Genomic DNA, 126,194 nt, shown 5'->3' with positions numbered 1-126,194 from the left:
ACTCGCATAAGTTGTGGGACATTCTCGAAGGGAAAAGGGTCGTTATGGAGTATAATGGGGCGTGGCAGTCTGTAGGACAAAGCGGCAAAAAGTTTAGACGGATGACCGGCAAGGCGTGCAAGGCCGGGACCTTTATTAGGCTATCCGACAACTGGGATGATGTACCAGAACAATGCAAGGAGGATTTATTTGAGTCTTTGATGGTAAGTGTAGATTAGGTGTTATTAATTAATTTATGATATGTACCACTTGTATATTAAATTAATTTTATACAATAAGCGTTTTAATACCCTAGTTTTTAATTGATGCAGCGTTACTTTTCCATCATGCCTGGGTCGGATATGACGGCAATTAAGAAAGACGCTTTCAGGGACATGGGCGAGAAGCAGAAGCTTTTGAGGCACAAGTTAAGGAAGAAGCTCAGGATTCAGAGCGACGACACTCCTGCGACAGTGTCGGCAAGGATGGCCCAGACTATTTCAAAGTACAACCCCGCAGACGTTGAAATATTGTTGGGAAAATGGTGCGATCCCGCTTATCAAGTAAGTCACTTCAAACTATTTGTGTTTTGTTAGTTAAAATTGTTCGATGGTTTAGCTATTAATAACGTATATATGTTGTGTTCGTAGGCTTTCTGTGCGCACATGAAAGAGATACGAGCACAAAATCAAATACCACACTACATCGGCTCAAAGAGCCTTGCAAGGCGCCACATGAGGAAGTATTACTCTAACTGACCATAACATCTTTATATATTTCATATATTGCGTACTATATATATATATATATATATATATATCATATATTTCATTGGTGGTTTGAACTTATTGCAGATGCTTAGTACGGGCAAGTCTCCTACGCGAGCGAAAACTTATATCAAGAGCCATAAAAAGGCAGATGGTAGCTGCCCAAATTCGGTAGTTGCAGCGTGGATTGTAAGTAGCAGACACCTTGTTATGAATGTTTATTTATGTATTAATTAACTTATTGAGTCTTCAAAATTATATATATAACAATGATCCTGTACAGGCTCGAATGGAAGAGTTATTGGAGAATGACCCTGCGGAACAGGTAGAAGGGCCACATGGGACGATAAGGTGGACACCGGATGATGCTTATGCTCAGGCGAACGACAATAAGCCTGAATATGCAGGTCGTGTCCGAGGGGTAAGTAAGAATATTTTGCCTGCGCGCGGCACGATCCACTCATATTATACACCATCCCAAACACGATCGCAGAACTGTGGTGGTCCAATGGTCTCGCGTGAAGAATTCGAAAGAGCCATTGAAGTAGAGAGGGGAGAAGCACAGAGAGCAAATGGATGCGAGGCTAGCGCAGCAGAGTGAGGAGATTACTGCGGCGGTGACCGCGCGGGTGACTCAGCAGATGGCGGCGCATGAGGAGCGGATTCGTAGCCTTGAGGGGTCGAGACGTGTGGGGTCGGAGCCGGAGGTGACGACGATCAGGAATCTGCAAGATGCAGTCTCCAGCCCGAGTGATTGCGAGATCCTCAGTTGATAGTCGATCAGGTAACAATATATTTTTTTTATTTCTATTTGAGTAACACGATTATCTTACGAGATGAATATCATTTTAAGGGCTAGTAATTTTGTTTGGTAAATAAACTTTGGTCGTATCTAACACAATTGTATATAACATAATTGCAACGTAATATGCATGTGTAGATGACGTAAGAGTAGAAGCTGAGGACGATGATCACAATGAAATCCAACACAAGACGCCGGTTGGACAGAAGTCTCGTTTGTCTCAACATTATACCCGTCGTTTAGGCACCCCGTATATATATATATATATATATATATATATATATATATATATATATATATATATATATATATATATATAACTCAAAATAATCTACTATATTTGCATAGTTAGTCGTACCATATTTGTTGAAAACGCCTCATTAAATAAATGTATATGTGTTTATGTATGTCGTGCAAATATATGCATAGGTCGTGTAAATATGTATGTCGATATTGTGTATGTGACAATTATTCGATTGTTTTCTCACTTACTTAGACATTGCTTACCTATAAGGAGTTGATAATATTATATCACAAATGTCAATTAACTAACTAATTGATTGCTTGTTTTATTATTTGCAGTTAGTGCGGAGATGTCGGGAGATAATGGTCATGATGTTCACTCGGCTATGGTCGGAGTAGTGTATAACCTTACATGTATATTTGTATAACGTTGCACATTTGCAGTTAGGCTTTTGGATTTTGTATTTGTGTATAACCTTAGTTGTAGTGTTTGGTTAGTGTTGGATTAATTATGGTAGTTGGATTGTGGTAGATCGACTATATTTGATGTTGGATTGTGGCTATATATATTTGATGTTGGATTGTGGATTGTGGCTATATATTTGATGTTGGATTGTGGATTGTGGCTATATTTGATGTTGGATTGATCGAATATTGGATTTTGGAATGTCAAATATTGGATTTTGTATATTAGGTAACGAGCGGAAAAAATTCAAAAAAAAAAAAAAAAATTTCCCCTGTCAAATTTGGTAACGTGTCAGAACCTAACACGTTACCAAATGGTAACGTGTCAGAGTCTGGCACGTTACTAAAGTTCCAGTAGCTACGTCCAATTTCACCACCTGTCAAACACGTTACTATCCACACGTTACTACACTTTAGTAACGTGTTAACACCATATACACGTTACTAATGGTCCGTTGCAAAAAAAATTGATTCTTGTAGTGGATCATCCAATTAATATCACAATGACTACATTGTATTGATATTATGATTGATAATAATGAATACAGAGGCCTCTATTTATAGAGAGGCTATGAGTGATGCAAGTAACATAATAGATTAAGAAAATGTAAATTTAGTAGACTAAGGAAAGGTAAACCTAGGTAGTAGACTAATAATACCTAATGAAGTAAATAACAAATAAATAACCCTAACATAATATTTTTAAAAATCTTTGTTTCAAGTGTGCCTTCCATTTGTGCCATGAGCTGTTGTAGTATTTGTTCAACTCCTCAAAAAGACTAGCAAAATAGAAGTTGTACTGGTCCAAAATAGCCCCATCGGCAAGCTTGTTTAACAGAAGTGACCCTTCTCGGCTGTTACTAAGCCTATTCTCAATAATCCCCTGCTTCACCAATAAGTCTATGTCCTTGCGAGTTTCAACAAGGCGACCTATGAGGATAACATAGTCATTTATGTAGTTCTCGTTACAATGGCATTGCTCAAATGCAACCGAATTTCTGATTGTGTATTCTGTCTCATCGCTTAAAATAAAACTTGGGATTTCTAGTTTCCCTTTTTCGAATTTTATGTCGAATAGACTTTTGCTGTCTTTCCGTACCTTAAACAACACTCCAGCCTCGTGTAGCTTTGTCGCGCTGGGGGTGGTTAGTGTTCGAAGTTTCATATTTCTACGAGTTGCCATCTCATCATCACCATCAGGCTTAAATTGCACGTGTCGTAGGAGATCAACAAAATGTTCCATTTTGATATCACCACACAAGATTTCTTCCCATCTGTATTTAATTCCCGGCGACTCCAGTCGGTTTTGGAAAAAGACCACTGTAAGCTGATTGAGTGTAATTGTCTTTGTCTCATTGTTGTACGAGTTGAAAAGATGCTCAAGAATGAAGAAGGGGAGCTGATTTTCAAGCAAAAGCATGTCGGTCCAAACATCCTGTATCAACCAGGGTTTGTTGAATATGCGGTCATTTTTATCTTGGAGTTCACTGTTGAAGGACTTGAGTAAGACTTCAACGATGAAGGCAGCATCCACCAGAATGATTTTGACAAATTTTTCACTGCTAAACTGAATGGTTTCTGCATAACAAGCACGAAGTTCTGCTTCCTTCTCCCTTACAACGTCAATAAAGAACTCCAAGGTTTTCCCAGTCCGTCCAATGAAATCTCGCAGGTACCTCATTTTATGTTCTTCCATGTCTTTGAAGGCTTCACTACCACTACGACGTAGGGGGCCAATGGAGACAACCTTTGGTTTGTAGGCTTTTTGCTTGACATGACGTAGCCGGTCAGGAACTCTATAGATGCTACATGCAGGGGATAAGGGAGACAAGCTTTCAAACTCCTTTCCCATTGAATCTACCAATGTAACAGGAGGGTCTTCTATGTCGATTAAATGGCTCATTTGCTTTCTTTCCATTTTTCTTATTGAACAAGACTTCGACGATTAATCGCTGATAACACAATCAACAAATTATAATTAACCTCAATCGCGCGTAACAACGTACAAACAAATTATAATTAACCAATTTAACCTCAAACGTAACAACAATAGTTTTGGGCATTGTCTTGTGTTAACCTCAAATTCACATGCAAAAAAGAAAATGATTATATATATATATAGGTTATTGATTGTGTTTTTAAGTCTTTCATTTTGTTTTTACGGGTAAAGTACTTCAAGTGTTTGATAAAGAATAATTCATTCAGTACACTAGCATGCATTATAATCTTAAAATTGAAAAATATATGGACACAAAATGTGAATTCATCCTTGGCAATGGAAAAATCACAGCTAAATCAGTGGAAGAGCCATGGAAAAACAGAGTAAAAATTGCACAAACATGCAAACTCTCTCACATTGATGCGAAGAAAAACTTCAATCCTTAGCAGATCATATAAACCAAACTCTAAATTAAAGAATAAACGTCAAAACAAAATCAAATTTGGGGTGAACTCCCTGCATGTTTATGCTACAACTACAGTACACATATTTGAGCTTAACAATAAACCTAAGCCATATCAGAGTAAAGAAAAGGTATAAACACTCAAAAACAAAAAACAAAATAAAAAGTATTGCACCTGCTATAGAGTATAGAGAAGTTTGTCTTTCCAATTAATGCCCGAAATGCAATTTTGGTATAAGCAAAAGATAAGAGCTACCCCTCTTTTTATAAGTAAAAATCAGAGCCCCACAGCAGATGGTTAGGATCTCACCTTCAACAGGGAAAGATCTCATTCTTGCTGAAGCCCACAAGCATCATGACATATAGAAATAAGGAGGTATTTAGAACAAATGGTTGCCTGGAAACTAGGAAAGGAAAAGGAATATATATATATATATATATTCCAAAACCTTCCCCACCAATTAGATCTAAGAATTCAATTTGATTCTTTACCTTTCCAAGCTCCCTAAGACCTTATTTGGAGGAGATCAAGATGAAATAGAGATGGTCCATTTTACGATTAGGATTAGATCTCACAGTACACGGTGTATATATATATATATATATATATATATATTGTAACGTCATTTAAAATTTTAAATCTTGCTTTGGTTTCACCATAAAATGATTTCTAAGAGAAAATTAGATTGCAATAACGCAACCTAACATGTATGTAGATGTAGCTGCCTCCAAATAAAGTAGAATCATCTCCGTTCCGATCCTATTCATTTCAAGTAAAATGGAGATGACCCCTTTTACTGGCAGAATATAATAAGGTGAAAGTCTGTGAAGTATGAAAATGGCAACTTAATTAACTTGAGTAAAGCAGATTCTATTAGCATTAGGCACTCGTGTAAGAACCATTTAATTGGTAGAAAGCTTGTCCAAATATCTAATTACCATCTACCAACCGCCTACCGATAGTCACCAAACCGCCATCTGCCGCTTGCCGACTCTACCAACTTTCGGCTATTAGTAATCGAAATAAAAATTTATAACGATGTTCGTAACCGAACCGAACCGAAAACGACTTAACCGAATACTTAACCGCCAAAGTAAGGTAGGGCAGCGTCCTAATAATATTAATCGATTCTCATTTAATTTGATCTATATTAGTGACAATTTGTAATAATCTAAAATAATGAATATGTAAGGGTGCTTATAAACATGTCCAATAAACACTTGTTTAGCCCTAAAAAAACAATTTGGCCGAAAAAGAGATTTTATTGTTTTGTATGTTCAAGATTAAACTCTTGTTTTAGTTTTAATAAAAATAAAAAATAAAAAAGCGATTTGGGCCTCTAAAAGTTCAAAATAACTCATTTTTGGCCCATTTTAATTTTAATAAAAGTCGTGGGCTTTTGTCTTTCCCCAAGATAAAACGTCCAATTGATAATAATTGGTTAACCGATTTTCGACTTTAACCAAGAATTTCGAAATTAATTGTTATCGGTAAGATTTAACCGAATTAACTGACTATTTGGTTTGAAAATCAAAAATACGTCTACCAACACCGATTTAACCGATAGTCCTATATATGTATATCTTATCAAATTGTTGCAGAAGAAAACTAGTTCTTGAGTGCAGAAGCAAAGAACCATGCCAATATTTGAACTTACACAGATATAAGCACATACAAGAAGTACAACTGCTATGGAGTGGTGAAATAGTCACATTTCAATGTTGCTTTCCATCCGAATTGGGAGACGGTAGGGAGATAAGAGCACACACAGCTTGTGTCAAAGTGAGTAGAAGGAGAATAACACCTGCAATAACAGAAACAATGGCCCATGGTGTGTTGAAATAATTTTGTCTCAAGTTGGCCTTCCACTTGTGCCAGGAGGCTCTGCAGTAAGTGTTGAGGTCTTCACAAAGTGTAGCAAAATAGAACTCGGTGAAGTCCAAAATAACCCCATCAGCAAGTTTGTTAATAAGAAATGACCCTTCACTGCTGTCCCCAAGCCTGTTCTCAAAAATTCCATACTCGACCAACAAGTCAACATCCTTCTGGGAGTTCACAAGGCGATCCATGATGACAACATAATCATTTATGTAATTCTCCCTATAATAGCATTGCTCAAAGGCGAGCAGATTACGAACTGAGACTTCTGTCTCATCACATATAATAAGTTTTGGGATTTTCAGAATCCCTTTGGCTTTATTGAATTGAAGGTCAAACAAATTTCTGCTTGACCCAACTTCAAACCCGACTCCGGCAAGGTGTAGCTCCATCATGCTGGGGGTGGTTAGTGTTTGAAGTTTGCCTTTTTGCTTCTGCTGCTGCTGCAAATCTGGTAGATGTAAGTGTCTTAGGAAGTCCACAAAGTGTTCAACTTTTTTAGAAGAACTGATGATTGTCTTCAATTTGTCTTCTGTTTCCTCCAAATGCATTAGATCTTTGAAGAAGTTATGTGAAAGCTCATAAATGGAGAGCCCATGGGATGAGAATTTCACATTGCCATGTTCAAAAAGATTCTCAAGAATGAAGAATGGAAGCTGATTTTCAAGCAATAGCATGTCAGGCCATACATCCTGCAACATCCAGGGCCTATTAAATATGCAGTCATTTTCATCCTGCAGGTCATTAGGGAATTTGAGCCTCAGTAAGACACCAATGATGAAGGCAGCATCCACTAGAATGATTTTGACAAATTCATCACTGCTAAATTGAATTCTTTCTGCATAACAACCACGCAGTCTTTCTTCCTTCTCCTTTACAACTCTGATAAAGGACCCCAAGCTTGGATTGCTCCGTCGAATAAAATCTCTCAGGTACCACTTTTTCTGCTCTTCCATGGCTTTTAAGCCTTTCCTACCATGATGAAGGGGTCCAATGGAGACTACCTTTGGTGTATAGGCTCTTTCCTTGACATGACGTAGTCGCTCAGGAACTCTATAGATACTACATGCAGAGGATATGCAAGACAAGCTTTCCAACTCCCCTGCTATTGAATCTTGCAATGGAACTTGTTGAGGGTTTTCTATGTCGGATGAGGCATGATTATTCTTAGCCATTTGGTTTCTTTCTGTGTCAACAAATTCCATTGTTAAGAATCACTGAAGACACAATCTATATATACCTTTTTATAAATGACAATATAAAAACAAAATTTAGAATGATAAGTATCTCTGATAAACCAGTAGCTTTAAATAGATTTGATCATTGTCTTGCATGAGTGTCTCTGCTAAGGACTTTGGGGGTGCATGGTACGTACTTGAGTTTTATTCAAATTCATGTGAAAAAATGGAAAGAAGATGTAAATATAGGAGGATATGGGTTGTTTGTAGTTCTTTTGATTTTTTTTTTATTTTTTTTTTAGGGGAAAGTTCAAGTTTGTCAATAAAAGATGAATCTCCTATAATTCGGGTGTTCGAAATGCGCAATTCGAACAATTCCATAAAAAGTAGATAAAGGGTTCATCTGCTCCAAGCAGTCGAGAGTGGAGGGCCCACTTGCTCAGAACATATAGGCTCCATAGTCTACCTCACCCAATTCGGACACCCATCACTCATCATCATGCAACTGGGAATTCAACCTTTAAGGGCAAGGTCAAAGCCCTGACAAGGGAAATTAGAAAAGAGGCTATTTGTGTGCATGTTCTCCCGTTCAACCTCTTCAGATCATTCTCTACTACATCAATTTAATTTGCAGTATACTCATTTAAATCTCAATGCTTCAATTTAAAGAATTATTTCCACACTTAGCACGAATCAAAATTCCAATAGAAGAAAAGAAAAAATTGCCAAAACAAGGTCAACATTTGGGTCAACTCTCAGCATGCTGTGCCATAACCAGAAATGGCTAGTGCAGTAAAACACAAGTAACTTTGACCTTTAAGAGAAATGGTGTAGCATATGAATATGATAAAAATTACAAATCTAAGCGATATCAGAGGATAAAAAAAATATAAACTCAAGAAAGAATGAAAGAAAAAGATTGCACCTGCAGCCTGCTATAGAGAGAAGTATAAAAGTTTGTTTTGCCTCTGTAGATCACCAGGAAACGATGCAGCAGAGAGCTTTGCTCTTTCTTGGATAAAATTCAGTTTGCTGCTCCACCAAAAGATCAGAGCCGCCTGTCTCCCTCTCCCCAGTTGTTAGATACAAGTTCCTCTAAAGTCAAGTCAACTCAAGTTTTTCTTTCAGTTCATTTTCCTTGTACATTCCTAAATTAAGGTTGTTACTGCTTTTTTTTTTTTTTGTTTGAAAAGTATTCTAACATGACTATTGTTTGAGAGTGTTTTTTTGTTTCGGATTGTTTGTTAATGTTTTTGTTTTGGAAGGGATATATATATATATATATATATATATATATATATATATAATGCAGGCCCCACGGGCAAATAATTGCAGCCAGGCAGGTTGTCAACCTTCCTTGGATAGAAACATTTGTGTCATTACCTACCGTGTAGCTAGGTGTTAGTTCTTCATGTTCTTCGTCTTCTTTCTTCTTTTTCTATCCTTGATTTTCCCAGTAAAAAAAGTTTGTACAAGTGAGGAGTCCAATAAGACGGAAAATGTATAATCTTACAACAACGTGGAGTTGAATACATAGAATATTTATTTTTAAAATGTAAGTTGAATGACGAATACAACATTCAAACTCAAGACTTTTGATTTAATACCATGTTAAATCACCACTTTATCCCAAAAAGCTTAATTAATATTCTAATCAGAAATGGTAATTTCATATTTCAAGTTTGTCTTTTGTTTCATCATATTGTTTAAGGGCTTAAGGGGACCAAAGAAAGCATTAGATAGAATCACCATTTGCCTTGCATGCATTTCACCTTCTGTATCAACGTGCTCTTAGAGTACTCGGATCTATAGTTGAAACAACTGAATTTTGAAAAAAAATGCAATAAAATTTTTCAGAATTTATTTTGGCAGGAAAGTTGGGAACACATTAACATGAGAGAAGTATTACATTTCAGCTCATTTCAGGTCCGATTTGGGCACTTCTTACAACTTTTTTTCACACGTTATACTTTACAAATGAGAAGGCATAGATCAGGGCATAGACATTAGCAGTTAATAACTAGAAATCCTGAAGCTTCAACTTTTGCTCTCACCTTGGCTAACTAATAACTAAACTGCAGAAGTTTTTTGTGTGGAACAATGAACAGTGCTGCACAAGCCACATTCTTTATAATTCCATCAGCTCTATTATTGTAGAGCAATTTTGCCAAACATTCATATTGCATCATTAAACTTGGAAGATCACCCAATAATTCATGTGATAAGGGCTAAGTTTGTGAAGTATCAAAGGCATCTTAACTCGATTATCCCAGATTTTATTAGCATTAGCTCAGCTCTCAAGTAAGATCATTTAACTTGGTAAACTCGAGGTACAATCAGGGCACGCTTGCAAAAACAGAAGTTTATCTTTATCAAATCGTCGCAGGAAAAAAAAAAAAAAAATCTTTCTTGACAGAACTAGAGGACCATGATAACATTTAAATCTACACAGATTTTTATAAAAATAAATAAATAAATAACAAAAAAAAAAAAACAACAACAACAACAACAACAACAACAAAAGAACTACTGCAGCAATAATAGAAACAACTGCCATACAGTGACCTATCAATGTTTCTTTCCATCTGAAAAGGTGGACATGATGGAACACACAGTTTGTATTAAAGTGAGTACAAGGAGAATAACACCTGCAACAACCGAAGTACTGGCCCATGGTGTGTTAAAATAATTCTGTTTCAAGTTAGCCTTCCACTTGTGCCAGGGGGTTCTGTAGTACTTGTTCAGTTCTTCACAAAGACTTGCAAAACAGAAGTTATTATTGTCCAAAATAGCCACCTTGCCAAGTTTGTTGATAATAGTTGACCCTTCATTGCTGTCGCCGCCTAGCCTATTCTCAACAATTTCATACTTGACCAGCAAATCCACATCCTTAGGAGTGTTAACAAGGCAATCCATTATGATAACATAATCATTTATGTAATTCTCCCCATAATGCAATTGCTCAAAGGCAAGAAGATTTAGGATTAAGAGTTCTGTTTCGTCGCTTAAAATAAGTTTTGGGATTTCCAGTATCCCTTCACTGAATTGTATGTCAAATAGATTTCTGCTTGACCCCACATTAAACCTGACTCCAGCCTGTTGTAGATCTGTCATAGTGGGCGTGGTTAGTGTTTTAATCTTTCCTTTAGGCTGCTCCTTCAAAGGTAGATGTAAGTGTCTAAGGAGATCAACAAAATGTTCAACTTTGGAAGAACGAAAATTCTCAAATTTGTCTTTTGTTCCCTCCAAATACATTACCTTTTTGAAGAAGTTATGTGAGAGCTCAATGATGGAAGGTATCTCATTTTGCTGGGAAGAGACTGTTATTTTTTTAGGGTCAAAAAGATCCTCAAGAATGAAGAACGGAAGCTGGTTTTCTAGCAATCGGAGGTCTGGCCATACATCCTGTAACATCCATGGTTTATTAAATATGCAGTCATTTTTATCTTGCAGCTCATGGAAATTGTGCCTCAGTAAGACCTCAATGATGAAGGCAGCATCGACTAGAATGATTTTGACAAATGCATCACTGCTAAACTGAATGGTCTCTGCATAGCAACCACGCAGTCTTGCTTCCTTCTCCTTTACAACTTGGATATAGAACTCCAAGCTTTTATTCGTCCGTTGGATAAAATCTTGCACGTACCTCTTTTTATGTGCTTCCATGGCTTTCAAGCCTTCCATACCATGGTGAAGTGGGCCAATGGAGACTACCTTAGGAGTATAGGCTTTTTCCTTGATATGAAGTAATCTCTCAGGAACTCTATAGATACTGCCTTCAGTGGAGAAGGGAGGAGACAAGCTTTGAAACTCCTCTTTCAGCGAATTTGCCAGTGGAACATAAGGGTTTTCTATGTCGAAAGCATGTGGATCCATTTGTCTCCTTTATGCATCAACAAATTCCAATGTTGTGATCAAACAAGATGTTGACAATTGTTGACAACACAATTTACAAACATTTCATAATTTAGAGCATAAAACCAAAACTTAGAAAGAGATAGCTATCTATGGCAAAGCCCTGAAAATAGTTATGATCACTGTTTTGCATGAGTGTGTCTATCAGCCACTTTGAGCTGTATGGTACTTCATCTTTATCCAAATTATTTTCCAAAAATGGAACAAGTAAAATGATTATATAGCGAATAGTGTAGATATATATAGGCTATTTATTATTTGTGACTCTTTGATTTTGTTTTTAAGGATCAAAGTTCAGTTGTAGTTAATAAAAGATGAAAGAGTATTTCCTTCAGTTTCATCACAGACTTCTTTCAATATGTTTTGGAAAAATTTATGTACACAAATTGTGGATTCAACCTTTGAGGTCTGAAGTAAACCTGTTGCTTATAGTTTTTGTGGGAATGGCAGACAAACTTTTGGTTTTAAAGTTTCACTCATAGTGCAATCAATTCATGCAAATCCTTCAGAAAAGGGTTAAAATTGCACAAAAATGCAAAAACTCTCACATCATCTCTTTTCTTTTGGTTGTTGAGGAACGGAAGAGAAACATATGAATTATTAGAAAATTTTATTATTTGGGGGCCAAGGGTAAAATGAAAAAGAAAACAGGCTCTTTCTGTGTTCATGTCCTCTTTGTTCTACCTCTGTAGAGCATACTCTACTACTGCAGGACACCAGATAGTACACTCAGAAACCTCAATGCTTCAATTTAAATCCTACCTCATATATAAAATTTTCAACTCTTAGCACAAACCAAAACTCCAAAAGAAATCAATTTTTGCTGAAACTCAAACCACATCATGTCACAACCAGAAATCACCAGTGCAGTAAACATATGCAACTTTGAGCATTAACTGAAAGGGTATGGTATATGCTAAAACAAATAGACCTAATGCATATCAGAGGATAGAAAGATATAACCTCAAAAACAAAGAAAAGAAAAGAAAAGAGAATTGCACCTGCTATAGAGAAGTAAATTTGTTTTGCTTCCTCTTTAGTGCATAGAATGCAGTTCTACCGTGCCACCAAAAGATCAGAGCCCCCTCTCCTTTTTATAAGAAATGATCAGAGTCCCTGTCCCCAGTTGTAAGCTACAAGCTCCTCTAAAAATCATGCCAACTCAAGTTTTTCTTACATTAGTTTCTCTGTGCTCCAATGCAGGCCCCTGAGCCGCAGTACAGCCAATAGTAGCAGCCTGGCAGGTTCTCACCCTGCCTTGGCAACACTTGTTAAGGTAACTTTTCACTCTTTAGCAAAAACAAACAACTTAAAACACAAAATGCTCGAAACTACTCTTACTTTTACGTCACATCACAACCAAAAAAACAAAAATCACTCTAATTTGTTTTGCCAAATGAGCCATGTTATTAATTACCCTCCTAATTAGCTCTTTTAAGAGAAATTTACCAAGTAGATTGTTCCTCAACAGTTTGAGAGCCTTTACGGCTCAGAATCCGGAATGTGGGAAAAAAAGAAAAGATACCATGAAGTTATAAAAGCAATTCAAGTAGATGTTTCTCCATCTTTTTTGTCTTCTGGCTTCTTTTATTTTTGAAATAAGCTCAGTGTTTCTCATGAAGGGATTGCAGATGTGTTGTTATGTAAATAAACTTTGTTTGGTTGATGTCACATCAGAACAATTTTTCAATCCATAAAGAAAAAGTACCATTTAAAAAAGTTATATCAAACAAACTCTGATTTTCAAATTCGTTCTCCTCATGAGTCATGAGCCATCCAGTTGCCAGGGGGAAAATTAACAAGATGGGAGATATATAAACTTACGGCCATGTGGGGCCAAAAATGGCAATTTCACAATTCAGATTTGTCTTTATTGTTGAAGGCCTTAAAAGAACCCCCCAAAAAGAACAAAAGTAGAGAGAATCACCTCTTGCCTTGCATTTCACATCAAGTGCTTAAAGAACAAAAGAAAGCGGCAAGAAGAATCACCATTTGCCTTGCATTTCACTTCAAGGGCTTTAGGGATGGAACCAAAGAAAGCATTAGCAAGAATCACCATTTTCCTTGCATTTCACTCAAAGGGCTTAAGGGAACTCAGGAAATCATAAGCAAAAAACATTTGCTTCACATTTCACTTCCTGTATAAACGTGCTCTTACAGGACAGGGATTGGATATATAGGGAAATGAACTGAATTTTGAGAGAGCAATAAAATTTTTGGAAATGATTTAGGCACAAATGCACACAATTTTGAACTCATTAAAATGAAAGTTTTGACAAAAAAAGAAGTATTACATTTCAACTCATTTCAGCTTAGATTTTGATGAGCTTTGGAGAGGCTTTGCCACTGGTCGGGCAGGGGCACTTCTAACGACCTTCTTCATATCATACTTTACGGATGAGAAGGCAGTGATCAGGGCAATCAACATTGTTGGGTATACATAGACAGCTTTCGTAGGATCTGTATTTACTGGCTTTCCCAAAATTCCTTCCTTAACAAGACCCCAAATTACAAGAAGTGTCCCAAACATGTTCATCCTCCCTGGTCTTAGAAGACCCACAAGCGCTCCTGCCACAGAGAAGTAGCTTCCTGCAAGAACCTGGTACAAAAACCACAGATAAATCAGTAAAAGGAACCTGAAGCCTGAAGGAGCCATGTGTAGAATTCAAATTAGCTAAAAGGATAGACCCGGTAGTTTCATTCAAGGATAAACATGGTAGTTATGAAATTAAAGTAACTTGAAGGACAAAAATGAAAGCAGAACTAAACAGTGATCCATATTAAAGGCTATCTATTTTAAATTTTCAGTTGCTAGAGGGCCCTCAAGTCAGTAAGGATAAAGAAACTCAATTATCTAATCTTCTTAAACTTCATCAGCAACCTAATAATGATGTTAATCATGTAAGGAGAAGATAAATAAGTCATAACTGAAGGAAATGATGGGACAAAGAGGATTCATGTAGTCAACCCCCCGGAGTTGGAAAAAGGCTAGGTTGAGTTGTAGTGAATAATTCAGAAATTCTTGGGAAAATGTTGGGGAGAACCAGTTATACTGATTCAATAAGACAAGATTTCCAGGAAAGAAATCAATGGCAGATGTTAACGTCAAGATTGCTAGGAAGTATCAAAAGAAAAATTGGCTGCCACCTTGATATTATTCTCCATTATTGGAAATCTTGCAAATGATGTGGAATCTTTATATCAATGAAATGTAGACCATTAACAGGGTGGGCAGGGGGACTAAAGCACACCAAACAGAAAATAGGTCATGATCAACTAAAATATCTAGAGTCTATTATCATATTGATGGCTGTTTTAGACCTAGCAAAAGATATTAATTGAGGGACCATTAATACGATACTAGTTGCCTCCATCCCCCATATAGATCTGTAGACTTCCTCAAACAATCTGAATATGCATTAAAACAATTAAAAAGGGCAATGATCAGTTATTAAACAGAACCTCTAAGCGTTGGAGATCGGTTACTGCAGGAGCTTCCTTCACACTGGTCAAGTTATATATGTCTAACAGGTTATCCCAGCTTGGAATAGTCATGTTCTTAACAAGGCTATTTGCAGCAGCACCAGGGTACAAAAGGGTCTTCACAACAGCAACAGGAAAGATCTCACTTGCAATCAATTGCGAGGATGTTACATGCAATGGTGTTGTACACATACCAGATCTGCATGGGACCCTGTCAAAGTAAAAATATAAATACCTTACTCAAATGCAGCAATAAACTACTTTATTATCTTCACTAATTGATGTATTTACAAATCAACACAACCATGGAATAAGAAGAAACATCTTTAGTCGGTGTAACTTTGCAGATTTTAATCAAGAAAGGGCACTGGAACAGACAGAAAACTCAATACATAGAAATCTAGAAAATGCACATAGAAGTTATTGGGATAACATGAAATGAAAAGGCCATCATAGATTTAGGACACTCCATGGGAAAGCAATCTTAATAATATGTAGGCTTCTGCCAAGTCTGGACAACCACTGCCATGGAAGCCCACAGCATCAGAGGTGTCCCAAAATACCTTCAGCAGTCAGCTGCCCGAGACAGCGGAATCTTGTTTTCGAGTTAAACATGCTGGTGGCTGATGTGTATGATTGTCATAAGACTCATAACAGTGGCGACTCGCCTGCTAGTGGAAAATAGATGAGTTTTCTCACATTGCTGTTAGGGAGAAGTGTTTTTGAAATATTGTCCAGGGAAAAGTTGAAATGATAAGATAAAATGGCATCAAACACAGTGTTGCACTGTATTGCAGTGTACTTTGATAGAAAATTTGGAAAGGCATCAAACCCAGTGTTGCACTGTATTGTAGTGTACTTTGATAGACATAGTGATGTGGGCAACAAAAGAGATGGGTTTATTTTAATTTAAATTTTATTTAAATTTGAGAATCAGTAGTATTTCTTTGATTTTCAGAATTTATAGAGATGGGTTGTACTTCTGGAATAGTTCTTTCGTTATGGGCTTCATACCTTATCAAGTTTTATTTGTTATTTAGTTCAGGATTATTAGTCAAAGCCCATTAAGTCTGAGTCCTATTAATCGTCTATTTATATGGATATAATATTTTTTATCGAATATAAAAGACATATTGCTAAAATTTCAAAAGCTACAAAGCTTTGTTTGAGGTTTGTATATGCAGCCCCAATTCAATGTGTGATGCCAATGAAATTTTAGATGTGCTACTTAGGAAAACTAGGAGTGAATCCTATCTACCTTCTTCTTTTTATTTTTGCCCTTTGATTTCTAGCAACTTTATCTCCTCTAAACCCTAAGATCCGTAGAATAGAAACCGTATCATCCATCCATCAAATAGACACTATACTACACAAAAGTCCAAAAGAGTGGATTAGACTGACACCAAGTGCTAAGCTAGCAATATATGGGAACACATTAAGTACATCCTCAACTTGAAGTGCGTCCTCTGCAATTTGCAATTTATGAAACCATTCAAGATTTTAGTCCCTCAAACATCATGTTTTGTGGAATATAATTTCATTACCAATGTTTAGGTGCTCAATTAGGACTAGCTTAGTTTGTTGTAAAAGGGAGGATATGAAACAACCTATTCGCTTTATGATAGCTATGCATTTCTGTCAAGACCTAAAAAAGTGCAAGCCACATCTTCTTAGCATCCAAAAAGTCTAGTCAGAATTAGAACTTCTTTAATTACTTATATAGCTTGGTTCCACCTACTACACACCAAATGTAGAACTTAGTACACGCTTATGCAACACCTTCACAATCCACAAAATTTGGGTATCACAATTTTTCTCACTCAAATCTTTGATATCCTCATCAAGAATCATGTTGCACTGTAGTACCCCTACGCAATATGGCGTTACTATGTAGGTTCGAATACTATTTGTCACAACTCATCTGCATGATATCCTAAAAGGACTAGTCATAATTAAGACTTTCTTGAAATCACTTATATAGCCTACTTCTACCTATTGCACACCCAATATAAAACTTTTGCATGCAACGGTTTTGCAATCCACACCCTCCAAAGTATCACAATATTTCCCACTCAAATCTCTGCATCCTGATCATGGCCCACGTTGCGCTGCAATACCATTGTGTCATTTGGCTTTAATAAAGTTTGTCACAACCTAAGGACGCACTAACCACATTTGTGCAATACACCAAAATGAGTAATCATAATTAGAAATTCTTTATAAGTGATATAATCACTTATATAACCCAATTCCACTAAATACATATCCAATATAGAGGTTTTAGAACATGCTCATACAATGCCTTCACAGTCCACACAATCCAAGGTATAACATCTCCTCCACTCAAATCCTTGATCCTTGTCACAACTCACGCTGTGTTGCAATGTCCCTATGCCACATAAGTTATTAGGTTGGCTTTGTTACCATTTGTCACAACATAGGGAAGTGCTAATTACATCAATGAGATACCCCAAAAGGTTTAATCACAATTAGAGCTTTTGAAATCGCTTACATAACCCAATTCCACCCACTACACATCTAATGTGGGACTTCGTATATGCCCATATAACGCCTTTACATTCTACATAATTCAAAACCCTTTCTCACCATTGTGATAGAATAATAAGTATTAACTACAAAAATGGAATGACTCTTAATACAATTGTTGCTGAAAGGACACCATCATCCTAGTTCATAACAACTTCTTCAAACAAACAAAAGCAGGAAAAAGAATTTTATACAACTGCAACAAAGCTTATTAGAGATTCAATACAAATATCAATATACAATATAATCAATAAGGACGCAGTGGGGTGGGTTTTTCCACCCCATCCCTACCCCCACAAGTTTAAGCCTCTCCCCATATGTCCCATACACGAAATGAGGCAGCATCTTAATCCCCTCCTCGCCCCATATTAAAATTTTCAATACCCACCCCCAATCCACCCTGCCCATTAACCCAAAAAGCCAAGCAATTCCAAAAAGAAAAATAAACTCTAAAGCAACCAAAGCCTAGCAATTTCAAGAAGAAAATAAGATAAAAGAGAGGAAAAATATGATGGCTATTTTGGAGGAATGAGCACGGGAGATAGAGAAACGACTATTGCATAGTATTTGGAAGATTTATAGTGCCCATTTGGTGAAGCTTTTCGAGGGCAAAAACGTGTTAAACGAGAACATGGAAACCGAGCGTCTGGTAGCAAAGTTCAAAATGTGAATTTTGCAAAATTTTAGATTCAAAAGCACATTTTGGAAAAGCGGGGAGGGAGATGCTTTTCCGAAACGCACATTTGTCCACAATTTTACCAAATTCGCTTTCTCAAAAAGCTATCCCAAACAGTCACATACTAATCAAAGGAAAAAGAATTGTAAATATACTAATAATGGGGTGGGACGAGGCAACCTATATCTGTCCTCGCTTCATACTCCAAGACAGGTTATAGTCAAAACTCTCATATCCACCAGATGCTCATCAAGTGACCTCCATGCCCGCCCCATCCGTGATAATGAACCTTCCTTTTTCTTTCTGGGAGATAGTGAAATTTCCTAGCAACAACTATCCAGGTGCTAAAACATGATGAATAGATTTACTTAAATTTACATGCAAATTTAAGTGCCCATTTGACAACATATCTTCTTTGCATTTTTTTTTTCTTCTGGGTTGCCATTTAGTAACATATCGAACACAAAAAACAAAACATGGAAGAGTAACGGATAAATCAGTGAATTGGGTTTGTGGGCGGAGGATGTGATAAAAGAGTTTGAAAAAGTTGTACCTGAAAAGAGGGATCTGAAGGATGATTAGGAAGAAGTAGATGCGCGATGCTATCGATGAGAGATTGTTCGCCAGTCTCTTTGAAGATGACGATGATAAAACTGAAGACGTTGCCATTGTTGCCAGAGAGCAGAGAGAGAGATTCTGGTGCTCCTTGACCTGCTGCTACCTAATCAGTGGCTCGAAAGTCTTAATTTAATGAGAGGAGACAGTATAAGAAAACATATAAATTGGAAAATTTTTCTTTTTTTTTTTTGAATCTATAAGATTTTATTTATAGATTGATTAAGACTGATGAATCTTTTGTTTTATATTGCATTCATGTGTGATGTTAGGATATATGTTTACTTTAATATTTTAGAGATCCAAAGTTTGATTGCCTCATATTTTTTACGAAATTCCAAAAGTACTTTTAATTAAAACAAAAAACAAAAATTGGTGTGGCTTAGCCAACCCGTTTGGCCATAGCGTGGCCACCCCACCCCAATCTAGTCGGATTGGGGGTGGCAAAGTACCCCCCACAGCCTATGGGGTGGTTCGGCCACTCTAAAGGGCCAAAATGGAGGTGGTCAAAGCAATCCCCAAATCAATTGGGTGTGGCCAAATCACATCATGGGTTGTAGGGGTAGCCATAGTTACCCCAATTTTTATTTTTTTTTTAAAATTTAAAGACAATTAGGTCTTTTTAATAATTTTCATTAGAGAAAACAGAAATGATTAACTAAAGGGTCACATTGTGAATTTTTTATACTTTGTTTAATTACATTGCCAATTTATAAATATTAGAGGCCAAATTATAAATGGAGTTAAAGCTTAGGCAGATAAATGGTTATTTTCCCTCATTTAAAATTGAACTTTTAACCCACAAATCGCAAAGCCCAATAAACTTTAAAAGTCTTTAACAATCATATTGGCCCAATGGGTCCCTCTGTGCCCAACGGACCTCGGAAGCTGGCAGCTGGGCAAGACTCGAGAGGGAGAAGCAAAACGCTGCGTTTTGCAGCCTATTAGACAGAAACGACTCGTGTGACGTGTCCAAGAGATTGTACAAAAATTGTGCGCCTAAACACTCCCTACCCTTCGCTTCACTCTGCTCTGGACTCAAAAGAAAGGAAATGATGGCGTTTGCTTCCTCGATTCACACGTCCATGGCGGTTCATTGCTTATCATCCTCTCTCTGCCACCGCCTCTTCGTGGGCCAACCCGGCCCCACCCGTCTGATTCTGCCACGTCACCCTCAATTCCGCTCTGTTCTCGCTCTCGCTCGCCGCCGAAACCCCAGCTCTTCAACCACCGGCTCTTCGTCTTCGAAGAAAAAGAGGGTAAAGGTACTAGTTTCAGCTTGTTTGGTTCCCTAGAAAACTTAGCTTTTTAAAAGAAAATTATTTCCATGTGTATTTTGCTCGGCTTTAACTTTTTCTGGTGTCTACTTAGTAATTGATATTGCCTGAATTTAATAGTTAAAATCAATTCCCTAATTTATCAAAATGCTCAAGGAGTCCAGCTGAAATTATCAAATAACATTTCTATCCCCTTAAGGTCGTGGATTGAAGTGGTGCTTACCATTTAAATAAACTGTATGTTGAAATTCTTGAACACTTGTATAAGGTTGCGATGGTTACCATCAAGTTGATTTTCTTACTCTCTAGCTTTGTTTAGGTTGTTGCTGTCCAAGTCCTTTTCATTTTTCATTAACCAATCTGGAATTTTGGTTGACACACAATTACACACTCACACTTACATTTTTCTTATTCCAAGAAATTCTATTATTTATGCAGTTCAATTGGAAAAAAGCTATCATTTTTCTGTCGGAAATTAGTAGTTGTTATGGTGTATTATGTGTTGTTCTAATTGGGTATCTTTTTTTTTTTTCTTTTTTTTTTTTTTTTTTCAGAAAAGTTTGCCTCGTAAGGATGCTGTGGGCGAGGATGATCTAGATGATGATGCCTTTGAGGCACTCTTTAGTCAACTGGAAGAAGATTTGAAAAATGATGACCCCTCCCTGGGTGACGGTGATGAGGAGATAAGTGAAGAAGACCTTGCTAGGCTTGAGCAAGAGTTAGCGGAGGTACTGGGAGATGTTGACATGGGAATGTTGAACTCAGCTGCGGACGATACTGAGAGTGATAATGATGCTGAAGAAGAAGACGATGATGATGATGAAGAAGAAGAAAAGCCAGTGAAGCTTAGAAATTGGCAACTTCGAAGATTGGCTTCAGCTTTAAGAACTGGCCGCCGTAAAACTAGTGTAGGTATCTGAATTTGATCTGAGTAGGTATCTGAATTTGATCCGTGTGTTATTCTGTCTGGTTTTGGCAAAAACAGACAGAATGATGCCAAACATGTTGCCAAAACCAGACAGGATGATGCCAAACATGTTGTTGTCCGAATAAGCATTTGGGCTACCTATATCTGTACCGAAGTATGCATGATTTTGAATATTTGATCAAAGAGATTAATGGGAATACTTGTTTTGGGAATCATCATTTAACATGGGAACTTGTAAAGTGGCTTGTTTGTGACCTTGGGCTTTGCTCCATGTCTCTTGAACTCTTTCTCATATCCATTTAAATGAATTAGCGGGGTGCTTGGAAATAGAAATTTATCTGGCTATGCTCAACCATTTCAGCTAGCTGCCATAATTTTTTGAAGTAACCAAGTTTACAGCATGTCAATTACTTTTCTAGACACTGCCTTCCCGTGCCTAAAATGAGAAGGCAAGCAAAACTGCAGTGAAGTGTTTTTTGCTAGGATGGACTCTCTGAACAACCAACTTGGCTGATCTTCTGAGTTTCTTGAAGAGCCTTTGTTTTTTCCGCATTAGTTTTGTTTATATTTAATCATCTTGGGGGCTATTAATTGGTTTGACATGTCCCTATTACTAACTACTAAGCATTTCTTGTTTTGAACCCCTAATTCCCTCTTGTTGCAGATCAAAACTCTTGCTGCTGAGCTTTGTCTTGATAGGGCTGTTGTTCTTGAATTGCTACGTGACCCCCCTCCAAATCTTCTAATGATGAGCGCTGCTTTACCAGATGTACCTGCATCAACAGTATCAGTATCGGTGCCTGAAACCAAACCCGTGGAAAGTAATCATAGCATGACAAGTGTGGATGCTGCAGAACCTAGTACCAAGGTGCAAGAACCTGTTCATGTCATGCAACATAGGTGGTCTGCTCTAAAGAGACTGAAAAAAGTGCAAGTTGAAACCCTTGAAAGAGTTTATAGAAGAACAAAGCGCCCTACTGTAAGTAATCCTTCTCTATTCCATTGCTTAAATATTGCAAGTTGCGTGTTGGGAGAATTTTTTTATTCATAACCAATAGGTTGCAAATATTTATTATTAATTGAAGAAAAGGGCTGAATGGGCTGATTTTGTTATGATGCTGGTGAGGCCGAATCTGGGGTATGGTCGCTAGCCTAGAATGGGATAGATTTAAGAGCCTAACTTTTCATGTTCCTTCAGTTGTGGAGCTTTTGGCGTATTGTTTAAGTACCCAACATTTGATGTCATAGCAGGCACCATGTCACAAGTTCAAGTCAGGGAGGGGGCAACTTATAGGTTGCATTAAAATGTCTTGATGTTATATATGGGCATAGTGTTAAGTATTAAATACTGATAGGTGAGTGAAGCTGCCAAAATAAAAAAGACTATTTTCGAGTCAGTGTCGATAGAGTTGGCCGGCGTGGAAGTTTTGATTCGGAAGTGTGGTGGAATGTTACGATCCTAAGGGTTAAGGGTTTAATCAAATTAGTATCCAATAGTTCTTAGGCTTTTGGATCAATGATTAGGCACTTAACAGTATACTGATTTAGTTATACTTAACCCTCAGGATTGTTGTTGTTGGGGATAAAATATCCCCAAGGGTCCCTTGGTCATTGTTCAAAATCAAGAGCAAGCAGAAGAACTAAACACACGACCGCTCTGGGCCTATCATTTACAACAAGGAAAGGAAGAAACAACAAAGCAGAGGAAGTAGAGGAGCAAGATGGGCCCTATTCACTAGAGCTGGAAGCTTCATCTTACTCCGTCAATACGCTCTCAATGCCAGAAGACACATAGAGCTCCGGCCTATAGCCTCCATCCAGCTTGTGCCCCATGCGTCTTAAAGCTCAGCGATTATCATCAGTCAGGATCCCCGTTGTCTTGAGATCTGACTACAACCTTTCTTGCTCGCCCTTCAACCGCGCTAACCTTCAGCCACAGCAAAAGCCTTTGCCTTCAGCTGCCGCGATTTGTTCTTGGAGCCGCACGTTCTCAACTCGAACCTCCTCGAGTAAGCGACGGGTCTCCGTCAACACGCCCCTTAGGGTGACAACCGACAGATTTCTCACATCAGCAGTCATAGGGTATGGCGGACTCCTGAGAAGTGGGTCTGATTCTCGCAGGAAATGAAGAAGAGAAAGCTAACACGTAATGAAAAGATGTTGAAGCGACAAATCCAATATAAAAAGAGAAGCCTGCCATAAAGAACAATTATGGCCGGACAACTTGTGTCTAAAATTTTGTGGCGCAATAAATGCACTGCCTTCTAAAAAATGAAGAGAAGAGGGAAGAAACCCTTTGACTCTCGAGCGACGCCACCTACCTCGAAACCCAGCCCAGATGCGTGAAATCTACACCCATAGGTCTTGAAGCCCATGGAGTTCCCAACCAATCGTGGCATCAGAATGGTAAAGATGGATCAGATAGTGGCCTGTGCTTATTACAGTGCCACCCAAGAAACCTTGATCCCGATTGCCAGTCTCAATCTCAATCACCAGACTCTATCTCGATTGCCAATCTCAATCTTGATCGCCATACTTGATTCTCGATCACTGACTCCTGAGTTCTGACTTTGAAAACCACAAAGTCAGAAGATCCCGATTGCTGGTGGTCGGGAGGTCGGTCCCGAAGTGCGGTAGTGTGGAAGATGATCCCTCTGTGTCTTATGTGGTGTATTTGGAATGAAAGGAATGCTAGATGCTTTGAGAACTCCACTAGGACCATAGAGGAATTGACCCATTTCTTCTTCTTTACTTTGTATTCCTGGACAGCCGCTTGGCTTGCTCCTATAGGGATCAGTTTCTCTGATTTCCTCTTTCTTTTTTCTCCCTCTTAGGCGCTCTCTTTTATACTTCCCGTGTATGTGGGTTGCGCCCCTCTGCCCTTTTTATTCATTATTACTTATCAAAAAAAAAAAAACCACAATCGAGCAACAAAAGCTCAACATTTTGTAACCATCAGTTTGGGCGAAAGTTTGCCGAACCTTTGAAGAATTATTATCAGTAATTGAAAATTTTGTTTCTAGTATAAACGTTTTTCTACTAACGAAGTTCGGATGTTTCCACAATGTTTTCAGGCAAACAGAGTTCTGACTCTTGCACCTCCAAAACCGAAATAATCAAAGTGCCTGTCAAAGGATCCGGATCATTTGGCACCCAAGCTTGGACTAAAGACCGATGTCCAAGTTAGGTGGGGGGTCAGAGCCCCCCGGCACATGGGCTCGGAATAGAAGAACCGAGACCCCAGTCGGGAGTTCGGAGCCTCTCGGTACACAGGATTGAATGAAGACCAATATCCTAGTCAAGGGGTTCCGATCCCTTGGTGCATGGACTTGGATGAAGACCGAGACCCTAGTCAAGAGGTTCCGACCTCTTGGTGCATGGGCTCATAGAGAAGACCAATGTCCCAGTCGGGAGACCCCGATCTCTCGACGCACGAGCTTGGACAGAAGGCCGATGTCCTAGTTGGGAGAACTCCGATCTCCTGGCGCACGGGCTCGGAAAGAAGAACTGGCGCCCTAGTAGAGAGAACTCCGATCTCTCGGTGCACAGGCACGGAAAGAAGAACCATTGTCCTAGTTGAGAATTTCGGTCACTTGGCGCTCGGGATTGGTAGAAGACTCCCAGCAATTGAGACCCTAGCCAAGAGGTTCCGACCTCTACGGGCTCGAACATTGCTCGGAGATGAAGACTCAAGTCTAGCAGGCCAGCATCAATCAACAAGGCAAGCAAGTTTTCTAGCTTTTGCTCACAGCAAACTTGGACGCAGCAGCTTCCGAGCACATGTCCAAACCCCAAAACGAGGCCTTCAAGCATCAGAACCAGAATTCTATGCCAAAGGGAAAAGCATGAGAGCCTTTGGGCCCTCACCCCAAGCACATGCTTCACACAACTTTGGTAAACATCTTTTGATATTTGCTCAATGTACAAATGTTTTTTTGCATAAACATCTTCAGAGTTTCGGCACTCCATGGATGTGGGAGCTTTCTTGCTCCTAGATATGTGCCTGACCTGATCATATTGGGGGAGTCAAGCGATTGCTCTGGACTCGGGTTTCGAGCCCAAACTGATGGTTATAGATTATTGAGCTTTTGTTGCTCGATTGTGGTTTTCGGAGTGAACTTGGGAGTCAGCGATCAAGAATTGAGCTCAAGATCGAGTTTGGTGATTGAGATCGAGACTGGCAATTGGGTTCGAGGTTTCTCGGGTGGTGTTGTAACAAGCGCAAGCCACTATATGATCCTTCTTTACCATCCCGATGCCAAGATCGGTTGGGAACTCCACGGGCTTCAAGACCCGTGGGTGCGGATTTCATGCGTCTATGCTAGGTTACGAGGTAGGTGGTGTGACTCGGAGTCATAGGGTTTCTTCCCTCTTCTTTTTTATTTTTTATTTTTTTATAGCTGGTAGGGCATTTATTTGGCCACGAAATCCTAGACGCGAGTTTTCCGGCCATAACCATTCTTTACGATAGGCATCTCTCTTTATATTGGACTTGTTGCTTCAACTTCTCTTCATTCTTTTGCTTCTTTTTTTCATTTCCTCTCAATTTCTTGCGAACTTAGTTTCTTCAACGCAAGACGCCATGGACAACAATTCTTCCCAGAGAAAGAGGGTTCAGAGGGTCCTGACACCTAGGGCTCTTGAGGGTGCACAGCATAGCGCCAAGTTAAAAGCTCCATTGGAGCTTCCTAATCTTACGCTACATACAATTAAGACATTCACCATCTCAGACAGTTCTTCAGTTGAAGGGTCTTAAAGCGGCGGGGCCCCAAGCGAGAATGAGAACATGTCAGTGCCCTTGAGGCTTCCCTGGCCTCTGCCAAACCCTATGACTACTGATGTGAGAACTTTGTCGGTTGTCGGCCTAAGTGCTGTGTTGACGGAGACCCATCACTTGCTTGAAGAAGCTCGAGCCAATAACGTGCAATTGCAAGAACGAATTGTGGCCACCGAAGGCAAAGGCTTTTGCCTTGGTCGAAGGTTGGGGTTGTTGGAGAGCGAGCAAGAAATGTTGGAGCTTGATCTCAAGACGACGGGGATCCTAGCTACCGATAACCGCCGAGCTTTGAGACGCATGGACTGCAAGCTGGGCGGAGGCTATGGGCTAGAGCTCTACAGGTCTTTCGGCGCTGAGAGGGTATTGATAGACGAAGATGAAGCTTCCAGCTCCAATGATTAGGCAAGTCTTGCTTTGCTACTTTCTCTGCTTTGTTGTTTCTTCCTCAACTTTCTTGTTGTAAATGATAGGCTCAGCGCAGTTGTTTCCCCTTGTACTGAACCTTTATGAATCAGATATTTTGGTATGTGTATTGTTGGCCAAATGTGTGTTTAGTTCTTCTTCTTGCTCTTGATTTTGAACACTATGCGATCTCATGTTGATCATGCTAAATTTTTTGGTGGAAACAACAAAGTCATTCCCACAAATGGCGTCAAATTGTTTAGAGCAATTTTTGGGTTGGAACGAACTACTGCAAAACATAAAGGGCGTCATGGTCGGAGTCGAAGACACTCTGATGCTCAAGGTAGCATGCGTGTTTTGGAGTGTGAAAGAATGGCTTGCGTTCTTGAGAGAACTAGCCTATGTAGTGCCCGAAAGAGAGCTTGAGATTGATCCAAGAGATCTCCCCAAGAGAGAGAGAGATCCCCCTTTTAAAGAGTTTTTAGGCAGTTGCTCGTAAAGAGAGAGAAGGTTGAAATTTATCGTATCTTGGGATTTGATGTGCTTATCCCGTAAAACCCGGGGTTTGCCCCCTTTTTTTAGTGTGCCCGTATCTGCTGAATTAGCCAGAAGGATCCATGGGGATACTTTATCCCCAACAGGGTGGTGCTAGAAGGAGGGCCCCAGTTCCGACCTTGTGGCTATCGTCAAAGGGGCCTCAATCACGCCTAGTGGGACCCTTGGGGATATTTTATCCCCAACAATGGTCAAAGATATTATTTGCTTATTAACTAACCTCGACCAACGTCCAGTCACACTTGAGATAACTAGCAACGAAGTTGCTATACGTATCTTTTGTTTTCTTTGAGTTTCTACAGGAAACACCCAAGCATATGGAGCTCCCCTCAGCCATCATGGCAAAATGTTGGTCCCAGACACCGTTTTCGTTTATTCCGACCCACCAGGATCGATAATAACTTTGCTTTGGGTCTGCCCGACAAGGGCCAAAGACCTTGCCTTGGGTCCCGCCCACAAGGCACAAAGACCTTGTCTCGGTCCACCCAACAAGGAATAAAGCTTCAACAAGCTCATTAGCAATAATTTGACAAAAACCGAGCCACCAGCTCGAGGGTAAGACCTAGACACATTCTGGGCACCACAACATCCAAGGTCACAGCTAGGCACCTAAGGGCAGACACCCTGCTCTAGAACAAGGAAAACAAAGGTAACTTCAATCATGAGTGCACCAAAGATTCCCAATGTTTGACTATTTGGGCAAGCCAGTCATGGGAATCAGGGAGTAACTGTTGGGGATAAAATATCTCCAGAGGTCCAACTAGGTGTGCCAAAGGCTCCACTGATGTTAGCCACAAGGTCGGAACTTAGGCCCTCTTCTAGCACCACACCTGTTGGGGATAAAATATCCCCATGGGTCCCTCTGGCTGATTCGGCATATATGGGTACAGTAAAAGAGGGGGGCAAACTCCGAATTTTACGGGATAAGCACATCAAATCCCAAGATACGATAGATTTTGACATTTTCTCTCTTCATGAGCAACTGCCTAGAAAACTCTATAAAAGGGGGATTTCTCTCTTTTGGGGGATCTCTTGGATCAATCTCAAACTCTCTCTTTCGGGCTTTACTCATACTAGTTTTCTTAAGAACCCAAGATATTATTTAACACTCCAAAATACGCATGCTAACTTAAGTATAAGAGTGTATTCAGCTCCGGCCGAGGACCCTCCGACACCCTCTATGTTTTGCAGGCACCACCCTTCTCCCACCCAAGGGGACCCCCCCCATCTTATTTGAGCCATGCAGTAGCTGTTGTGATAGTTTGTTCCGACCCAAAAATTGTCCGAGCAGTTGCCAAGGAGATTTAGTTCGAATGCTACTTCCTCTTTCCATAAGAATTAGGTAAAAGGCTGAGATCATGGATCCGCTGAGTGCTGCATAACTTACCTATAGGGGAAATAATCAATTTCAAAGTTCATTATTTCATCAAAGATGCTGGTAGGCCAGTTTTATTAGAAAGTCAGAATTCAGTCCAACTCAAAATATGTTTAGGCCGAATCACTATTATCTATACCATATGTATGTTTTGTGGGACATGCCAAAATTCCTAATTTCGAAGTCATTCTGCATTGAGTCAAAGAATCTTTTAAACTTTTTTCTACAATCGAGCCTCCTTGATACTCATCTCTTCAGAACAGCATGTTTTGTGGGTATTTGCTCATCTAAAGAATCTTTTAATTTTATCTTCTTACACCCTATTAAACTCATTATGGTAAAACTATGATATTGATTTCTTCAGAAGAGTGTGCTTCTTGGGTATTTGCACCTTCTAAACTTTTAAGTACCTAGAGTTTTAACTTCTTACACTCTGTACATTGAAAAACAATGCAGAACGCTATGATTAGCAGCATTGTGCATGTGACGAACTTACCCCGCAAAAGAGTTGTAAAATGGTTTGAAGACAAACGCTCTGAAGAGGGAGTTCCTGACAATCGTCTTCCATATCAACGGTCTGTTCCTGAATCTGTTTAGTTCCCGTTAAAAGACTCTGTACAAGTATGTAACAAGATTTTGTCCATCACATCTGATAGTGTACATATAATGGCTCTTTTTTTCTCCTGGAGACTCCCTTGAATTGTATTCTCTGCACAGAGTAATGCTATGCATCCAACTATTTTACAACTTTCTTCTCGTGTTAGCATGTGGTTGGATACACATTATCCAAATACAAAAATAATTTTTAACATCATCCTAATCACATGTTGAAGAGTTGTAAAATAGTTGGAAGGCTAGCATTTTTCATGTAATATTATATGCTACTCCCAAAGTAAGGAAGCTTGAGGTTTTATCACGTGAATTTGAATCCGGAATGCATAAAAAGGGCGACTTGGGTGGTTTTGGGGTGGTTTGGCCACCCCAAATTGGTCATCAGGCGTGGCCAAACCACCCGAATAGTCACCCAAGTTTTTTTCTTTTTATTTTTTATTTTTTATTTATTTATTTTTATCCCTGTCATGTGTACCTTTTTCCTTGAATTCAATGATGGCTGAGCTTTCAACTTTTCATGTGACAAAACCTGGCAGCTAACCCGAATAACTTAAGAGGTCGATATAATCAAGGAGCATATTAATTATGATCATGTTGCTATTTCAATTTCAAAAGAGCACTTTATGATCATTTACATCTTTTTCCAAGTTTTGGTGACTGGCAATAACATTCAAAGTAAAATCTTTGAAATATTGCAAATAAGTGAATAGCAGGATTGTAGTGGTGGCAACAGTGTTTATGGTGGATTGTCATGGGGTAGGTAGGCAATCACAACAAAGAATGCAATATCCCTGGTGGGAGGAGATGATAGATATATTATGAAATTTGTACAAACATTCTTACTTTTTCATATCTATCATATAAATGAGAGTATGAGTAGCACTATACTCGTATGAAATTGTTGACGCTGGACGGAGTACCGAGAGTAATGGTGTTTGAGTAAACATTTTTGAAATATGATGAACAAAGTACTTATTTAAATTGAGTTGGAAATTTTTTTTTTAATCTAATTTATTAAATTGACATTTGTTCAAAATGCATATTACATTTAGATTTTGTCGTATTAGTTTAATAAATTGAGTCACAGAAAACTCTTTTGGCCAATAAGCAAATTTTGCCAAATATTAATTTGGAAATAGTGATTATTGTTGAAACATTATAGTCATACTTCACAGTAACTCTTACTTGTGTCCCTATAAGTTTGAGTCTTTATTGTTCAAATAGTATCTGGGTACACAACTTAAAATACCTATCAAAACATAGAAATAAATAAATAAATAAATAAAATAGAAAGTAGCACCTTCATCAAACCTGATTATTATTTGGATGAAAAATGCTAGGTTACAAATAAATTTTACGAAAGAACCTTTACAACATGACGTGGCACAATATGATTAGATTTCTCAAAAAATGAATTTATCTCATTTTCAATCATGTTATGCCACGTCATGTTGTGAAAGTGCTATTTGGATATAAGCTATTGTCTTTCTAAATTTTACCACTACTTATTGATCACCACATCACTATTTTCCTTGGGGGTACTATCATTTCCTCATTATTTTCTTTTCTTTCTTTTTTTTTTTTTTTTGTAGGGTTAAGTATTTTTAGTACCCATGCTTTGCCCTCGTTATATCAAATAACTATTCCAATGTACAAAAGTGTTATAAGTGGTACATGTAGTCATTTAATAATTCCAATTGGTATTTTCGTCCAAAAACTTAACAGCTCATCACGTCAAACCTATCAACGACCGTTATGTTTTACATTAATATTATTTAAAGAAAAAATTAAAAATAGAGGGCATTTGGACCACTCCTATGGCTGAGTTAGGGGTAGTCAAATCACTCTCAAATGGTCAAATGGAAAATGGTCAAATGGGGGTGGCCAAATTCACCCCCTACTTTCGTTCAAAAACTTAACAATTTATCACCTCAAACCTATTAGCGACTGTTACGTTTTACATTAATATTATTTTTTAAAAAAAAAATAGGGGGCATTTGGACCACTCCTATGGCATTTTGAAACAACCCCCCCAAAGAAGAAAGGTTATCAAGTATCAAGGTGTGTATACTTCATTCTTAGTTGAAACATGTTTGGTGTTGAATCTCATACGGGCTCTTAGTGTCTAGATTCATGGTCCACTAATCATGTCTGCAATATGTTGTAGAAGTTTCAAGAGATTAGAAGACTGAGTGATAGGGAGATATACCAAACACTTGAAGATGTGAGGCACGTTCCAGTTTTAGCAATTGAAGTTTTAAATTTTGTATTTTGGTTATAGAGTTTTAATTTTAATAGACTATTAGCATGTACCAAGTCTTCGCAGGAATTTGAAAATGTAGAAGATTCATTTCATGGTCTAGATTTTGTTCATTTAACTATGTATATAATGTCACATAATTTAAACATAGGTCACGTCATTTAAAATTTTAAATGACATAATAACATATAAGCTCTTAGATAGGTAAAATCTAATGTAAACCATGAAATAACAATCCTATTTCGATTGTGGTTGAAATTTTTTAATCGACTTTTATAATAATAATAATAAAATAAAATAAAAAATTTTGCATGCAAATTTGATCCCGTAGATGATATTTGTGGGGTTGCTAAGAAATTGTCAAGCTGAGAAGACAAAATGCCCTATATCTGTTCAGCAATCTATCGTACAATATATATATATATATATATATATATATATATATATATATAAATATATATTTCATGCCCTACCAATACCTTATGTCATTTTCACATTGTGCTACAAACGTTAACTTCAGATTCACCCTACTATATCATCCCAATAGACAATATCACCTATATATATATATATATATATATATCACCTCAATATTGAGTTAATCACTTTGACAAGTAAATTCTTTTAATGTCCAAATTAATTGTATTGAATAAAATGCATGTGAGAATAAATATAGTTTAATAAATTAGGTTGAAATTTAATTGTCATTTAAAAAAGAAAAAAGAAAAAAAAAATGATTTATCTAAGATTTTAGAAGGACCAACTAGCAAAACGCACGTGCAGAAACCGCAATGAAGAAGATTCATGTCGATTTTCTTTCCTAATTGTTTGCAAAAGCTTTCGTAAAGATCGAGAAACACCTAAGCACTTCCTTCCGGACAGCCCATACGTGGTCCCCATACATTGTATACTGCTTCGAGCTTCTGTCCCATCCGTCGGATCTATCCCTAATCTGAAGGTCTGGGAACTTCCACGACTCTCCTCTGCAGACCTTTGATTATTGCCACTCCTCATGGCTTATATCTCTCCACGATCCCATTCTCGTATCCGTCGGATCCAGACAGATCTAATGGCTACGATCTCTCTGAACACTCTCCGTAGGATTTACGTGCCGTAACATTAATGTCCCGCTCTTTTCTCTCTCCGAAAGCCTGAGAAAATTCTGTCTCTCCCTCTCTATCTCTGTGTTTCTTGTAGTTGTACACGCAATGCAAGAGCAGGCAACAAGTTCCATTGCGGCGAATTCTCTGCCTTCAAGCAGCGAAAGATCTTCGAGCTCCGCTCTTCAACTTGAAATCAAGGAAGGTCGAATTCTATTTCTCTCACTCGTTTCTATTTTTTTTTTTTCCCGTTAAACAGGTTATCTTAATCTGGTTTGCCTGTTTGATTTAATCTTTCTTTCTCTCTTTGATTTCAAGAAGATTTCCAATTTCAAATTTCCACTCTTGGTTTTTGTGAAATGCTAAAAAAAAAAATATTCTTTTCCCTTCCCATGTATGATTGGCTTTCTTCATGATGTCAAAGAAAATCAAAATTTCCCATCTGGGTTTAGTACAAATCGAGGTTTTCTCAACTGGGTATCTCTCTATTTTCCCGAGAAAATCCTCGAGTCTAACATTACACCCTCCTCTTGCATTTTTTTTCTTAGTAAATTTTTTTAGTATATACATTTAATATTTCTTTCTCAATTATTCCAGGCCTTGAGAGTGATGAGGAGATCAGGAGGGTTCCAGAGATAGGCGGTGAATCTGCAGGAACCTCAGCCTCGGGGCGAGAAACCGGTTCAGTGGCCGGTCCAGACCGGGTTCAAGCATCAGGGGAAGGTCAGAGGAAGAGAGGCAGAAGTCCAGCAGACAAAGAAAGCAAGCGGCTGAAGAGGTATTGATTTATTACCGTTCTGCCCTTTTCTAGCTATCCGTTTTCTTTGTGGGGTCTAGTGGCATTTGGGTGATATTGTGTATTTTGGTGGTCGGGGGTGCGAAAATTGGGGGAAAAAAAAGGTTGCTGAGGAATAGAGTGTCAGCACAGCAAGCAAGGGAGAGGAAGAAGGCATACTTGAATGACTTGGAAACGAGGGTGAAAGAGTTGGAAAAGAAGAACTCTGAGCTTGAAGAGAGGCTCTCCACCTTACAGAATGAGAATCAGATGCTTAGACATGTATGTACATCACCACCATATCATACCATAGTATCATCATCATCATGATTTTGACATAATTGTTTCTTTGGAAGGGCATTGTCTTTATTTTAGATCTCATAGCTTCTTCTTTTTTCCTGTTTTGTTTTTTAATGTCTGCACCAAATTTAGTATTGTTTTTCCCAACCTATCATTACATGCCTAGTAACTGAAATCTAGTTTTGGAGGTGAATTGGGGAGAAGTTAAAACAACCACTTATCCCACAGGATTAAGCAGATAGAAATAATCATTTAAGAGAAATTTTATACTTACTTCCAAGAGAAATGTTACACGTACTTTCAAATGCATATTCGCTAAAGTAATAGTGAAAATCATCTTTGGACACATCAAAATTTCTGGTGATTTTCACTACGGCGTCACTTGGAAGTATGTGTAGCATTTCCCGTATATCAATGGCGATTTTTACTACCACATTAGAAAGTAAATACTTGGAAGTAAGTACTTGGAAATATATGTAGCGTTTCTCATCATTTAATTGATATTCTTACACTTTCCTCACTTGTGGGCTCAAAGTCTTCCATAATAGCTGACTCATTCTTCTGGTGCTATAAATATCATTTGGGAAAATGAATACGTGGGTAATCATAATAAATGATTTGTTTGGGCCATGGTAGTTAGATATGTAGTTTAGTATTTTTCATCAATTATTAGAATGCCCTTGATCTTGTTGTCGATAATGAGGTAAAATTGGGTGGGTAAGGGTCCTGATAGGTCTTTTTTAATTATTCTTTTTGCTTAAGGATGAGGATATAATGTTTGTGATATTTTGTATATGCTTTGGTTGCTGTAACAGATGAACAGTAGAAATATCATCTTTTGTTTTTTTGTTCTGTCTCTGTCCGACCACATGACTTTTCCCAACCATATCACCTCTTAAGATGAGGTAGTTAATGCTTTCCATATTGGGATGGGGTAGTTCATGGTATGAATTTACTATTTATCACAAAAGCGTAAGTTTATAAAACCTAATTGATCTAATCATTTAATTAATATTTTAAAACTCTCCTTCAAATGTTAGCCCAACACATAAAATATTTAAACGAAATAGAAAGTGAATGACAGAAACAAGCTTTGAACTCAAAACTGTGTTCCTAAATTCTAATATCATATTAAATCACGACTTATCTTACGAGTCGAAACTTATAAGAAGTGATTAATTTAATTATTTAATTAATATTCTAATACAGAAAAATAGGAAAGAGATATTCATGATTTGCGGTCTACTACTGTCATTTCGTTGACCGATGATTCTTCTGGTGTTTGTAGATAAAATCTCATGAATTGTTGAAAGAGTTGGGACCTGTGAACTATCTGGATCTCAAATTACCCTGCATGACATCTAAATATTTGCATGTTATCAATTGAATTTGCAGATACTGAAGAACACAACAGCAAGCAGGAAAGGAGGAAGTGGTGCTAATGGCAATGATGGGTCTTGATGAGACAGCAAATGAGAGCAGGATCTGTAAGAGAAATATATAAATATATATATATTGAGGGGATGAGAGCAGGATTTGTAAGAGAACTATATATATTGAGGGGATGAGAGAATGTACTTATTAACTTTAGGTATATTGTGAGAGATATGAGGAAGACAGAGTATTGAAATGCTTGAGCCTAGATTAGTGTTCTCCTAAGGATTTCCTTCATATCTATTTTGTATTCTTACCGCTTCCTCCTTTCAATATGCAACTCGGGTCGGGAGAAAAGAATACAAAGTAATTTTTTCAATGGTCTAGATAAAATTTTACTTTTTTTTTTTTAAGGGTTAAATACTAAATTAGTCCCTAGGGTTTCACAACTTTATTTTTTCCCCCCTGGGTTTTCATTTTTATCACAGGAGGTCCCTGTGGTTTTGATAAGTGACCAAATTAGTCCATCCGTTAGTTGACCGTTAGTTGACCGTTAAACTGGACACGTGGACCAATCAGACGTCGACACGTGGCACATATATTAATTTTTTTTTTAAATTTTTTTTTAATTAAAAAAAATGTTTTTTTTTAAAAAAAAATTAAAAAAAATATATTAAAAAAAAAAAAAAAAAAAAGAAGAAAAATCGTAAAAAACTGGGGGTGGCCGAGCCACCCCCTTGGCAATTTGGGGGTGGCTCGGCCACCCCCTTTGGCCATGGGGGTGGCCAGGCCACCCCCATCTGGCCGGATGGGGGTGGCCGAGCCACCCCCTGGGCACCAGGGGGTGGCCGAGCCACCCTCTTGGGCCCCAAGGGGGTGGCCGAAACCACCCCCGGTTCCCACTGGGGGTGGCTCGGCCACCCCCATGGAGCCTTGGGGGTGGCCGAAACCACCATTGGGGGTGGTTTCGGCCACCCCCAAGGCTCCATGGGGGTGGCCGAGCCACCCCCAGTGGGAACCGGGGGTGGTTTCGGCCACCCCCTTGGGGCCCAAGGGGGTGGCCGAGCCACCCCCTGGTGCCCAGGGGGTGGCTCGGCCACCCCCATCCGGCCAGATGGGGGTGGCCTGGCCACCCCCATGGCCAAAGGGGGTGGCCGAGCCACCCCCAAATTGCCAAGGGGGTGGCTCGGCCACCCCCAGTTTTTTACGATTTTTCTTCTTTTTTTTTTTTTTTTTTTTAATATATTTTTTTTAATTTTTTTTAAAAAAAAAAACATTTTTTTTAATTAAAAAAAATTAAAAAAAAAATTAATATATGTGCCACGTGTCGACGTCTGATTGGTCCACGTGTCCAGTTTAACGGTCAACTAACGGTCAACTAACGGATGGACTAATTTGGTCACTTATCAAAACCACAGGGACCTCCTGTGATAAAAATGAAAACCCAGGGGGGAAAAAATAAAGTTGTGAAACCCTAGGGACTAATTTAGTATTTAACCCTTTTTTTAAATGGAAAACTTGAAATTAAATCTAGACCATTAAAAAATTACAATTTTTTTTTTTTTTAACAGCATTTAAGCCAAATCCCCTGTTCATCATTCACCGCAACTACCACCAAGATCAGATCTAAAGATGGGCTTAGACGGAAAAAAAAAACAAAGCAAAACAAAAAAGAAATTGTTGAATGGAAGTGAGGTAAATGTTTAGAACCTTTGGTTGCTTATCATTGAAGGAAGCAAAATCATTGAGTACTGTGGAAAAAATGCACGTGATAAAGTCATGTATGGTGGCGGTAGCAGGCCGGCAGTATCATGTAGCACATTTTATCTTGGACTAGAAGAAAAATTGAAACTTTTCCAGTCTTGGATTGATTGACGTCTCCAATCAATTGCAGGGCTGCAATTTTAAAAGATTTAGAAAGTACATTCAAAATGAACTATCTAAATTGAGTCACATAAGAAAAAAAAATTAAAAGAATTAGCGAATAGTCAAAATATCCTTTAAGGTGGTTGGTCACTTCATTGAGGAATTATTGATCTTCGTTTTATTAAAAGGGTGTGATTACCCACTTCAAGGGAGTGGTTTTGATGGTTGGACCATACTAGCCGCTTTCATGAGGTAATTAACTACTTTCTTGGGCGGTGAGAGGGTAGTAGGCTATTCTTAAACATCTGAGACACCACCCTCCAAGTCATGGAGGGGCGAATGTGCTGCTCTTTGCGCCCTTATAAGATTGTTGATCTACTCCAACTACATTCTTAGGATGGCTGACAACTCCCTCATAGGGTTAGAAGATGATCGGTCATCCTTTTGGGGTGGTCATCTAATGCAAGTTAGTTTTACCTGTTTTGGTTAGATTTGTTTTACTCAAAAAATCAGTTGTGATTCTATTGTTGTTTGCTATTGCGAACTCATTACACCACCCTGCATCATCGTCCTATTCCAACTACACCCTTAGATGGCCGACCATCCCTTTGAAGGTAAAGGGGTGGCCAACCACCTTAAAGGGTGGTCCAACCACCCAATGGTTCCTTTGATTTTTCATTTTTTAAAGGCTTAAGTAACTCAATTCAGGCAACTTTTCATTTTGAATGAAACTACTTAGATTCTTGAAATTGCATATAATCTCAATCTCAATATAAAAATGAGAGATTCATTTGCCCGTTCCACGAGGAGGGGGTGAATCATGCCATGCCACTAATCTTGTTACAAAATTTAACAAAATGAAATGTGGATGGAAGAATCCACAAATAATAAAATGCACATACCTCTTTTAGATAAAATTATGGGGAAAATGCTTAAGTGGTCTATGAAGTTTTCCCTTTTATCAAATCGTTAATTAAGCTTAAAGCTTATAAATCACTTCCTACAAATTGCACCGTTATCAAACAATGCCTCATATTTTCCTTTGGTTAACTTTTTAACGATAATGAATGACACATGGTCATCAGGCTATGTCACGTCCAATAAAAAGAAGACGGGTGTCCAGACTAAACCATTCAATCAACTAGTTTACATCAAACATACATCATGTTGGACATGCCACATCATTAACATGTAAGCTAGAGCTTAAAAAACTAACACATCAACCAAAACTCAGAAAATAAAAAATTGGCAAGGTTCTAGCTTACGTGACCAGTTTTTAAGTTTTGAGTTGATGTGTTAATGACATGGTGCATCCAGTGTAGAGAGTGATTTGATAACTTTTAAACCTTAAGGCGTGATCAGATAATAGGTGAAACCTCGTGAACCTTTGAAACTTTTTCCTTCAATTAAGAGAAATTAAATATTATTCACAATTGATTTTAGAGAGATATTACATATCTATTTATAGCTCATCTCTTGTCCATCTCTTTTACCAATCTACCATTAAATCTGTGAGATTTACGTTGAGTCTACATATTCAAAAGTATATTTGCCTATCTTTTGTACGGAGATGAACAAAAAAAACGAAAACAAAACACTTCTCTTAATTCTATTTAAGTCTAGATAAACTATATATAAGGGGGAGGGGGGCGGAGGAAACTATATATAAGACAAATGAGTTAAAAATTCACTTAATTTTATTTCAGGTTTAGTTTAGGTTTTAAGTTAATTAATTTTATGGACACCTTTTTATATATTCTGATCATAGATTAATTATTGATCCAATCTATTAAAATAGATATACAAATCATAAATAATTGGATCAGTTAGTAATAGATTAAAAGCAAGATTTGTTGGAAAGCTTTGAGATCATTTGGTTGCATGTGTTTGGGACCCTTGTAGATGTACTTTCTAAAGTAAGTTTCCTTCACTTTTGTGTTTTCTTTAACAAATATCTTGAAACATATAATACCAAAAAAAAAGGCAATATAGAGCATTATCTGCTTAGCAAAAATAAACATACCTTTCATGTTTGAAGCAAACAAAGCATTTGCATCTTAGCATGTCTAAAAAAGGTCATGAGTCAAGACCTATATCCCAAAGATATACTTATTGTCTGTTTGGATTTACGGTTTCAAAACATGCGATTTAAAAACATGATTTTTAAAAAATGTAATTAAGCATTTGATAAAATGTAGTTTGGCCTTTAAAATTGCAGTTTAACTTTTAAAATTGTGTTTTTTAAAACGTACATCCTTAATTTAAAAATGTATATATATTTTTTTAATGTTTTTAAACCATAATTTTTTAAAAACGCACTTCTAAATAAGGCACTTTATTTTATTTTATTTTGAAACGCACAAACTGGCTCTTAGAGGGTGTTTGGCAAACCCCACGGCACTGTAAACAAACCCCACGGCACTGTAGACCTCTGGTAGGGCGCCGAAGGATTATGTACAGTCTGAAAAACAAACAGACTGATGCTGGTTGATAGGCTCGGTTTGAAAATTAATATTGTAAATAATTCCTATTTTGCCCCTTTAGCATTGTATATAATTCCTATTTTACCCCTTCAAAACATTGGTTTTCTATTTTTCATAAGGGCATATTTGTCTTTTAATATAAATTGGCTTCTCCCATACACACGGTCTGCAGGTGTGTAACTACAGCATGGTCAGACTTGCCTGATCGATGAACAGTGCCGTGAATGTGGGAGAACGTGCTGTCACTTAACAAACAATGCCTTATTAGATCAATATTAGTTGTCATATTATTAAGATCCCTAATATTTGTGGATGCTGTGCTTGTTTATTCTAAAAGAAAAATAATGCGTACAATTATCACCAATTCTCTTCTTTGTACCGAAATAAAAAGTAAGAAAAACCATTTTCTTTAGTTTTATTTTTCATTCAGCAAAACTAATAAATTTATCAATTTTTTTTTTTTTTCAAATTTTCAATTTCTCAAAGATATACACTTCTTCTTAAAAAAGAAAAAGAAAAAAAGATAGGTAAGGTGCCCTCTTGAACAAGTCAGTTATAAACAAGTCCTGAATTGGTGCAAGACAATCCTCATTCCTGACTTGAACAAGGTATTACTTGTAGCCAAACAGGCCAGAAAGCGAAGTAGTTTGTGTGACTTGTAGTTTTCGGTTCAATCATTTGAATAGAGAATAATTACTACACAAATCAAGCATGAACAAATCGATTCCACCGACAGCCAACAAGTGTGTCAAACCGGAGCTACCGACAATTACCGGTAGCCCATGGGACAGCCTGTTACCAGCATTTAAAATAAATATCCAAATTATTTGAGAAAATATATACGACGGTTGTCCCTTCGGACCTGCTTCGACAGAGACCACCTAACTAAGGAGCTCTATTGTTCACGTGCTTAACTGCAATTGGGTAAATTTAGAAATAGTCAACAGATTATTCTTTGTCGGGAACCAATCGGCTAATGACACGTTGAAAAGAGCGTCTGAGTCGTGATATGCAAGTTGTTGACGTGGCTCAGCTCACAATTGGCCTAATTAGAAAAGTTACTGAATTGATCCTAAAAGTATATAGATTTTTTTTTAAAATTTTTTTTTTTTTATGGTTTTTGAACATAATCATCTAGTCTCATAAATGTAGAGATTTTGGCTCAGCTCACAATTGGCTTATTAGGTGTTATTAGTGTTTTTGGTGGGTTGGATCATGGTTGGATCAATTAATTTGAGGGAATGTTTGCGGTTTTATACGGTTTAGGCTCCTCTTGTCATTAGTTCTTAGTAGGCAAATATATTTTATGATCATGTTTAGGTAGGATATTCATTTTTGTTGCATGTTCTTCCTTTTAATGTATAGAAAAACGTTAAAAAAAGAGAAGGTACATATACTTCCTCAAATTATTACATTATTGTCAATGTCCGCCGTAAATTACAAAAACGATGTTATTGTCTCCAAGAATAGCAAAAAGAAAAAAATGACTACAAAAAATTTTCAATAAGACAAAAAAATCTTATAAATTCGAAAGAAAAAAAAGAGAGACAAAAACTAAGAAAACCAATAAATGAAGAAAAAAGGAAAAAAAAACAAAAACAAAAACAAAATGAATTGTTTTAAAATTATAAAAATAAAAATGGCCCCTTGGTTTTTCATTTTTTGTTTGTTCTTTTTTTTTTTTTTTTTTTTTTTTTTTTCAAAGATTTTTCTAGTTGAACCTTATCGATAGATAGCAAGGAGGAAGGAAGTTTGTGATATTTTGGATCCCATCATGGTTAGTTAGTGGTAATCAATGCAATCCTCTATAATTAGGAATTCTGACAATTCTTTTTTATCTTTTGCAATTGAGTAGGATTTGTTAGAGGTCCTTTGCAATCAAGGAAGCCCTATTTGAGCAGAAAGACCCCATAAAAATTTCTCACAATCCCTTCCACATTGAACAAAGAGTTGTAGGTCATCTAAATTCATCCATGCCACTCTATACTCCAATATGTAATGAGAAATGTAACATGTATTTTTGAGCACTTATTTTTTGATGCGATAATAAAAATCATTATTGATATATCATGAGAAATATTACCTGTACTTTTAATTGTTTACTTTCATGTGTTTACTTCTTGGTATGATAGTAAAAATTGTCATTGATGTAAAATATATAAATTAACTCGTTCAAAATCAAACGATACTTTTTACTACCATATTAAGGAATAAACACTTAAAAACAGATATAGCGTTTTTCATATATTACATATTGATTAAAAAGTAAAAACTTGAAAGTAAATTAGCATTTCACCTCAAGCCAAACGGATGTCTTTGGGAAATTCAATTATAATTATTGGTTGGTGATAAAAACAAAAGAACAGAGAAGAAGAAAAAAAAAAAAGACAAAAAAAAGAAGAATAATGAGACACTTGGCTCTTTCAGAAATGGCCACGGAGCCGAGCTGGGGTTAGGTACAAGCAACCGGTGGAGCCGGTAGAAAACAAGACATCATTAACCAAAAAAAAAAAAAAGGAAAATAAAAAAATACACGAAAACAAAATGATAAAAAAGACAGGCTTTAGTCCTTTAGATAGCTTAGCTGGGAGTGTAGAGGACTACACAGAAAGAGATAGAGAGAGACGATGGCGTATTGAATGGGCGAAGTGTTCACAGCCTTCGCTCCAATATCTTCTTTGGCTTCTTTTAAAAGCGCTTTGATCGGTGGCACCACCGATCTGTTCTGATATCTGAAAACTACAAACATTGACTTGGGGAAACAGGGGAATTGAGGAAACAACATGGAAGCAAATGCGGGAATGGTGGCTGGGTCGCACAAGCGGAACGAGCTGGTCCGGATTCGCCACGATTCTGATAGTGGGGTTAGTGTTCTAGACGGTACCCTTTTCGGATTTGTGTCCAAAAAATGGTTTTGTTTTTGTGTAATCTATTTAATTGTTTGTGTTGTTTCTGTCTTTGCACTGTGGTGTGTGGATCTGAGTGGTGGGTAGTGTGAAATGTGAGTCTTTGGGCTCCTGATTTTGGGTTTTGCGTGAATCGGGGAAGTGGGTGGTGGTCATACTTTAGATTTTTGAACTATCTTTGGTTTTTAGTATGGCAATCATTTCATTTTTTTCCTTTGTTGCTTTGTGGTTCTTGGATCCGATTGTCGGCTGTGTGGGAGTGAGTGTGAGCTTGAAGTTCATACCGTTTCTTTGGAAATAGATGACAGGCAGAGGGGCTATTTCAGTCAGTTTTGGGGATTTGGCATGTGGGTCTCTAAATTTGAAGTTGTTGCAGTTCTGATCTTGTTGGAATTATTGTTTCTGTTTCCTTTTTGGTTGTTCGCTTGAATGGTGTATATGATTTCGCTTAGATAAGAATATTGTCCGTTCTTAATTTGTGATTTTTTATGAGCTGAATTCTCTGGATGAAATTTGTCCTTCCTATTAATTGCTCAGTTTTATAATTGGTAGTAAAGTAAGACTTACGGGTTGTTTTAGTAAAACTAATGGTGCTTTTTATTTATGAGCATTGAAGCTGAGATCCGGATAATTCAGTCACTAGAATTTAACTCTTTTTGCTTATCGTAGATGAGATCTGCCATTACTCACTATAAAAGACTGTTGGGTCAGAGTTTTGTCCCTATCTTCTTCTTGGCTCGTGTGGTTTTCTTGAATGTTGTTCTTTGATAGATTTATGTAATTATTTAGTCATAAGAATTCTGTTTTCTTTAACTCTGATTCTTACATTGTCTTTTCAAAATGCAGCCTAAGCCCTTAAAGAATTTGAATGGCCAAATATGTCAGATCTGTGGTGATACTGTTGGACTTTCAGCTAGTGGTGATGTCTTTGTTGCCTGCAATGAGTGTGCATTTCCTGTCTGTCGGCCTTGTTATGAGTACGAGCGGAAAGATGGGAACCAGGCTTGTCCCCAGTGCAAGACTAGATATAAGAGGCACAAAGGTTAGCTTGCCCCAAGTCCATTGTTAAATTGTAGTTGTAAGTTTGGGAATGAGTTTAATATGATTTATGTATTTCAGGGAGTCCTCGTGTGGATGGAGATGATGAAGAGGATGATGTTGATGATCTAGAGAATGAGTTTAATTACACCCAAGGAAATAGCAAGGCAAGACGCCAGTGGCAGGGGGAAGATGCTGACCTTTCTTCTTCCTCTAGACATGAAGCTCAACAACCGATTCCCCTTCTCACCAATGGGCAACCGGTAGGCAATTAAAGCAATCTCTTACTCATTTTTACATCCACATCTTTGTTGCATAATTTCTGGATTTGTAACCTGAGGTTCAGGTGATGAATATCATTGTATTCTTTCAGAAATTTTATGTCGCTTGTTTTATGTCACTGGCAGCAACTGTTCTTACCAAACTTGAAATGAAAATTATAACGAACATGTCTTATATGCTTGATTTTTCCAAGATCATGCTGGTGACTTAGTTTTGTGACCTTCTCTTTACTAATATGGAAATGATTTTCAGATGTCTGGTGAAATTCCATCTGCTATATCTGATAACCAATCTGTGCGAACCACATCAGGTCCCTTGGGCCCTTCAGAAAAGCATCTTCACTCTCCTTATATTGATCCAAAGCAGCCAGGTAGTCAAGTAACTTGAGTTTGTTCACTTAGAAATCCCCAAACAAGCTTCTGTATCACCTGTTTGGACTTTACCAATCATCGATTAATCTTTTCATCTAATTTTACAGTTCCAGTGAGAATTGTGGACCCATCAAAGGACTTGAATTCTTATGGACTTGGAAATGTTGACTGGAAGGAAAGGGTTGAAGGTTGGAAACTCAAACAGGAGAAAAATATGACGCACATGACCAGTAGATACACTGAAGGGAAGGGGGACATGGAAGGCACTGGTTCCAATGGAGAAGAACTCCAAATGTGAGCATTCTGTATAAAAACTTTATTCACCTTGCATTTTTGGAGGTTACGAGTTATGACCGCTTTATTTATTGTTATTATTTCCCTGATGAATGGTTTTGACTACTGTTGGTAATTTTTGATGCCACATTGTAATTAATGGCGTCTTTTTTTTTTTTTTTGGTTAGCATCTGAATCAAGTGTTTTCCTTGAATGTATAATGCTAATTTTAATATCCTGTAATGATATTTGTTATCATTTTTTATGATAGCATGCATCCCTCGGTTTGTCTCTATCAATGACTTCATATTTTTGATATTCTGCCATTTTTTTTAATGTGCACCAAGTCATTTGACCCTATGTTGAAGCATGGATTTGTTCCTTTTGATTCTGTAGATTGACAATGGAATGCCTTTTTCCAATGCAGTGGATTAATATTTTTTTGTGCTTCTTCTTCTTCTTGTCACAGGGCTGATGATGCTCGGCAACCTTTGAGTCGTGTGGTGCCTATTTCTTCTTCTCACCTGACGCCTTATCGTGTCGTTATCATATTGCGGCTTATTATTTTGGGCTTTTTCTTGCAATACCGTGTAACTCACCCTGTGAAAGATGCATACCCATTGTGGCTAACATCAATTATTTGTGAGATTTGGTTTGCTTTATCCTGGCTTTTGGATCAATTCCCAAAATGGTCTCCCATCAACCGCGAGACCTATCTTGACAGGCTTGTATTGAGGTTAGTTAACTTCATTGTATTTGTGAAGGGGTATGTTTTAGTGTGGGTTTTGAACACGAGGAAGTCATCTAGTTTTTTTTTTTTTTTTTTTTTTTTTTTGTTAATCACAATTATACTGTGCAGATATGATAGGGAAGGAGAACCATCACAACTGGCTCCCGTAGACGTTTTCGTTAGTACAGTGGATCCTCTTAAAGAGCCGCCTCTTGTAACGGCAAACACTGTTTTGTCCATACTTGCTGTGGATTACCCTGTCGACAAGGTTTCTTGCTATGTGTCTGATGATGGGTCAGCAATGTTGACCTTTGAATCCCTTTCTGAAACTGCCGAGTTTGCAAGGAAGTGGGTGCCCTTCTGCAAGAAGCACCACATTGAGCCTAGGGCCCCTGAGTTTTACTTTGCCCAAAAAATTGATTACTTGAAAGACAAAATACAGCCTTCATTTGTGAAAGAGCGCCGGGCAATGAAGGTGAGTGAATGTTGGCATGTTGGATTAATATGTTTATTATGTTTGTGAAAATTGTTGATAATGACTTCGTTCTTTTTTTTCATATAATCTGGTGCATGGTTGGGAAATTGTTGTGCTGTGGGGCTTTTGAAGCTGTCTACTTGTCTCATTCATCAAGGATAAAATTTGCTGTTAGTGTAATGAAGTCAATAGTTTTAAAATAAATTTTATTCTTTTTATTGGTATCTGGGAGAAAATATTAAAAAAGCTAATATGCTTTAAATGCTATGTTGTCAATTTTAACCATTCTAACATTGTGTCAGTAAATCACACAAATTTGAAAGGTATTAACATAAAAAATTTGTACGAGTACTTTTCTCCTAATAAAACTCTGGTTTCTGCTAGGTAGACACAAGATTACACCATTTTATGTCAGCAGAATTTATTCTCTTTGGCATGAATAAACCAAAAAAAAGATGTTGGGTATTTGGTAGATGGAAACAAGATTTTAAATTTTGACCTCAATATAGACTTCAACTTATTGGTTTTTAAATTTTGATTTATTGAAATTTCTGTCAAATTTTGAAGTGTTTAAAAGATGGTGATAAGGACTCAACAGTGTGATTGGAAATGTCTGCAGTGAAGTCATATAAAAACTATTGACATGAGCATTTCTGACCATGACAATAGTTTTTTTTTTCCTTTCATGTCTGACCTTATTTACTCTATTTATATGTATTATAATGGAGCACAATTTTAGTAGGCCACACAACCGATATTATATTAAGGTCTTGGAATACTGTACTAGAAAATTGCATTATACCTTGTGTAAGTATGCTGAACCTTTGTATTTGGGTGATTATGGTATTTTCATTGTGTTTTTACATTACTAATCCTTTTGCTTGACAGAGGGAATATGAAGAATTCAAGGTACGGATCAATGCCCTTGTTGCCAAAGCGCAGAAGATGCCAGAAGAAGGTTGGACAATGCAGGATGGCACTCCATGGCCTGGAAATAATTCTAGGGACCATCCTGGAATGATTCAGGTATTATTTTTTTCCAATTGCTTTTAGGATTTTGACTTCTTTTCTTTATATTCTTATATAGTGATATATATTTTCTATTGAGTGGAAGAACAGGTGTTCTTAGGCCACAGTGGGGGGCTTGATACAGATGGAAATGAGCTACCTAGACTTGTTTATGTTTCTCGTGAGAAGCGACCTGGCTTCCAGCATCACAAGAAAGCCGGAGCAATGAATGCATTGGTTTGTCTACTGAAGGCCTTCTATTATTTTAATTTGAGGGTTATCTTTGTCATCTACAACTATAATAGTTACTATTGTCCACCATTCTAGGTGGTGCAGTCAGTGATTTGTAGGAGAATACCCTTTCTCCTTCAGTAGAAAGACATCACACCACCTTGTACCATGGTTTGGCGGTGATGTGATTGCTTGCCTAATGGATTGGGTAGGCTTGTTGTACCAGGAAGGTTGCGTGTGTTCTGACTTACTTTTATCTTATGATTTGCAGATCCGAGTTTCTGCTGTCCTAACCAATGGTGCATATCTTCTGAATGTTGACTGTGATCACTACTTTAATAACAGCAAAGCTCTTAAAGAGGCCATGTGTTTCATGATGGATCCTGCTTATGGAAAGAAGACCTGTTATGTACAGTTTCCACAGCGTTTTGATGGCATTGACTTGCATGATCGATATGCTAACCGCAATATTGTCTTCTTTGATGTAGGTTCCACTGGGTATTACATTATTTACACCGCGAAATACTTCTCCACATTATAGCTTCTTGTGCTTGGGCTTGATCAAGTACAATCTTGTGGTTGTTGCATTTTGCAGATCAACTTGAAAGGGCTGGATGGTATCCAGGGTCCTGTCTATGTGGGAACTGGTTGCTGTTTCAACAGGCAAGCTCTTTATGGGTATGATCCAGTTTTAACTGAGGAAGACTTGGAACCAAACATTATTGTCAAGAGTTGTTGCGGTTCAAGAAAGAAGGGAAAGGGTGGCAACAAGAAGTACATTGACAAGAAGAGGGCAATGAAAAGAACTGAATCCACCATCCCCATTTTCAATATGGAAGACATTGAGGAGGGTGTTGAAGGTTGGTTTTCCTTTAGAATCGGTTTTCCCAAATTTGACTAAGAATCATTGTAAAACCAAATGATGGTTTGGTGCACCCATGCTTGTAAAGTTAACTCCATTCCTGTGTTCTGCAGGATATGATGATGAGAGATCGCTTCTTATGTCTCAGAAGAGCTTAGAGAAGCGTTTTGGTCAGTCTCCGGTTTTTATTGCAGCCACCTTCATGGAACAAGGAGGCATTCCCCCGACAACCAATCCTGCAACTCTTTTAAAGGAAGCAATTCATGTTATCAGCTGTGGATATGAAGACAAGAGTGAATGGGGAAAAGAGGTCAGTTAGCATATAGTGATATAGGATCTTAAGTGAGATACTGATTTGATGATTTTGTGCAGTAATTAATTAAGCCTGTTCATTTTACCACCAGATTGGTTGGATTTATGGTTCCGTCACAGAAGATATTTTAACTGGGTTTAAGATGCATGCTCGTGGTTGGATCTCAATCTATTGCATGCCCCCCCGCCCGGCATTCAAAGGGTCTGCTCCAATCAATCTTTCTGATCGGTTGAACCAGGTTCTTCGATGGGCCTTGGGATCAATTGAGATTTTGCTGAGTAGGCATTGCCCCTTGTGGTATGGCTACAATGGGAGAATGAAGCTTTTGGAGAGACTGGCATACATAAATACTATTGTGTACCCCCTTACCTCAATCCCACTGATTGCGTACTGTATGCTTCCTGCATTTTGCCTTCTCACAGGAAAATTCATCATTCCTGAGGTAAGTGATGGTTCTGCTTTGAATTGCATTTATTTGTTCTCCCGTATTCTACATTCATTGATTTGGTGTGGGACTACTTGGAAGCCAAATTTTGGCTGATGTGCAATGGAAAAACATAAGTTACGAAAGTGTTTGACATGGACCCCTCATTCCGTCTGGAATCCACCATAATTGCATTGCATGCACAAAAACCTCCTTGTTCTACCTCGATGTTTTCTTAAATATGCCTCTGATGTCCTTTCTACTTTGTGTATGTGAATATAGTAATTTGTTTTATAAATCAACCCATCACTTTTTCTCCCTTAAATAAAATCTCTTTTATACTCCTGCCTTTTTTCTTCTGTACCTCTTCTGTTCTTTTAAAGCAAGGAGCTCTCTTTTCATATCATTGTTCAAGGGAGAATTTAGTAATTCACTTATATTTTTTTTCTTGTGATGAAACAACTAGCCGCTGACAAGTCTGTTGCCAATTTTATGCAGATAAGTAATTTTGCTAGCATGTGGTTTATTCTCCTCTTTGTCTCCATTGCTGCTACTGGAATTCTTGAGCTTAGGTGGAGTGGGGTCAGTATTGAGGACTGGTGGAGGAATGAGCAATTCTGGGTCATTGGTGGTACATCGGCTCATCTCTTTGCAGTATTCCAAGGGCTCTTGAAAGTTCTTGCTGGTATTGACACCAACTTCACTGTCACGTCAAAGGCGTCTGATGAAGATGGGGATTTTGCAGAGCTTTATGTGTTCAAATGGACATCACTTCTCATCCCTCCAACCACGGTCCTTATCGTGAACTTGGTCGGCATTGTAGCTGGTGTTTCATACGCCGTAAACAGTGGATACCAGTCTTGGGGTCCCCTCTTTGGGAAGCTGTTCTTTGCCATATGGGTCATTGCCCATCTGTATCCTTTCCTGAAGGGTTTGTTGGGTCGGCAAAATCGTACCCCAACAATCGTTATCGTCTGGTCCATACTCCTTGCTTCCATTTTCTCCTTATTATGGGTGCGGATCGACCCATTCACCTCCGACTCTGCAAAGTCTGCGGCGAAAGGTCAATGTGGCATTAATTGTTAGTTCATTTCAAGATCATTCTGCTGTGCTATATGCCATCGCTCTTATTGAAGCTTGCTCTCTGTATATAACAAGAAATCAAGGCAATCAAAAGTCCTCTGCAGGATCTCTGCCCCCTACAAAAAAAGAAGAGAAATGGTTGGTCTGCATGGTCTAAGTTATGTAGTTTTATTTATGGTGCTTCGAACTTGTCTGATGTTGTTGTTGTGCAGTATTGTGACGATTTTTGTGAAGACTCGAGCATATAGAAAAAGTTGAAAAACTATTTATGCAAGTGCTTACAGTGTACTTTGAAAGAAACATGTTTGTTATTCTTTGAGAAATTTTATTATTGTGGTACGATGGTCGAATAACAATTACATTGTGAATTTTTTCGTCTCAGATCAGAGATTGGTTGACAGGGATTATTTTGTATTATCTTATTATTTTTTATTTTATTTTATGCAATCAGAACTTTTGCTGTTTATGTAGAGCAGGTTCTTGAAGTGCTGACATGAACATTCAACTTGAATACTTAACCTTTATTTTTTATTTATTTTATTATTTTTTAAAGTAATAAGTTAGCCTTTACATCTAAAAAAAAAACATAATAGACTTTTAAATAACTTTTTACACCCTCCTAGAAGAATATTTTGAGAATTATTATTATTATTATTATTATTTTTTAATGCTGTGTGTTTTGAAAAGTGAATTGTTTATTAAATGTTTTAAGAAACTTGTATTTTTATTAGGATAAATATATCATAAGTCCTTGAGTTAACCTATCAAAATTAAAAACTCGTTAGGTTACTTTTTTTTTTGACAATATACTTTTTTTTTTTCCGACAAATTCCCTGCCGTCGAAATTTTTAACAGCCGTTAGACACCTCATTAAAATATTAATTTTTTATTAATTTAATTTTAAAATTTAAATTTAAAAATAAAAAAATAAAAAATTTGAAGGGGTGGCCAAGGGTGGAAAAAATTTGACGTTAGGGAGTTTATTGGCATTTCGATTGACCCAAGGAGTAAATTGTCAAAAAAAAAAAACCTTGGAGAACTTTTAATTTTGGCGGGTTGACTCAGAAACCTATGATATATTTACCCTTTTTATTATGAAAACAAAGAAAGTGTTTTTGAAAAGAGAAATGCTAAGTATTATAATTTTATTCAACATTCATCCAAGATAAATGCTAAATATTATAATTTTATTTAACATTCATCTAACGAAGCTGATATAACACACAAAATTAATTTTTGGATTAATCATTATTAAATAAAAAAAATCTAATAATTAATTTGAAGTGTCACATTAAAATTATCAGACAATTATAAAATAAAAATATAAACCTTTATTTTTCAAGAGAACATATTTATTTATTTATTTTTTGTTCATGGGCTTTTCTTTAAACCTAAACCTTTTCACTTGGGTTAATTGAAGACCCTAAACTACCAGACCCAGAACACAAAACGTTGTCGTAAACCTTAAGCCAACAGGCCCAACACGAAACGAATCCTATACCAAAACTAAAACCCTCGACAAAAGTACAAAACACGAAAACGACGCCGTCCTTACAACGCCCATATCAAAAACCCTCGACTCCCGTGGTGGCCAAGGGTTTTTCGCAGCTTTAGAGTCGAGAGAGATAGAGAGAGCGAGAGAGAGAATTGGGGATTCGGGTTAGAGAATTTCTCTCTAGAAAGTGAAAAATGGAGGGCATCACAGAGGCAGTGAAGAACATCGACATCACGGACTCTTCGGCCATCAAAAGGAACCGCATCCAAGTCTCTAACACCAAAAAGCCCCTCTTCTTTTACGTCAATCTTGCCAAGGTGTTTTTCTTTTTTCGTTTCTTATGTGTGTATCTATTTGTTGCTGAGAAAACTGGGGATGCGAAATGATTTAGAACGTTTTTTTGTTTTTTTGTTTTTTTTTTTTTTAACTGGGTTCTTTCTCGCTAGGATTGTCATACTGCCTACGTTTGATTGCTGACAAAATTTTAGAAAAGGGGGGCAATATTAGCTTGAATATTGGGTTCTGCTTTATGATGCTCTTTCTCTCTTGTTCCCTGTTCGGTTTAGGGTTTAAAGTTTTGATATGCCCTTTGTTGAGTGGTATAACTGAGGTCTATGTGACGCACAAACTAGTACAAGAAGGAAAAAAAAATCCTTGATATACTGATTCTGCTTTTCTGGGCTTGGGAAAGATGACACAGCCCCATGGGGCCACATAGTTGTGTTGGGTTTTATTTGGAGGAGGTTTGCGTTCTGTTAGCAGCTAAGTAGAGCAAATAGAACCTTTTTATTAGCTAGGAACCATTAAATGTTAAATATGCTCTTAACTAATTGCAGGACTAGTTGATATTAACCGGCAGGTTTATTTTTTCAAAATAAGAGAAATACCCAAGTTGCATCTCATATGGATAAATAATGTCTGGATGTCCATGTCTTCATGCATGACTTATCTAGTAGTATGTTTTTCCATGTACTTGTGTATTGCGGTGGTCTCTTTCAATGATTGCATGACTGTTAATTTTCTTTTCAGAGGTACATGCAGCAGCACAATGAGGTGGAACTGTCTGCTCTAGGAATGGGTATTTTTTGTTAACCTCTTCTTGTTTCACTGAATATTATGCAGTTCCAGCATAACGATATGAACATTTCTGTTGTGCTTTTGATTCTTGATATCTTTTGCTTGCTGGAAGAATAAGTTTTATTGTCTCTATCTTGCATTTAGTATTTAAGAATTCCACTCTTTTCTTGCTGAGGACAGGAGTTTGGTGATGGTCATTGAGTTTGCTTATTGCTAGTTAGGAATTTGATTTTCATTGAGTTTGCTGATTACAGGAGTTTGGTGATGGTTGACAGTCTTGTGTAATTGTTTAATCACATAAGTGGAGAAACACTCATTTGTATTGTTAGAACTCATTGTTGAAAGGTTTTCCTGTATTTCTGATTTGACTTTTATATTATATCTGAAGCTATCGCCACGGTGGTTACCATTGCTGAGATTTTGAAGAACAATGGCCTAGCTGTTGAGAAGAGTGAGATTCTTGCTATTTTATCAAAATCCCATTTTCTTTCAGTTACATACTGAAACCTTAAAACTTACTATGGTAAAATACTACTTATACAGAGATCATGACTTCCACTGTTGACATGAGGGAGGATGCAGGGGGTCGACCCATTCAAAAAGCAAAGGTAGATTGTATATGTAATATATGTAAATTTAAAGTGTATCTAGATAGAGCCTTGCTATATGAGGTTTCAGTATTATATTCTACATTGAAAACATTGTTGGTTTTGGAATTTTTTTTTATTCATAAACCTAAAGTTCTATAATTTAAACTTCCACAAGATATCCGGAAGCATGGCAACTTTGGCTTAATTAGTAAAAACGTAACCATGCTCTAACTGGTATGTTGATAACTTCTCAATTTGGACTTGATAGTTTATTGATTGGTGGACCATCAGTACTGATAAGTCAGTTGCATGGTCATCCATATCTTTCTTTCCAGCTGATAAGATCTTTGAAATTGGCCAGACAAATGGCTAATCCTTTTTTTTTTTTGTCTGAATGGCTAATACTTTCTAATGGAAGAGGAGTAAGCGCTGTGTGCAGAGTTTCTTCTTATATGTGCACTGCTTGAGGATGCCGTAACTCAAATATGAGATGGCTGTACTTTTGATAAATTCCCAATTATCCAATGTGACTGCTTAGGTCTACATGGCTGTAATCTGGTTCTATAGAAGTGTGTGAGCCCCCATTTTACCTTTAAAAGAGCTTGTTATATCTGTGAATCAGGCGCTTACAAATATTTGAGAATGGAGGCTTACAGGCCCTTATCAGTTGACCATTGACTCTCCTGGGGTAGGTGATAATTTAGTCAAATTCCAAGCAATGACATGAATGATCTGGCCAACTATTTTGGTAGTTAATGACTTTCATGGTTTGCATTCCCTGTCTGTTTCTCATTCATAGTTGCATCTGCCTAACCATAAAGTGATTACTGTCAGTCAAACCAGCAGCTATTTTCTGGTTGATCTTGTTGATTTCTGATTTCTACTTTGATTACATTCTCTCTCCATTTTTTGGTTGTTTTGTGGGGGTGGGGTGTGGGGTGTAATTCTTTAACCAAATTACACATTATTCGGTTATGAAATGGTTAAGTCCTGCAATTTTATATTTGAGGCTGATTTCATGTGGTCTTGTTAGATTGAAATAATGCTGGGGAAGTCAGACAAGTTTGACGAGTTGATGGCTGCTGCTCAAGAGGAAGGCGCAGATTATGAAGAGCAGAACTAAAGTGAAATGTTTTCTGCAATTAGATTGGTGCACTTGCTGTTAAGTTTTTTTTTTTTTTTTTAATCATGGACATCTATAATATTGTTTCTTAGATTGGCTTTGTTTAGTTAATCAGCTGCCATCATATTTCTTCTAGGTGTTTTTGTAAACTATATCCTTTGCTATTCAAAATTCAAATTTGTTAGCACCTGCTTCTTCCCTGATGTGTGGATATTTAGTGCCCTCTCTCGGTTGAGCGTCCAACTTTGTTGATCTCCATGTCTGTCGATCTAGAGTGACATCCCCAAACCACGTCATTGTGCTCTACCTAATTTTACAATCTTAATTATTGACGTCAAATGGTCCCGTGGAAGTGGCTTCAATGGTCGTCTCTGAACAATCTCCAACCTCTATCTATTTAAAAAGCTGAGGAAAGCGACAGGATATTTTAAACGTTGAAAAGTAGTGGACACAGTTTAAAATAGTTTCATTGTTCTTCTTCGGGCAGATAAGTTCTATAGAAACTAACATTTGTTGTTAAGTAACAAATTCTGGAAATCTATATCCGTTTTAAAATGTTAGAAGAGCATAAAAGCAATGGTCTAAAGCACATAACAAGAGAATGCACCAATACGTTCCGGCATGAGGAAGAAAGTGGCATCCATGGTGACAAAATTGATAGCACTAGCATTCTTTAAACTTGATTTTCTTATTTTCCAAAAACATCAGATGTAACCTCACAAACCTCCTTGAACTGAGTCACAAAAATAAAAATAAATAAAAAAATTCCAGTCGCGGAGTAAAACAACAAAAACAAAAACAAAATTAACTTGACCTTGGGCACATGAAAAAGGAGTACTCTCACTTCCTCCTTTGCTGCGAGAGATGTGCATTATGTGAATTTTTGTTACTTCCAAAAAACTGTCTTATGCTTCCCTTTTCATCCTCCACCAGTAGTATCCTTCCAAAAAAACTGTCTCATGCTTCCTCTTCATCCTCCACCAGTATCCTCTTGCATGCTTCATAGCACATGAAAGAAATCCCGGCAGCAGGAACTAACTTCATGCAGCTAGGGCCCAGCCCTCTATACAATCCTAGAATCCCTTCTTGTTCATATATGCTTGCAAGTGCATGGAGCACATTCTTGTATACCCGCCTTCCACTCAGAGCCCCCACCTGCATGTGCTTGCGAGCCACCTCAAGTGGGAAAGTTGCACTACTTGAAATAGCTCCGGCAGCTGACCCAATCAAAAGAGTTTCGATGTTGCCGATCTTCTCTTGCTTGAAAATTTTCCGGTAGGCTTTCCTTAATGTGTCGTAGGCGAAGTAGTTGGTTGCAGCATATGGAATTACCCCAATAAGACTAGGGGTAAGGCCTCTGTAGAGTTCTGCAGGCCCCTCTTCTCTTAGTATTTTTAAAAATGCATCAAATAAACCATTGTAAACGCCTCTCTGCAAAACACAGACCACCCTTAAATTTACCATAACATTTATACTGGAGATAAAAACATGATTTCTGATTTTGATCTATGATTACCTCTACAGTTAGTCGGGTCTTGAGTAATTCAAGAGGATATGTGCACAAAGTTGAGCTGACTCCAGCACAGGCCCCAGCAACTAAAGAGGCAGGAATTAGGAGTTTGGGCTGTTCCCCAGGTTTGTGTGACAATTGCTTGTTGACTGTATCGTAAGCAAATAGCTGGTAGAGAGAATAGCACAGAAAATTAGATACAAAGTCAAATTTTAAAGCTTAATATATGAAACACCTCTCTTTTCTGTGTCCAAGTGTATGCAAAATTATTCCTTGGACACATTCAATTCAGATTGAGAAGAAATAGGGAACATAACCAGGTTCAACAGACTTAATAGCAGAAAAACTATTTGTGATGATAAAAGAATTCAAGAAGCTACCAAATACTATGTAGCAAACTTAATGTGACCAATTGCTTTTGTTATGACTTTAAAAGTCAAGAGGCCATCTCCGCAGTGATGACATATCTTATTCTCGATGATGTAAGATATAATTAATGCTTCTAAAAGTGGAGCACAGATTACGTGTAAGTGTGCAACAGCAACTGTCCATACCCCTCAGAAAAGCACCATGTGACTTTCTCTGATTTGTATTCTTTCGTCTTCTTTTCCCAGTAACAAAAGTTCTACAAAAAAGATGTTTATTATACAAGAGGAAATTAACAAATTTCACTAAGTGACTCAAGCTTGTTCTTGAGGACAATGTGATTTCATGCCAAAAGCACATCACTGTAGATTTGGAGAGTTAAATATTCAGAATGACATAGATGATAATTTCTACAGTAAAGAGAGTTAGATATAAGATTGACATGAAGAATTACTTCTTCAGTATTGCTAATGTTGAAGTAAAGGTTTAGGGCCTGTTTGGGATTACGTTTGAGGGCCTAAAAGTGCTTTCAACACTCAAAAAGTCTGTTTGAAGAAAAAGTACTTGTTTGGTAAAAAAATTAAAAAGCGCTTTTAAGGGTCCAAAAAGTCTAAAAATGGCCAAAACGTACTTTTGGCAAAAGCTTAAAAATGAAGCTTTTGCCCAAAAGCTCTTTTTGACTTAAAAACTCTATTTCTCAAACGCAATCCCAACCAGGCTCCTAGTCAAGGCTATGGGGACAACGTTAAGGCAAGTCAGACGAATGTTCTACTGACCACAAAAGTTGATTAGTGCCTGGGAATTCTCCCAATCCTAAACAAATCGGCATCCCAATTTTCAGAAAATGAAATCAAGCCTCACAAACCACCACCTTATACCTATGGTGATAGGAGGACTTAGAAAAAGAAAAATTAATCACTACTGGAACAGGAGAGACCAATTTCACTGGGATAAGGAAGTTAGCAACCAATTCTTTTGTTCTCCATGTACTTAATACTACACTAATAAACATAGCAGGTGATCAAACTTGGGCTAGTGTGGCTAGCGTTAACCAGCACAACTCATAAAGTCCTCAAGTCCTAATTCTGTACATTTATGTATAACTGTCAAAAAGATGCATGCCACAAGAGCTGACAGAGAAAACAAGGCAACCTTCAAAGCAACAATGACCTTTTAATGTCAAACATAAAGCCAAATTTGATGTCAATATAAAGTAGCTTCAAAAGCAAGTATGATCATAAAATTTGAACAAGAAAAAAGATATGCAATTATAACCAGTGATATTATATACATCTAGGTCTCGAGAAAATTAGCACTTGTTCTGGATAAGGTAAACTAATGACATCAAGTTTGAAACTATCATAACAACTAAAATGCAACCATACACATAAAACACCTTTTGAACAGATGTAACCTACATCTGCTTGTTAAAAAGTGGGAACCTAAAGATGGTTTTTTTGCAGGTATAAATGTGTATAAATTGACAAACATGAAATGGACACAGAGTCTACAACAAAAATGCTTATCTCAAAAACGTGTTAAGCCAAATGAAAGCACAAGTGAGCCAGAGATGTCATTGAGCAATTGCAAGTTACCCTTTCATATATAATTGATTGCTTTAATAAGCGGAGAGCTGAGCATTGACTGTAATTGTTAAACAGTGTCAAGCGTATAGCACTTGGGATCAGTCCAAATTGAAATAAAAATCATTACATACTTCTTGCAAGTGATGCTACATGAGATGAAGAAATCTGCGTTATTTTTCTTTTCTAGATGAGTCTGTTCAAATAAAAAAAATTAATATTTTATTTTAGCAAACATTTTCAAAGAGAGGCAGAATCAGGTGGGAAATCCAGTTGTTTCATCCTTGAAAGCAAATTTTCTTCCCTACAATGCCTATCTCAGTTCAAGCAAATTTCTTATAAGCTATCAACTTACGAAAATATAGCATCATTACTCTCTTTTCATTTCACAAACCTTTTGCCAAAAAGCTACCACGGATGCAAATGTATACTTCCACCTGAACTTAAATACTCATCCTTAAAACATCTCATAAAAAAGGCATCAGAAATCACCAAAACAGGAACCATCTCTAGCAATAAGTCAATAAGAAACCACAACAAAAATGCAGTGAGCAACGCAGTTCCACAACCCAATTGTCTTACTTTTATGCTCTGAGTGATATAAACGAAAACTGATGACATCAAGGAAACAAACTAAAGTTTAGAAAAAGTTTAAAAAAAAATACTGTAGGCATAAACAAAAAAGAACATATAGTTTGCAGAATGTACAAGCAACGTCACCAACCAACAACAGAATTCTTATCTAAATCAAACCAAGTGACCAAAATTAACAATACAGTAAATGCAAACCAAGCAATCAATAAAGCACAAATAAAATATTTATAATAAACAAAAAAAAAGGGGACTAAATTAGATATTAGATATCTATTTTATTACCTCTATCGCCTTGCTAGGCGCAACTCGAATTACATTAACAAAATTGCCCCTAAACAGCCCCTTCCATCCGTCAGTGTTCATGATATTTTGGAACACCTCGGTAGTAGAATGCCCGCTACTCCCAACCATCAAATGCGTCCTTATCGTCTCCAGCGGCGCCACTGCCGTTCGAGACACCGCCCCGGCTATCGCGCCGCTTATCAACCTCCTAAGCGAAGGATTTGAGACCTTAATCTTCAACTGAAGACCACCATTCCTCTTCTTCTTCGTCACAATCCCCTCCTCCCCTTCCCGCACTCCGACTATCCGAAACCCCTCCAGGGACGACATGTACTTGGCGCACAAATCCGCGTACGGTACCTTCACGCCACCATTGTCTCGGGAATCCGGAGGATTAGGCGTGAAGGCACCCATTCCGACCTGACCAACGCTGGCGAATAAGCCTCCGGGGTGAAAGGACCCATCTTGTAGGCTCCACTGAGAGCCCAAATCACAAACAGAGAAAAAACCATCTCGTTTATCATCGAACAGTTGGATGCCTCTCCTACCCATTGATCAGAACCTCGCAAATATGCTATCTTTCAAGGGGTTTCAGCGAACAGCCAAAGACACTGTTTTCATGGTTTCTAACCAAATTCAGAGCGTTTGGGCGAGAGAGATTCGGTTTTGGACAGATGCGGTATCCAAAAACCCCATCTTTTTTCAGAGAAAATTGAGAAAAGGGTATGATTTGTAACCAATGGAAGCTGAGATTAGAAAGAAAGTTTGAAGAAATGGGTATCCGAAAGGCTGGGAAATGGTTGGTGAAGCCGAAAGTGAAGGCGGAGAGAACGAGAGATAGGGGAGTGTGGGAAGAAAACCTAGAAGGAACAGTGAGAGAGAGGAGGGGTAGGTGATCTCTCTTTCTCTCTCTCTCTCTCTCTCGGAGCTCTCAGTTTAATTTACGTTATATATTTGTTGTGGATACTCTACTTGTTAGGTTGCCATTAGCTCTGCTTTGCTTGCCTGTCTCTTGGTTGGTAGAAGACTGTTCAGGTTTTTGCGCCTCTTGTGGCATAAAGGATATTGTTACTATTTATTAAACCATTTTACCAAATATTTTTAGATTCTAGTGTATATCTTCTCTCTATTTCTGTTTTTTTTTTTTTTTTAATTTAATTTTGGAAATTTGGATTTAGTGTTCTTTAATAGGAATGAAGCTATAGTCAGCAATGGTGCAATAGTTTGATTTACCCAAAATAATCTATACCGCAAGAGTAAATTTTCGAGAGTAATTCTAAAATGAAGTACTTTTAAAATTACTATTTGATCAAAATTCAATAATAATTAATCATAAGCTTAATAGTAATTTTAAAAGTCATATCATTTTTAAAGTGACATAAAGAGATCATAAAAGTGACTTATAGCATTACTCAATTTTTACACAGGCAGAATGTTGGACTGGCCACCTACAAAATAAGGAGATGGGCAATCAAAACCCACAAAAAGCCTACGATGAATAAGTTAATTAAGTATTTATAAAGAGAGTTTACGGCGGGTGTCACTCTAATGGCAGTGAGTGTCCCTTTTTTTTTTTTTTTTTTTAAGCAAATAAGGAGCAGATACAAGGATTATAACATCAAAAAAGGGGTAGACACCCCAACAATATATCCAAAACAAAAATTATAGTGCAGAAAATACAAACAAATAATAGGCAATGGGTCATAAATGACCCGAGCCTCTCTAGAAGGGCCGCTAAAACCAATTGCAAAGGCAAAACCCGGAGCTATCCGAAGATACCTCACAAGCAAGCAACGAACAAGGCATCCAAAAGGATGCCAATGGAAGGTAGGCACTGAAACCAATGGAGTGTCCCTCTAATTGTATTTTTTTGCCTGGCAAGTGGTTCATCAACCTGATCGACCATATATATATATATATATATAGGTATATATATATATATATATAGGTGAAGATAAATAGCACAAGCACGCTGGCAAATTTTTTTTTTTTTTTTTTTTTATTTTTTTTATTAAAATATTAAAAAAAAAAATTTTTGCTGCTTGACGTGCTTAGCACGCGGCGTGCTCTAAATCACGGCTATATATATATATATATATATATATGCAATGATTTGAGCTACACTTGATTAGCACGAAGTTCGATTGGAGCTACAAATTTGGTGGCCTAAAAGTTAATCCAAGAGTCGTTTCATGTAGCAATTAAATTAAATACTTTTAAAGTTTCAGATGTTTTTAGTTAATTTAATATTGTAGGTTTATGCGGAGAAATGACAACTTTTAATTTGTATTTTTATGAGTCTGGACAAACGGATATGGCGGCTTAAGATTATTAAAGAATACTCACTTTTCTTAATTTTTAGTTAATGTATTACTTTCTTTTATTATTATTTTTTATTTTTAGCTAATGCCTTTTTTTTTTTTTTTTTTTAAGAGAAATTATTTCAGTCTCATTAATTGATGAAGGATTATGAGCATAAAGCTCTTATATTACAGAGCAAAAGGTCTAAGAAAATCATAGTCAAAATTACAAAGTTACAAGTCATAGATACATACATAACAACCTATCTATGATATCAAAATTTGCTAACCCATGACTAATCTTCAGTTGTAACAATAGATATGTTTCAAACAAACTCAACTCAATACATAAGTAGCTTATATTCTTCGGCCTTGAGAGTAGAAAACCGCATGCCGGAACTCATCCTCTTTAACCCGAAAGCCAGAAAATTGTTCACATCTACAAACCAATGGTCTGGACAAACCTTATTCAAACAAGTTACAAATAAACTGCAAAATAAAATAAAATAAAATAAAATACAGAAAAAAAAGCAAAACTAGCAAACAGCAGCATCAGTGAAGCTCCCACGTCGGTGCGTGGTGGCAGTATTGCAATAAGGAGGGCGGCAATAGGTGGCGAAGAGGCTAAAGAAGACGAGGAAGAGGCACATCGTTGGCCTAACAAGCCCGAAATGAATAGATCTAGCTTAGATCAAATCGAATTTAAAATCCCCAAGGCGACCAGAACAAAAGATAAAAAAATAAAAAATGCATAAGAGCAAAAGAAGGGGTGAGGGAAGGGGGGGAGGAGGGAGGGTTCAACCCTCCCTCCTCCCTAATGAGAAGAAAAATTAGAGATAGGTAAGAGGTTCTCTCTCTACAGTCGGCTCCTCGCCTTTGTTTATTTTTTGTCATAGCTATTGTCATTTTTTTTTTTTTTTGGATATATCTACTAGTGACCAACGCTTCATAAGGCGTGGTCTCTAGCCGATTGATCTACCATTTGAGGACATAACTAATGTCTTTTTAAATGCACTCTACATCATATTATTTAATCTCTCTCTCTCCCTCTCTCTCTCTCTCTCTCTATATATATATATATATATATTAATTCTTTCATTATTATCTCCCTCTCTCTCTCTCTCTCTCACTCTCTCAGGGAGCCATCCGCTCGACGTTGCTATGGAGGATTTGACATTATTAATACATTTCTTAAAAAGATTAAAAATGCATTTCTTGACAATGGATATATAAAAATGTCAAATGTCTTTATAAATGACGATACATTTGGATATAATGACGTTAGTAGACATTTATTAACAATACATATATTCATAAATTTACCAAGTAGAGAAATACTTTTTTTTTTTTTTTTTTTTTTTTTACATGTCCACACAATGGAATGAGGAAAGGGATTTGAATTAGTGACCTCCGATTTATGAGGCGTAGCCTACTGTCGATTGATCTACCTCTTTGGAACAGTGGAAAAAAACTTAATAGAAGATGGTTAATTAGTATATTGAAAGATATGGATAGAATATATATATATAAAATACAAAATCTAACATAAGCCAACTAGATAATGAAGTTAACTAGAGATTAGAAAAATTTTAATTCTGAAAAAAAGTCATGCACCAATTAATGATCATATTACTTACACGTATACTTGGGTTAATTTAAAAATAAAATTATTAAAAAACAAGAAAATTGGTAACGATCATGAACAATAAATTAAAAATGAAAAAGATCTGAAAAGAGTACTATTAAAAAAATTTGTTATCGTGCAGAAACATACTGAAAATAACCTACCTAGTATTTTTCCTAAAAAAATGGAAATATATATATATATATATATATATATAAAAGACCTTATTAAAATTTCTCATCTTAGATCCTAATGTAACTCATATTGAACCATCCCTGAACTAATATTTTTATAGGAAAAGAAAGATGATAATTCTTTTTTCATTTACTTTTTAGTAGTGGCTTTTTAATGGGTACAAAAAAAGAGTAAACAGAAATATGTTTATTTTGGGTCTAGCATTATATTCTTACTTACTTAAGAACTAGACAGAAATTTATTCCAAACTGGTCTGGAAAAAATATCCTTCAACCTATGTAAAATAGTGTTAAGTGTCTGTAAATATTTAAAAAATACATTAAATTTAGTCTAAATTAATAAACAGCTATTAATGAGGTTAAAAATTTAATGTGTATTTTAAATGTTTATAGACACTTGGCACTATTTTATATGAGTTGAAGGATATTTCTTTCATACTGGTTTGAAGTAAATTTCTGTCCCTTGAAGTAAAAAATATTAATAATAATAAAAAACTTCGTTTTCTTCTTTATTTATTAATCAAACACAGAAAATAATTTAACCCTCTTGTTTTCTTCCCTCTCTTTAAAATAAAACTGAGTGTTAATTAATTGATTTTATTTATTTTTAAATCTTTTAAATTCCACGGCCCATTGCCAACTACAAGAGTTACTAATTAGCCAGGCGTTGGACCTATTTGTGTACATTTTAGGTAACCAATTATTTTACAATTGCTACAACGGAAAGCAACAATGAATTGAAAGTTAAGTATAGGAAAGCTTCTCCTGCTTCAATCCATAAATCTTACCTGTAAAACTTTCCCTGCTGGCTGCTGCTGAATGTTAGATAGGTTTGCCCCCAAACCCTCATTAGCTAATATTAAGCATATTCCCTTTAGGGATTCTCAAGACATATTATTACTTTCTTTATGAGAGGGATTCTGCACCTTTTTTGGAGTGAAGATTGCAGCTTGCAGTTTACAATAATAAAAGACGTCGGATGGACAAAGATCCCATGCAATAAAACTGTCTATTATAAGGAGGGATCCCGAATTTCGGTCATGAGAGATTTCCGTCTTGGAAAATTTGTGTCATGTGAAGGAAGTGACACCAAAGGAGCATTGATTAGGCCTCATTCTTGTGACATGCAATGGATGTCCAATAGTTCAAACAGCAACCTTAACATTCCATTTGTTTGTTAAGGTTACTTGTCAAATTGGGTTACTTGTCAAATTGGCATAAATTGAAGTGGTGGAGATCCCATGTGTCCTACAAGTTAGACAAAAGGCAGGCAAAGCCTTTATGCTTACTTGCAAGCTGAGATGACAAAGAATATATATGGAATGGCATTTTGGGGTTTTGCATCTTCTGCAGGTGTAGTTGGAAATTTTCATCATAATTTTAAGTTTACAGAAATACCAAAGGAAAAATGGACAGAAGAAGAACAAAAGCTGTTGAGCAAGGGAATATGAGCAAAGGTGCACCTACCACAAATCAGGTGAGAAAGGAGAAAATATAGAGAGGAAATTTGAATATCACCTGCCAAGCTTGCAGAGAAAGGATAACCTCTTAGGAAAACTTTGGTTAGTCCTTTTAACTTTCATCATATTTGTAATTATTTTACTGAATCTAAAAAATTCTCAATTTAATATATCAATCTTTCAATTTTTAAGATTTTTTGTTAATAGAGGGGTTGTCAAAATTTCCAAAATACTTAGGACCTAGTCAAGATTTAACGAAATTTGCAATAATACACACACTTGAATCTTTGAAAAAAAATTTAATATATTTTTTTTAAATGTCGAGGAGAAAATATGCCCACCTATTTATATTTATTTACCGTTTTGCCATAACCCATTCATAAGGTAACATGCGTCACCTTAGCTTATAAAAGGAGAAACGTCTCCCTCTCTCCGGGACCTTTGGCCCTCCCTCCAGGAGACTCCTCCTCTAACTCCCGCATCTCCCTCTCTCCAAAAGACTCTTACTTTCTTCTTGCCTCTCTCTTTTTCTTGTGTACCACACTCAACACGCACAAATTATTGGATATAAGAAGCATATTATCATTATATATTTTTACCCATATATAAGACGTTGACTTGAGCGTCGGAGGGTCTTCGGCTCCCCAACTGGAGACCCCTGACCGTAGTTTTATTTTTCAGGGACACCATAGGTATACATGAGTTTCACTCACAACCCGACCATGAAGAATTATTGCTGGCAAACAGTAATGTGGACCAAAAATTGCATCAACAAAAAAAATAAAAAACAGGGGTAATAATTTATATTCATGCTTTGTTTGATTAGATGCAATGGTTTATATAGACAAAGAATTACAAAACAATCACAAGGGGCCAGGTAGGGATTACAATATTAATATTAATTTGTTTTCTTCTGTAAGTAGAATTTAAGGATTCATTGGAGATGACCATTGAAGGAGATTTGTTGTGCATGTTTGGTGGTGGGGATGTCAACTCGATCCGGTTTTTCGGTTTTTGGCCAAAATCGGGAACCGGAACTGGAGTACCCCGGTTCTCAGTTTTGAGAAACCGGAACCGGAACCGGGGATCCGGTTAACTGGGGTTCTGGTTATCGGCCAGTTCCGGTTTTACCCGGTCCAGTAACCAGTTTTTTTAAAAAATTGGTTTTTGGGCTTATTTTAGGTATTGGGCCTAAAATAAGTCTATTTTTTTTTTTTCATAAATTGGCCCATTTTTAAAAAAATTATTAGTTTCTTTGTCTAAATTAAAGGGGCTTTGTTGTGATTGTTCCAAATAATTAAAAAATAAACCTAAAAAAGTCCAAAAATCCAAAAAAAAAAAATCAATGTTTTTGCATATTTGGGCCTTAGAAAAAAAAATTTAATTTTTTTAAAATACCCTAAACCTAAACCTAAGTGGTAAAAATATTAATATATATAATATATATATATTAATATATAAATATAATAATATATAAATATTATTAAATAAAATAAAAACCCGGTTTCGGTATTCCTGGTAAAAACCAGGTACTAGAACCGGGGTACCTGGTTTTTGGATTTTTCAAACTGGAACCGGAACCGGGACCCCGGTTTCCGGTTTCCCGGTTTTCCGGTTCCAGTTCCGATTTCCCGGTAATTTTTGACATCCCTATTTGATGGAGGACAATTGCTTTCCATGTTTGAAGAAGAGGATTTGTTTGTTTTCCTTAATTGTGTCATCGCGTTGTATTCATAACACCCGACTTGCGAAAAAGATAATCAATTTGTGATTGATCAAGTGCGTTAGTAAACCAGTCTGTTAGCTGTTGATTTTTGAAAATAATAATATTATTTAATAGATTGATATACATTATCATACAATTGAGATGACTTGACAATAAAAATAAGTATATCTTTTGTTTTTACAAGTACTTATCCAATAACTGATTTTCACTGTTACATCATCAAGTTATATGACAGTTATATAATAAGTGGCTCCCTTATCGCAAGTTTGATTGATCAAACATTTAATTTCAGTCGATAAAAAAAAATCACATTCTCGATAGAACTAACGATGATCGAAGCTCTTGGGAATCTGTACTAAATAGATCTCATAATTTCGATTGATCAAACTAGCGATTGAAACTTTCAAGAATTAGTACTAAGCAACATCTCATCCTTTTGATCAATTGGGCCTTGCCTTTTGATTGATCAAGCTTTCTCTCTCTCTCTCTCAAACTTCTCCATGAAATTATTAACAAATAGATCTACACCAACAAACATAGTAAAACAAAATAAGTTCTTTGTCAATTATCAGGACACCTATTGGGTTTTTGTTGGGGATATAAATATATACAAGTTTTCAAGTGAGACATTAATAGACTATGTTAGGAAGGATATAACTTAAATCCAAAAGTCTAAACCTGAAGTTTTATATATATAACAATGAAACAGTATACAAAGAAAAGCTTTAGCAAAACTAAAGTTATTATAATCCCTGTAAAAACCCAACCTTATATACCAACATAAACAATATCACAGTATGCAAATCAGAAGAAACAAAAAAAAAAAAAAAAAAAAAAAGCCTCTGCAGAAAGAATTCATACCATAATTCTATATATCCATACCCCAAGCACTACATAGAACAACATTTCCTTTGGTCTTCTTGGATTTACATTTAGTAATAAACCAAATATTGACTTTCCATTTGATCTGTTTTATAAGCTGCTCCTCTGTCCATGTATGATTTCCATGTCGGCAAAGCATTTCTATTTCTCCAAATATGAAAAGCTGTAGAACAGAGAACCATCCAACAAAGATAAGCCTTCATCATTTTGCCCCCACTGAAACTAGTTTACACAGCTCCATAACAAGTTTACACACTCTGCTACTAATACCACACAGAAAACACACTTCACATCACCTTGAAATCCATAGCTTAAGAGCTTCCTTCCAGTAGACAAAGGCCTGCTTAAGAATGGAAAAAGGAAACCAAACCAAAGACCACCTCTCCACAATGTTCTGTTTTTACCTGACTGTCATTTCAAGTATCTGAACAAGAAAACTTAACAAGATTTTGAAATTGTCCATTTTGGAGTGTCTTTCTTATCAAAAACCAGACTCAATTTACTTTGAATATCAACAAGCTAATCAGATCGAGCAGGCCTCCAATTCCATTGACCATCCTTAATGGCAAAAGATTCTCCCCTTCAAAAGCATTAAATTAACCTAAAGATTCAGTCTCAATTAATTATTTTTGTGGTAACCATTTACTCTTCTGATTTCTTGTTTAAATGGTGTTGGATCAGGGTTCAGCTTCGGCAGAGCAACCGCCGAACCTAGCCACCTCCAAGCGAACATAGATCTCTGGTACTAGCTTCAAATGCCCCCAAAGGCCCAAAGGCCCGCAACCAAGGCCTGCATCGGTATCAGCAAAGCAATTTAGTGGCTCGTAAATATCAGCTCTGAAACTTCGAAGTTACATGTGTCAAATCCCCTAGACAAGCTACGTTCCCGTTGTGGCTCCTCTCCCATAATGAACCTTCGATATCAAGAGCTATGTTTGGGGAGAGCGTGGCTTTAATCTATACATATTTGGAAACATCTCTGTATTAATGGCCGACTCTTCATCATCACACGTGGCTAGTCAAATGCAAGGAACGAATCCCAATGCTCGTGGCTTTTAGCTCTTGCAAAGTTTCTTTTTTATTTTTTATAAAATAATTTTTGTAGTAGATCAAGAGGACATGAGAAGAATAACAGAAAAATACAGCATTTTCTTCTCTTAAATGTTGATTTACAATAAAAGAAAGACAAAAAAAGCAACAAGCGTAATATCATGGACAGTTAAATAGCGCGCGAAAGCCGCCGTTGTCGGACAAAAAAAATTGACCAGTTAGTTGAATGACCAATGCTAAGGAGAAATTAGGCTTGAGCCACGTGTCAGTCCATGGGCGAAAATTCTTGCATCTCGAGGTTTTTGGATAATTAATGAAAAAAGAAGAAATTTGACTTTTTAAAATAAAAAAATTAAAATTAAAATTAATTGATGTAATATAAATGAAAAAGAAATCTTGAATTTTTTATAAGAAAAAAATGAAAAAATTGTTTAATATGGTGAAGAAAGAAATTTGATTTGATTTTTTTTTTTTTTTTTAAAGGAATAGGTTGCCAAATCGGCTCATTTGTTGGATTTATGGGTCCATAATTCTTGTTCATGTCAAGACGAAAGCATTTATTTACAGTAAAAATTACTTGGACGCATTGCACAGACAATAATAATAATAATAATAAAACAAAACAAAAAAACAAAGAGTTACTAGATGGGGATCCATTTTTGTGGGTATTATCACGGCTAGATGTTTGAGTATTAAAATTATGTCGGCACCACATCATTAAATAAGTCACATTTAGGGAATTCTATGGAAGTTTGTAGAATATTGAAAATATTGAAGAAGGTAAGGAGAGGGAGAGAGGAAGAACACAGTGTAATATTAGAGATTACAATTTTCCCTTGATTCCATCTCAATATAAATGATGGTTTATTTATACATGAGGTGTGACACTGTTACTAGCCATTATTACACTGTTCATAGCCGTTATTTTGTCTCCTTGTCGTGTGCCTTAATAAATTCAAGCGATCAAATATAAGTGAGAAATTAATCAAAATGCGATTAAAAAAAAAAAAAAAAAAATTCTTATCGAAGTCAACACTGGCTTGAGAGAAGTGTTCAACGTGCGAAGTGACGAGGTGCTCGGGTAACGAAGTTTTGAAAGATGACTCGCGCTCTCGTTTTCCATTTGATATAGTTTCTTTAGTATCGTTGCAAACTTATAATATTCGTGTAGGGTTGCACATAAGAGTAAATATTAATAATAGATGAATGTTAGGTTTACAAACAATTTTTTTACATCATAATATGGCACAACATCATGATTAGAAATGAGATAAATTCAACTTTTCAAAAATCTAATCATATTATATGCCACATCATGTTGTAAATATTTTTTTATAAAATTTGTTTGCAAGCTTAACATTTTTCTTAATGCTATTATGATATATTGCTTTGCACTACAAATAATGGGGGTGACGCGTGGCCACCCCCTCCCCAGGGGTGGCTGTCTCCATTTTTTATTTTTTTTAAAAAATTAATTTTTAAGTGTGTCGGTGGGTGAGAGAGAAATTTTTTGAAGTTTTTGGATGTGTGTGGTTGTTATAAGAGTCAATTTTGAGCACCAAATTTTTCAAAAATTATTTATAATCGTTTGAACAGTAACAAACTGCACATTTCAAAAATTATTTATACTAGTAAACCACATCATCATTTAAGGTAGTTTAATTTATTAGAAACCATGTTTTATGAAGTTAAAAAAATAATAAAAAATAATAAAAAAAAAATTTCACAATTAAGAAAAAAAACAAAGTTTTTCTAAAAATAATTAACTATCTAATTATAAAAAATAAAATTAGATTTAAACGAAGGAAAACCTATTTCTACCTCTATGAGTTGATTTGGACTCTTTTTTCTTTATCTCACATTTGCCTACAAAAAAACTATTTTTTTTTTTTTTTAAAAAAAAATCATGTAATTTAAAAAAAAAAAAAAAAAAAAGCTCATAATTTTTTTTAAAGAAAAAGATAGACCATTTTGAATTGAGACTTGGTCCCAAAGAAGTTTTACTCAATCTGTCTGCTGCTCTTTTTTGGCAATTCTTAAGGTGCAAAGAGCTTAAAAGATTCATCTTATGGAAAAACCATAAACGCGAGAAACTAAAAAATAATAATATTAGGCATATAGAAGTTCAATTCCACCTCCCTTTCATCATCTAGTCTAACTGCCTATAGCTAAACAAGAGATATATCAATAAGTGATTTCATCCACAGATGCAGATACATATATAACCATGTGATGTTGGACAAATACTGATCACGACAATACACAGTGAAATTAGCACAAAAAGAGGAGAAAAAACTTAAAAGAGGAAGCTAAAAAGAGAAAAGACGGGAAAGAAAGAGAGAGAAGAGGGGAGAAGAGAAAGAAAATGAAACAGACGTACAATCACATTAGAGTACAAAGCATGCTTAAAAAAAATAGACTCTTGACTAAACTCATGCAAGGGCAATGCCGGCCGCATTATTGACTTACCTAACATAGATAATAGGATAACACCATTATTAAATTACCTAAAATAGCCTTGGGCACCGCCCATTTATTGAATTAAAACTAATAAATCCTAAATAAATTACATAACATAATTTACTCTTGCCATTATGCATCACCATAGACTTATAAATTATCTGCCATGATCATCTAGTACTGGTTTTAGTACATTGTTCCTCATGCTATCGTAATCAGTAGTAGAACAACTAGCGCCAACATCAATGTTGAAAGAGTGTGTAGGGGTATTGAGCAAGTATTCAGTCTCTTCTGTATAGAGATGAGCCTTTCCCCATGGATGCTTCCCCATAATTGTCAATCCCTCCAACTCCATTGCCACTTCCTTCATAGAAGGTCTATCTTCCCCTCTTACCCTTAAGCACCTTTTTGCAAGACTAGCAACTTCCTTTAGCTCTTCAATACTACTCTCATTCACAATGTGATCCTCAAGAATTTGAAGCAGGCGATCATCTTTTATTGCAGAAACAAAGTACATTGCTAGATTCCTATCACTTTCGGGCCTATTGAAAGATAGTGCCTCCTTTCCCGTTAATAGCTCTGCCACAACAACACCAAAGCTATAGACATCACTTTTTTCTTTTAGTTGGCTAGTATGGAAGTATTCGGGATCCAAGTATCCAAAAGTTCCTTGCACCAAAGTAGTTAACTGTGTTTGATCAAGAGGTACCAACCTTGAGGCTCCAAAATCAGACACTTTTGCCATGTAGTTATCATCTAAAAGTATATTTGTAGTTTTCACGTCTCTATGTATAATTGGCATAGAAGCCGAAGAGTGCAAGTATGCAAGTGCTCCAGCAGTTTCTGCCGCTATCTTCAGACGCTTTTCCCATGAGAGAGAGGATGATAGGCTTTTATTATGAATGTGGTTAGAAAGAGTCCCGTTTGTAATGAATTCATAAACTAGTAAGGGCACTTCTGTTTCTAAACAACAACCTAATAACTTAACCACATTCCTATGATTAATTTGGGTAAGCACAATCACCTCATTTATGAATTGCTCAATCTGACTCTGATCACTGATTTTAGACTTTTTAATGGCAACCACTTTGTTATCCGGCAACACTCCTTTGTAAACAGTTCCATAGCCTCCCTGGCCAAGGATTCTACTCTTGTCGTAGTTGTTGGTGGCCTTTTCAAGCTCTTCTGCTCTAAAGATTTTATCTGTCTCCACAGACCCTCTGTGACTTAAGAGTTGTTGTTGTAACATTAATCCACCATTTTGCTTGAAGAATTTCTCTTTGAGCTTAAGAAGCTTTCTTCTTTTCAGTGCCCAAGATATCCAAAAACCTCCTACGACCAGTGATAAGAGGCCTATGCTGATACCTGCGCATGTCCAAAGAATCAAACATGCATGCATTTTGATTAATGGAAACAAAATATATAGGCGACATTTGTTTTACAACGTAGCTAGTGATGCCGCATATAGCATACATGACACTTACCATGCATGGCGAACTATGTTGTTCTTGTCCAATTTATATATCAAAGTAAAACATACGTAATTTATAAAATAGAAGTCTATAAAAGTAGATGTGGTGAACCAAGTTTTGAGGTGTCGTCTTTTCTTTCTTAAAACCTTAACGTTTCTTTGTTAGTTTAGAATGTTAGGAAATTAATCATATTTTCTAGAATTGGTGAAATGCAAAAAATTAATAACACTAAAAAAAGTAATATCACAAAACACAGATATTTATATGATTCATCATTAATGGCTATGTCCACAGAATTTTAACAAGATTTTACTATTTTCGAGAAAAATAGGAGGTGTGAATATCCAAGGATATATAAACTCGCACACAACCCTACTAAAAAAAAAACCTTGAAATTAGACCCCCAACTGGGTCAAAGCACCATGACTGCGAGGCTTATCCGGCCATGAGCACTCCGGCTTGGGCTGATACACTCAAGCCTCTACTCTATGGACGAAGCCTAAAAAAAAATCCAATTTAAACTGTAGGTCTTCTAATATCGAATCGGGTCGGATACAAAACTAGACTCCACATTGCCTAAGCCAAGAATTTTGATTTTAAGCTCTTTCTTAAAAATAAAGGCTAGATTGTTACGGACGGTTATTATAATTTTTGCTTTCTAAGTTAGAAGGGTACGTAGTCTCTCTTTTATTTTTTTCTTCTTCTTTTTTCTCTGAATCAATGAAGGAAGCCTTTATTAAATAAAATTGCCAAAGGCCAAAAGTGTTCTAGAAAATTGAGAAGGGAAAAAGAGTGGGTGGATTATTTTTGGAGATTTTCATTTTGTTGTTGATAACTTAATCATCAGTTGAATATAAATATTTGGGAAAAAAAAAAAAAAAAAGAGAAAGGAGCGAAAGATACTAAGATCACTCTTTCATGGTCTCTTAAGAGCCAGAAAAAAAATATCCAAGAGAAAGAAACTTTGCCGAACGACCACCAGCCTTATCTAGTGAGGCATGGTCGGGTTTGATATATCGCCGTCCAGATGGAATATTCCACATTTACATCAAGGGCCAGAGGACGAGCCTACGGTAGATCGAGTGCATCCCCACGACATATACAAGATATATATACATCTATGATCTAGCAAAATATCCTGCATGATTGGTCTTAAAGTCAACGACTTTGAACCAAACCATACTCCCACGCCAACAATACGGACGAAGACTTGGTCTTATTAGACTGCTTGAAATTTTGTGCATCTTAAGAGAGAGGGGGAGGGGAGTGAATGTCAAGTTTACCCTGTTTTGAGTAGTAGTGTAAAATGTAAAACCTAGCTATCTGCTAGTTGAGATAAGTGGATTCCGTAATTTTTTATTTTTAAATTGTCCAAATTTGTATGAAATTTAAACAACCTAATAACAAGGCTTTCAATACTTGATGGAGCTAGTAATAATTCGATAAATTACCAAGTAAAAACAAAAAGAAATCAATAAATAATGTAAGTGTCAAGTACTTACCCAAAGCAATACTAATAACCTTAGATTGGTTGACTTTAGCACGGCAACTTGTTCCGCTTCCATCGCCTTCGTACCCCTCACGACAAGAACAATTGAAACCCCCAGGAAAGTTGTTGCATATTTGAGTCTCTTTATCGCAGTTGTCTAGATTGTTGCTGCACTCATCAATATCTGAAACATAGGTAACGATACAACCTTTATGCTCATTTACCAACGACAACAAATGTGTAATAAACATGTACGTGTAAATATTACAATCCCAACAGAGTAAACTCAGCCAAAATCTAGAGAAAATAAAAATAAAAAAAGCTTGCGAAACGAAAGGTATTTAATTACCTAAGCAACCATGGGGGAGGTATGGGTTCCCCAGAAAGCCACCGGAGCAATTGCAACGATACCCTGGACCGTTGGTGGAATTGTAACATTCACTATGTGCAGCCTTACATGCATAGCTCGTCAAATTCTTTTGAGCATCCGGGCATGTGTCATTTCCTACTGCCCAATCAAGCACCACGGGAACGGTCACTCTATCCTGTAAACTTTTAAGATCTAAGGGAGAAAAGTTGTAGGCTTTTTCTTCCACCACAAAACCGAAACCACAAGGATTGAACCCGAGTACTGCGGAGTGGTTGTTGAAGCTCCGAACTGTAGTAGTCAAATCTCTTAACCCTTCTGGGATAGAAGTCTGGCAACAGCCAATGCCAGAGCAAGACCCGTTATCCACGCTGTCAATTTTGTCACAGAGTGATAAACATCCAGTCGTGTAGTTCTTTACTTCTGAATTACCTTCATCAACTTCCCCCGAAATATACGCGTAAGTGTCGCAACCGACGGCAGTGAACTTGTTCCTCGTATATGAGACGGGAAACTTCGACAATGTGAACTGGGAATTTGTGCGGTTGACACGAAGCCCCGACTCGTTGTAGCAGTCACGGGCTACCAAGGATAAGACTCGCAGTTCACCATCCTGTGATATGTTGAGGACACGTATATTACCTTTGCGCAGAAATGGTGTTGGAGTGCCTGCGCCGGACGTGTAGTTACAAGTGATGAGAAAAGATGAATCAAGGTAACAGCCATCGGTTGTTCCAAATGGGTATGGAATGCTAAGATTTCCACATGTCTTGTTGCAGCTCGAATCGGGCTGAGCTGTTGCTGTTGCTGCTAAAATGAAGGCACTAAGTAGCAATTTTTGGTGCAAAAGCATTCCACGGAAAGCCATGGCTTGCCTTTTCTGTGTCTCTTTTCTTTTGTTAAACTCGGTCTTTCTTTGTGCAGCCGACAACCTTGAATCACCCCCTCTTTATATATGGCAACTGGCAAGCACTTGTGTATGGCTGTACATGTGAAATAGTAAAGAAATAGACAGGAAATTCATGAAATTCTTACAAATTTGGTATTAAATTAAGTTTCAATACTTTTAAAGTGCTATGTATCTGGTCCATATTTTTTTAATAGCACGCGTGTTCACCCTCTTTTAATACCGTTCTTTCATCCTCAATGATTTCTTCTTCTTTTTTGTGCTATTTGGAGGGAGAGAATAAATTTTAAAGAAAAAGCAAAGCCTCTCTTTCTAGAACAATGGGTTTGGTCTTCCCCTGTTACTCGTTATTAATTTGACGGAAAGGTGGTTTCGGGCTTGACCCAGAGCATATTAACGCAAGAGCCCAAAAAAAAAAAAAAAAAAAAAAAAAAGGGTCAAATAAAGCAACAATATTGTTTATTTTTTTTTCTATTCAAACATGGAAACGGGGAAAGGTATATATACACGTGATGACAAAGGCCTGATTAGTTAGTCAACCACGTATGTTATAGGATAGATTTTGGAGACCCAAATGTCTCAACAACTGTTTACACCCATGGGCCATGTCATTGTGAACTACCACGACATTATAAGGAAGGAGCCATCTGGCATGCAAGTTTTTAATTAAAGCGGGCATGCTTTTAATTTTAAAGGTTTATTATGTGAATTGGTTGACTTAACTGCTCCATAATAGAATATATTTAGGTTGATTAGGGTTCGGGCTAAAGTCTAAAATCTCCTTTAAGCAGTAGCAGCAGGCGATAGTCATTGAACAAACTGTTGGAAGAAGAAATAAAGAGAAAAGTACGAATGTTTTTTTTTTTGTTTTTTTTTTGTTTTTTAAGTACCCAAGTTCGATTCACCTTCGCTTGAAGGCCGTTCAAGCGAGAGAGTTTGCTCGATCTAAGATTCATGGTGGCACATTTTTTGTTTGGATAAATAAAAATTTTCATTGAACCAAACAACAATTAATTACAACCACACTTTTAGCAAAGCACTATAATAGAACACAAAACATACAGAGCCAACATGGGTCTGTTGGCTCTGGGTCATCCCAACAATCAAAATTTCCCCATATACGAAGAGAAATAAAGCTCAATGCAATACATCCAAGTCAGACCCCAACAATTACAAAGCTTTATATTTACCTAACAAATCCGGACATGTTGGCACATTTAATATTAAAATTGGGTTGACTGTAATTATAAGGTTATTGGTTGGGTGATCTTAATTGAGTTGGTATTTTGTAAACTTCCCGATGGGAATAGATGGCGGAAGTCTCTTGTTGTTGTCATGACCTTGGATTAATCATCCACGTGACACGATGATTACCATGGATTAGTGAACCGAATTCCTGATTGGTGGATGGGCCGCAGACGACTGTACTGGCTACTACCACGCTACATGTGATGACAAAGACCTAACACAAAGACATAGATTAGTCAACGTCAACCCCGTAGATTAAAGATTTGGGGGAGATAAACTGTACACCACGTGAATTACCACCACATAAAGGAAAGTGAATTTTCTCTATCGCTTTTAGAAAACCAATTGGTTCACGTTGCTGCTTCGTAATATAATATATTTTGGTTGATTAGGGTCCGCGCTAAAGTCTACAATCTATATAAGCAATAGCAGTAGGCAGATAACCATTGAACAACTGTTAGAACAAATAAAGACAAGGGGTAAAATATTTTATTTTATTTTATTTAGAATTAGATCAACTGTTGGAAGCTTGATATATATTAGAGTTCTGGAGCTATAATCCTTCGAGAGAATTGGCTAAATTTGTGACAATTGTCCATTTTGAACTTGCAATTAGTCACGTTTAAGCCTTTTAAGTGAAACATGCGTTGAGTATATTTATTTTTGGCTAAGTATTTATGAAGAATATTTTTTTTTATCAATGTTAATTTCTTTAATAATATTTAAGAATACAGGAATTAGGTTACGTAATCTTTTATTTTCGGCTAAGAAAATATCTTGCCAAAGAAAATGAAAAGGCTCAAACCTCTTGACAAATAGAGGATTGTGTTTTTCGTCCAACTTCCAATTGCTAGGTGCTATAGTTCAATCTTCTCGTGTTTATGTTTTGTCATAAGATGAATCTTTCAAGCTCTTTGTACCTTAAGAATTGCCAAAAAAGTGCAACATAGAGATTGAGCAAAACTTTTTTGGGACCAGATCTCACCAAAATCTCAATTGAAAATGGTTTGTCCTTTTTACTTTAAAAATAATTATGATTTATATATATATATATATATATATATATATGAGGTTTTATTTTTAATTTTTAATTTTTTTTTTTTTGCATGCAGATATAAGACGAAAAAAAAAACGCAAATTAATTATCATGGTGATAATCATTTAATTTAGATTTGACGCATAATACAATTAATAATTTGAGCATGGGCTGGCCTCAATTTCTGGTAGATAACATCAGACTTGTGCACAAATTCTTGAAATTAAAACATAATTAGGACCTCCACGAGTTGGAGATATTTGGGTGCATTGTGGAGTTTGGTTTCTTCTATTCTATGTGCTAATATTGTGTAGTTACAAGCTGATGATAATAGATCGAGGGCCGGGCATGTCTATATATATTCATTCTGCAACTGGGAATTATAGCAAATAATGCAATAATTAAGGAACATGGAGGTATATGCTTGCTTCTAAATCAAGACATAATTTTTAGTGACAAAGACAATATCATATCATTTATTGAACAGTAACAGGGATTATTCAATCATGCTTCTTTCGAATTTGGGGTCTTTGCATTAATTATAGCTCCATTTGAGGGAGAATGAAATATTTTATCATACCTTTTTATGTTTTCAATTAGAAGTTGATAATTTTACTGTTGCAGCTTCCAAAGAATTTTAAAGTCAGATGATTAAATTCAAACTCAATCTCAGAAAGTAGCATAAGTACTAGATGATATTAATTACTATATCTATAGCAGCGATGCATGTTCCTTTTCCCATAAATTGTTTCTGGTTCGACCTGCCTGTTACTGTGCTACATATATAACTTTCTAGTTTAAAAAACAATTGCACATCTCTTTCATCACTTGGTCTCACTACCTATATATAGCTAAACAAGAGATATATCAATATATAATTGATTTCATCATATGATGCAGGCGTATATATAACCTTGTGACGCGGGATAAACATTGATCACGACAATACAATGTGAAATTAGGGCAAAAAGAGTAGAAAATTAATAAAGAAGATAGAAAGAGAGAAGATGGGAAAAGGAGAGAAAAGAGAAGAAACTGGGTAGATAAAGAGATAGAAGAGAAAATCCCTTTTTCATAATTTTATTCCATCAAAGTTTTTCTCCATTGGAGTACAAAGCATGCTTAAATAAACTAACAATTAAACCCTAAGGCAACGCTCTAGTGCAAAATAATTTGTTTCCATTTATTGAATTACCAAAAATAATATAGGAAAACACCCATTTATTGAATTACAAAATACTTTGACTCTTGAAAATTAAAATAAACATAAATTACAACTAATAAAACCTAAATAAAATTATAAGACCCAATAACTTGTCGTCTGCATCACCATGCACTAATAAATTATCTACCATCATCCAGTGGTTCTAGTAGCTGGTTTGGCATGCTATCATACCCACGAGTAGAAGTGCCAACATCAATGTTGAAAGAGTGTGCAGGGACATCGAGCAAGTACTCAGTCTCTTCCGTGTAGATATCGGCCTTTCCCCATGGATGCTTCCCCATAACTGTTAATCCCTCCAACTCTATTGCCACTTCCTTCATTGAAAGCCTATCTTCCCCTCGTATCCTTAAGCACCTTTTTGCAAGATTAGCAACTTCCTTTAGTTCTTCAATATTACCTTCATTCACAATGTGATCCTCAAGAATTTCAAGCAGGCGATCCTCTTTTATTGCGGAAACAAAGTACATTGCCAGATTTCGATCACTTTCGGGCCTATTGAAAGAGAGTGCCTCATTTCCCGTTAATAGCTCTGCCAAAACAACGCCAAAGCTATAAACATCACTTTTTTCTGTTAGTTGGTTAGTATAGAAATATTCGAGATCCAAGTACCCGAAAGTTCCTTGCACCAAAGTGGTTAATTGTGTTTGATCAAGAGGTACCAACCTAGAAGCTCCAAAGTCACACTTTTGCCATGTAGTTATCATCTAACAATATATTTGTAGTTTTCACATCCCTATGTATAATTGGCATAGAAGCTGAAAAGTGCAAGTATGCAAGTGCTCCTGCAGTTTCAGCTGCTATCTTCAAACGCTTTTCCCATGAAAGTGAGGATGATAGGCTTTTATTATGAATGTGGTCAGAAAGAGTCCCGTTTGTGATGAATTTATAAACTAGTAAGGGCACTTCTGTTTCTAAGCAACAACCTAATAGCTTAACCACATTCCTATGATTAATTTGGGTAAGCACAACCACCTCGTTTATGAATTGCTCAATTTGTCTCTGATCACTGATTTTGGACTTCTTAATGGCAACTACTTTGTTATCTGGCAACACTCCTTTGTAAACAGTTCCATAGCCTCCCTGACCAAGGACTCTACTCTTGTCGTAGTTGTTGGTGGCATTTTCAAGCTCTTTTGCACTAAAGATTTTATCTGTCTTGACCGACCCTCTATGACTCGAGAGTTTTTGTTGTAACATTAATCCACCATTTTGTTTGAAGAATCTTTCTTTGAGCTTGAGAAGCTTTCTTCTTTTCAGTACCCAAGATATCCAAGAACCTCCCACAACTAGTGCTAAGAGGCCTATGTAGATACCTACGTATGTTCAAACATGCATTTAGATCGGTGGAAACGAAATACGTCACATGTATTCTATGAAAATGATTTATATGTCACATGTATATATTCGATGAAAATGACTCGATTTAAATTTGTTTAAGAGAATATCTCTTGAAGCCACAAAAGCATATATCTAGTAAATATCTAGCACTGGAGCTGCTCCATGCTTTATTAAATCATAAAAACCACGTTCTCTCTCCTCTCACGTTCTTCTTCGAGTTCGTTCAAGAAAATTCCCCTTCTCCTTTGGTTCTCGCTGCCTTCTTCGTGCCGGAGCTGTTTGGAGTCGTTTGGTGCCGGAGCATTGTTCGTCGGCAGTTGGGCCGTTTGGTTTTGAAACTCTTCGGAGCCGCCTTCTTGGTCTTTACAGCAATCAAAAACTCCGACCCGAGATATGCTTGGTTCGCCTTTGGCGTCCTCTTTTCTTTGTGCTTAATTGGATGAGTCCACAACATCGTTTAGCTGAAGAGACATAGGCTTAGAGGCCAAGTATTCGGACCGGGATCCGAAGTCTCTGGGGTCGATCCGGGCTACTTGACCTCCGAGATCAATGCGAAATTGCTGTGAGTACTCTTAAGTACAAGTGTTGGCTTTCTTTCGATCTTTTCTTTTATTGTTCTTCATTTCTTCCCGCATCAATGAAGGAAAAGCCTTTATTAAATAAAACTGACGATTGCCATAAGTGTTCTAGAAAATTTTGAAGGGCAAAAGAATCGATGGATTATTTTGGAGATCATCATTTTGTTATCGATGAGTTGAATATTAACAAGAGGGAAAAAAAAAAAATCGATCAGGAGCCTAAGACAACTACTAAGATCAGTGAATAATATATTTAATTATTTAATTAATATTTTAACATTTTTTTTCAAACCCTCCTCACTTAACTTGATGCTCTCCGGTTCAAATAACCTAGAAAAAATCATGTGCCCTAACTTATAAGTTCAAACACTTATTTAATAAGTAAAAGTTAAGATGTAATTATTTAATTAAAATATAAGATAAATAATAAAGACAAAGTTTGAACTAAAAACTTTACTCCAATATCAAGTTAAATCAATATTTATTTTAAATTTTAAATTGGGTTAAATACTTCAGACCCCCCTGGGGTTTCACAACTTTATTTTTTCTCTCCTGTGGTTTCATTTTTATCACAGGAGGTCCTTGTGGTTTTGATAAATGACCAAGTTAGTCTATCCATTAGTTGACATAACGGAATTCCACGTGAACCAATCAGATGTTGACATGTGGCACTTATTTAATTTTTTTTTAATTAAAAAAAAACAAGAAAAAGAAAAAAAATTGACTGTGGCCATCGATCTCTGGTCGGATGGGGGTGGCTTGGCCACCCCCTAGGTGCCCAAGGGGGTGGCATGGCCACCCCTTTGGAGCCAAGTGGGTGGCCAGAAACCACCCCCAACCACCATTGGGGGTGGCTTCGGCCACCCCCTAGGCCACCCCCAGTACCCATGGGGGGTCGTTTCGGCCACCCCCTTGGGCACCCAAGGGGTGGCCCCAAATGGCCAAGGAGCCACCCCTAATTTTTTTTCCTTTTTTTCTAATTTTTTTTTTTAAAAAAATTAAGTAGGTGCCACATGTCAATATTTGATTGGTCAACGTGAAATTCCTTTAGGAACTAACGGATGGACTAACTTGGTCATTTATCAAAACCACAGGGACCTCCTGTGATAAAAATGAAACCCCATGAGAGAAAAAATAAAGTTGTGAAATCCTATGGAGGTATTTAGTATTTATCCCTTTTAAATTTTTATATTTTAAGAACTCAACCCTAGCATTAAATTTCCAGATATACGTCACATTGAACTTAATTTGAATCATCATTAATTAAGACGTCTTTTTCAGTTCACAGCTTTGTCGGTTTTGATATTTATTTGTGCCGATGGATTCGACATCTACATCTACCACATATACTTCTGTCTTAAAGTCAAGAATTTTGATCCATGCAAACCACGCCAACAAGCATGGAGGAAGATGGTATTAGGCTGCTCGAATTCATTAGCCTGTACGTTGATCTTAAGCCTACTGCCTGGCCTATCCCGAATAGTTTAGGGCGTGATCATGAAATCTATCGGTTCGGTAAAGGTGAACCTCAAAACTCTCCCCCTCTTGATGAGGCTATCTAAGTTTATATGAAATTCAACAGAGTGACAAACCTAATAACAATCCCATATACGTGGGGTAGTACGTACTTGAATAAATTATCAAGCAAACACAAAATAAATAAATAAATAATAAAAGTCTTAATTAGTACTTACCCAAAGCAATAATGATAACCCTAGATTGGTTCACTTTTGCACGGCAACTTTTTCCGCTCTCATCTTCTTCGTACCCCTTGCGACAAGCACAATTGAAACCCCCAAGAAAGTTGTTGCATATTTGAGTCTTATTATCGCAGCTCCCTGGATTCTTGCACTCATCAATATCTGAAAAACAGTAACGCAGGCCGTCACAAGGTAGTGATACAATCCTTTGCTAATTTACCAACGCCAAGTAACTTGTAAAATACATGTGCAAATAATAAATCTCATTAAATAGTAATACATAATTTGAAAATCAACTTGAAATGTGTAGCACTTTAAATATTACAATCCCAACCGACTAAATCGAGGGAAAAAAAAAAAAAAAACTTACCAAACGAAAGGTATTTAATTAATTACCTGTGCAACCATCAGGAAGGTATGGGTTCCCCTGAAAACCAGTGGAGCAATTGCAACGATACCCAGGACCGTTGGTGGAGTTGTAACAATAACTATCCTCCGCCTTACATGCATAGCTTGTCGTATTTTTCTGAGCATCTTCGCATGTCTCATTTCCGACTGTCCAATCAAGCACTAGGGGAAAGGACTCTGTGTTCTCCAATTGTTGAAGATCTGAGAAGGAAAAGTTGTATGCTTCTGCATCCACTACAAAAGCGAAACCACATGGATTGAAGCTGCGTACAGCGTACTGCGGAGTGGTTCTCGTAGCTATAAACACTAATATTCAAACTCGATAGTCCTTCTGGGATAGAAGTCTGGGAACAGGCAATGCCGGAGCAAGACCCGTTAACCACACTGTCAATGTGGTCACAGTATGCATCAAGTGCACTCAAGCAGTTGTGTACCCCTGAACCGCCAATATACGCGTAAGTGTCGCAACCGACGACAGTGAACTTGTTCCTCGTATATGAGATAAAAAACTTTGACAATGTTAAGTTGGAGTCGATGTAATGGACAAGTAGCCCCGACTCGTTGTAGCAATCACTAGCTATGATGGTTGAGACACGCAGTTCACCATCCAATAATGATATGTTGCGGACAGGCATATTAGTTTCGCCCAGAAATGGTTGTTGAGTCCCGGACGAGTCGTTACATGTGATGAGAAAAGAAGGATCAAGGAAACATCCCTCTCTTGTTCCAAATGGGTACGGAACACTAACATTTCCACATGTGTCGTTGCAGCTCGAATCAGGTTGAGATGCTGCTATTGCTGCTAAAACGAAGGCACCAAGTAGCAATTTTTGTGGCAAAAGCATTGCATGCAAAGCCATGGCTTACCTTTTTTTTTGTTGTTGTATAATTTAGTCTTAATTTCTTGGGAAAAATATAAAAAAGCCCCCCAAACTACCAGCTGTTTTCGATTTAGCCCCATGATGTTCCAAAAGTCATAAAGTAGCCCCCTAAACTACCAAACTGTCGCATTTTGGCCACTCCGTTAGTCAAAACCGTCAGTCTGGACGGAAACTACAAAACGACGTCGTTTGGTTACGGGTAAGTTACAAAAATGCCCTTCTATGTTTTTTTTTTTTTTTTTTTTTTTTTTTTAAAAGAGGAGCAAAACAGCGCCATTTTGCTTAGGTTAATTAAACCCTTGTTTAGCGTTTTCCCTCCACGCTTGAACAAACCTTCTTCTCGGCTCAGACTTCATCTTGTTTCAGCACATTAAAATCCAGTTTTTGGGTTCAATATTCATGAAAGGCCAAGTTTCAATTTCAAATAAACACAAACACCATCGGGAGTTCATTTCAGCTCCGTGAACAGAATCTGTGGAAGAATAGTGCAACTTGATAACAACCCCATTTCATGAAATTACAGAGAAAAGTTTGCCACCATAATTTCGTCTTTGAAATGAAACTATTATTAATAAAGAGATTAACTCAACTATTATAATTTTTACAACCCCATTTCACGAAATTACAATCCCACATAAAAACACCCTCAAATCTTAGCCTCTAACTATTGGACAATCCTAAGAGAACCGACAAAAAAACAAAAAAAACTCCAGGGCAGAAAACAACACCCAAACCCATCTATGGGAATTGAATTTGGTTTTTCTCTGCAGTAGCCATGAAATCAAAGAATGTGAATGTTACAGATCAACAACCCGGCTAGTGGGTTTTGATGGAATGATTTCTGGGTTGGACGGAATGATTTTTGGACGGAATGATTTCTGGGTTTTTGGGTTTTGCAGGACAACGACGTGAAGACAGGACGACGGACGATCGGCGTGAGGGGGACCACCGGCGCGATGGGCTGGATCACCGGAGCTGTGCGTGTGGAGAAGAGAATCGACCACAGTTGTGCGTGAGGGGGAGGGGGGGAGCTGTGCTGCGTGGGATTGATTGAGAATGGGGAAAAGGGTTTAATTAACCTAAGCAAAACGGCGCCGTTTTTCTTCTCCTTTAAAAAAATAAAAATAAAAAAAAATACATAGAAGGGCATTTTTGTAACTTACCCGTAACCAAACGACGTCGTTTTGTGGTTTCCGTCCAGACTAATGGTTTTGAGTAACGGAGTGGCCAAAATGCTACAGTTTGGTAGTTTATGGGGCTACTTTATGACTTTTAGAACATCAGGGAGCTAAATCGAAAACGGCTGGTAGTTTGTGGGGCTTTTTTATATTTTTCCCTAATTTCTTTGTGCTCGAATGACCTCCTCTTTATAGAAGGCAAAGTATCTCTTTAATGAGACTCGGTCATTTTTTTTTTTTTTTTTTTTGGGCGAGACTCAGTCGTGGATGGATAATGATTTTCAGAACAACTAGGTATAGAATTTTAAAGAAGAGCATTAAAGAATAGGCTGAACTAGTAAAAATATTATATCAAGTACTCCTTTTTTTTTTTTTTTTTTTTTTTGTGAGCGCAATTATAAAGTCTTCTAAATGTCATTATGCTCAATAGAATGCTACATGAGAAGTGAATGTTTGGCGACCACTCGTGATGTTAATTATTGGAACAACAGAATGATCGATTAGATTGGATCTAGAACAATGAAATCATTTAAAAGCTAGGGACTGTCATTTATTGTACTGTTCAAGAAAAACTGTATTTCTTCTTGAAGGTTTTCATGTATTATGTTTACTTAACATAATGCATGTACTTTCTTACAGTCAATTTGATATATTAATCTTGAGTTAATCTTTTGTTAATTACTTAACATAATATACTTGCGCGCGCTAATTATAGTCAATTTGACATATTAATATTGATATTAGGATACACCAATGAAATCGTATTTCATTTAAATGTTATTTAGTATTAAATATTAAAGAAATATTATGGATCAATAAATTCTTTATATTTGGTTCATCATCTTCTAGAAATTCAATAGCATGTGTGTGAGAAGGCTTTTCGAATTAGCCGACCCTAGAGAAAAAACCTAGAGAGAGAAAAATGTGGGGAGAAAAAATGTCGGCAACACATCATAAGTACTTCATATTTAGACAATCCAACCGACAGAAGACAGTACGAAATTCATCAGAACATGACTAGCTTATTCTGGTCAAGTTCAACATTAATGTACATATGGAGCTTTAAAACTATGAAAAATTAAGGAAAAAATTGCTGTGACGAGTGATGTGATGTGCTGTAACACATATGGCCCACATTGTGAAATGGCGAAGAATCTGGGCCCTCACAACCAATGGGGAAAAGGATCCTTTTCATTTTCTTCGACGTGCCGGTCCTCCTTTTTATAATAGTAGAATGGTCCCAAAAAAATGAAATGATTATTCTATCATAAAGAGAATTCGGGTCCCACTCAATGGCTGTGCATGGAAGGGCCTAGCTAGTGGCTGCTAAATTGTAAAGAAACCCCTTTGGGCTTGTTTGTTAAATTCCTTGGCACTATTCATTCTCCACCACACTATTCACTTCATTTTTTTCAAAAAAAAATATTCTCACTTTTATATCACATCATTTACTTTTTATTACTATTCAAATAAAAAAATCACTACAAAACAAAATTTTTTATTTTTCAATACCACTTTTTTATTTTTCCATACCAATCATTATTATTATTTTTTTTATTCATTTTTTCATGAACAGTACCATGAAAAATGCACAGTACTGGGGTCTTTAACAAACACCCCCAAATAAACCTCCTTCATAACTTGCCATCAAGCAGCAAACTGCATCGCAAAAATTATAGGTTCAAATTCGTATGATAGAAAATTTTATAGGGTTCTATTTTTCTAATTGGAAAAATATAAAAGTAAAAATAATTTTAAGTATTTTGTATTTATTTTATGCTTAGAGATAGAATTTTCATATGTTTAACTTTATGCTAAAAAGCCACCAAAAAAAAAAAAAACTCCAAAAAAATAATTAGTAATAATAAAATTAAACGTTGTCAAACCAGTTGAATTAGCTGTACATGTCACAGCCACTATTTTTGACACTGCCTAAAAACTGACCATTTTTTCTTCTTTATTTATTTATTTATTTTTGGTACGGTGCACATAACTAATTCTTTTAATTTGCAACATCCTGTAGTATTATGTTCACCAAAAATTCTTTCTGACCAAATGCCCAAGTGTCATAATTACTAACGTCAGGTAGGGAGAAACTTTAATTTGGTGATTGCAACACCATGCATTTTGGAGAATATTAGTCAAGTTTTCTTGGAGAATAATCGAGTCTTCCTGCAACCACTCGATCCCTTGTTCCTGGTTGTATCTCAAAAAAAAAAAAAAAAAAAAGTAGTCAAGTCTTCTTGCAATGTACGCATGCAGGGGGTTCTGATATGAAAATAACTTTAAAAAATAGTTAAATTAAAAGGCATATAATTAACCACAATATTGTCAATATATATATCAGAACTACGGTCAGATGAATTAACGTATAGTAATATTATACGTTAATGAAAATCGATGATTCACATAATCAAACTTTAAAAGCATACCCGATAGCTTCAAGAACTTGCATGTTAATTTATCCGTCAATGTCATCACTTGTAGCGTAGTTTGTACAATAATAGGAGATGTACAGGCGTTCTATTCGCTATGAATGAGATTGACAAATCTAAGTCATCATGCCACGTGGAGTCATGATTAGTATTAGCCATCCCTTGGGAACAGGGAATATTGTAGTCTTAGTCATCCTTAAGAGTCTTCTTGTTTTGGTAAAATTGTACTACATTATCGCAGCTCTATGAATTTTTACTGCACTCATCAATATCATAAACATGTGCAAATATTATGGCCTTGTTTGTTAAAGAATAAGCGATTTTCCATCGTACTGTTGACATTAAAAACAAATAATAATTGGTATAAAAAAGTAAAAAAATAATATCATAAAGAGAAAAATTTCATTTTATAGTTATTTTTTAAATTTAAATAATACTAAAAATATAAATAATATGATATAAAAAGTAAAAATATTTTTATGTTGATTATTTTAGAAAAATGAGATAAATAGCATAATAGTATTTGGTGTAGTTAGCCGAACATTACCTATAATCCCTGCGGACTAAACTCGGCCAAAATCTAGAATAATAATAATAATAATTTTTTTTTTTTTTTTAGAAGGCTTACCAAACGAAAGGTTTGTAATTAGATGAGTAATACCACTACAAAAAAACAAATTTTTTTTGACGGAAATTTTCTGACGTTTCTTGGTGTCCGACATGTCAGAAAATTTTTCTGACGTGTCGTTTCTGACGCGTGTTGATTGTCAGAAACGTAGGTGTCAGCAAAAAATTTTTACTGACGTGTTAGAGGGTAGAACGTCAGAATTTTCTGACGTTCTAATATACCACACGTCAGAAAAAATTTCTGACGCGGTAAATGTACCACGTCAGAAAATAATTTTTTTCTTTTTTAAAATTTTTTCTGCAGGAGTGGTCTAGAGATTAAATTAATTTAATCTTTATTAATTTAAATTAATTAGAGATTTTTTCTTTATTAATTTATTAATTTTCAATTCAATTATTTTTTTTTTTTAGGAATTTCTCTGCACCCCACTCGAGTGGCCGGTGCAAAGATTTTCGTTTCTCTGCAGGAGAGGTGCAGAGAAACGAAAATTTTTTTGCTTCTTTTCTCAATTTTGCTTCTTTTCGTTTCTCTGCAGGCCAGGAGTGGCGCACCTCTTTTGCTTCTTTTCTCAATTTTTTCTTTCTCTTTTCTTTTCTCCGGCCAGCTCGATCTCCATTTTCTCACTCTCTCTCTCTCTTCTTTTCAATCTCCATTTTCAAAAATTCAAACCCAAAAAATCTTCAAAAAATCAATCTGAAAACCCAAAAGCCAAACTCAACAAATCTTCAAAAACCAAAAAATCTTCTTATCTTCTAGAAGAGATCGATCTCTTCTTCTTTCTCTTTTTTTCCTTTTTTTTGTCTTCTGCTTCTCTTCTCCTCTTCTCCTCTTCTTTTTCTTCTTCTTCTTCTTCTTTCTTCTTCGATTTGCTGCTTTCATTGTTTCCCTCTAGATCTAGAGGGAGCTGCCGTGCAATCATGTGCAGAGAAGCAGGCCAAGGAGATTGAGAGAGGAGAGAGAGAGTGTGTGAGAAAACGTGCAGTGTGGAGAATTAATTAAAGGGAGAATGAGAGAGGAGAGAGAGTGGGAGAAATAAATGAAGGGGGAAAGAATAAAAAGAGTAAAAAGTTGAAGGAAAAAAGAAGAGGGAAAACTTTTAAAATCCCGCCCATATTTTTGCAACAGTATTGAGGAAATTTCTGACGTGTCATGTGTAGCACGTCAGAAATTCCTGACGTGCCAGGTGTAGCACGTCAGGAATTTTTTGACGTGCCACACATGGCACGTTAGGAGTTTTTATAAAAAGATTAAAATCTAATTAATATATTTTCTGACGGGTAAAGCACCACGTCAGAAAATTTAGAAAAAAATTATATAATTATTTATTTATATATATACAATAAATAATTAATTCTTGTATTAGAATTTTCTGACGTGGCGGTGTGCCACGTCAGAAAAATTCTGACGTGGTAGTGCACCACGTCAAAAAATTCTGACGTGGCGGTGTGCCACTTCAGAAAAATTCTGACGTGGCAAACATGGCAACGTCAGAAAATATATATTTTTTTATGTTTTAAAATTTGTAACAATTTTTTGACGTTTGAGTATTTAACACGTCAGAATTTTCTGACGTGTTAAAACTAACACGTCAGAAAATTCTGACGTGATACTATTCACACGTCAGAAAAAAATTCTGACGTAGTAAAATTACAACGTCAGAAAATTAATGACGTGGCAACAATACATGTACTGTAGCTACATCAGAAAATCCTATTTTTTTGTACTGTGCGTACCTTGGCAACCAAGAGGGAGGTATGGGTTTCCATCATAACCGTCTTTGCACTTGCAACGGTACCCATAACCGTTGTCGGGATCATAACATTTGCTGTTCCTGCCTCCACATACGTAATCCGACTTGGTCTGAGAATATTCACATGTTTCATTACTGATCGCCCAATCGAGAACCATCGGAAGTGTTCTGTTGTTTTTAGAGTGTAAAGATAATGGGAGGAGAAGTTGAACTGGTCTTGTTTAACAACAAAAGCATAGCTGCATGGATTGAAGCTCCATATTTCTGAGTGATTACCAAAGCTATATGCTTCCAAAGTAAAAAATTTCAATCCAGGTGGAATCTCTACCTTGCAACACCCAATCCCAGAGCAAGAATCAAGAATGATTGGCCACATTGCTAATGTTTTGACATACGGACATGCAGCCAATGGAGAAGGAAAAAGAGAAGAGAGGCAGGGGAACTTTTTTTGGATCTTTGAATTCATCTGAAAAGCCTTGTATTCACAAAAGAGAGATAATAAGAAATTTCTTGGATTCCTCATGTCTTTTTTTGAGTTGAGTTGAACTCCCTTTCTTAAAAATTAACGAAATAGCGCATTTCCTCCATTCTATCTTGGGCTTTCCGAGCCGGTGGCCGGCAAACTCTTTGAACACATGGGATTTTTAACAACTCATACTCACATGTGTAGACTCCAAGAATCTCTCTCTCACGTGTAAGTTTACGATTATACTCTTCTTCTCGTATCAAAACTTTCAAGCTCTGTCAAGTGCCATCCGCCACCACCAAGAACCCAATATGGTTTACTCACAACCAAACCATAAGAATATATTGACATGTTTCAATTAATATGATCTAAATCCCAATTTTGCTATATTATATACGTCATCAAAAAGAAAAAAAGCATGAGATGTTAAAGGGGTGGAGTCCGTTGTGTCGTGTGCTCGATAATTAGTGAATTGAAGAAATAACATGGAATAATATTGAGACATATATACAACCATCTCTTTTTATAAATTCAATTAATCAACTATTAGATTGTGGACTCATGTGAGTTCCACATAAATTTAACGGTGGATTTATTTATTCACTATATAAAAATGGTTAAAAAAAAAGAATTTTATCATTTCTCTTTATCATAAAAGAAGATATGAGAATTTAAGGATCATTAGAGAATGTTGATCCATTTGGTTACTATTTATTGGCCACAATCTTAACCTCATTTTTCCAAAAACCTACAAAAGACAACCCAATATTGCTTCAAAAAGTTAAAAGACATGTTCCACTCGTCATCAAAAATGCAAAAATTATAAATCGCCTAGGAAAAAAAATCTTAAAAGTTGCATTCTCATTAATTACTTTTTGCAATTTATTTATAAAAGCTAGGTGATATAAAGTGGATTGTCAAGTGATGCTTTTGCAGCCATCTCACGGACGTTGAATATATGCAATATGTTAAAATATTGATTAAATGAATAAATTTATCTCTTCTTATTAAATTAAATTTTTAGGATGTTAAAATATTAATTAAATGATTAAATTCATATCTTTCTATCAACTTTAACTTATGAGACAATTAGTGATTTAACTTTGGTATTAAAGCCAGATGTTCTAAATTTGAACCCTAACTCCGTCAATTCATCTGTCTTCTAAATGACATTTCTCAAATTATAATGAACCATATTCGTGTGAACATTATAATTAATAAACGTTCATAATAATATGTTCGAATATTAAATGAGATATACTTAATACAAACTTGAACATTCAATACTCAACTCGACTCGAATACAACCCTAATTAAAATGGCCAAACCTAATTAGAGTAGGTCCACCGAAAAATGCTGTAGACACGTTTAGCCGTCGGCTGCGACTTCCTTCCCCTAGCTACCCTTTGACTCGTGAGTGGGATATATGCCACTATGTTTGTGGAGCTGCAAAAACATCATATGAATTTCAGAAGTGGGTATATATATATATATATCAATCACAAAATTCCACAAATGCTTATACTTGGTGATCACCTGATCAAAATATAGTGGGTAATTATCTGATCAGATAAATATAGTGGCATAATGCTTATCTCCAAGAAGTGGTACAAGCACGCGATATATAGACCTTCTTCTGTACTATAAATATAGAAGGATCAATCAATTCTTACTAATCAATTCATATTATAATTAATCACAAGCAACTGCAAGGCCCATTCCTGGCTCGCTTAAAGAAATAAAGAAGAAGAGGAAAACTAAAGTCCCAGTAATGCCTTGGAATTGAATACGATGCCAAAACAATTAATAGCCATCATCCTTAAGCTATGTACTACATCATGCCACATATTTGGCCGTGTAACACACCCGTTCCATATTAAAAAGACGAGGAGTAGCCTACATAAAATTTATACTGGTTTATAAAAATTGGGTAACTTCGCTAAAGACTTTTGAACTTTCACCCGATTTAACAAACCTCATAAACTTCAAAATCTCACAGTTTTGTCCCCTGAACTTTCAATTGCCACGTGGGTCTCGGCCAGCAGACCCATAGACCCACTTTTTTTTAAAAAAAAAAAAATTGGAAGTAAAGGTAAATTTGATTTTTTTTTTTTTTTTAAGGGAAAAATACATTTTACCCTCCTGAACTATCTACTCATTTGCACTTTGACCTCCAATGTTTAAAAAGTGACACTTGACACCCCCAAACTTTCAAATTGTTGCAATTCGACCATTTTGACCTTTTTTTATTTTTTTCCCAAAAAAAAATTAAAAATTAAGGGGTGTCTGGTCATCGGCGTCAAAGGGTACTTCAAGAAGAGATGAGCTTGCAATTGATGACATCGCCATTAGAGCAGTGATTTCTATCCTCAGTGGGTACGTCGGCCGATGTTTAAACGACGTGAGTTTTCTGGAAAATCTTTGAGAGGCACTATAGTAATTTCACTAACTAGGTTGGGTGCAAAATTGGAAGACGTGGCATAAAAATTCCACGTGAGACGCACGTGATGTCATTTCTATCTACTTAGACAGCAATTAATAACGGAGGTTGTTAATTGCAAATTTTTAAAACGTTAGGGGGTACATTGTATATTTTTAAATATTGAGGTTCAAATTGAAAAACACGTCAAACTTCGGGGGGTAAAGTAAATTTTCTCCAAACTTCAAATTGACTAGTAATTTTGGAGTTATAAAATAGATGTGGCTAGCGCTTTTTCTGGGTCATTACAAATGGTATCACTGTATCAGATCCACCCAATAATATCAGGCCATGTTGCAACGAGGATGTCAGCAGTTTATGATATATATATATATAATCAATTCCGTTCGTATGGATATTGTGGTGCAGTGAGCGTAGGATTATGGGACAATTATGGGACAAAGAAGGGGCATGCGTTCGGAAATACCAGGTACAGTGCTTCAGTGGCCAAAAACACCCTTTTAAGCCTGGAATAATACCCATTGTCGTGAAGATATATAGTTGATTTTTGTAGAAGCGACCCATGCCCGGCAACGATGACACTATATATACTGCCTTTAACGCCCTCTTCATATCTCTCAACGTCGAATATACACAGTAATAATTGACTTTTATCATATCTTCTATTTGTGGAATTTTGTGATTGATATAGGGGGGGTTGTTCATCTTCACCTACCACCCATGCACACAAAGATTTTCACTTGTTGCTCGAGTGGTGTTTGGCGGTAGTTGAAGAATTGTTCGGCGCGGTAGAGCCAATCGATGGCTCGCTTTCGTTGAAGTTGGGAAACTCCAGCAATAACGTGCGGGATGGGATGGTTGTAACTTGTAACACCACGAAAAATTAATTAACTGGTAATTAATTTTATAGCTCGCCTTTCAATCTCATTCCATGATGAATAAGACTCAGGAATTTCTACTACTCAAAAAGAAAATACTACACAACGCAAACATTATGATTGTTATCATTTTATCAGCATTAATCATTATACAACCGAAGCACTGATCTACTAAAAATTATTACATTAACTAAAACTACACTATATATATCATCGTTACCAAAGATTCAGACTAAACCTTAATATACAATCAGATGAGAACCACACCTCATAAAGCGAATACTACTAGTTTAAATCTCATTTCCCCCATTTTTTCTTGTGCGAACATGTCAAAAAAAAAAAAAAAAGTTTAGCTATTGGCTTCAACCTTGTCAGGGCCAGCTAGACCACTAGGCGAATGAGGCGCTCGCCTAGGGCCCCCGGATTAATAAGGCATTTTTTAAAAAAAATTAGGCCTAATTTTCTTTTTTTTTTAATAAAAACTTAAGGCCTCTAATCATGATAAGTAAGTAATTTTAAAAATGTCTCAATTTAATAATGCCCTACTATAATAAGCTCATGGTAAAATAAGACCAATTAACCAAGAAAAACAAATATCTTTATACTTAAAAAGAGCCTATCTACCTATGCATTCGAAATTATTTGATATTGAAAGATCATTTTAACCCTACCTAACCACCCACTTTCTTTCCTTTCTTTTCTTTCTTTCTTTTCTTCTCCACTGCTGACAGCCTCTCCTCTTATCTTCTTTTTTCTCTTTCCTTAATTTCACTCAAAACAGAACGTGATGGAGATAAATTAAGAGAGAGAGAGAGAGAGAGAGAGAGAGGCTAGGCGAGAGAGAGAAACATGTGTATCAATAAGGTAAGGATTCATAAAAAAAAAAAATTGATTTTTTTTTTTTTTTGGTAATGTTTATTTATGTGCTTGATTTTTCTTGTGGGTTTTGTATGAGTTTTTGTCAAATTTTTTGGTGGGTTTTGTTTGAAACAAGTGTATCAAAGAGGTAAGGATTCATAAAATAAAATAAAAAATAAAAAAATAAAAAATAAAAAATGATTTTTTTATTGTTGTGTTTATTTTTGTAAGGATTAATAAAAATGAAAACTCTAAATATAATAATAATATTAAAATAAATATTATTTAATTAATATATAAATATTATAAAAATAAAAAAGGTCCCATTTAAAAGTTTTACCTAACACCCAGAAAACATTGAGCCAGCCCTGAACCTTGCCCCTTTGACTCATGACTGGGACATACCCATCAACTCATGAGTGGGATATATGGTTGGCCATATATTCTGAGATGTGGGTACCTAGTCAAAAGCATGGCCATGCTGATTATCAAAAGAAGCCATCTAAATTGCTTGCCCCCACCAATTTTTCAGTGATCAACATGTGGGTTATGTGCTTAAATAGCAGGCCACAAATTGATTACCCCCAAGCATGCCACTATATGTTTGTGGAGCCATCAAAGGATCATATGCAGGTCGATCAATCAGAAAATTCCACAAATGACCAAAATATTGTGGGTTTTCTTATCAGATATATAGTGGCAGGATACTTATCTCCAATACAAGCACACCATAGCTGTCCTTCCTAGTGTATAAATATGGAAGGATCAAAATCAAATCACTTCATATTATATAATTAATCAAAAGCTATCACATGTTTTTAACTTTTCAAAGGCGCACTAAATCATTGCTTTTAATTAAAGGCAGTTCAAGTTCAACCTGCAACAGCATATTCTAGAAGAAAAATAAATAAGACAAAGACAAAGACTTGAAAAAAAAAAAAAAAAAAAAAAAAAAAACACCTCTATCAGTGCTTTCTGATCCAAGTATAAATATGAGTGCTTCACATAGTTATGAATCTACAAGAACAAAATGCGATCATTCTTGACAACATTGATTCTACTTAGCTCATGCTTTGATATTCTTGGAGCTCTTGGGGATGTTGGGACGGCCACGTATTATGTTCCTCCATACTTGCGTAAGTAGAAGCATATTACCTTAATTATTGATATTCTGTTTTAAATATTTAATATTTAGAGATCACAAAGCCTTTTTTTACAAAAATCAATCAAAATAGAATGAAGTTTTTGGTGAAATAGAACGGTAAGAAGGCATATATATAAGCATTTTCTCGTTTGTACAAGCACCATAATGATTTTAATATGGTAATTGGAAAGTAAAGTATATATTAAAATAAAAAATTTGCAAGTACTCTGTCTAAAATAATATGGTAATTTGCACAATCACACATTAGGATTTTAATAGAAAATGTTTGAGAGTACTACAACTTTTACTATAATCCCTTGATTAACGTGAATCTGTATTTTATGAAATTATACGCTTGATGAATTATCATGTCAATTTGTATATAATAAAAACTGTTGTGTCACTCACCCATCTTACTTGGTTTACTATGTTGATAAAGCAACGAAATGCAACGGTGACGACCAGAATCAATTCCCTTCGGATGGACGTTTTGGTGCTGTGAGCGTGGCCTTATGGGACAACGGAGGAGCATGTGGTCGGAAATACAGGATACGGTGCATTAGTGGCCGAATGCGTCCGTGCACGAATAAATCCATCGTCGTGCAAATAGTTGATTTTTGTAGAAAGGACCCATGCCCAGCAACAATGGCACTGTCAAGAACAGCCTTTCGTGCCATCTCAAGATATCCCTCCAAAATAAACGTCGAATATATACTGTAATAGCCTTCTATCATCCCTTCTATTTTAGGAATAATAATCATTTTACTAACCAATCGTGCTGATGTATTATTGCATTTTGTTGTAGGATTTAGCGAGTGCATCCAAGCCTCAGATGCAAGAGAATTTTGGATCCATTAATGTTTCAAGATCACCTGGATTTGAATTCTCTAAATAGTATGTCATTGAATAATTTAATTTCTCTGAATCATGTGAGATTGTAAGAGGGGAGCATTGCTTCAATGAATAAAATATAGTCTTATAATACACTTTTCCAATCTTTTATTTATTTTTCTTTATTTTTTGGCAGAAAGGGTTTCCACTCTTTATTTTTTAATTATAGCAGAAATAGGCTCAAGCCAAGACGATGATGGATGAGAATGCATTTACAAGGTGCTTGCGCATTTCTCTTCAAATTCTAGGTGTTGTCTCAGGAAATATGGATGAAGAGTACGAACTCCCTCCAGGTATAATGGCGTCTGCATTTCAATCAAGCGAGAGACCTGCACAGACAGCCCATTTGTTAAACATATATCTAAAACAGTTTCAATTCTTGTTTTTGAAGATTGTAAGCGGGATAAATAAATGAAAACAAAATTAATCCATTACAAAAAAAAAAAAAAAAAAAGAAAAAAAAAGGGCGAGTTTTATTGAAAAATATACAAAATTTCCAGAGCTATAGCTGACTATAGAAAAAGTTTTTGAGGCTTAGTTCGTGCAGATGTTCCTGCTTGATGATGACTTGATCTTAGCACATTTGTGAGATTGACCTATCATCCTAAGTAGACCTTCATGACCACAAAGGATCATTATGAGCATATGAAAATCTTCTCAAGTGCCAACTCTGACTTTCAGGTCAGGTGACAAGATTGCATCAAGTAAACTGGTGAAATCAGCAGGGTTAATTGGGCATTGGTGGTAGATCTCTTTGCTTGCTGGAAAGCGATTAGTGGTAGGTTTCTGTTATGCGGTTTGGAAGATGATTCCATCATGCCTTATATGGTATCTTTGGAGGGAAAGAAATGATTGGAGCTTTGAGGACCGTGAGAGGACTTTAGTAGAATTGAAGGCTTTTATTCTTTAAGACTTTTTTATTGGGCTGCAGCTTTTGACTTAACATTACAAACATTTTTTTTTTTTTTTTTAATTTTTAGAAATTTTTTGGGCTACTCGCTAGATGTCTCTCGTCTTGTATATTTCTGGTGTACTTAGGTTGCACCTTTGCTCTTTCAAATAAAATTGTGATTACTTATCTAAAAAAGAAAGACTAACCAAGCTACAACAATTTTATCAATTCATATCTTCGCTATGAGCTAAACTAATACTATTATTTTTTCCCATAGAGAGAGAGAGATCCAAATGGGAAATGTATTCAAGAGAAAAGAAGACTTACTGCTCGGCGGAAAGCAAACATCTCTTCTTGGCCAGATAGCATTGATATAATACCAGTTGGGGCACCTCCTGAGCCCACGTTGCCTTCTGCTAAAACATTTCTGCGAAGTTTCCCGCCTTCTATCTCTGTTTCAAACTGGAAACTGGAAGCACGAAAGCACACTTGCTCAGAATCTCAGAGAACATAACTCAGACCACCAAATTAAAAACCATGACAGACTGACAGGCTAATTTGTCAAAGAAAGAAGTGTTTATCAAGAATGAACTGTTAAGTATAGTTGGCACTTTCTGAAGGACCCATATAAAAGCATCATGATCTTTTAGTATGCAATGGCCTGTTGAGAAAGAGTTTGATGCGTAGCTAAAATGTGAACTGTTCAACTATTTGAAGGCATTCAGCAACAAAAAAAAAAATAATAATCAGCAGGTTCTAGTACAGGCCTAGAACATCAACATTGCTTAATATCGAGATCTCATAAACTGATATCTATCAATTTAAGATTTTTCTGTACAAGTAAAATGCTTACCTCTCCAAGTCAAAAAGTGTACCCTCTTCAGTCCCTTGAAATAATTCATCAATTGAAGAAACTGCTAAACAAAATAGGCAGCAGTGATGATTGTATAACTCATCGATGAGGGTGATAAACCGCCGTGCCTGAGAAGAAGCACAAGCCCAATTTTGTTTAAATGAGAAAAAAGATGTGAAGCAAGCACGTGTTTAGATGAGTGTATATGTAAAAGATAGGAACTCAACTATGTATTAATATGTGTATATATTTAAGATCCAGCTGAAGAGCTTAGAGGAGGACATCATTACCACTTGGCTCTGATTCTAACAGGGACAGTTTTGTCTTAAGCTTTCTTCCTCTACCTCTCCCCTTAATGTGCTTTGTCTGATCCAGTTTGACAATTAATGGATTTGAATTTGCAATATTGGCAGGTAACTACAATTGAAGCTTAAAGTGATATAAAGTAATTATTGTAGTGAATTTCCTATATGCTTTGTTTAGTTCCATCCCATCCCCGCTCAGTACCATGCTTGGCAATAGAGGAAAATACCACCAACATTATTGGGCCTACAACAAAAGATTTTTTTAATAATTGTTGGTTGAAGCTCAACCAACTTAGGCAAACATGTGACAATCACACATATAAACTCTAACAAGTAAAAACAGTACCTTGTCACGGATTCGCATACTCATACTCGGAATGTCAGATATGAAGACAGTATGATAATTTTCTGCTACTGCAATATAATCTGCAGCACCTACCTAAAGACAATTAACAATGAGGTCAAATGCACATACAGACGTACAGTACCCCTAAAATAAAAAAAAATTAAAGAAGTGCATCTTAAGTTGAAGAGAGAGTAATTGTCAAATAGTTTGTATTTCTACGCATCTATGGTATCGATGGAAGGAAGGGAACGTGAGTGTCTAAAAATTATTATGAGTTTCATATGCCTCAAGAAAGGGTGCTAAAAAGTTGCCCAGTTGGATTCCATTTAAGAGCAGTTAGTAGAAATGCCATTTAACTTCTATTACAGAGAGGCCTCACTCTTCTTTTTCACATTTTTCTCTTACTTCTAAACAACATGGCTATGTTTGCCAATGTTTTTGTTTTTTTGTTTGCAGTCACTCAAAACAAATACATTAAAAAACAACTCAAATCACTCCCCAAAATACAAAACACTTTTTATAAATGTGTTCTTCCCATGTAGGAATATTTTGATAAAACATATGTTCAACTTTTACAGAGGTAAGACCTAATTTATTATATAAAAAGTTTTTTTTTTTTTTTTTTTTTTTTTAAAAAGGAAGATTAGGTTAGCCAAAGTGGATAGCTGTGCGTGGTTGCATGGCCAGCCTATCTTGGTCAAGGTAGCCGCGCAGCCACCCTTGTATTGGTCAGGTTGTCACGCCACCTTTGTCCTAGTCAAAGGTGGTTGCGCAGTCACCACCACAGGCTTGGGGTTGCCGCAAGGCCACCCCTCTCCTCCACTGAGAGTGGCCACATGGCCACTCTTTTTTTTTCTTTATAATTTTTAAATTTTCAGGTTTTTTTTACAGGTAAGGCTCTACATTTGTTTGAGTTTCTCAAACAGATAGAAAAACATTTTATTAAATGTTGACCCTACCAAAACACACTTCTAAAAACAATTCTCATCTTTATGTCATTTTAAAACATATTTTCAAACCAAAAACACAAAACACTCTCCAAAATACATTAACATAACCATAATTCTACTAGTTGAGTCTATTGTGAATTTCTTTTTTTTTTTTCTTTTCTTGAAGTTCCCTAGAGCTTAGCTTGTTCTAGCTTAGGCTACTAATACATCATAGTTATAACTTTTAATCAGTTAAAGAAGTAGTATCCTGGCAATAATCTAGTTCCCTTTTTTTTTTAATAAGAAAAATTTGGACTATTTCTCGATTTGTGTGTATCACCCTTGCAGGGGCCATGCTAATCTTCTCTATATCATTCTAATTTTGACAATAATCTACTTTATAAGAGGTGGGACAATAAGTTTGGAAGATTAACTTGTTAAGTGAAAAACTAAAGATAAAAGAATACGAAGCTTCAATGAATATTGTGGGTAGAAAAACCAATATCATATTAACAAAAAAATCATCATTAAAAAAACAAAAAAAAAAAGCTAATACAAAGGCAAGCATGATACCGGCCGACCACAAAGATACTCGAATGTGAACCTTGCCACTCCCTCACAGCTTTTAGAAACCTCCAATTTTCTGATCTGATAAACATGAATATCTTTGAACTGGATAAGGTAATTTATTAAATGAATAACATATGATAAATAAGTACCTGCCAAACATCACAGGAATAGTATCTGTTGTGATTTGTCCTCCCAATTGGTTGGTGACTTCACACCATATTTTCTCAAACTCCTTTACACCAATGCCATCTAAAGGCCAAAAGTAATGAGCCTGCATGTTTTTATGGAGCTCAAATTTCAATCACCAGAAAGAAACATGAATACATACGCCAAACAAATTATACATAAGCTTTGATTTTTACATATGTGAAAAATATGTTAGTATATATTGTATACATAATGATGTGTGATATCCATCAAATTGAGGAAACAATTATGACTAGAACAGCTATGATAATGGAGCATTAACACGAGCTAACCAACTTGTTAAAAAATGAACTTAGCTGAAATGAAGATATTCATGTACATGAGAAGATATACAAGAACCTATAGATTAACAACTAAAATAAGAACAAAACATTTAAGAGGTAGCAACAAAAGCTGGTATGACATGGGAGAGAAGGCTGAGATGGCTCAGATGTACAGCCATGTGGCATGTGCAATGAAAAGAAATTTCTCTGGCAAGAAGTGATTGATGGCACAAAAGGACAAAAAGAGACAAGAAAGATATCATAATATGGCAAGAAACAAGCATTATCTTAATAATATACAAGGATTTTTGATAACTAAATATGAAGATTGAAATCGTAACCCCATTGGGGACCTTTATGTCCTGATTTGCCAACCTTGATCATTTTTTTCACCTACCTCTATATATATTATCTTCATATTTATAATAATTAGGTGCCAGTCCTAGAACTTGAGACACTTGGTACAAATGTGGGATGGGATCCGGGTAGGTCTTAGGTGGATTTTTTTAAAATAAACATCTACTTAATTATTTCTCTGATGAATATTTCTTACCTCAGGACAAAAAAACAACCTTTAATTAAAGGTTTGGCCGAATACTCTTGTTAACACTGAGGTACCTGCTATTTTTCTTGAATATAAACTAAACAATTACAATAATGAGAGCGAAAAAGATTGGAATAGTTCTGAATTTGACCCATAAGTTTCATAATTTCCAGAGGTGGAAGACAAAGTTGCTGAGTATCTAGCTGTCTTCACTCTGTCGTACAACAGCTTAGCATTTTAATGATAAAGCTGCCTATCAAAGAGAGATACAATCTGAATGGCGGATAAAAATGAATAAAAAAGTACTTCTGCAATCTACAAAAATAAAATTAAAGAGAGCACCAATGTAAAAACACATTTATGGAATCTGTTAGAGAGAGAGGGAGAGAGAGACCCTGATTTTCGATAACTTTAAGAACACATTTTCATTTATTGATTGAAACATCAAACTGACCTCCTGTAGTCCAAAATTTAGGAATGGCAATTCAGTGGTTGATAAATCCATTTAAATATTGTGATAACTTCAGTACCAAGAAAATACATTGATAAGATGTCAAAAGGTTATGCTAATTTTATTTTATAGTTTTCATGTAGTCATGGAAATATCTATATACACAACAAATGACACAGCTTATAAGTACTTTCTCCCAATTTTTCCCTTCTAAGAATCTCTAAGAAGTTCTTACTTGATTAGCTCCTTCCAGCACAATTGCGAGTCATGATTCCATACTTGTATTGGAAAAGAGAGAGAAAGAGAGAGAGAGAGAGAGAGAGAGAGAGAGAGAAACAATAATTAAAAGTACTAATCTCTAACCTCATCTATAGATCTTTGTGCAATAAGACGGCGATAATCAATCTCACTTCCAATCAGAACAATCTCACAATGCTCCTCCAATTTGGCAAGAAATTTTAGGAATATCTCCCACTGCATACCGTCCTGCATGAAAAATTTGTTGAAACAAATTAAACTTAGTAATAAGTACCATCCCAAAAAAGACTCTGGAAACCCTTTAAAAAATCTAGCAGATGACATTATTTGCAACAATCAAGCAAGTTTTACAAGATAACTTGAAGATATATTAGCAAAGAATTTTGAGGTTAAAACGTCTTCATCAATTCTCACCCAAGAAGTTACAGAAAGTTAGAAACAGTCGAAACTGATATAATATCAATATATATTGCCAAATGCCAAGAAATGCCATTACCAAAAAAAAATCAGGATTCAAATCAGTTTTTTCAATGAATTTTATTGAAAGAACACCTGATTTAAGTCATTTGGTGCTCGATTACTGGTGGCCACAAGAACAGTTCCAGTACTCAACAATCTGCTGACAATTCCAGATAAGGCCACAATAGCAAATACATCAACAGTCTGTAATAGAAAGCAAGAAATCTAAGTCACAATGAGTTGCAAAATCAATGAACTAGTTCTTTCAAAAACATGCACTTGCCATTATGAATACCCTCATATGAACAAAACATGAAGTGATTGTCAAAATTTAAATAGTGAAAGAGGGGCTGAAAGATGCAACTCAACCTTATAAAGACAGATTTACCATTTTTAACGTCCAACTTCCATAGATAAAATAACTTATCAAAAAAAAACTTCCAAAGATAAAATAATTAGAAATTTTGATAAAGAGACTGACAAAGAGTATGGATAATAAATTTTCTAAATGAAGACAGGATAATCATAGAAGAAGCGGACCATGAATCTTGATTCAATAACTCAACCTTTTTTACTGCATCATATAAAAATCTAGGAGTGCTCAGCTGTCAAAATATGATTCATTCTACTCAATCATAGGCCTTTTGTTAGTTCTCTCTTACATATCAACTTCTATTTGCATAATCATCAACAGTAGTATGGTAATAACTTATACTGATCAAGGATACACAATCGCTGTCTGAATAAACTGACAAAAGGTTAGGAATTCACCCCTTGCTATTCTGAGGAACAGGCAGAGCCCACCACATCCCACTTCCTTTTTGGTCGCCTGTCTCAAATAACAGTTCTTGCTTCCTTTTTCAGGGAACCAAAAAAAAAAAAAAGAAAAAAAGAAAGGCCTCCTTTACTAGTAAAGCAAATTCATTAAAAACGCAAGGGGCACAACCCAAGTACACAAATTGTATACATGAGAAAAATACCCAAAAAGATCAAGAATGAGGAAAGAGAGCACAAAAAATCTACAAAACTAGAGATATTGAGAAGGGCGCTAATAGAGATCCATCAAAAAAGGATTTAAGAAAACAAAGCTATGGCTCCAAACTCGTCTTCTCACAATCCTCAAAGCTTCCGGCATTCCTTTCTCTCCAAATGCATCACATTAAACAAAAAGGGATGCCAAACAATATTAAAAATCTTTCTGACCAAACCTTCCTTTCCAACACGCCAAGAGCTCCACCACTTGTTTGGGTATAACCTGCTCTGCTCCAAACATCTGAAAAACTAAATTTCACAACTCTCTTGCAATATCACAGTGAAGAAGAAGGTGATCAGGAGTTTCTCAACCCCACCGGGCCACCCCCCCTCCCCCTTCCTTTCCAACACGCTAAGAGTTCTACCACCTGTTTAGGCATAACTCGCTCTACTACAAACATCTGAAAAACCAAATTTCACAACTCTCTTTCAATATCATAGTGAAGAAGAAGGTGATCACGAGTCCCCTCCTCCCCTTTTTACACATAACACTAGTCTATCACTATAATGTGACGCTTGCGGAAACTTCCATCCTTATCAAATGTTAGACAAGATGAAAAGTCTATTTCAAATTTGAATATATAAAATTTCATCTCTCCTTATTGAACATGCAATTAACGCCCAATAGCCCTTTACTCCATTTACCTGAGGAAACGATAACAAAAATCAGTTTCGATTGCACTTCAAGAGACTTTGGAACTCATGTCTGGCCCACGAGGGTCTCAAAATCAAAGCTCCAGGGCAAAACATAAAACATATACTAGACAAAGAATTTAAATAACAATTTTTGATATTGACTTTTAAATATTTAGTCAATATGCAGTTGATGACCAACGGAAGCATGTATCTTTTTAACTTAAGTAAGCAGCCATGCAAGCTTTTGTCAAGGCATTAACAAGGTTAAAGGGTGCAAATGACAAATCATACCTGGATTTCATCAAAGCAAAGAATGCTAGCTCCTCTTTGATCCGATCGCCAGTCAAAGAGAAATTTGTCTGCCACAGCTGGAAGAATATTTTTCATTTGTACCTCTTGCTTATACCTTTCTTCTGCAGCCAGCCACTCCTTGACTTTTGTATCAAAGGGAAGATTCATAATCCAACTAGAAAGGCTAGACTGCAGAGACTTCTCCTCCACTTGATTCTTCCATATCTTATGCATATGTTCATTAATTTTAAGCATAGCCTGAAGATAAAGATAATAGAACATAATTTACTCTCTGTGTTCAAGTATACAACAGTTAAACAAAATAGATGGAGTGTTTTCAATAGACCAACATAGAATGCAAGAATAATTATAAAACTTTGACCCAATGTTGTCAAAACACAACCAAAAGCTCACCTCATGAAAGTGATACCTTCTTCGATGTTTAACAATTCCCTCAGTGGCACTATAAAACATATCCATAAGCATTGTCTTCCCTACAGTATCCACAATCGTATCTTCAGTTAATTTTTTTCTTATGAGTCAACCAATTTCAAAGAAGTTAAATGTCCAAAGAAGCTAGGCGTTGTCGTATGGAAGATGGTGTCCTCTTGCCTTTTGTGGTGCCTATGGAGGAAAAGAAATGATAAAAATTTCGAGGACCGAAAGAGGATGTTGGAGGAGCTAAGTCCTTCTTTTATTCTCTTTATACTTGAACAGCTGCATTTTTAGCTTCCTTGGTGATTAGTCTTAATAATTTTCTTGTACTTTTTATTTCTCCTCCTAGTGAAGCGTTTGAGCTTTTAATGATATTTTGATTACTTACAAAAAATGTCTAGAGAAGCTAAAAAATAATTGTGAAGGCTACCACTTCAATCTATTGTTCTCTGAACAATGACAGAATTATACCTAGGACGATGCAATCAAATGAGAAACAAAAGCCATTTTTTGCTCAAAAATATTTGTTTTCCGGATAAACATTAATAAAATTTAGCAAATTACCACTTCCAACATTGCCATATATATATAGCCCTCTTGGGGCAGGAGGAGCAGTTGGACGGCGACCAACAAGTGAATCTAGCTTCCTCTCTCGGTTGAGGTATGAAACCCATTTCCCCACTCCTGGTTGTACATTGTCAGATTTTTTCCTAAGTCAAGTGAAACTCCATTAATATGGAAGCAAAGTGAAGTGCAGAGAAGAAAGTGAAGTATATTTTCAAATAATAGAATGCTTGAATAAATTTTCATCCACTAGTTTAAACCATAATTTTAATACAAATGGCACACCCCCAACACACCCACCGCCCCACCCCAAAAAAAAAAAAAAGAAAAAATGAAAGAAAGAAAGAAAGAAGAGTAAATTATCGCCCAACTGCATCATTTTCTTGGGTAAACTGTAACTCTTGAAGCCAATTCAAACAACCTCATGGTAGAAAATTCAGATGTTAGACACTAGTACATGAAAGCTGACTTCCTAGCCCAGAAAAAGAGTCATTTTTTGTAGACTTATGCATGCCTATTTTATCTTGTTCAACTTACTTACAATGTCGCAAATTACACGGTAGACATGTTTCTTCGTGAATTTTACAAGTGCATGGTAGGAGGCTGCAGTCATGTAATCGATTTCAATAGATGATAGAAGAGCAGCAGTGGCAATGATGACGGCTGTAAATGAGGTTGGTGGTGCAATGGGAGTGATGAAAGACTGGGAGGGCTGTGGTGATTGAATGCAGGAGGCAGGTGATCTAGGCTAAAAAGGTGGTAAGGTAGTGGTCATTTGAAATCGGTGGTGAACTGTTGGATACAACTGTGGTGGTGTATGGAGAATGTGGGATAGTGAAACTGGTGCAGAGATGACTTTTTTTTTTCTTTTTTTTTTAAGGTCATTTGACTTAATATTCTTTGGTAGTATAGTATATATAAATTGGGAGCAATAAAAATTTAAAAATGCCATTGAATACGGCCATTAATATTGGATTACAGCAATATAAAGAGCTACTACTGCAATTGTTAACAATAGCATTTAGGCACTACAAAATTAAGACCTAGTATTCCAATTCAGCAATGCTACTCTCACAAAAAGTTTTTATATTAATGCCTGTGACAAGAAAAAAGTTACTCATCACAGTCATACAAGAAACCACCTGCAACTCCCAATCCATTAATTCTTTTTCGCCTTGGTCTTTCATTTTTATAATATATATAGGTGAACTTCAAGTGGCCACAGAATTTAATAATATATAGGTGGACTTCAGGTGGCCACAGAATTTAATAACATGCAATTATGCTTTAAGTAGCATTTGACGGTTTCCTTCGGATTTATATACGAGTCTTCCAGCTTCTGTAACACTTGTTATCAATGAGTTCATTCAAGATCACAATAACTGATCTCATCTATATTCTATTCTCATCAGCTTTGACAATAATGGTTATAGCCCTTGTTTACTTCAGTAATTAATTTGTTCAGTGCTCCTATACTACATTAAGCACAAAAAAAATAAATAATAACAGTATCATCTAATGGGCCTTCAAAATGCTACAGTAGTATATAAAATAGAGTTTAACCTAAACAATTTGGAAGGCACAAATTCGTATGATATGACTTTAATTAACGGTTCACTATTACTTCTTCCAGATCACAACATTTCATTGTTAGGGATTGTTTGGCAAACTATAGAGTTGACTCAATTCAAATCTTAGAATAAAAACTTTTTCAAGTTTGAATTAGTTTTAGTTTGTACACAATTTGTTTAAACCATCCATTATCAAATTTTAATCATTTTATGATACATGCATACACTGATTTTGGAAACAAAAATGACGAATTAAGAACCACCTTCTCGATTTTACACAATTTGAAGAAAAAAAATGAAAACCTATGATACTGTTCACGACTGTCCCAGTTCTATGGTTTGCCAAACACCCCATTAGACATTTTGATGTGCCTGGTCAATTTAGTTATAAGGTGACGTTGATGGCAAAGAGCAATCACTGACATGGGTACTTGGTCCAAATAGGAATTTGCTTAAGTTTTGTGCCTCACCGGAACATCCATTTGTCAACAAATTTACTTCGATGCTTTTCCACTGACATCCATATATCCCCCTTCTGCTTTAGTTCGGCTTCCTCCATCAAAAGCCTTCGTCCTTCATTCTCCCTGTTGTTCTCCCAGTTAGCTAAGTTTACCTGTTAAATTAGAAGGGAAGATGCACAAGCATTCAAAACTAAGTGTAAATAGTCTAAAGAGTCTAAATAAATGACAATTGCGACAGCTAATGTATTATAGTATAAGAAATCCAAATCATACATGATATTCCTCCATATCTCTTTCATACTGCTCCAACCTCCCAAGTAATTTCTCTAATTCTAAAGCAACCCTTTCCTGGAAAGGATCAAGTTGTAGCTTCCCCTGCTCAATCAGATTCCTGTATTGTGCCAGCGGTCCTGAAGGAGAAAATATCATATAATAATCTTACTAAGAACAAGATGATGTCATTGAGAAGGTCTAGATGAATCAATGAATTGAAAATCAATATGAGAAACTTAAATAACTGAAACCGTGTACTTAAACAACAACCAATCCGCCGCACAAATTCCCATTTATTCTCTTTCCTCCTTATGATCCGTTGGTCAAATGCAATACGAACATCTTAAGCCACTGGATAGAATATAACTCACAAAAACCTTAATGTGTGTATCTATGCAATAAAAAAAGTAAGGGTCCGTTTGGTTTAGCAATTTTAAAAATGAGGTGTGAAAAATAGCGATTTCGAAACTCCATTAATGAAATTTTTTTTAAAGCGCAATTAAGCGTTTGGTAAAATCGCAATTTGACCTTTAAAATTTTGTGCTTTTAAAACGCGTCCCTTCATTTTTTTCAAACAAACTCACAAATGGGATACTTTCCACGACTTCGTTTAAAAGCACACTTTTAACCTGCGAAATTGCTGCCAAACGGACTTTGAGACTTTGAGTCTTAATACAACTCTAAGTTTAATCCACCATACATTGTAATAATAATGGTTGGGGGTTTCTCATTGGGATATATGTAACATAACCCTTTTCATACGACTCTGAACCAAGTCAATGTGCAATTGCGAAGGTCCTAAAATTCTTTCTTTCATTCTCGCCAAAGACGCTCAGTTTTCAGCTGTGACCATAACCGTATTCTCCCTCTTCTTTGTTTTTTCTTCAATCATTATCGAAATAAATAAGACCATACTAATTAGCCACCAAGAACAGGTCTCAGCCCTGTAATGCTAACATTCACAACATATCAAGTTTGTGTCATAATCATCCTTGTCATGCCGTAAAGACAATCTAGCAAATAATTAAAGAAAACTTCGATTAAACACCAGCACATCTATAGAATTCCATTCTCTTTATGAAACTGCTTTCTAAACTAGCTCATTTAACGGAAAAGGTAATAAAATAAAAAATGCACAAATGAAATTCAATGCACATCGCATATACTAAACCTACATAGAGAGAGAGAGAGAGAGAGAGAGAGAGAGAGAGAGGACCTGGACGCTTAGGGGAAGAAAGAGAGGATGGATCACAGTAGAAGCGAACCGCATTGAAGCGAGACTCGAAGGTTCGACGAGCAAACCCTAGAGAGAAAAACGACGAAGCAATCGACGAGGCTCTTCTCATTTTCTCGACTCTCTCAGCGATCGAGGAATTTCAGAAACAGAGCACCTCGGACTCGGACTCGGAAACATCAAGTTCGCAGTGCAGTGAAGCCGTGTGGTCTCTCTGCAGCCAACACACAGAGAGAAGGCGGAGTGACGTGGCCAATAAAAGGAACTGCCACGTGGGAAAAACTTGGGGTTTTGCGCCGTGCTGGGGGGAATGCGTGACGTGGATATAAACTTGGCCGCTGGATGAGAGTACGACAAGGTTGTCGACAAATCTCACGGTCAGAGTTGGTCCCCACTCCCCATATATAGCCGCTGGATAGATCTATTCCACTAGAGAAATTATTTTATAATTTTTTACTACAAAAATAATCAAATTAGCTAAAACGTACGTTAATCTGTTTTGTGAAATGTGAATGGTTTAATATCTTTCACATCTTATCGACTAATTTATTTGAAGTTCTAAAAGATTTTAACCGTTATTATTAAATTAAATATTCAGAGTCATCCTCCAATTAACGTATTTTTAATTAATTTATTTCAATTTTATTATATCCTATTCATTTTTTTTTAAAGATAATATAAGATATTTCATTAATCAAAGAAAAGACAGAGCATACTATTCTATCAAAACAATATCACAATCGGAGCCTAGTACATCACATATCCAGGTCCTTTCAATGACGTGTTTACATGCCTCTTGGCCAAAATATGTGCCACACAATTGGCCTCACGACTAACATAAGTACATAACTACAATTCCAATTGGAAAAATAATTCAAGACCATTTTCGTGGCATCTACAATACAAGCTAGCCATATCGAGTTGTTAAGATTGTCTTTGAATGTCTCTAAGAGGTAGCTCAATCGACTAGGATTACGCCTAATGAAGTGGAGATCACTAGTTCGAATCCTCCTCTCCCTTCTTATGTGGACATGTCAAAAAAAAAAAGAAAAAAAAAAAGATTGTCTTTGAATTGACAGCTGCTATCACTTGCATAGCATCCCCTTCTAAAGACATTAACGTGACACCGATGGCCTTGCTAAACTTAACCGCCTGGAATGCAGCCATTGCCTCAGCCGCTGATGGTTCAAGGTGGCCTCGGATCGACTGATCGACAGACATTACGCAGCCTCAAGGTGGCCTCAGCCGCTGCTTCCTTGGTTTCATTTCCTTGGCTCCTTGTTAGTCTCATAAACTGCTCCGCAGCCTTTAACGCGTCACACACCAACACACGTGAGTGGACAAAATTCCCATGAAACACTAAGTCATTTCTCCGGAGCCACAATTTTCTGGCGATTCGCACAAACAGAAACAGCACCTCAGTCGTTCCCTTTTGGAATAACTCATCTGCAACCTTGTAAAAATCAGAGCCCTCAAACTATTATTTTTATGCTTGCTCCCCATGCATCCATTGCCGACGGGCATGACCATAGGATATGATGGACTGTCTCGGCTTCCCTCTCACAGATTCGGCAGAATGGATCTGCACTAACCTTTCGCTTTAGGAGATTATCATTGGTTGGCAAAAGATTATGGAACGCTCTCCACATAAATGTTTTTTCTGCATTAGGAAGAGGCAACTTCCATAAGAGATCTTCCTGAGCTCACTTTGATCCTTACGTGATGAACATTCAGCTTTGGTAATCCCCTCTCGTTCTTTGGCGATATGATAGGCACTCCGGATCGTAAATTCCCCCTTTACCGTGCCTCTCTAGATTTGCTTGTTCGGTTGATTTGTAAGACTGAGTGGCAAAGATGTAATAATTTATGCCTCTTCTGGGTTAAAGCTAGCCGAGATTTAGGGTCTGCGCCACCAGTATGAATCAGCGTCACTGCGTCAATGATGTCGCTAACCCTTGCAATGGCTGAGAGTTGTGTTTGTGGGGGTGGGGATTGGATCATATATGTACGAGGAAAAGGTATCCATTTGTCATCTCAAATCCGCACGTCTGTCCCCTTTCCAATTCACCATATTAATCAGTCTCTCACTCGATCACATGCACTATGGATGCTTCGCCAAGCAAATGAAGGCTTTGACCCCAATTGCGAGTCGAGAATAGATCGATTCGGATAGTATTTTGCTTTCATGATTCTCGCAGTCAAACTGTCCGTAGTCATCTATAATCTCCAACATTGTTTGGCTAATTAACAAGGCTTTGTTGAAACAAACAAGGTCTCTAAACCCCATTCCCTCCTTAGCTTTAGTGATGCCTATTATTTTTCAACTCATCCAATATATCTGTTTGTCATTCTATTGGTGTTCTCACCAAAACTTTTATATGAGGAAATTTATCTCATTACAAAAGAGTCTTGGGAGAAGGAATACGCTCATACTGTAGGTTGATATAGCTTGGATGACCGCCTTGGATAAAAATTTGAATTATAAATGAAATTTGAATCAAGAAATTTAATAATAGCAATTTAAATTTTAAAACTCAACGAAAAAGTTGTCCTAAAAAATCTAAAAATCCAAAATTAAATCCATAATTGAGATGCTTCATTTTTTTCGCAAAAAAAATTATTATTTTTTGCATTCTCGTATTCATCTAGCACAAATCAATATTGAATTGACATGCTCCATTTATATATATATATATATAATATTTTGTTGCTAGATATAATAATTATACGCAAGCTTTGTCCTTTGAGCAGACGGAACAAGATGGCTTTATAGCCGTTGAAGCTGAGTCCAAAGTTCCAAACCACATTCTAAATGCAAGTCTCAGCCATTAGGCCAAAGCTGCTCCGTGCGATCAACACAACAACACTCACTACCTCACTCCGCCACCTATCCGACGCCACCACCGGCAAAAGAGGAGCAGAGCAGCGCTGCTTAGCCCTCCTCCAGGACCAATTCTGCAACTCTCTCCCGAAGCTCGCGCAGACCCACACCCACATCGTCAAATTAGGACTCCAAAACAACCCTCTGGTCCTCACCAAGTTCGCCGCCACATCCTCTGATCTCGGCGCCATTGACTATGCCTCGTCGTTCATATTCTCGCCCGACGCTGGTACCCGGCTCTACGATACGTTCCTCTTCAATACCGTCATCAGAGCTTATGCTCAAACTAGACATTCAAAGGACAGAGCTTTGTATTTTTACAATGTTATGCTTGATTATGGAGTTTTGCCTAATAAATTCACGTACCCGTTTGTACTCAAGGCCTGTGCTGGACTCGGGGACCTGAATTTGGGCAAATCCCTTCATGGGTCCGTTGTGAAATGGGGATTTGATGATGATGTTCATGTTCAGAATACTATGGTTCATATGTACTGTTGTTGCGATGGAGGGATTGAGTTTGCTCGGAACATGTTCGATGAAATGCCGAAGTTGGACTCTGTGTCTTGGAGTGCGATGATTGGAGGATATGTCCGATTGGGGTGGTCGACAGATGCGGTTGGTTTGTTTAGGCAAATGCAGATGGTGGGAGTTCGGCCGGATGAGGTCACTATGGTCCTGGTGCTCTCTGCGTGTATAGATTTAGGGGCACTTGAGCTTGGGAAGTGGGTTGAGTCGTTTATTGAGAAAGAAAGGGTTCAAAAGTCTGTGGAGCTTTATAATGCACTCATTGGCATGTTTGCAAAGTGCGGTGATGTTGATAAAGCTCTAAAATTGTTTAGAAACATGAGGGAGAGAACAATTATATCTTGGACTTCTGTGATTGTTGGTCTGGCAATGCATGGCCGTGGTTTCGAAGCTGTTTCCTTATTCGATGAGATAACGGGAGCTGGGATGGCTCCTGATGATGTGGTCTTTATTGGGTTGCTTTCTGCTTGTAGTCACTCCGGGTTGGTCGAAAAGGGCAAAAATTATTTTGATTTGATGATAAAAAAATTTAAAATTGTACCTAGGATTGAACACTACGGATGTATGGTGGATATGTTATGCAGGGCTGGGCATGTCAAAGAGGCACTGGAGTTCGTTCAAAAAATGCCCATTGAGCCAAACCCAATCATTTTGCGAACCCTGATTAGTGCTTGTCATGCTCGTGGTGAGCTCAAGATTGGAGAGAGCATCACTAAATTGCTAATCAGAAATGAGCCTATGCATGGACCCAACTATGTATTACTTTCCAACATTTATGCAAAAATGTCCCATTGGGAGAAGAAAACCAAAATTAGAGAGGTAATGGACAAGAAGGGGATGAAAAAGATTCCTGGGAGCACTATGATTGAGCTAGATAATGAAATTTATGAATTTGTGGCTGGGGATAAATCACATTGGCAGTACAAGGAAATTTATGAGATGGTAGACGAAATGGGGAGGGAGTTGAAGAAGGCTGGATATGCTCCCACTACATCAGAGGTGTTACTAGATATTGATGAAGAAGATAAGGAAGATGCTTTAAATAGGCACAGTGAAAAGCTGGCTATTGCTTTTGCCCTTCTCAATACACCACCAGGAACTCCTATTCGGATCGTGAAGAATTTGCGAGTTTGTGGTGATTGCCACTCTGCTACTAAGTTCATCTCCAAGATCTATAAGCGAGAAATAGTGGTGAGGGACCGGAACCGGTTTCACCATTTCAAGGAAGGGTTTTGCTCATGTAGAGATTTCTGGTGACAAACTAGTTGTAATTTCAATAGTATCGATTCTGTGGCTGAAATCATAGATTCATAATCGTCTTGGCTAATGGAATCCCGTGGGAATTGTAGTGCAATAAATCATGCTTGACTCCCATCTCATGATCATTCAGTAATTCGTATCATGCCAAAGTTTGACCAATCTATCAATGTTACAACTGGAAAAGTTCCTTCCCCAAAGTTCAATCCAAGCTGATATTTCAAGATAACAGCTGAAGGATCATCTTCTAGAAGAAAACACAATATAAGAAATCTGGCGTCCAACTCGAGTGTGGATGCTGCTGACCTGAATTCCTTATTCCATGCTGATTTATGCTTCTGCTGTGACTTATCCTTTGTGCAGGGGTTTGGTCTTGGCAAAACAGTCTACAGTACTGATCAGGTAATCCTCCTAAGACTGAAGAAATGTATGTGGTGGGGTGAGCTTTGTTGCAACAGGATCATACTTACTAATGATCAATCAATGGACAAGTCCCGAAGCAATGATTCTGGATTGTTTTACCTTTTACAATGAAAGAGATTAATTTAATTATTTAATTTATATTCTAACACTCCCCCTCATGTATGGACTTAAGCTCTCTTTTAATAAGTGAGCTTGACATGTAGAATATTTAATTGAAATAGGAGGTAAATAATAGAGATAAAGTTCAAACTCATGACATTTGCTCTAATATCATATTAAATCACCATTTATCCCAAAAGTTTAAGCTGATAGAGAGTGATGAATTAATCATTTAATTCATATTCTAATATGACTTCAAAGACATGTAGTTGCTGATGAAGTTGTCATTATTCTGTGAATGAAGAAGCCCTTGTATTTACATCAGAAACGATTCTTCATTTTTTACATCTTTTTATCTTCTTGGCTTTCATGTGTAAATTTAAATGTGCAGCTCTTTATCTTCCAAAAGTATAAATGTATAGAGTTTAGAAATTAAAATTCAAGGACTATGTTTTGGAAAGTTGAACCAAAACACTTTCATATAAATTTAGTATAGTATGAGAGTCAAAGGTTATGAGTATTGAGTTCAAACTTGGAATCTATAATTCACCTTCGTTAAATATTACACGTGTTGTGCTTCATTTGTTAATGAGGAATTTCAGCCTACACGTGAGGAAGAGTGTTAAAATATTAAGTAAATTATTAAATTCAGCATGTCCTATTAACTTAAGCTTTTGAAATAAATGATAATTTTTCATATAAATTTGACAGCATGTTCTTCTGGTAAATTTATATGTGCCTATTACAAAAAAGAAAAGGTATTTAGTAGACTTTCATACTACTCCTATACAACTATAATACGTGGCGACAAAAATTAGTTTTTGGATCAACAGGGGCTTATAATAAGAAAAAATTAATGGCTGATTGTCACTGCCACATTACCATAGTTGTATAGCAGTCGTATGAAAGTTTACTAAATAGTATATCTCATTAAGGAATGAACCAAACCAGGTGGTTCTCATATTCAATTAGGATTGCCTAAGTGTTTCATAGAAACTGAACAACTGGCATAGAAGAATCTTTAATCTTGTAAATAATGTGATTAAAACCTAGAACTCTCCTTGAAAGAGGAGAAAAATACTATTAGACTATAAAGGCCCATTTGATTTACAGAATAGACCCTTGGAATGGAATGATTATTCCTATGGAATAGTCATTTTTTTGTTTGGTAGGGGTCTATTTCTGGGAATAGTTATTCTCCTGAGAATGACTAATCTCATACACAAGAATAGCTATTCCACTCATTTTTTAGTGGAATAACTATTCCTTATGGATTTTCCAAAAAAAAAAAAAAAGCCATTATTTTTATTTTTTATTTTTTAACCCTAAAATTTGTTTTTTTATTTTTTTAAAAAAGGGGAAAGCCTAGAATTGCAGGGGTGGCCGGCAACCCCCCTTCCTTCCTTCCCCCCCCCCCCCCCCCCCCTCTTTTTAATATGATTTTTTCTTCTTTTTTTTTTTCTGTTTAAGAAGGGTGGGGTTTTTGGTAATTTTGGTTTAACTTCAATTAGAATACATATGTTGTTACCAAACAAAGGAATATGAATAATCATTCAATTCCACTTTATTCTATTCCTGGTAATAGCTATTTATTTTCCTAACGGAATACTCAATCCGCCAACCAAACGAGCCCTAAGGGTAATGATAACCGCATTTACATTACTTCACTATCGTCTTTCTATATGAAAATTCATGTTTCAATTTTTTTCGTACTACATTCTAAGTTCAATTACAAAAATGGAATACTAATGTTACGAATCAAAATGTTTCACATGACTTAAGTGCAATCTTAACTATATATATATATATATATATATATATATATATATATATATATATATATATATCTTTACCCTCTCTTGCAAGCCGATTTGTAACGATGAATTATACATTAATTTGTATCATTTAACTACTAAATGATTACTCGTCACTAGCTTTATGTAACTTGTCAAGAGCATTAGTTTTGACTTACTAGATTAGTGCCACTCAACTCTTCACTCATGTATATATATAAATTCACAATTTTTTATTAGTTCAAAATTTTCAAATAAGTGATAATTTAGCATGGGAACGGAGCCTTATGTACCCAACAGGCCAATGCATAAAGGGGTTATGGCTCAACCAAACTTGAGGGAGTGCCTACAAACTCCCACCGCCTAGGCCTCTCATATCATTGGTTCACATTGGGCATGTGTTATTATAGTTTTGTTCAGATAAAGTAGCCACTCTGACCCTTTTTTTTTTGGCCTTTTTTTTCTGTGAAAAAAAAAAAAAGAAAGCATGCAGATTATAAACATACATGATACATCATGATAGGTATAGATAACGGTTGTAGTTCGTTGGTTTCATTATGAAGATCAAGAATGCAGAAATCTGCAGATGTGGATGGACAAAGATGTGCACTAGTTCGAGTGCGTGCGCATGCTAAGTAGAAATCATTTTCCGGTGGGAGTTTTTTTTGTCAAGAAAACACAAATGATGAGGGAACTCTATATCTCATAATTTTTTTTTTTACGAAATTTTATAAAGTGTAATATTCCTACATGTGGCCCTAATTGGATGGGGCTGTTGAGGATCGCGTTTCTAAAACGCAAAATTTTAAAGGCTGGACGGTGATTTTACCAAACCCTTAAATGTGTATTTACAAATTGCATTTTCATTAACTGCGTTTTGAAATAGCTATTTTTTCGAAGTACCCATTTTGTGAGAAGAGTTCTTTCCATTTCATTTAAAATTTAGAGTATTTTGTTTGTGTATTTAGAAAGGATAAAATTGTCCAAAAAATAACCATTTTACCCTTCCAAAATACATACACTAATTGAATTCTCTCTATTTCATTTGAAATAGAAATGATTTGTTTCCCATGTTTTGAAACCGCTAAACTAAATAGACACACACGCATTTTTTAGTCTTCAATTAGTCTTTTGAACCTTCTCATTAAGAAAAATCAAAATACAAAATGATATTGAGAATTGACATTATCTAATATGAAATTTTTATTAGATTTAGTGAAATCATCTTCCTCTATAACACTCAATTTTGCCATTATCAGCAATGGCTGCCCACTACAATTTTATTGGCCCCTTTAGCCATGTTATTCTATCATGCTATCCATGTCTCCAAAGAATCCCAAGTTTGTAATGAAGAAAAGAGGATAAGGAACTCGGCATTAGCAGAAGAGCTTCAACTAAGCTATAGAAACTTCATTTTCAGAAACAGATAAATCTAAGAAAATAATTATAATTATTTATCCAAATATGGATATTAGAAACTTAAAATAGTACAAGGTCATATTTATTGGAGAATCAGTCCGATCATTTTTGGTTTTTCCTCTTCTTTTTTTGGGAAAAATAATTAGGACAAAGTCTTTCATAGGCTATACCGCAAAGATCACATAATAAAAGTGAATATAAATCAGTAGGAAGATTGAAATTCTTTAGCCATTTGTCATAAAAGGTCAATCCCAATAAAGTCAGAAGATCATGAGGATTTTTTTTTTTTTTTTCTTATATCTCAAAATTGAAGTCTTCCTAGAGTCCTTATAAAGTCATCCAAAATGTAATGTGGCTTTTAAAATCACCAATAGATCAAAAGTTAATAAATTACATTTCAAATTTAAGAGTTATTTTCAAAGTCACATCACACTTGGGATAACTTTAGAAAAACTTTAAGAAGGCTTATAGCTTTACTCCAAAATCACCTATAACTTTTAGAACACGTTTAGTATGCAGAATAAATTCTTAGAATAGAATGGTTATGGTTTGATTGCACACTATTTCTAGGAATAGCTATCATCTTAAATAATAGGGAAATTATATCAAAACACTTTGGGTAAGCACAACTAGGGCTGTTAAGTGAGCGAAGCGTCTCGCGAGCAAGCTCGGGCTCGTGCTCGACTCGAATATTAAATGAAGCACTTCATGAACACAAATCCCAGCTCGAATATTAAACGAAGCAAGCTCGGCTCGACTCGGCTAAGCTCGTATAAGCTCGTGTGTGTGTGTGTGTGTGTGTCTATATATATATATATATATATATATATATATATATATAAACTAAGTAATACATAATTAATTATAAATCTCATAATTATTAAAATCTTAAAATTGCATTTATATTTAAGCATTAGAGAATGAAAAATTCTAAACCCTTCGTGATCAGAGAGAGAGAGAGCAATCATTAAAAAGATCTCGATTCAATTAGAGCAGACCCAAACGAAAGGAAAAAGAATCAAGCAGAAACTATTGAGGGAGATTGCAAAAGGCATAAACTATTGAAGAATCATACAGACCCAAACACTATCACTACCTGTTTGATGAGTGAGAGTGAGAGAGTGGGAAATGAGAGTTCAAGTGGAAGATACGCTGTGACTGGTGAGGGGGATTGAGAGAGAGACATTGAAAAAATAGTTTTTTGTAGGGGGCGTTGTCCCAATGCAGTCTAAATGCAACCTGTTAACTTATCCCACATTGTTATGAAAACATTAATCTCCAAGTTTGCTTATCTATAAAAGGATGCATATCCTCTATTTGAAACCAAATGCCTTACTGTATTGACTCAGGCTCCATACTCGACTAGCTAGGTTAAGCAAATACTCATATGTAAACTAACTTTTTAAGCCGTTTAAGAGTACTTAAAGTTAATTTTTTTTTTAAAAAAAAAACAAAAACATTAAATATAAGAGCCAGCTCGCGAGCTGGCTCAGCTCGACTTATTATTAGCTCGAGCTCGATTTTGTTGGCTCGCCCTTGAGCTCGACTCGAGCTCGAGTAAAATTTAAATGAGCCAAGCTTGAACAAGGGAAGCTCGCTCAAGCTCAGCTCGTTTACACCCCTAAGCACAACAAAAAAATTTTGTCCCTAAATTTTTTTTTCGACAATTTACTCCCTAGGTCAATCGAAATGCCAAGAAAATCCTTATTGTCAAATTTTTTTAACTGCCGTTAAATTGGTTGAAACGCATTGTTTTGCAACGTCAACATAATAATTTTTTATTAATTTAATTTAAAAATTAAATAAAAATTAATAAAAAAATTTTCAAAAAAATAAAAAATAAAATAGAAGGGGTGGCCTGCAGCCCCTGGGGCTTTTGGGTGGCCTCCTAAACCCTAGGGGTGGCTAGCGGCCACCCCTAAACCTGCAGCCACCCAACCTGGGGTGGTTTTGGGTGGCTCGCAGACCACCCCTAACCACCCAAGGGGTAGCTACTAGCCACCCCTAGGGTTTATTGGTGGCCTACGGGCCACCCCTAACAACCCTTGGGGCGGCCGAACAGCCCTTGGGGTGGCTTGCCGCCACCCATTGGATTTAGGGGTGGCCGGCAGCAAGCCCCAGCCCCTAGGGGTGGTCAAACCACCCTAGGGTGGCTTCCGACCACCCCTTCTATTTATTTTTAATTAATTTTTAAATTAAATTAATAAAAAAATTATTATGCTGGCATAGAAAAATGATGTGTTTCAACCAATCTAATGGCAGTTAACAAAATTTGACGTTAGAAATTTTCTTGACATTTCGATTGACCCAGGGAGTAAATTGTCCGAAAAAAAAAAAAAAAAAAATTTGGCATGCTTATCCAAGGTGTTTTGATCTAATTTTCCTAAATAATAATAGACTTTGTTTTCTCAAAAACTCACTTTACCTTTTTTTTTTCTTTTCTTTTTTTCAAACCCATAAAAAAAATTAAAAAAAAAAAAATTGAATGAATTCTATGGGTGGCCAGCTACACTAACAGAACAGTGGGAGCGCACCACCCCCACGGTGCCATTGGGGATGGGTAAGACTAGCCCTCAAGCGTCATCGAAGGTGGTCGCGGCCACTCCCGAGTGTTCTATTAGGATGGCCGGCCACCTATATATATATATATATATATATATATAATAATAATAAATCTTGGATAGTTTAGGAATTTTAGTTAAATTCCAGAGAGAACATATGTGTTGTCGCCAATCAAAATAATATAAATGATCATTATATTCCTACCTCTTATATTCTTAGCAATACTAATTATTAAAAGAAACATACTCGATAGATTTTCTAAGAATTCATCCATATTGAGACAAGAGTTACAATAACTCAAGAGACAAAAAAACTCAAGAATTAAGAGTTACAAGAACTCAAGAGAGTGAAGAGTTACAGGACAAAGAACTCAAGAACTCAATAGATTCTATGACCTGAATTGAAACATCGACTGCTATGATCGAAACTTGGACTTCGGCGACTCTTGGCCGGCATCGTCTATTATGGCCATACTTGAACATCAGCAACTTTTTGATCTGCATCGGTTACTTTGATCAGGATTTGACATCAGCAATCTTTTGGCTGGCATCGGCTATTAGAGCCGAATTGGGGTTAACTATGTGCCTGAAATTGACCACAAAAGCCAAACATATGCCTCTTTGGGCATTTTTTTTTCTTCGAAATATAAAAGAGAGATACATGAGAGAGATTGTCAAAGAGACTAAAGAGTGTATGGAGAGAAAAAACACAAAAACACACCAAAAAAAAAAAAAAAAAAAAATCACAAGATGGTGGTTCGGCCTATGGCCTACGTCCACACATCAAAGCCTTTTACATGGCTACATTTTTCCTTGATATATTTAGATTGTGTACAATACTCTATTTATAGAGAAAGAGTATGCACGTTACATGTATTTTCTACTTTCACATTAACAACAATAAAGTTAAATTTATCATTTATAACTTTTGTCTCTTGTGTTCTTATAACTCTTACCTCTCTTGAGCTTTTGTAATTCTTAACTCTTGAGTTTTTTGTCTTGTAACTCTTAACTCTTAAGCTCTTTGTCTCTTGAGTTATTGTAATTATTGTCTCAATAATCTATTCATATGGAACCAAAATGCCGTCTTGGCATTGAATTACCACCAGAATTTGGGGAAATAATGAGTTATTAGGTCACCAAATCCACCACAATTTAATTGAGTAGGATGGAATTTGACCAATTAAAACCAGCAAATTGGCATCTCCTGATAATGACACCCATCATTTCAACATGCCAAGTCTTTTCCATGCCACAATATTAGGGTTAGCTTTAATGTCATGGACCTGGTTCCCATGCAATCATTTTTTTTTTTTTAATATGAAATTAATTAGTTAGGGTCGAGAGATTTGACAATTTTAATTAAATAAGTTGGGTTAGAGTTAACATATATAGTCTTATACACGTGTCTCGACACATGATGTTTAGAGCTGACAATTTTGACACTATTTGGGAACTCGACACAATATTAGGGTGTTATAGTTAAGGGGTATGGTTCTTTTAATTAAATGAGTCTTATTATGATTGACATATATATCTCATACCCACGCCTTAACACAACCCGAACCCCAATTGGACAGTGTTTAAATATTGTGTTTTCAACCAGTGACCCTTGGCTTAATAGTTTTTTTTTTTTTTTTTTTTTTTTTGACATGTCCACACAAGAGGAAAAATGATGAGAATTTAATCTACTAACCTTAGTTTTATAAGGCATAGTTTCCAACCGATTGAAAATGATCAAAAGACTAAAAGTTCACGTTATATTTCGGTTTCAGTTGAACACATAGATACTAAATTAGTAAAGTTTAGCATGGCATGTGCAAGCTCTAAGCTTTTGATGACACCATGACTAAGTTGACTAAGGGTCTATTTGAGATTGCGTTTGAGGGGTCAAAAAGTGCTTTTAACATTCAAAAAGTCTGTTTGAAGAAAAATGTACTCATTTGGTAAAAAAAATTTAAAAATTAAAAAGCTTTTAAGAATCCAAAAGCCTAAAAATGGCAAAAAAACACTTTTGACAAAAGCGTAAAAATGAAACTTCTGCCCAAAAACTCTTTTTTACTTAAAAACTCTATTTCTCAAACGCAATCTCAAACAAGTTCTAAGTTGTTTCTAAATGTTTGCTTAGTACTGCAATTTCGCATGTTAAAAATGTGATCGTAAATCAAATCACAGAAAATATATCTTTTAAAACAAAAAATGTTATACATCTCCTTTCAACTTTTTTACAAATCAACCACATTGATTTGCCAAAAAATGGACAACAAAATGATGTTTAACATTTTTTTTTTTTTTTTTTAAGAAAATTACAATTTAAAGAATAGAAAAATTTGCGTTTTCAAATTGTAAGAAGAATATGAGTTGTTGAAAACGCACAATTTTAAAAAGCTAATCTACAATTTTAAAAGTCAAACTACTATTTTACCAAAAACTGAACTTCGTTTCCGCAAATTGTATTTTTGAATCACACATTTTAAAATCTCTTCTAATTTCACCAAATACTTCTTAAGAACCAAATGGAGGTTTAGAAACATTATGGAGAATAGAGAATTTAAAAGCGGCATTTCTGGCCTGCAAGCTAGTTTCTCAGATTCTGGTAAATTCCAAAAAATTTCTTTGGAGTAAGAGATTTCGTCGAGTAATCAAAAATATCGAGGCAGTCAACCTCTAAATGCCATCCACTTGTTCCAACACTGAAAAAAAGTCAGTCAGTTGATGGAAGTATTCAAGTAATATCATTCACAAAAATACATTGGAGAAATAACTCTGTAAGGTACATTTCGGGTCTTCATCAGGGTTCCAGTTCTAAAAAAAATTATATATCTTTCCTCGTTTTTTTTTTTTTTTTTGTAGCTTGATACAACTATAAAAGGACAACCATGGTAGGACAAAATTTGATATAATATATGGTTTAAAAGGACATTAATGGTATATTGGTATATACGGTTTAACCTTATAACGATCACACATATGAACATGCAGAAAGCACCATGTTTCCTCTCTCTTGGAAACCCTAAACTCTGTTGTGTAAGCAAAGAAGAAAAACTAGGAAGGAAGAAAAAACCTAGTTATATTGGTGGGGGAATAGAATGAGAGGACAATGCTGGTCCCCATTGAATGCAAGTAGTTATTTTACAGTACTACTACCTCATGTCATGTCCACCAGGGCTCTATATATTTGAAGGCTATTTCGTGTACCCACCCTTAAAGAATAAACTTCAAATCCGTGTAATACAACCCATCACATAGATCGATTAAATCTAGTTTTCACCAGAAGTGTAGCCCAAGGAGTTGTTTGCACCAAAATGGATTCGAATTTTAGACCCGACGATTATGCCACCAAAGTAGGCTTTTCACCACTTGAACTAACCCCTTGGGGTTTAGGATATGCTCATTACTGAACAACAATAAAAAGAGGCAAGCATTCTTCCATTTCACGTTTCCTCAACAGATGAAAGCAGATTACAAGATAATGGTGATAAATCTTCAAGTGTTTGTGTTCATTATAGTTGGTAAAATTTTTGGTTTCAATCTAGGGCTAGATTTACAATACTTGAGGGAAATCTGTACTCATGTCAAGGAGACCAAACAGATGGAATCACTCAAGCTTGAACAAGAGCAACAAGAATCATCACAAGTGAGAACCAACATAAGGCAATGAGAAAAGGAAAAAGGTTCAACAAACCAGCACACGGCAACATCTCAATTTATATGAATCCAATTACGAGTATATGCAGACAAACACCAAGGTTAAAGTTCTGCAAACATCAGATGCCATAAGCGAGTGTGTGCAATGGCAACTCTTCTGCATGAGGTACCTAACTACCTATAATTCCACAATCTATTTCGCATTTCAGGAGATCAAAATCAATATACAAAAAGAACCTAAAATGTGGGCCAAATTATCATCTGATCCACCTACATGCAAATGCCAGAATCACAATACCATCAAAAAAACAACTCAACAGAGTAAACAGAAACAAATATGAATAAATAGGCATACTGAAAATTTATAAGAAAGAGCTCCTACACAACACACAGCCAATGACAGAAACTTCCTGGAACCAAAAAAGAAAAAAGAAAAAACAAGTGCAGAGATTCTTACTCTACTAAGATACAGAAATGGCAATATAATCAATAGATCGAATCTCAAATCCCTGAACATTAGTAAAGAAACAGCGACAGCTAGCATACCAAGAGCCTCAAATTCATCCGAAGGCTTCAACAAACCCCTTTCTTCTTATTTTTCATACTCTTTCTCCATAATTTTTTTTTTCTCTTCCCTAAAATAAAATTAGCCTAATCCTGCGATTCGCTCCTCTTTCCCACACTATCTCCTTCTCTTTCCTCCAACAACCTTCCAGCCTCCTCATCGGCCTGAGCAGCCTTCTTCTGCGCCTCCTTCGCCTTGAGAGATTGCAATTTCGAGTGGTTGTAATAGGCCACGCCCAAAAACGCCAGAAAGTAGCCAAACAAATTGATGGGTGTCACTGTGTCCTTGATGACCGACCACGAGAACGCGATCAACAACCAGTCCTTGACGACCCCGGCGACATTCATGGTCAAAGCCGAAGTCTTTCCGACAAGCAAGAACACGGCGAGATTCAGAGCGAAAGCGCACAGGGAATTGGTGCCGAAGATGACGAAATCGAAGTGGAAGCTAGAGGATTCCCTCAGCACCGGGTACTCCACGAAGATCCAGGGAACGGAGAGGAAAGCCAAGCAGCAGGGAGCGACGTAATACAGAGAGGTAATGGGGTTCAAGGAGATACCTTTGGAGGTGAGGAGGATTTGGATCAAGACGAGCCTTGTGGCCTCGAAAGCGACGGCACCCAGTTGGAGAATAACCCCCCAGGAGTCGAATTTGGCCTCGCCGTAGGCGGCGATGGCGACACCCATCGAGATGGAGAGCATGTTGGCCATGATTTCTGACTTGAAGGCCTCCTTCTTGAAGGCGACGCCGATGGAGTAGACGGCGACGGGCATGAGGGCCTTGAGCATCTGGATGAAGGAGACGGAGAGGTAGATGTAGGCGGAGTTGGAGAGCCAGAGGGACACAGCGTAGAGAGCGCCGATGGGTACGACGGAGGTTAGGTAGACTTCACGGGACATGGCGACAGGCTCGACGAGTTTTAGGACGCGGACGATGAAGAAGGCGATGGTGGCGCAGAAGATCATGTGGATCATGGTAAGTGTGATGGGGTAGGGAAAGTTGAACATCTTCTTGTCGAGGATGAACTTGTTGTAGACGATCACGGTGAAGCTGAGGAAGATCCAGATGCCGACAAAGGTGTACGACAGCAGGATCTTCTTCACGACGCTCTCGCTCAGCGCGCCGCCCTTGCCCATTTTCGCTCTTGTTCCTCTGCCTCCGGTGGATTGCTCAGATCGGAGACTGGGGAAGTTTTGGGTCTCTGAATCTCACTCCCACCTGTTTGTACGAGAAATGTAGGAGAGGATAGGGTAGAAATGCAGGAGAGGAGAGGGTTTGGATGCGGCTGCAAATATTGGGCCTTCAGTTTATGGGGTTTCTCACTTGCCTTTCCTTTTATTTTCTTTTATTTTTTATTTTTCTTTTTATTTTTTTTAATGTGAAGAAAGAAATCTCTTGGGTATTTGACAATGTCCCAATATTTGGATTTTTAGATTTATTTTTAAATTATAATTATTAAAAGAATATTTAATATCATTCTCTAGCTTACTTATTTCTTTCTTTATTAGGTTTATTTCATTTCCTTAGTTTACTATATTTACTTATTCACCTTCTCAAAAAAAAAAAAAATCTTTACTTATTCACCATTTATAGCCTCTTTATAAATAGAAGCATTTATAATATTTCAAGAAAAGGAATATATAATTAATATAAAATATGTAGCACATATTTGCTTGCTCTCTCTCTCTCCTTTTTTTTCCTTTTATTTTTTATTCTTCAATATATTTGAGTCATTTGACAATAACCATGTTAATATTGTTGTACCATCTAATGGGCCACAAAATATTAAATTTAGGGAAATTTTTACTCACCCTTTCAAATTACAACTTAATTTAAAAAAAAAAAAAAAAATTCTAAAAAATTGCAATGTTTTTTTCCAAACTATTTAGTCATTTCACTTAACTACCACAGCTAGAATTTTCGATTAACTTAGATAGCAAACGCATTATGTAACCCAAATGTGACACAAAAAAAAAAAAAAAAGAAAAAAGAAAAAGTCCATTTTAACTTTTTTTTTTGGTAAAAATATGAAGTATTTTTATTATTTTAGGTTACGTGTATAACGTGTAGTCAGGGGTGGAATCACCCTTTGAGTTAGGGTGCAGAAGCCTCCCAAAATATTTACAAGTCCTTTTAAATTTACATGTTTTTTTATGAGATGAATCCCAAAATTAGTTTTTGTCCCCTTCACTTACAATTCTAGTTTTACCCCAACATGTGACCTATTTATTTATTTATTTTTTTGTTAACCTTACCAACAAAACAAAAAATCTAACCTAGAAAAAAAAAAAAAAAATCTATTTTAAACCAAATCCCAAAAAGTGAATCGTTTGAAATTGCATTTTTAAAAAATTACCATAAATTTGAGTTTTTAAATTGCTACTAAGGATGTGCATTTTTAAAAACTCGCAATTTTAAATGGTAAACTGTAATTTTAAAGGTTATCAAATCATTAACGGCAATTCTTAAAATAATCGTATATTTTAAAATCATTAATTCAAAATCTCAAATCCAAATGGACCTTAAATAAATTTTTTTTTTTTTAAATGTTACAATATTTTAAAAATCTTTAATAAAATTTATAAATAGAATGATAATTTAATACCCTATTCAAGCCAAGGGAGCCCCCACAAAGGCCGTGATTCAAAGGTAATTTGAAGAGTAGTATATAGTATATAGGATTATAGGAACCCTAAATTTAGGTTTTGAAAAATGCTTTTTATAAATTGAAATGATAAGTAATTTGAGGAGTAGTATATAGAATATAGGATTACAGGGACCCTAAATTTTAGCCGTTTGAAAGTCAACAAGCTAAGCCGGTGGAGCCCCCACGAAGCCGGTTAAAACAGAAACAGCCTAACAGGAACAGGAAGCCCAACTGTAAAGCATGAGTGGCGTTAATGAAGTGAATTGAAATGTTTGTTTCATGTCCGGGGTTTAAGATTCCGATATCCGAGTGTGTGTAAAGTATAACGCGCGCCCTGTTGGAAGCATCACGTGGGAGCTGTTGACGATATATGCTCAACGTGACGTGCGCGTGGGGAATCAGGTGGACTCGCATTTAGCCTTGCACTTCACGTTCCTTCACCATTCTTTCTTTTTAATTGTGCCTAAATAATATATATATCCATCACTTGCGTTACGATTTGCATTTTAACAACTTGGGTTGGGTATTTGAACTAGTCAACTAGATACATGGAGAGGCAGGACTTAAATTTTAGGTTTAGGGTAGGCAAAACTTTAAAAACAAAAACAAAAAAAATGGGTAATTGTAAAAATTTTGAGGGCACAATGTTGCACCTAGGTCTGCTCTAAATACGTGTCTTAATTCTAATGGGTACAATTTCAATCTTGAATTTAGTAGGCGTGTCTCAATTTAGGGTTAATTATTTTTTTTAGTACTTGTGGTTTGAAGTCAGACTTCATGTTTTAAAGCATGATCGCAAATAGTACTCGACTTCATATGATAAAACATGGTTAGTACTTCTATCAATGTTTCGTCCAATTATTTAGTAGTCAAATTCACTAATAATGTGACACATGTTAAATATGATTCATTAATATTATTATTTTTTTTAAAAAAAAAAAAATTATTGTGTTGGCTCAAGCCACCCTCTTTAGGAAAATGGGAGACGCCGATCACCCCTTCATCGACAATAGGGGTGGCTCCATATTTTTGTTTTTGTTTTTGTTTTTGTGATTAGTTTTAATTTTTTATTTTTTATTTAAATAATATTAATAAGACATATTAGGTATGTGGTAGTTGCTAATTTGGTTGATATGGC

The 126,194-nt window shown here is 36.3% G+C and overlaps 13 protein-coding genes, 1 non-coding gene and 2 pseudogenes across 16 annotated transcripts; 6 read left to right on the top strand and 10 right to left on the bottom strand.

The window, feature by feature from the left end:
* Positions 1–2,944: 2,944 nt before the first annotated feature.
* LOC132189635 (UPF0481 protein At3g47200-like) lies at positions 2,945–4,860 on the bottom strand. Its single transcript, XM_088510458.1, has 2 exons — positions 4,834–4,860; positions 2,945–4,208 (listed from the first exon to the last, which is right to left on the bottom strand). The coding sequence occupies exon 2, from the start codon at positions 4,172–4,174 to the stop codon at positions 2,945–2,947; it is 1,230 nt and encodes a 409-aa protein (XP_088366584.1). The 5' UTR covers positions 4,175–4,208; positions 4,834–4,860.
* Positions 4,861–6,234: 1,374 nt separating this feature from the next.
* LOC132190502 (UPF0481 protein At3g47200-like) lies at positions 6,235–8,768 on the bottom strand. The gene is made up of 2 exons (XM_059605512.2): positions 8,641–8,768; positions 6,235–7,723 (listed from the first exon to the last, which is right to left on the bottom strand). The coding sequence occupies exon 2, from the start codon at positions 7,710–7,712 to the stop codon at positions 6,375–6,377; it is 1,338 nt and encodes a 445-aa protein (XP_059461495.2). The 5' UTR covers positions 7,713–7,723; positions 8,641–8,768; the 3' UTR covers positions 6,235–6,374.
* A 1,488-nt stretch (positions 8,769–10,256) lies between these two features.
* LOC132189634 (transmembrane protein, putative (DUF247)) lies at positions 10,257–12,704 on the bottom strand. Its single transcript, XM_088510655.1, has 2 exons — positions 12,632–12,704; positions 10,257–11,598 (listed from the first exon to the last, which is right to left on the bottom strand). Exon 2 carries the CDS (start codon positions 11,589–11,591, stop codon positions 10,284–10,286), a length of 1,308 nt encoding a protein of 435 aa, XP_088366781.1. The 5' UTR covers positions 11,592–11,598; positions 12,632–12,704; the 3' UTR covers positions 10,257–10,283.
* Positions 12,705–13,734: 1,030 nt separating this feature from the next.
* Positions 13,735–19,141, bottom strand: LOC132189764 (tail fiber). Its single transcript, XM_059604549.2, has 3 exons — positions 18,890–19,141; positions 15,093–15,324; positions 13,735–14,229 (listed from the first exon to the last, which is right to left on the bottom strand). Exons 1-3 carry the CDS (start codon positions 19,003–19,005, stop codon positions 13,933–13,935), a joined length of 645 nt encoding a protein of 214 aa, XP_059460532.2. The 5' UTR covers positions 19,006–19,141; the 3' UTR covers positions 13,735–13,932.
* Positions 19,142–19,942: 801 nt separating this feature from the next.
* OCP3 (overexpressor of cationic peroxidase 3) lies at positions 19,943–28,946 on the top strand. Of its 2 annotated transcripts, none has more exons than XM_059605159.2 (4): positions 19,943–20,210; positions 20,783–21,136; positions 21,821–22,135; positions 28,722–28,946. In XM_059605159.2, the coding sequence occupies exons 1-4, from the start codon at positions 20,004–20,006 to the stop codon at positions 28,860–28,862; spliced, it is 1,017 nt and encodes a 338-aa protein (XP_059461142.2). In that variant the 5' UTR covers positions 19,943–20,003; the 3' UTR covers positions 28,863–28,946. The 2 variants fall into 2 exon arrangements, with proteins under 2 accessions (XP_059461142.2, XP_059461141.2); XM_059605158.2 differs by having other exon boundaries at positions 19,943–20,216.
* A 3,316-nt stretch (positions 28,947–32,262) lies between these two features.
* Positions 32,263–35,003, top strand: HY5 (Basic-leucine zipper (bZIP) transcription factor family protein). The gene is made up of 4 exons (XM_059604149.2): positions 32,263–32,442; positions 32,835–33,015; positions 33,138–33,294; positions 34,708–35,003. Exons 1-4 carry the CDS (start codon positions 32,346–32,348, stop codon positions 34,771–34,773), a joined length of 501 nt encoding a protein of 166 aa, XP_059460132.1. The 5' UTR covers positions 32,263–32,345; the 3' UTR covers positions 34,774–35,003.
* Positions 35,004–41,600: 6,597 nt separating this feature from the next.
* Positions 41,601–49,412, top strand: LOC132189407 (cellulose synthase A catalytic subunit 1 [UDP-forming]). The gene is made up of 14 exons (XM_059604148.2): positions 41,601–41,899; positions 42,788–42,983; positions 43,061–43,242; positions 43,514–43,631; positions 43,740–43,926; positions 44,375–44,641; positions 44,765–45,110; positions 45,999–46,136; positions 46,230–46,355; positions 46,621–46,833; positions 46,945–47,209; positions 47,325–47,521; positions 47,616–47,966; positions 48,447–49,412. Exons 1-14 carry the CDS (start codon positions 41,819–41,821, stop codon positions 49,032–49,034), a joined length of 3,255 nt encoding a protein of 1,084 aa, XP_059460131.2. The 5' UTR covers positions 41,601–41,818; the 3' UTR covers positions 49,035–49,412.
* Positions 49,413–50,591: 1,179 nt separating this feature from the next.
* On the top strand, positions 50,592–53,495 carry LOC132189678 (uncharacterized protein At2g34160). The gene is made up of 5 exons (XM_059604440.2): positions 50,592–50,843; positions 51,556–51,604; positions 51,992–52,054; positions 52,147–52,211; positions 53,227–53,495. The coding sequence occupies exons 1-5, from the start codon at positions 50,721–50,723 to the stop codon at positions 53,314–53,316; spliced, it is 390 nt and encodes a 129-aa protein (XP_059460423.1). The 5' UTR covers positions 50,592–50,720; the 3' UTR covers positions 53,317–53,495.
* Positions 53,496–53,985: 490 nt separating this feature from the next.
* Positions 53,986–58,673, bottom strand: SHS1 (Mitochondrial substrate carrier family protein). Its single transcript, XM_059604543.2, has 3 exons — positions 57,652–58,673; positions 54,833–54,994; positions 53,986–54,747 (listed from the first exon to the last, which is right to left on the bottom strand). The coding sequence occupies exons 1-3, from the start codon at positions 58,201–58,203 to the stop codon at positions 54,274–54,276; spliced, it is 1,188 nt and encodes a 395-aa protein (XP_059460526.1). The 5' UTR covers positions 58,204–58,673; the 3' UTR covers positions 53,986–54,273.
* Positions 58,674–69,478: 10,805 nt separating this feature from the next.
* LOC148583589 (putative wall-associated receptor kinase-like 16) lies at positions 69,479–73,558 on the bottom strand. 2 transcript variants are annotated; one of them, XM_088519369.1, is made up of 4 exons: positions 72,658–73,543; positions 72,322–72,492; positions 71,186–71,194; positions 69,479–70,712 (listed from the first exon to the last, which is right to left on the bottom strand). In XM_088519369.1, the coding sequence occupies exons 1-4, from the start codon at positions 73,541–73,543 to the stop codon at positions 69,505–69,507; spliced, it is 2,274 nt and encodes a 757-aa protein (XP_088375495.1). In that variant the 3' UTR covers positions 69,479–69,504. The 2 variants fall into 2 exon arrangements, with proteins under 2 accessions (XP_088375495.1, XP_088375496.1); XM_088519370.1 differs by lacking the exon at positions 71,186–71,194 and having other exon boundaries at positions 72,658–73,558.
* Positions 73,559–77,033: 3,475 nt separating this feature from the next.
* LOC148583588 (putative wall-associated receptor kinase-like 16) lies at positions 77,034–81,982 on the bottom strand (annotated as a pseudogene).
* An 11,677-nt stretch (positions 81,983–93,659) lies between these two features.
* On the top strand, positions 93,660–94,644 carry LOC132190215 (EG45-like domain containing protein). The gene is made up of 3 exons (XM_059605136.2): positions 93,660–93,765; positions 94,213–94,489; positions 94,579–94,644. The coding sequence occupies exons 1-3, from the start codon at positions 93,660–93,662 to the stop codon at positions 94,583–94,585; spliced, it is 390 nt and encodes a 129-aa protein (XP_059461119.1). The 3' UTR covers positions 94,586–94,644.
* A 66-nt stretch (positions 94,645–94,710) lies between these two features.
* On the bottom strand, positions 94,711–107,438 carry LOC132190214 (AFG1-like ATPase family protein). Its single transcript, XM_059605135.2, has 14 exons — positions 107,221–107,438; positions 106,005–106,141; positions 105,741–105,883; positions 103,700–103,845; positions 103,115–103,194; positions 102,701–102,958; positions 100,835–100,945; positions 100,388–100,510; positions 98,709–98,830; positions 98,563–98,632; positions 97,061–97,153; positions 96,410–96,537; positions 95,884–96,025; positions 94,711–94,993 (listed from the first exon to the last, which is right to left on the bottom strand). Exons 1-14 carry the CDS (start codon positions 107,348–107,350, stop codon positions 94,877–94,879), a joined length of 1,800 nt encoding a protein of 599 aa, XP_059461118.2. The 5' UTR covers positions 107,351–107,438; the 3' UTR covers positions 94,711–94,876.
* On the bottom strand, positions 98,294–98,398 carry LOC132191193 (U6 spliceosomal RNA). The gene has a single exon (XR_009441222.2). It is a non-coding gene; the product is annotated as a U6 spliceosomal RNA (small nuclear RNA).
* Positions 107,439–110,007: 2,569 nt separating the features above from the next.
* Positions 110,008–112,550, top strand: LOC132190241 (pentatricopeptide repeat-containing protein At4g21065 pseudogene; annotated as a pseudogene).
* Positions 112,551–122,166: 9,616 nt separating this feature from the next.
* On the bottom strand, positions 122,167–123,729 carry LOC132189325 (putative sugar phosphate/phosphate translocator At4g32390). The gene has a single exon (XM_059604016.2). The coding sequence runs from the start codon at positions 123,543–123,545 to the stop codon at positions 122,496–122,498; it is 1,050 nt and encodes a 349-aa protein (XP_059459999.1). The 5' UTR covers positions 123,546–123,729; the 3' UTR covers positions 122,167–122,495.
* Between the last annotated feature and the right edge of the window lie 2,465 nt (positions 123,730–126,194).

Source organism: Corylus avellana, chromosome 9, assembly GCF_965113065.1.
Source record: "Corylus avellana chromosome 9, dhCorAvel1.hap1.2, whole genome shotgun sequence".
Lineage (NCBI taxonomy): Eukaryota > Viridiplantae > Streptophyta > Magnoliopsida > Fagales > Betulaceae > Corylus > Corylus avellana.
The sequence above is the reverse complement of the archived record's forward strand: the minus strand, read 5'-3'. Positions and strand labels throughout refer to the sequence as shown.

What these genes read in the sequence shown, in the direction of transcription:
- LOC132189678 (XM_059604440.2), top strand. Translation starts at nt 50,721, where the DNA reads ATGGAGGGCATCACAGAGGCAGTGAAGAACATCGACATCACGGACTCT. An exon ending in TTTACGTCAATCTTGCCAAG is followed by an intron (nt 50,844 to 51,555) that starts GTGTTTTTCTTT and finishes TTTTCTTTTCAG; the next exon opens with AGGTACATGCAGCAGCACAA. An exon ending in ACTGTCTGCTCTAGGAATGG is followed by an intron (nt 51,605 to 51,991) that starts GTATTTTTTGTT and finishes TTATATCTGAAG; the next exon opens with CTATCGCCACGGTGGTTACC.
- LOC132189407 (XM_059604148.2), top strand. Translation starts at nt 41,819, where the DNA reads ATGGAAGCAAATGCGGGAATGGTGGCTGGGTCGCACAAGCGGAACGAG. An exon ending in GCCACGATTCTGATAGTGGG is followed by an intron (nt 41,900 to 42,787) that starts GTTAGTGTTCTA and finishes TTCAAAATGCAG; the next exon opens with CCTAAGCCCTTAAAGAATTT. An exon ending in CTTGACAGGCTTGTATTGAG is followed by an intron (nt 44,642 to 44,764) that starts GTTAGTTAACTT and finishes TATACTGTGCAG; the next exon opens with ATATGATAGGGAAGGAGAAC.
- LOC132190215 (XM_059605136.2), top strand. Translation starts at nt 93,660, where the DNA reads ATGCGATCATTCTTGACAACATTGATTCTACTTAGCTCATGCTTTGAT. An exon ending in TTATGTTCCTCCATACTTGC is followed by an intron (nt 93,766 to 94,212) that starts GTAAGTAGAAGC and finishes ATGTTGATAAAG; the next exon opens with CAACGAAATGCAACGGTGAC.
- SHS1 (XM_059604543.2), bottom strand. Translation starts at nt 58,203, where the DNA reads ATGGGTAGGAGAGGCATCCAACTGTTCGATGATAAACGAGATGGTTTT. An exon ending in CGCCTAGCAAGGCGATAGAG is followed by an intron (nt 54,995 to 57,651) that starts GTAATAAAATAG and finishes TCTCTCTACCAG; the next exon opens with CTATTTGCTTACGATACAGT. An exon ending in AGACCCGACTAACTGTAGAG is followed by an intron (nt 54,748 to 54,832) that starts GTAATCATAGAT and finishes TGTGTTTTGCAG; the next exon opens with AGAGGCGTTTACAATGGTTT.
- LOC132190214 (XM_059605135.2), bottom strand. Translation starts at nt 107,350, where the DNA reads ATGAGAAGAGCCTCGTCGATTGCTTCGTCGTTTTTCTCTCTAGGGTTT. An exon ending in TTTGCTTTGATGAAATCCAG is followed by an intron (nt 100,946 to 102,700) that starts GTATGATTTGTC and finishes TTTCTATTACAG; the next exon opens with ACTGTTGATGTATTTGCTAT. An exon ending in GTATGCGAATCCGTGACAAG is followed by an intron (nt 96,538 to 97,060) that starts GTACTGTTTTTA and finishes GCTTCTTCTCAG; the next exon opens with GCACGGCGGTTTATCACCCT.
- LOC148583589 (XM_088519369.1), bottom strand. Translation starts at nt 73,543, where the DNA reads ATGGCTTTCCGTGGAATGCTTTTGCACCAAAAATTGCTACTTAGTGCC. An exon ending in CCTCCCCCATGGTTGCTTAG is followed by an intron (nt 72,493 to 72,657) that starts GTAATTAAATAC and finishes CCTATGTTTCAG; the next exon opens with ATATTGATGAGTGCAGCAAC.
- LOC132189634 (XM_088510655.1), bottom strand. Translation starts at nt 11,591, where the DNA reads ATGGATCCACATGCTTTCGACATAGAAAACCCTTATGTTCCACTGGCA.
- OCP3 (XM_059605158.2), top strand. Translation starts at nt 20,004, where the DNA reads ATGATGGCGTTTGCTTCCTCGATTCACACGTCCATGGCGGTTCATTGC. An exon ending in CTGGCCGCCGTAAAACTAGT is followed by an intron (nt 21,137 to 21,820) that starts GTAGGTATCTGA and finishes CTCTTGTTGCAG; the next exon opens with ATCAAAACTCTTGCTGCTGA. An exon ending in GAAGAACAAAGCGCCCTACT is followed by an intron (nt 22,136 to 28,721) that starts GTAAGTAATCCT and finishes AAAACAATGCAG; the next exon opens with AACGCTATGATTAGCAGCAT.
- LOC132189325 (XM_059604016.2), bottom strand. Translation starts at nt 123,545, where the DNA reads ATGGGCAAGGGCGGCGCGCTGAGCGAGAGCGTCGTGAAGAAGATCCTG.
- HY5 (XM_059604149.2), top strand. Translation starts at nt 32,346, where the DNA reads ATGCAAGAGCAGGCAACAAGTTCCATTGCGGCGAATTCTCTGCCTTCA. An exon ending in GAAAGCAAGCGGCTGAAGAG is followed by an intron (nt 33,016 to 33,137) that starts GTATTGATTTAT and finishes GGGAAAAAAAAG; the next exon opens with GTTGCTGAGGAATAGAGTGT. An exon ending in AGAATCAGATGCTTAGACAT is followed by an intron (nt 33,295 to 34,707) that starts GTATGTACATCA and finishes TTGAATTTGCAG; the next exon opens with ATACTGAAGAACACAACAGC.
- LOC132189764 (XM_059604549.2), bottom strand. Translation starts at nt 19,005, where the DNA reads ATGGCAACGTCTTCAGTTTTATCATCGTCATCTTCAAAGAGACTGGCG. An exon ending in CTTCAGATCCCTCTTTTCAG is followed by an intron (nt 15,325 to 18,889) that starts GTACAACTTTTT and finishes TTACTTTGACAG; the next exon opens with GGTCCCATGCAGATCTGGTA. An exon ending in CCGATCTCCAACGCTTAGAG is followed by an intron (nt 14,230 to 15,092) that starts GTTCTGTTTAAT and finishes TTTTTGTACCAG; the next exon opens with GTTCTTGCAGGAAGCTACTT.
- LOC132190502 (XM_059605512.2), bottom strand. Translation starts at nt 7,712, where the DNA reads ATGGCTAAGAATAATCATGCCTCATCCGACATAGAAAACCCTCAACAA.
- LOC132189635 (XM_088510458.1), bottom strand. Translation starts at nt 4,174, where the DNA reads ATGGAAAGAAAGCAAATGAGCCATTTAATCGACATAGAAGACCCTCCT.